The sequence below is a fragment of the Acanthochromis polyacanthus genome, chromosome 6, assembly GCF_021347895.1.
Source record: "Acanthochromis polyacanthus isolate Apoly-LR-REF ecotype Palm Island chromosome 6, KAUST_Apoly_ChrSc, whole genome shotgun sequence".
Lineage (NCBI taxonomy): Eukaryota > Metazoa > Chordata > Actinopteri > Pomacentridae > Acanthochromis > Acanthochromis polyacanthus.
The window spans coordinates 27,019,421-27,127,745 of NC_067118.1; the positions used below are offsets into that span (position 1 = coordinate 27,019,421).

The window sequence follows — 108,325 nt, forward strand, 5'->3', positions numbered from 1 at the left end:
CAAGTTTTCTCCCAGTAAATTATCAGAAAATGAATACCACCAAGTGCAAAATTTAACCCACCATTATGTACTTTAATGACACACCAGTTGGTTAAAAAATAAAAAATAAAAATGCTGCGGATTCTGAGGGGGTCAGGTTAGAACTTTTTCCAGATTTAGTTGATTTTATATAGACTGACTCATGTCTAAATAAATAAAGAAATACACAATTAAAACACCAACGCTTCACATAGATATTGAGAAAATGAAAATACACTGGATTTAATGTTTTACAGCCGCAGTTTTGACTCCAAACTTCTGAAACAAGCTATGAGTTGAACATCATGTTTCTAAGATATTCATAGAGAATTAGGAAACACCATGAGGGGGATGAATCAATAAAACTTGTTTGTTAAACCACTAAATAGGGAAACATATAAAATTGTGAGGTTAAATCATTTATATCTTGTTCTGTTTAGTAAATCAGGTACAGACACTGAAAAGAGAGAACTGTTGGACCAACTTAAATTAATTATTTTTATTGAGTTTATTCAACTAACACTATATGTTATGCTGATTAAATTTAAAAAATAATGTTAATGCCACTTTTTTATCTTCTTCAATTAAAGTTACATGTATCATTTAATTTCTCTTCAGTGAGTATTGCTGAAACTTTTTAAGGACTTAAGGAAAGTCAACTTGAAGTTTCCAGTTTTTCCAACATCAGTATTTTCTTTACTTTTAATGTAAAACATGAAAGATTCACTGTTCTTTCTTTGTGTTTACTCTGTAATCCTACTCAAAGAAGATGCTGGTTGAGCTGCAGCAAAATAATTTGAGGAAACGTGCACATCAGACATATAATTGTTGGACCAGCAAACCCTAATTTTCACACCTGGACAGAATACAATTTAAAGTTGAGAGACTCCACAGAAGAAAACCACCTTCACAAGATAGGTGAGATTTATCCAAAACTATACTTTACTTCAGCTAAGACACACTTTTGACCTCAGTTTCCCTCTCCTGCTAACATACTTGCGGATCATTCACCAGTTTATTACATCAAATCTCCACATAGAACTGTCTTAGTACGCTTTGATGTTTACATTTAGTTGCACTTTATCATAATTGTATAAATCACATCCTTCAGTAATGCTTATGGTGGTTTAGTGAATGAATTAATTCTGGTTGCTTATCATTTATAAATGACTAAGTCATCGTCACATCATGTAACTACTTCACATTTAGTAGAAAATCAGAAGCAGAACAGCGTCTGTCCTCACATGAAGCAGTTTTGTAATCCAGCTATCTCCCAGATGAAAACATTAACATCCATCCATCCATTATTTATACACCACTTAATCCTCATTAGGGTAGCAGGAGGGCTGGAGTCTATCCCAGCTGACTTAGGGTGAAGGCAGGGGACACGTAGACACAAACAAACACACTCAAACGTTAACATAATAAACATAAACACAGTTTCATAAATGCATTTTCATGCAGCTGAAATACAGCTAACTATAGGCATCCTGTGTTTATTCATGCATTAAATCATCATAAGTCATGCATTAGTTAAACATTGCTTAAGTACATGGTTTGGTAAACTTAACAAAAAGTGTTTCCTTACACTCTGATCCATCCCTACTACCAGGGAGGCTGAAGATAGCCCCAAACATACAGCCAGAGTCATGTAGAACAGTCAGCTTATGAAGAACAAGGAGCAGCAGATGGTGTTTCCACCACAGAGGCCTGATCTGAACATCACACAGTCTGGGATTAAATGAACATACCGGCGTAGAACCAGGGGAATTCTCCAAAATGCTTGTTTAGTCAGAGTAAATACTGATTAAATATAGTTGGGGGGTTTTGTTGTTGTTTTTAGGACATTAGCTGATCATGAAAACTATTAATGGCATTATTATTCTCAAGATTATTTTTGTCACTTCTTTCATGCATTTTTAAGCGCTTTTACATGTTATTAACTTCGTGTCTTCTCTCTCTTGTAGTCCGTACCTCTCTACAGCTATCTCTGGAGCTACAGAAGTCTGTTCAGTGTTTATGTTCTCTTCTTTGTTGTTTTTTTGTCTCTGCTGTCCAGTTCTTGCTCCCCTTTACCCTCACTTTACCCCAACTGGTTGAGGCAGACATCAGCCCTCCCTGAGCCTGGTTCTGCTGGAAGTTTTCTCTACTGTCACCAATATGTTGCTCAAAGGGAATTTTTGTATATATTGGGTCTTTGATGTGTAATTGTGTTGGATCTTAGCATTAAAATTTTAATTTGTATAGTGAATTTGCATAATTAATAGTGGATTTTTTTACCTTAATTTTTAATTTAGTTGAGTAAATTTGCATAATTAACAACACTGTAGGGTCGCAATTAATATTGTATGGTGTTATGTAAAGTTGCAATTTATATAATATTGTTGGGTATTGACCTTAACATTGGAAAGAGTAGCATTTGCATAACTATGGATGTTGGAGAGTTAACTTTAATATTTAAATCAGTCAGTATAATTATATTGTACAGTCTTAACCTTAATGTTTTAATCAGTTGTGCAAATTTGAACATGGGCTGCACAGTGTGTAGTGGTTAGCACTTTTGCCTTGCAGCAAGAAGATCCCTGGTTCGAATCCCGGGGTGGGCCTGGGATCTTTCTGCATGGAGTTTGCATGTTCTCCCTGTGCATGCGTGGGTTTTCTCCAGGCACTCCGGCTTCCTCCCACAGTCCAAAAATATGCTGAGGTTAATTGATTATTCTAAATTGTCCGTAGGTGTGAATGTGAGTGTGATTGTTTGTCTGCATATGTAGCCCTGCGACAGACTGGCGACCTGTCCAGGGTGTCCCCTGCCTTCGTCCGAGTCAGCTGGGATAGGCTCCAGCGACCCCAGTGAGGATAAAGTGGTGTATACCTAGAGAATGGATGGATGGATGAAATTTGAACATTTAATTACACAATACGATCTTAACCATAATTTATAAATTTGTCAAGCAAGTTTGCATAATTATTATTGTTTGTTTTTCAATCTTAATTAAAATGTAATTATAATTTGACAGATTTTTGGAAGCATCCTCACTAAATCAGCCAAAAAGGACGTGATAAAAATGGCTACTTTTCTTTCACATAATAAAACAGATCATTAAAGAGGAGCTATGTTTTAGCTTTCCTCTGTGTTTCCTCTCCCTGGTGTCCCTGTGTTGGGTCCAGGATCAGAGCAGCAGCTGACAGTCTCTGGTCCAGCAGATGTTTTAAAGCCTCCAAACGTCCAATCAGGACGGACTATTTAAGCAACGAGTCCCGGCAGCCGTGAAGGTGTCACCTGCACATATCCATCCGCGGTAGTGTAAACACAAGACAATCTACAAAGAAGAGGATTGTTTCGCTCTCTTTTATTTACATGTGTTCACTCCAGCTGCCTGCATTGTCCCTCATATTATCTCCACTTACATGCTACAGATCGTAGACTGATGGTCTAGTGGGGAATAATCCAGATCTGGTAAACTTGGTGGGTTTTCTAGGATGTGAGGCCTGTGGAGCAAACATCGCCTGTAGACTGCTGGATCATACTATCATGAAGGCTCTTCTGCTTTTCTGTAGCAACACTACAAAAAAATATGCATTCAAAGTTTTACATCAGTAAAAGTGCAAAACATCCAAATTATATTTGAGCATTGAAAGTGATTCAGCAGCTGTAATGCAGGATGTGCTGCAAATGTAAGTTAAATTCACAGTTTTGTAAAATTTCATATCACTTTGCAAGGATTTCACATTTATACTAGAATTAGTGGTAATGCCAATCATAATTAAATTTACTGTCAATGACTTTAGATCTTTCTACCATCCGTTTACAGAACAATAAATTGCAAATAGACATCATAACCACATATTTTTAAAATAAGATTTTATTTATAATAACATATCAGGAAAATTATTTCACACTCAAAATTTATTATAATAAAAATGTACATCTTTCTATTACATACATGGTCCCTGGTAGTGATCCTTCCTGGGATCTGTTTGCATGGAATTTGCATGTTCTCCCTGTTTTTTGTTTTTTGTTATTGGGTTCCCTGGCTTCCTCCCACAGTCCAAAACACACTGAGGTGAATTGATTATTATAAATTGTCTGTAGGTCTGAATGTGAGTGTGATTGTTTGTCTCTGTGTGTATTCCTGTGACAGACTGTTACCTGTCCAAGGTGTCTCCTGCCTTCACCCTAAGTCAACTGGAATAGACTCTAGCCTCCCCACGACCCTGATGAGTATTAAGCAGCATATAGATAATGTGGGGCTGGTAGCTTTGGTCAATAAAGCTTTGTTTTTATCTTAATCCATAATTATATATTAAACTGTTGTGAATTTGTTGATTGCATCATGCAATAATAATCTGATTTGTGAAGTAAGAAACAAACCAATCAGGTGATGCATGCCTGTAACTTGTAGTGATTATGAAGCTGAAGGAATATTGACGAACATGCACATCAAAAATACTAAATAATAATAATTAGGATAATTTGGTTTATGCAGCACTTCTTAAAACAAGGGTATGCCATATGTTTTGGCAGAAAAACATAAACAGGATACCCAGAAGGTATTATGTTATTGAGCATTTCACATGTGCATTAAGCCCTGAAGACCACCCCTAAATATTAATATTATTTTTGATAGATTTATTATTAATGTATGATTTGCAGATCTAAATTTTGGCTGTACCATGATGCACTTTAAACCAAAGGCTGCACATTTAGACACTAGTGGAGCTCCACTATCAGTTTAACAGTAAATTGGGTTATATTCTGCTCTAAAACCACTTTAGTGTGACTCAGAAAGCATGAATAAAAATAGAACATCATGGTTTCTATATGAGCGTTAGGGTGCAACCAAAAAGTGTGGTTTATTGCACTGCAAATCGGACAGCATGTCTAGTTCTAGCTCCTGAATAACAGCAGTAAACTCTGAGGAGACTCAGAAAGCCCAGAGGCATTAACAAGAGCTGAGCGGTGTCTAGTTTTTCGGGCGGACGTGCTCACTGCCTTGGAACATTCTCTCCACTGTGCGTGGATGTGTGTGTGGATGTGTGTGTGTGTGTAAGCTGCCTCCTCTCGTGTTGATGTCGTCTGAGTGCCACCGACCGTGACGGTGAAAAGACGGGATTTAAAAAGAATAAAAATAAACCAACACTCCAGGAACACCGAGCCGCACCGAGACGAGCGGTGACCTGCGCTGTCCAGCTTCCACCGGGTCGGAGCGAAACGATGAGCCAGCCTCGGCCGGACGAGTTCAAGCCTCCTCCGGAGTGCCCGGTCTTCGAGCCCAGCTGGGAGGAATTTCGAGATCCTTTTGCCTTCATCAACAAGATCCGTCCCATCGCTGAGAAAACGGGCATTTGCAAAGTCCGGCCGCCTCCGGTGAGTGCGAGAAAAGATGATAAAAAACGAGCCGCGGATGCTGAATTAGTCCACCGTTGAGACGGAGCGAGCGCTGGGGATTTAAAGGGACTGTTCAACATGGCGGCTACACGGCGGTGGTAATTCTTTGTGCTGCCGCCGCTAGCTGCCTCTCATTTGGGCTTATTTACGCGGTAGCGGCGCTGTTTTATTCGACTTTAAGCTCACCAGCATAAAAACAGACGTATCAGAGCATTTCAAGTGGATTATAGTCGTGGTCCGCCGTGTGTCAACAAAGCTTCGCCGCTCCGGTCATTGAGCCAGTTAGCTGGCAGGCTAACGCTAGCTAGCAGCTCAACCTGTCATAATTTAGCTCAGCTTTGACATAGGTGGCTATGCGGAAGCCATTCGGCTGCGTAGAAGATGTTGATAATGATGAGATCCTGTGATAGACGTCGATATTAAGGTTGCTTTTATTCCATTTGCCCCTACACGTCCTGACAGCACTGAAGTTGACATTAATTATGGATTATTTGTCGGAGAGCATCATGAAGCAGTCAGTGTGTGGTCCTTCACTTTTCGGTCAATTTCTAAAGAGCAGCAGAAACAGAGGAGAGTATTTATTTCATGGGGCAGGATAAATAATCGCAATTATTCCCTTTATGCCCTAATGTTAAATAATTTGCCCCTTGATGGGACAAAAGGTACAGTAGCTTATTTAATCACACAGACTGCTATTGTTAAATAACAAGTCGTGACTTTTGAAGTTGTGGTCAAATCCGCCATGTTGCACAGCATTGCAGCTGTGGTGCACGATATTAAAATGTGAGTTTCTTGAGAATGAACAACTGTTCATGTATGAGCCTGTGTTGTAGGGTGTTGTCCTCCATGTTGGCTTTGTGGTAAGCTGGGCTGGTGAGTCTTCCATCTGGCCATTTTGTGTGCCAGTGGGGGATGTTGGCTACTGACTTAAAACAAAAACTTGGGGCCCTGCTTGCATGATGGAGTGTTTTCATTACACATGCTTGGCTGTGTGTGGCATTGACATGATTATTGACTGCTGTTGGGAGTTGTAAACTGAAAAGGGGCACTGTGTTCTTTCAGTATCAGCAGGCCTTGCTTTGCTGCCCAACTTCAATCCAGCATCAGTTTAAAAACCTGCAGCGGTGTAGTCAGAGGCGTCTTTTGTCTGACTAGTTCCACTTTAGTTGAATCGCCATGTGTAAAGCATTTTAAATTCTCCGTCATTTGGGTTTGCAAAATAATTGCCACAAGTTAGAGTCTTACTAGGAAAGACAAATATCCTTGGCAATAATACGAATCAATACCAGACTGTAAATCACCAAAAGTGCCCACTACATAACTACCAAGGCTACCTGATATGATGACCTTCATGTGCCATCGTGTGTGTTTTTGTTGCTGTTTAGGGTTGGCAGCCTCCGTTTGCTTGCGATGTTGACAGGCTTCACTTTGTTCCTCGGATCCAGAGGCTCAATGAGCTGGAGGTGAGCTTTGATAGTCTAATGTACTAGCAGTTTGTTTCTTTGACTGCATTATCTGTCAAATTGTGTCCTATTTTTACCTGACTAATGCGGTTAATAGGTCTGTGCAGGCAACAATAATAACAACTATGGAACAAAGAACAGCACTGCTATTAATGCCTTGTAACAATGTAATACGAGAGGATAAGTTTAGGCAGGAAAATATAAGGCTCAACTGTTAACTAATTGAAATTTTACAAAATCAGCAAATGTATTTATTTATTTCAAAACAACAGAACACAACATTTCCTGTTCAGATATATTTATTTTTTATTTTTTATTTTTCTCAGTCATTGTCTTGGTGTTGCTTGAATGCCTTCCTTGATTTCCTTCATTTATTTGTAGGTGACGGTTTTCTTTGCTTAAATCTTTTCTCAGGCACAGACCAGAGTCAAGCTCAACTTCTTGGACCAGATTGCCAAATTTTGGGATTTGCAGGGATGTGCCCTGAAGATCCCTCATGTGGAGAGGAAGATTTTAGATTTATATAAGCTGAATAAGGTTGATTATTTGCTGAACTGTGCTTTATATATTTCTATAAAAATGCACAAGAACTCCTCCTTAATCTAACTTTCTGTCATTCCAGCTGGTAGCTGATGAGGGTGGATTCGACATCGTCTGTCAGGACAGGCGATGGACCAAGATTGCACTACAAATGGGCTTCGCCCCTGGCAAAGCTGTTGGCTCACACCTGCGAGGGCATTATGAGAGAATCCTTTATCCCTACAATCTGTTTCAGAGTGGAGCAAACCTGCTGGTGAGTTGGACACATGCACCAGTTTGACACGGTGTCCTGTTCGTGATGAGTGTGTGGCTCATCTCGAAACAAATCGTTAATAATGCAAATCCATGATATTAAACATTCATTTTAAACCTTAAGCAGGAAGCATTTAGTTCTACATAAAGACAAATGAAAGCAAATGCATTATTAGGATACACATGATCTCTGTTGAACTATGACTTATATCTGTGTTGTATGTTATTTTGTTTTGGGGTCAGTTGGAATTCTGCAGTATTTTTAAGTTAATTCTGATGCCTGACTAATATACAGAGTGTGAATTTTATTATCGTATCACTTAATTGCATTTGCACCCATATATTGTGTAACGTGCTGCAAGAGAGCTAATCCAAGGTCGTTGAATTGGTAGTGTATGACCTCTGCGACAGGTCACTCTAAATTGTTTAATTACCAAAGCTCTCTCTTGCCTCAGGCACCAGATCCAGCTTCCAAACTGATGCGTTTGGAGGCTGATCCTGAACTTGAAAAGGTACGTTTGTGTCATGGTTAAGAAGCCGCTCGGCCTCGCAATTAACACAATGCATGTCTATCTGTGGCTGGGCAGTTTAATGGGGTCTTATTTGCAGACACAACATTGAGTATTTTACCCATCTCAAATTAGTTTTTTCATTTTAATGTTGATGTCAGTTCAGGCTGTCTCCACCTCTACGTGGTTGTCTGCATTCAACAGGTATCTTGGGGACAAATGTAAAAGTACAGTTCTTTGTTGTTTGTAACAGGCAGCGATTGGGTGATAAATTCAGATATTTTAATGGATTTCTCTGTTTCTGTCTGTTGCAGTCTTACTAAAATTATAGTAAACAGACAAGCAAAAATACTTGTAAAGAAGCTGCAATTCTTTGGCAGTTCTTTTATTTTATCCTATGAAGCTAATGTGGTGCTGAAGTGTTTGTCTATGGAATAATATCCGCTTTGCATAACTGTCAGAGGACTAAACACCTCTTTACAAGTATTTTTGCTCGTTTGCTTTCATAATTATTGTGACGTCTTGTGCAGTTTAGCTCACCTCCTTGCAGTTTTGAGCATGATATCTACACAACTGTTACTGTAAACAGTTAAACTGCACAGTTAAATGCAACACCAGTTTTTACCTGTAAACCACAGCATCAGCTCAGATCTGTCCTTCTCACTGATTCAGTGTGTTTCTGTGCTCCTTGTCTGGGGGTTTACAAACTAACCACATCCTTTCTCTGGCCTTTTGTTCTGTAGCTGTTAAGCCTGAAACAGTGTGAACACCAGATGTTGTGTTTAATAGCGTCCAGTCTTTCAAACACTTTTGGTAGCTCTTCTGTTTATCTTACTACCAGGAAAGCCAGAATCGTATATGAAGATTCCTTTTAAAATTCCTGTTTTAGACTAGTAAATCTATCCTCTCTGTGTTTGCGACTTCGTATTTTATCCAGCATTCCACTGATAGTTTACTGATGCATCTGAGTGTACAGGTATATCCAGTTTGCTTTTTTAATAGGCAGCGAGTTTTGGTTTTAAAGGGTTCACTCTTTTCTTTCCAGTGTGTTCAGAAGCCCATCCAGCCGGTGGAGAACACAGTAAGCAAGGAGAGCGTAGACACCAAGGAGCACAAGCTGCAGGACCCGGCTCAGAGGCAGCCCGTCCAGACGCCTGACACTTGCCCCAGTGCTCGTAGAGCCAAGCGCATGAAGTATGAGGTGGGAATTACAAACAGCTGCCTGAAGCTACATCCACTTTACTATGATTTTTCTTTTAACCCTCCTGTTGTCTTCATTTACAGGCACCAAAAAATATTGTTTCCTTGTCTGAAAAAAATTTCCCAAATTTCTGAAAATTTGCAAAACCTTAAGGAGGAAAATTGCAATACTTCCTTAAAAGTTTCCCTTAAAAAAATGTATTTAAAAAAATCCCTCAAATTTGGCAAGAAAATTCTTCTAAATATTTTCAAAAAATGAGTAAAAATCTTCCAAAAATCCTAAAAATATCCAAAGTGTTTACATATATAATCAGTAAGATTTCTAATATTTTCTTAAAAATTTTTCGAAAAATTTTTCTTAAAAATCCACTAAAATCCAGCAAAATTTGCTGGATTTTGGTGGATTTTTTTGTGAATCTTCTTAAGAAACATTTTTAACATTTTTTTCCACAAAAAATGTTGAAAATGTGGACATCAGAAGTTTCACTCTGAAAATATTTTTTCCCCACATTTTCAAACTTTAAAACGGGTCAATTTTGACCCACAGGACGACACGAGGCTTAATACAGCATTTTCAAAGGAGAATGATCTCGTTCCAACTAAACGTTTCACAGAAATATACTACTGTGCAGCCTTGGTTGCTTAGAAAATACTAAGAAGGAAGAACTAAAATGGAAAAAGAAAGACCACCGATTTTCTTCACTGTGCCACTGCTGCTTACATTGACGACAAGTCAACAAGGCCTGTAGCCGAATTCATTATGTATATCGAATGAATCACTGGCAGTCGAGGTTTATGTCTTTGTCTTTCTTTTTGAAAACGGTCATGTGACAGGAGCATGATGAATCGGGGAATGAAAACAGTGACAGTAAGTCTCAATAAGAAAGTGGGTGTCCTCGTCATCGTTTCCTAAAGTCACTGTTTTTGCCCATCAAGACTAAAATGCACAGCCAGAGTTCTTAAACAAAAACGTGCTCAGCAGCATTTCCAAACCTCTCCCCTTGTGTGCGCCCTAGTAGTGTGGAGAGTCAGTGTAGATGGAGCAGAAATTATGCATTTTCAAATGAAAATATATTAATGTGGATGTAGCCTAAAACTGCCTTGAAATAACAGCGACACAGACTTCACTTTTCACCATCATAATTTTATTCATTTTAAGTCGCCACCAGTTTCACTTCTACCTTTTTCTGTAGGCCATCTGTGTGAAGACCGAACCAGGTGAGCTCGGCGAGAACAAGCCCAACCTGAGGCGGAGGATGGGTTCTTTTGTCGCCAAGCCAGAGCCAGGTGAGACTCCACATCACAGAGAAACAAAAAGTCTGATTTTAATGACATTTACATAATTTACCTTAAGACCTATAATCCGTCTACATTATGTAAACATTATTGAAGGGTTTATATGCGCTATATTGACCTACAAGCAGTGATGAGTGTTCAGTAAATGTGTTTTTCAGTGGTTATAGCTTCTCCTGTGGACTCTGAAACATGGACTCTGGTGTATAAAGCAGATGATGGATGACAAAAAAGCAGATGATGGATGACAAAACATAGCTGTAATTATATAAAATATATCATCCTATGAGTTAGAGGGAAGCTATGACTGCTGACAAAAACTGAAAATTAATGTAATCTGGAAAAATGTCCTTATATCTGCATAGAAATAACCTAAGTGTTACTAGCCACTATGTTTTTATATACTTGTTAAAAATGGGTTTAAAATGTTTGTATCTTCCTGTAGAAAATCCAATTAAAGCCCTTGGTAATGGTGGGAATGGTGTAAGTGATGTTTCATGTTGCCTTGCAGAGAAAGAGATTCCCATTCCAGTGAAACAGGAACCAGTTGAATTTAAGGAACCAATAATGGAAGCTGACAAATCCAAGTCACGGTACAAGAAAGTCATCCCTCCAGTTCCTCCAAGTCCAGTAAGCACAAACTCTCTTTGGCTCAGATTTTAGCTATATAAAATGTGAAATCTCTTGATTATTAGTTCATGGTTTAGTTGGTTTTATTCATCGTCAGACATCCAAGCTCAGTTTTAACTCCTTAGCATACCTGTGTCCATTGTATGTCTAAAATACCAGATATACAAGTGTGCATGAATAATACATAAGAACCACCACAAAATCAAGCTTGACATTTAATTGATTTACTACATTTTCTTGATATAACTGCAAGTAGATTTTTTTTAAATGGCAGAAATAAAGGATTTTTAAAAAGCATGTTGAGGCTCAGTTTTAATGCTATAAATTTATGTGAGTCAGGTTCACATGTACCTTGAAATTCTTTATGCTTGTCATACATTTTCTATGTCCTGAAGACAGGATCCAGTCTGTTTAAATCACACTTTACAATCTCTGCCATTTTTCATTTCTGTCTTAAAGGTACTTTTGCCAGTCGTCTCAGCACCATTACAAACAGCTCCTTTTGTTGTTCAGGTGGATCTGGTTGTGTGTCTGGTGTGCGGCAGTGGGGGAGATGAAGACCGTCTGTTGCTGTGTGACGGCTGTGATGACAGCTACCACACCTTCTGTCTGATTCCTCCTCTGCACGACGTTCCCAAAGGAGACTGGAGGTGCCCCAAGTGTCTCGCTCAGGTGGGGGAAAGCTGAAAATCAGAGCTGATTGTTTAAAGGGGGCATGTAATATATATTTACAGGTCTATATTTTTTTTCATTGTGGGTCACTAATGGTATATTTTTAATGATTTACTGTTAAGAAACTCATCTTGTCTCTGAAATAAGACATTCAGCGCCTGTCTCTTTAAGGCTGCCCTCCCAGTAACCGTCTTCTGTTGATTTGCAGTTGCCCGCCGGCTACAAACACAAACAATAGTTTAGTTTCACTTTTGTTCCTGCCCTTTATTCAGATTTTTAACGTTTTGAATATACCCATGAATGTTGGATTCAAAATATGCAGCAGGACCACGTCAACAATCCACTGAACAATCCCAACAGCAGCCCAGATGACTGTTTGTGAGCGCCTGATGCCAGGTTGTTTTAGGGAGCAGAGGTAACATTGCAAAGGAGGAAGGGCCAGTTTTTGGTATAGGTCACCTTGGTAACAGCAGGAGGAGCACCAAAGAAGCGGAAGGAGTCATATTTTGTAGTAAAGCAATGCTCTAAATAGCTGCTACCAAGAGGAGACTACAGACTCCTGCTGGGTGCTGACTCTCATCTAACCTGCTGCTTTTACACTTTACCCTGCGATTCAGTTCCTCCCACCGCTGTAAAAACATTATAACCAAACATTATGATGTGATCACTTGGAGTTCATTTTATAACCAAATAATACAGCACATGCACAGGTGTGTCACGTAGTCACTGAGAGTGGAAGAATGAATCCTGTAATGAGGAACAGTGATCTATAACATCAAAATAAATAAGATTTAGCTTTATTGTAATGGAATCCTTTTAGATTTCCAAGCTTTTGTTTTTTGCTTTATCTGTTACAAATATGGGGTCAAAGGACAGGGTCACCTTTATAAGACAGATAGGGTTAGGGGGCTTGTGCTACCATTACTTGGTACTCTTCCTCAGCAGTGCTCGGGATTGACCCCTTGACCTTCTGATTAGTAGCCAGAAGCTTTAACCACTAAGCCACCACTACCAATCCATGATCGTAGATTAGCAGCTGTAAATCTACATGTTTGCACCTACAGCCACAATTGTGACACACTAAGCCCAACAATATATACAAATATGATGTGTATTTCTCTGTGTTTCTCATTTTATTAAAGCAGTGATGTAGTTAAAATTAAATGACTGTTTGTTCTGTGTAAGGAAACTGCGCCCTTATGGCTACGTTCATATCGTTTCCATGGACACAGTGAATAAGCAAGGTTGCACCACTTGTGGTTCTTATTTATGAATGAAACAAAAAACACGAGATGAAGAATTACAGAATAGTTTTTGTTTAATGGAAATTAATAATACTGAACCTGTGACTGTTTTAGCATAGCAGCTTCAATAAAAGGCAATGAGTTTGTTTGGCTTCTAGTACCCAGAGTTACAATCTTCTGATAATTATTTGGAGGTTAAATAAATAATTATTATTCTGCAGCATCAAAAACTGCAACCAGATCAGTTTTACATCCATCCAGGTGTCACAAACCAAAACACTAAAAACCCAGGCAGATTTCAAGACATTTTGGACACTTTTTGAGCCATTTTCAATGATTTTCAAGTATTTTGGGTCAATTTTCATAACTTTTTCAACAATTTGTGAAGAATTTTTTTTTGGGGGGGGGGGGGTTGTCACTATTGACAATTTCTGAGATATATGGGGCACATTTAATTTAATTTTAGATGATTTTCGTGACTTATTTTTGATGGAGGAAATACACACTTTAGTTTTGTTAAAAACCACAACCAGTTCAGTTTTACATCCGTCCAGGTGTCACAGTTTAAAAGACGAAAAATGGAGACAGATTTAAAGACATTTATGACAACTTTTGTGCCATTTTTAAATTATTTTTGGAGTGACAGAAACCATTTATTTACATGGTAAACATCTAGCTATTTGTGCTCTTAAATATGGTGTAAAAAATCAACTGAGAAGCCGGATGTTAGTGTATTAGTATTAAGAATGGCATTACAAAAGGACCTTAGTCATAGCAGCAGTGAATGAGCGGTTGTTTTGCATCTGTTTCAGTGGTTTTTAACCCCATGAATCAAACTCTAAACTACTGCTGTTAGTTTGGGACTTTGTCAGTGATGAGGTCTAAATCCTGTCCAGGACATTCACGCTGACATTCTCTCTCTCTCTCTCTGTCTCTCTCAGTGTAGATGCAGAAGTTTGTACTGGAAGCTCTCTAAATAAGGAAGCCAAAATAAATCAATTAAATAATGCCTCACTAAACATAGTCAGGAAGCTATGCAAAAAATGAAGGCATTAAAAACAGACTGAAAACAACTATAGAAACTGCTCCCAAACATATTTTGTATGTTTGTAATAAACCAGTTTTTTTATTTGCCCACAGGAATGCAACAAACCTCACGAGGCGTTCGGGTTTGAACAAGCATACAGAGACTATTCCCTCCGTGCGTTTGGACAAATGGCGGATGCATTCAAATCTGATTACTTCAACATGCCAGTTCATGTAAGTGTTAAAGGTTTCAGCATAAATCTGTGTACAGCTGTGACTGTATCAAATTAAAATGTCTTTAATGTTTTTTTTTTGTTACAGATGGTACCCACAGAGCTGGTGGAAAAAGAGTTCTGGCGTTTGGTTGGAGCCATTGAGGAGGATGTTACTGTTGAATATGGAGCAGATATCGCCTCGAAGGAGTTTGGGAGCGGGTTCCCCATTCCGAACGGAAAATTTAAGGTTTCCCCAGCAGATGAGGTATGCCACTGAACAGGATTGTCTCTGATAGCATTTTTCTATGACAATATTAAGATGTACGCATACTGCACAATATTTCCTGTTTTACTGATCTGATTGTGTTGTTCCTTTTGCAGAAATACCTTAAATGTGGCTGGAACCTCAACAACCTGGCCATGATGAACCCGTCTGTTCTGACCCACGTAACGGCTGACATCTGTGGGATGACGCTGCCGTGGCTTTACGTTGGCATGTGCTTCTCCTCCTTCTGCTGGCACATTGAGGACCACTGGAGCTACTCCATCAACTACCTGCACTGGTACAAACAAAGTCTTCTGATACTAAAGCTCACCTACTTATACAGATGTGTTTTGGCTTGTGTTGCTAAAAATCTAGACTTTGTTATCTCCACAGTAGCAGTAAACCGTCATGTTTGTTTCATTGCCTTAAAGGGGGGAACCTAAGACCTGGTATGGAGCTCCTGGTTTTGCTGCAGAACAGCTAGAGGAAGTGATGAGGAAACTGGCCCCGGAGCTGTTTGAGTCTCAGCCTGACCTTCTACACCAGCTGGTCACCATCATGAACCCCAACACACTGATGGCCCACGGAGTCCCAGTACGTCTTCACTTGGCTGCTTTAAATTTAACTGAACAGTGAGCTGGTCTTTCTAATAAGACGTCTCCTCTCTGTCTCAGATTTACAGAACAAACCAGTGTGCTGGTGAGTTTGTCATCACGTTTCCGAGAGCTTATCACAGTGGCTTCAATCAGGGCTTTAACTTCGCCGAGGCGGTCAACTTCTGCACTGTGGACTGGGTAGGTACCACTTTATTTTTGTTGCGCTACACTACAGGTGGTTGTGTTTTCAGATGGAACGGCACATTGCAAATGTGCACTTCAAGGACTGTTGGAAAGTTAAAATCCAACAGCTCTATCTGTACGATTTCTGACTTATAAAAAGTGCAATATTGGCAATTTTTTTAGAAGATGATATGCCTTTCAAACCTGGCGCTGGGGTTTGGGGTTAAAGGGTTTTAGAGCCATTTAAAGCCATTCGTCTCCTTAAAATATCACTGAAATCTGTGGTACTTTATGAAGTGTCTCAACATTATTCTGCTTTACTCCACAAAACATGACAACAACTCACTGAAAAGAATTTGACAAATAAAACTTTGCAGGTTAGCGTCCACATGTCTGTGCTGAATGTGGTTATGTTTTGCTATATGCCAGCTTATTCTATGCCTACATTCAGCCTTATTTTCATCTTTTACATTAAAATACAGCCAAACTGCATGGATTTCGCACCACATCGCCTGTCCCAACTTTACGCCTTGCTGTTTTACACCATCCCGTCATTAGTGTAGGTAGTGGGGGGCTGCTGTACGTTGATAAAATATTAATAACCAGTTTAACCGACTAATATTTCTAGTGTCATCTTCCGAGGATAAGGACATTACGTATATCTTTCATCATCGTGCATTTTTCTACATGCTTCTTTGACAATGAGAGAAAATGTATAGAAAAGCCGTCCTTATGAAAAACTTAACTCATCTCCAGTTACTCTTTCATTTTGATTATTAATGATTTTACAGCACTATTGAACAAAAAGAACACTGTAGCTTCTTTGTTGCTGAGTACTAGTTTAAGGTGTTAACATCAGTTAATGCATCAGTACTTGGATTACATACTGTTTTCCATACAGTGATTTGCAAAACTGATCGCTGTGAAATGAAGAGAGTTCAAGAACTGGCACAGTTTGGTTTAAATGTTGTCTTAATCACAAGTTCCCATGGTGACTTTACAAATTTATTCTCTTGCTCATCAGACTAAACCAAACCCCTTCAGATAACTGTGACAGGAGAGTAAGAAAAAATGTAGATAATTACATTTGAGAACCTGAAACCTTTTTTTCTGCTTAAAAATATAATTCCTCTTGAGTCTCTTCAATTACCAAGGTCGTTGTTCTGTGGTGTTATATGAATTACGTGCATTAGCATTATATTGTTGTGGACTTGGCATTACACTCGTAACTCATTTTTTCCTTTTCTGTGCCAACAGATGCCTCTCGGCAGGCAGTGTGTCGACCACTACCGTATGCTGCACCGCTACAATGTGTTCTCCCATGATGAGATGGTGTGCAACATGGCCTCAAAAGCAGAAACACTCAACGTGGTGCTGGCTTCAGCTGTCCACAAGGACATGGTTGTCATGATCCAAGAGGAGAAAGAACTGAGGGAGAAAATTAAGAAAATGGTAAAAAGAAAAAAAAGTGCTCATTGTGATGTTCAATCAATCAATCTTTATTTATAAAGCCCTTTTCATGCCAGCTCAAAGTGCTTTACATAAAAACAATACAACAACTAAAAGCACTTAATACAAAAGATATAAAAGCAAACATAGGCACACACATACACCTACACAGAAACACACACTCTCACAAACTCAGGAATTAAGAACACTTGAGGAAACGCTATCTCACACAACAGAGAATAAGGTATAGATTAAAATGGAAAAAATAGGATATATAAATAAAAGAAATAAAAATAAATAGGATATATAAATAAAAGCAATAAGAGCAATAAAAAAAAATGTTAACACACCTTCCTACTTTTTTCCCAACTTTGTAGTGTGCAGGGTGATTTTTGTCCATTATTGTGCACATATTTACCTTCTTGGTGTAGAAACATGTACAAATATGTCCCTTGTGTATAAGACTTGTTGTTAGCCATCAGTGCGTGCCTTTAGGCTTTTTACCAATTATGTGTTAAACACGGAGCAGAGAAAAGTCTTGTTCACTCAAGCAAACACACTCACCGTGCTGCGCTCCACTTAAATGTGCTTTAAACACTTTTGGCGATATTTCACACTTTCAGGGAGTGTTAAACTGCAAGGAGGCAAAATACGATCACCTCCAGGATGACGAGCGGCAGTGTGCCAAGTGCAGGACCACCTGTTACCTGTCTGCCGTCACCTGCCCCTGTAGCCCCGGAGTCCTGGTCTGTCTGTACCACATCAGTGACCTCTGTTCCTGCCCCGTCAGCAACTACACACTGAAGTAAGTCCCACTGGAACTCATTCATTTTGCCAGTAAAAACTCAGGTTCTCTTGAGCTTGGTCTGTTCATTTTAACATGAGCCCCATCAATGAGGTTTTTGTTTGCTGCTGCAGTTACCGTTACACACTGGACCACCTGCTCCCCATGATGAACGCGGTGCAGCAGCGAGCTGAGCTGTATGATGACTGGGCCTCCCGTGTGACAGAGACTCTGGAGGCTAAACTGGAAAAGAAGAAAGGTGGGTAACAAGAGCCAGTCAGAAAACAAAGCATTGAAGGACCATACCAATGATTTATCATTATGAAGACTTTAGCACCTTTCAGGCAGCGCATGTATCTTAAAGTGCTTTAACATTACAAATAAAATGCAAAATTAAAAAAATGATAAAACACAAAAATACAATCCTGAAGTATAAATAACACTAAAAAGCAGTCAGGTAACAAAAAAACAACTGAGTGAATGAGATGAATGAGTATGTGGTCCTAGCAGAAGGTTAGGTTAGGAAGGAATGTTTTGATGCCATTTAAAAGTTTTAACAGAGCCAACTAAACTAAATAGCTAAAGAACTACTGTCTGCATTCAAACAATTTCCTAAAATATGTCGCCATATTTCAGCTTGTCTAAATTTTCCAAATGAAATGTTTGACGGCGACACTCTCATTGTAACATTTAATGAAAAAATTTAAAGTTTTACCTGCAAAAATGAATGTCTCTGTGTCAGTATTTATGGTTCCTCTCATAGAACAATCTTTTGTCCGGGGACCTTTAATAAAGGCCTTGTAGATACCAGAGATAACACAGCAGCTGTGTCCCTCCGTCCTCACTCTGCTTTTCTTAGCGCTCTGTCCTGACTCAAACCGATCGTCTGCTTGTTTGAGTCCGTTAGCAACGTGTCCAGTCAAAGATGTTATTTGGGAGAGACTCGCCAGGATCTGTAGGACAAATCTGTGCCCCTAAAGATGGTGGTTCTATGACACACGTCCACCTCTTTGCCCAGAAAACCAACATCTTTCTTATAATAGCTGAGACAGGAAACATTCGGGCGGCTGCATAGTGTTGTCAAATTCTGTACATGCTTAGTAGAACTGTGATCTATTGGAAGTAACACTTTATAACCAGTATATTGAGGCTAAATCCTCAAACTTTTCAAACTGACTGCAGCTTTTATGTCCAGGTGACTATTAAAATTGCAGCTCTCCCCAATTTTTTTGGACAGTAATTGCCCCAGGGCTGTGTTCGAGCGGCATGACTCACCTATAACAGCTTTATTGTATTAATTTATTTATTTGGTAGGGACAGTGCACATTAATGAACGCCACTTTATACAGCAATGGACGGAAATATTCAAGATTATAGCAACCATGCTAATTTACATTCGCAGTTCCTAGCTAAAAAGAAAAAAAGACATAACAGTGATGCAGAGGACAATAAGTCACAATAAAAGCACATTGTAGAAAGTACACATAGAAAAAACATAATACTGAAACATACAGTAAAACGTAGGACAATAGGTCACAATTAAAGGACATTACAAAGTGTACACAAAAACGTTGTGTAGTTTTAATCCATTGTCTCACATTTGCTTGTGAATGTGCCACTAGTTTGAAATGAAAAATCTTTGTCAACTGTCTTTTGTACAGGTTGACCTGATCATCTAGTTTTCATGTGTTTATGATATCCTGACAAGTTACACCTGTCTCCACTTGAAAGTTGATGTAATTTTTATCGATTCCATTCAATACCTGTAAAGAAATAACAGAGCAGATGTGTTTTCTTAAGGGGTATATATGTAATTGTGTGTGATTTGACTTTGGGAAATGGTTGTCTGTAAGCTAGTTAAAAGCAGCTGATGAAAAACAAGCGGACATATGAAGTCAATGGTTGCTCAGCAGTGTGTTGGGTTATTTAAACTCTAAATGTTTCATTGCGTGTCAGGCTGTGATTAACCAGGTGTTTTCTCTTTAGGCCTGCCGGTCTTTCGCTCTCTTCTCGCTGAATCAGAGTCCAAGCTGTTTCCTGACAACGACCTGCTGCGTCGGCTTCGTTTGGTCACACAAGACGCAGAGAAGTGCTCCTCGGTGGCGCAGCAGCTGTTGAACGGCAAGAGGCAGACCAGGTAATATCAGCATGCCATCAGATAGGCTCGTACATTAGTTCTCCTAATATCTTCTTACATTTTCCTTGTGTTTTAAAATAGTATTAGTGCCTTAATGAGGTTGATTCCGTCACTGTTCGTCCAGGTATCGGTGTGGTAGTGGGAAGTCACGGAGCCAGCTTACTGTGGAGGAGCTGAGTTCATTTGTGAGGCAGCTGTATAACCTCTCCTGCAGCCTCCCTCAGGCGCCCATGCTGAAGGTGAGCGGAGGAGTGAAAAGTGCATCCTGTGTTGTTACAACTGTAAAATCAATTTCAAGCTCATATGTAGCGGTTGATTCTTGTCCTCAAACTGAACAGATCAGGTGTGCACTTATGACAAGTTAACCTATGCTCACAGTTGGTTTCACTCATTGATAGTTTCAGTCATTTAAATGTAACTAGAGATGAGACTGCATCCTCAGTGATGTTGACACACACGGACAGTGTTACTTGCAACAGAAGATAGATAGATAGATAGATAAATAGATAGATACTTTATTGATCCTGAGGGAAATTCAAGTAGGAATATAAAATAAAACTCGTGAAACTCATCTTGTGACAGCAGCCATGACATAAATTGGATTGGAACTCGTTAAACTCTGATTCTACTGACAAACATGCCAAAATTGTTGGGTATGTCCGATTGTTGATTGTTTAGAGAGCAGTCAGCTGTTCCTCTTTCAAACTGATTCTGCAAAAATTCAGCAACCAAAAAGTGTTGGCAATCGATTCAGGGTCTGGATTAAGCTTACTCGGTGCAGTGTCCACCTTTGTTTTAACCCTCCTGCTGTCCTCATGTACGGGCACCAAAAAATATTGTTTCCTCATCTGAAAAAAATCCAAAAATTCAACAAAAAAATTCCCAAAATTTCTGAAAATTTGCAAATCCTTCAGGTAGAAAATCTCAGTAATTCCTTAACATTTTTAATATTTCTTTTTTTTCCACTAAAAAAAATTCAAAGATTTCCCAAAAATGTTGAAAATATGGACATCAGAAGTTGAACATATATTTTTTCCCCGCATTTTCAAACTTTAAAACGGGTCAGTTTTGACCCGCAGGACGCCACGAGGGTTGACAACTACATAGTTTGCTGTGGTGAATAATATGCGTTATTTTATCTTACCCAGAAATCAGGCATGCAAAAGTATAAATTTTGACTTTGAGTTTGATTGATGATGTCTTTCTTTAGGAACTCCTGAATCGCATCGAAGACTTCCAGCAGCATAGTGAGAAAGTCCTGGCCGATGAAGTCCCCAGTGTGGCTGAAATCCAGAGCCTGTTGGACGTCAGCTTCGACTTTGACGTGGACCTGCCGGAGCTGCCGCGGCTGAGAGTGAGGCTGGAACAGGCCCGGTGGCTGGACGGGGTGCAGCAGGCCAGCAGTCAGCCCGCCACCCTCACTCTGGAGACCATGAGGAGGCTCATCGACCAGGGAGTCGGTTTGGCTCCTCATCCGTCCGTGGAGAAAGCCATGGCACGCCTTCAAGAGCAGCTTACTATGTCTGAACACTGGGAGGACAAGGCGAGCAGCCTCCTTAAAGCCAGGTGAGGGCAGCACTGACTGATCCATGATGATGTTTGCATCTTGGCCAGATGGGGGAACAGCATCCTAAACATCAACACGAACACGTTACGATAGGCTGTCACGCCATGACATTATTCCAAGAAGAAATTATTTACAAAATGTTTCTTTGCTTCTTAGCTTTAACTTTTTTTCTGGTATTTGCACTGATTGTAACTGCATAATGTCATATGACGTCAGTGCTCCTGATTTTGCTTCATTTTAATTCCAGCTAGTGCAAAATGCTGCTGCTAGAATATTCAACAAGATCAACAAAAAGTGAGCATCATGTTTAGTTCTGCCCTCATTCCATTGGTACTCAGTGCTGTTCAGAATTAACTGTCATGAGTGCTTTTAAAAGGCTTTTAATGGCATGGCTGTCAGGAATGTGCATCTCGTCTCTCCATTATCAAATTAACGAATTTGAAGACAGAACTTAAGTTTCTTTCATGCTTAGTTTGCTGCAGAAGTTGGATTTCTTTGTGTTTAAAATCGTGTTTGAAATGATTGAAAATTAGTTTTATAAAATGACTGATTAATTCCTCACAAAGAGGCGAGGTTTAAAAAAACAAATGGAGGCATAAAAAAACTATTAAATTCCATTGATATTTTTTACAGTTTTAAAAGTGTTCTAAAATTTGCTTCTGAACAAATTACATGACTGTTGTTGATAGTTTCACATATTGTGCTCAAGTTTATCGCTTGCGATGTAACATTTATGTTTTTCTGCCCACCAGACCCCCGCACTCCATAGAGACTCTTAGTGCTGCTGCTGAGAAGGCGTCCGGCATCCCCGCTTATCTCCCAAACTGTCTTCTTCTAAAAGACACCATCAGGAAAGCTCAGGAGTGGCTTCAGGAAGCTGAGGAGCTTCAGGTTAGGACACACATGGTGCTTCATTACTGTGTAGAATATCAGCGAATGTAATTGTCTGTGTAAATTGATTTGAGGGGGGATTTAACAGAAATGTTCTGATTATTTCAGGCCCCTGGTTGCATACCGCTGGTGGACAGGCTCTCTGACATGGTGCTACGAGGACAAGCCATTCAAGTCCACCTGGAGCCTTTAGACAGGCTGGAGTCTTTAATGGTAGAAGTGCAAAAATGGAAAGAATCTGCAGCGACAACTTTCCTTCCGAAGGACTCAACTCTTACGTTATTAGAGGTAAAATGCAACAAATTCAAAATAAATGTTAGCTTATAAATATTTAAAAAATCTGTCTAAAAATCACATTATGGACAGGTATTCATGTCGCAGTTGTTTTGATGAAGGCGCGTATTCAGAACCAGGAGATTATCCATTTTTTTCCTTCTTTCTGTCTGTCATTAGTTACAAATGCTAAAAATGTATTTTTGTGTGTATGTGTGTGTTAAGACAAAGTCAGTGAAAGGGTGAATGTCATTAAATATTGATTTTAAGTCCAGTGTAGAGCTGCAGTGAAAAGTCAGTAGACTGATTAGTTATTATCAGTCAATAAATCAACTATTTTGGCAGCTGATTTAGTCGTTTTTAACCCCTCAAAACCTTCGACAAGCTCCAAATACATGTACAGATACACACATATGTTGCATCAGGTTTTAATGGTTTAATGGAAAATGTCAAATATTTTCTGTTTCTTCTTGTCGTGTGTAAATTGAATGCTTTCCTTTGTCACACATGATAGCGACTGAATGTCTCTAGATTTTTGCTGTTGTTCAGACAAAAGACATTTGAAGATGTGAATATTTTCCACTGTTTTTTGATATTTTATGGACAAAATAATTAGTTGCTTATGCAGAAGTCTCCAAATTAATCAGCATTGTTGGTAGTTATAGCGCTTGCCATTTACAGTACATGCAGTAATTCCATCTTCAGAGACGTCAGCTGCTACGTTAAGCATACACATGGTATATGACGTTAGAGGAATGAGACAGAAGTCCTGTTTATATTGTTCATTGCAGGTTCTGTGTCCAAGATGTGAAGCTGGAAGTGTAGGTTCTCCAAAGAGGAAGGCCAAGAAAGGGAAAGAGTCCCCCAAAAGCAACAAAAAGAAAACTCCAAGGCTCACCACTCTCAGCGATGTGGAAACAGCGCTTTCAGAGACCAAGGATTCTACCTCTGCAGTAAGTAACAGTAATTCAGAGAGATCATTTGGAAGTTACTCAGGTAATAAGAAAAAATGAACAAGAAAAAAAAGCAAATAGAAGTAAAAAAAATCACTCAGAGAGCACAATGCTCTGCCAAGGCTGTTCATTCCCCTGTATGGCATTATCAGAAATGCAGCATTTTTTTATTAGTTATTAATGATCAGAAATGGCACCATAGAATGTGGCCATTTAACATAGATGTACCCACAAACAAAATGACCTTGAATGAGCACAGGCGTGTGTTATGCATGTGTACATTACACACAAATACTGAATTGCGTGACCTAAATATGTAGCAGGCGGCGGGAAATGATGGGACTCAGAAACACCCCCACAATTTAATCACTTGTTCCTTGTATCATTCATTTGGATAAGGCCCGATAAGTCCACAACGGTGGATCTTTAGTAGATCACAATCATGTGATCGTCAGCAAACCGCTGACATAGTGTTCATTTGTTGTCTTGGTTACAGTGACACCATGGCGCTGTCTCTCAATGATACAGAAATCTTTAACAAATCCATGGATCCAGACTTTAAGCCACATCACTGCCAAAATCTAATCACTTGGTCCTTGTGTCATTTCTGACCTTCCCTGAAAATCTGAATCTGAATCCATTAGTCTGTATTTGAGTAATGTCATGCACAGACAGACAAACCAGCACTGATTGTTACATTCCTCTGCCGTGTTCCTTGGTGGAGAACGAATATCAACTGATGATTCCAGCACCAGATCTATTGAGTAATGTAACGCAGTCGAGGTAACCTGCTGTTTTCAGGTCATCAGCCATTTTTCTGTTTAGCATTTATATAAAAACTGCTGTTTGCAAAGTTTAAATTCAACATTTTGACATCTATTTCAATGAAATGCACCCACAACGACAACTTTTTTGACAAGGCCAATTAGTTTGGTGCTCCCTCTGAGTAAATATGTAATTAATCAGACCTAGCAGTCTCTATTAGGTTGGGTTAGTTCAAAGTTGTTCAAACACAGGTGTTTTACCAATTAGTCAGTTTCTCCAATAATACATTAATCCCGGAAAATCTTAAATGTTGTTGGAGCTCTTCTCTCCTTATGAAAGTAACACAGCAATTGTTCAGTTAAAGAGAATTTGATTGACTGAGAGCTTATCGATCAACCAGTCGACATGGATGCTACCTCCCTGATTAATGAACAGAACTTTAGAGCCTGGAAAAGTGGAAGTTAGAAGAACATTGAACAGCACTGGACTAACACTAACAAGACAAGCACTTGTTTAACTAGACGGGAATAACGATGGAAAGCTAAGGAGAACATTTTCCTCACTAAGTCTCATAAAGGACTACAACAGAGATATGATTGCTGAACTGTCACTGTCACAGAATGCACTGACTTTGACTTTATTCGTTTACTAGATGGCAACTCTGGAGGAGCTGCGTGTGAGGGAGATGGAGGCTTTCTCTAATCTCAGGGCAGCAAACGAGTCAAAGCTCCTTCCCACAGCAGACTGCATGGACCTGAGGGTGTGTTTCTGTCAGAAGGCGCCCATGGGTGCGATGCTGCAGTGTGAACTCTGCAGGGACGCCTTCCACAGCGTGTGTGTCAGAGACCCTTCAGACTCCCATGAAACACAGCCATGGCTCTGTCCGCAGTGCCAGCGATCAGAAAAGCCCCCCTTAAGCCAAGTCCTCTCTCTGCTGACGTCCCTGCGGCACACAGGGGTTCGCCTGCCGGAGGGCGACGCTCTGCACTATCTGGTTGAGAGGACAGTTAACTGGCAGCAGCGAGCGCAGGAGATGACTCAGGCATGTAACCTACCAGAACTAGAGGAGAGACCGGGGACCCCTCCCACACTAACCCGCTGGGTATCAGGCAGCGACGACGCTCACAACAACACTCAGGTCACTCTTCTTCTTTATGGCACTTTCTGTAGAAGTCGGTTATTTGCACATGTTAAGTTTTGGGTTTTATGTTTGTGATACAGGCTCCTTGTTTGACTCCAGAGTGGAATAGGACAAGCCATGCTCAGACCGTCTTCTACACCGAGCAGAGATGCATACCGCTGCAGGGTCAGTGTCGTCTCACTCAGAGCTTCAGCCCTGACTAAGTGGAGACTCATGTTTTCTTCACGGTTGGTCAATTTGCTCTTTCAGATGATTATTTTTTAACCTCCATGTGCTTGTGTGTGCGACAGGCCTGAGTCAGGAGCTGGAGGAGCTGATGGTGGAGGGGCTCCTGCTGCAGGTGTCTCTGCCAGAGGTCCAGAGCCTTTACCACATTTTACTGGACAGAGCCAGCAGCCAGCACTCAGACGTATGCATGTCGCCATCACAGGAGGAGGCCGCAGACAAACACACGCAGTTTAACTCTCAGGGAACAAATCTGCCACTGAACCAGGTAAAAAACTGTCGCCACAGAAAGAACTGATTAAAACCCTCAAAGCTCCCTCACTGGAAAAAATGCCTCTTTCAAAATAAGGAAAAAAACTTATTTCAAGGAACTTTTATCATGAAATAGGTGAAAAATCTGTCAATAGAACAAGTGGAAAATAAATTTGTAAGGTTTCTTGAAATAAGATACGATATTTAGAATATTGAGATCCTAAAATTAGCTGGGAAAATTTATTTTGAGCTCTATTTCACCATCTTAAATCAAGTGGGATGAGACATTTTGACTAAAAGTAAGACAAATACACTTGGTAAGACTTTGAGTTTTTGCAGTGCTCAGTATCAGTTTTACCGTCTTGATTTTATTTTCAGGATGACGCCACGAGCATGAGGGAAACAATGATAGGCGAAAAAAAAGCAAAGAGGCATCTGGAGAGGGAAGGTTTGGATGCTGAGCGCCGGGGGAAAGACAAGAAGCACTGTCACAAACGACAGAAGATGAATAAGAAGAACCCTCAGCGCAGGTCGGCCTCGACCTCGTCTTCCCCGCGCTCCGATTTCTCCCAGTCTGATGATTCTGACGAGGAAATGGCCGTTTGTCCAGCAGAGAGGTGTCAGCTGCCGGAGGGGGATGAGGTAAGAAATGACATGAGTGCACAGTTTAGAAGACTGTTATGTAAATGTAGAATATGTCATACAACAGACTAATTTAAGGTTAGCTGCTGTGAATATTTTCAATATGATATTTCATGAGGAATGGAGCGCATGACACCCAGTTTGTGAAAAATATTGTTGATAAAGCTCTCCGGATTTGATCTCTGTGAGGCGTCTCATCGTCTTTCAGCTCATTGTTCTGGTTTAACTGTAACTTTGCTGCTGTCATTCAGTCTCACTGCCTTCATAGAGTCATTTTCAGCTGCAACAGGCAGCTGTTTTTAGCAAAAAACATATCGACACCCTGATGAGGGACCACTGTAAATGCAGTCAGAGATTCAGTAACTGCTGTGATTATTTGTACATAAACCAGGGCTCCAGACTAACTTTTCAGCTTGTAGCATTGATGCTACTAAACCTCGGTTTGTCGCACCAGCACATGATCTGGTCGCTCCCCTGCATCAATACTGCAGGGGATTGTTTTCATTTAATTGTAGGAGGCTAAAATCACATTTACTGTTCATATTAGTTTCATTTTTCATCCCTAGCAGCCCGTTATCCAGTGTTAATTAATGTAGCGCGATACTTACTCTTTATCACTGACCCAGTTGTTAGCACTCTGAGTTTGGAAAAACATGGAGATGATGTAGAATGCAAATATTTTAACCATTACAGGATATCGTGGAGAGACTAACTAAGGAAAGGGAAGAAGAAAAAGTGCTGCTGTTGCTAGCAGTAGCTGTCTATACCAGCTGGAAACGCTCTTAATCAACCTAATGATCATGATGCGTGATCCCCACAGGACATTCTCATTCACACCCTCAACAAAAGGCTGCACTTACGACCATTTTGGTGTCGATCTGAAGCCCTGTATGCAACTGTTGACCAATTGTTTTTGTCTGTTATTGCAGGTTTGGTATTCAATTAAATCGTTTTCGTTTGTCCGCAGGTAAACTGGGTCCAGTGTGACGGCAGCTGCAACCAGTGGTTCCACCAAGTGTGTGTCGGCGTTACGGCAGAGATGGCCGAGAAGGAGGACTACATTTGCGTCACGTGTACACTGAACGACGGACACACGAGAAAATGAAGAGAAGGCAGAAGGTTTTCTGACGTCTGCGTGTCCTCAGTCCGTTATTGGAGCCTCCGGTCTGGATGTGTCACTGATCCCGATCCCCTCCTCACCCCCCGTCCCGTCTGTCCGACCCTTTTGTAACAACGGTGCTATCTCCTCTTTGACTTGTTGTCCAGAACTATAATGTTTAGTTATTTTTTTGTATTTTTACATATATATATTATATATATTTCTTTCTTCTTATGAATTGTTTGTGGTTGTCTAAATGGAAAAAAACAAAACAAAAAAAGAAACACAGGACGTGAAGTGTGCTGCATGGGATCCCATTACATCGGCGCAAAGAAATCATGAGACCCCGGTAAAGAGAGTTAATCAAGGGTTAATATTATCTACTTTGGAACCTCCTTGCATGTTAAACCAGAGCTAAGGGGACAGAAGTCGAGGTTTTCACCCCCTAAACACCCCCCAAAAAATGACTATTACAGTTTTTTTTTCTTTGAAATCCAGTGTTTAGTACATGCATCTTAATATAATTATTCCCCTTTTTTGTAGAATAGTTTTATTTATCTGAGCAATAATATTTGTCTGAATTGACTTAAATGGCTTGATCTCCGCTGAGTTGTGTTTTAGCGATGGTGGTGTGATGTACAGAAAGCTACGCAGGTGGAAAGGTCAGGGCGGTGGAGACGCACCGTAGCAGGCTGAAGGAAAAGACGCTGCTGACATGTAGATCTGTGACATGTAACCCGGCATAGGATACAGCGGGAAGGACTCGGGTAGCTGAAGATGTTACAAGTTTATATTGTGGAATAAAGCCCTTTTGTTCTATGGAGAAGTCTCGTCCTTTCACTTGAACATGGTAGAAAGAAACCACTAGATGTCCTCATATACATGATTTAAAAACACTTAGAAATTCATCTTAGCATTTATTCTGATCATTGAAATTCTATTTTAATTTTAAGGTTGGCATCTGAGACCAAATGTTCTGATGAATAAAGACGCAGAATTGAAAGTGCATTTACTGAAGTACTGCACCAAAGTACAAATGTGAGGTTCTTGTACTTCAACAGTCAGTGAATACAGACGGAGCACAATTGATCATTCAGCTGTCAGAAAGTAGAAAGCGTTGAGGATTGATGACTTTTATTTTTGTTTTAATATTTTGATTTAATGAATTTGACAGTGGCGTTCCTCTAAATAAACTGCAAGGACTTTTAAAATACAAGCAATGGCTGTCTCTGAAGGGCTTCCTTCTCTTGCTGTGCATGAGATCAATCATATGATCACCTAAGACTTACTGTTACTCCTGGCAGAGAGTTGGATAAGTCACTTGATAAATGCGATCCACTGTTCACATCTTACACTTCAAAGTTGGTACTTAAGGGTCTTATTAAGAGAAGAAGCCTCAGAAATGCAGGCCCAGATCTCCAAACCTTCCTGAAGGTTTTGCAAATTTTCAGAAATTTGGGGGATTTTTTTTTTTTTTTTGCTGAATTTTTGGATCTTTTTCAGACAAAGAAACATGACTTTTTTGGTGCCTGTAAATGAAGACAACAGGAGGGTTAAATCCCGCTTACTCCAGCTTCTCTGCAGCTACAGAAATGTGCAGGATGTGGAGAAGGAAAATAGAAAAGCAGCACTTTGTCTCAGAAAGGTGAAGGTGGACGCTCCTGTCACATTCCTGCTCCTCTTTCTCTTTTTTCCATCCTTGTTCCTTTTACTGGTCTAACAGATGAAGCACATGTTGTGTTATTATGTGACATAGTAATCAAATATATAAGCAGATTTTCTAAAGGTGAACTATTTCCAGATCCGTTGAGGACGTTAAAGCAGCGTATATACCCCACATTATGTCTGTTTCTTCTGCCCAACAGGCCAAACAGGTACAACTTTTAAGTGTGTTTTTCTAAAGTGAGCTACTGTTTGTCTGCCAAGTCAAGCTCCTTTTAATTACATAGTCCAAAATCATGATCACAAATTTGCCTCAAGGGCTTTTGCAGTCTGTAAAATGTGCAACAACACTGAGTAAAATCTTGTCTTCATCGTTTTGCACGTCATAAATCACAAAACACTGAAGGGTCCTAACCTTAATATTTAAACTTGTTTGTTAAATTTGTAGCAGCAGTCTTATTTCTCTACTGGAGAGCACGTTGGCTCAGTGACTGTTGTTTAAAATTTGTTAAATAATAACAGTAATGCATTTTTGAACTGATGTAGAATTTAAACAAACAGTTAAGATTGATCACATAGACTGACCCCTCAGAACCAGCTGGTTTTAAGTATATTTAACAAAGAAAGGCCAAGTTTTATCTCCAGAATGTGGAAATTTTCATAGTTAGAGGCCCGTTTAGTGCATAGGAGTGGTTCCCTCATAACTTTAATACATTAAATAGCCACAAAACACTTTCAGGGATGAAAAGCAGATCTCTGGGAAAAACTTCAAATCTACTTCAGAAATCAAAGGCGTTAAGCTATATCAAATATTATTAAATAAAAACTAGAGTTTGGCTTTAAAAGATGCAAAATCTCGATTCTCCTCAGTGTATTTCAGGGGCCTGTAACTCTAAAAAACTTGCATCATGTGAAGGTAAGATTTTGCACGGTGTCATCAAATATAGGAAAGTTACTGTACAAAAAAAATCATCGGATTGTGAGGGACCAGGCGGGAAGCACTGATTGATTTTTAATGGAGAGACATTGAAAATAATACCCTCAAAATAAGAATACTATCCAGTTAGAGCTGTGTATGATGAGTTTAAACAACAAGTTGTCAGCGTTCACTGGAGACTATTCAAATAAATGCTGCCTCTAATTCTATTTACTGTTTAATTTCAGCCCTGCCTCTCATAACTTTCATATCTCCAGTTTATGGCTGTGGTAATAACTTTTTAATTTGTTTGCTTGAATAAAGGGAGGAACCTTTAGTTTGGCAACACTGTCCTCAGTGTTCAGCACATGAAGTGATATTTGTAATCGTAAGTCATTAGAGGATCATGAAGTCAGCGTCCATATTTAGCTGCTGTAATGAGGAAGATATGCAGTAAGAGACACTCATCTGATCCATTCAGTCAGTGAACATGACCAGCTGGGCGTCTTCTGGCTCTTTCATGTGGGCCTTTGTCATGTCGCAGTCACGGACAATCAGCAGACACACAATGACAGAGGAAATATCTAAATATAAAGTGGATGATCAACTGCAGGGAATATCCAGATACAACCAATAATGTGGCACGCCTATATAAATTACATGTAGGAACAAAAGTAATGTTAGCTAACCAGGCGAGTGAAGAGCAAAGTGTTCAGCTGAAGGACTTTTTATAACATAATTGATATTTTTGCTGTTTTCAGGCCTAAAATCAACATGGCCGCCGATAACTAAACACCACAGGGCATTTTCACAGAGAGATTCTTCTAAATATTATATATAGAATTGATTAAAATTGAAAATTGTTGAAAAAGATAGTGAAGTAAACCTGTTGACATGCAACAAATCCACATTACTTTATATTAAATAACTAAAAAAGCCTTGGAGTCTTGCCAGTCTTTTCTTCAGGAGGAAATGACATCATGTGGAGCAGGTCATGTGATCTGGACTTAACCCTCTTCCTTTAGAGATGTTTTTGTAATGGATAACTTAGCTGAAAGCGATTTCTCGGACACAGATACAATTTGTTATTTTCCATAAAAAATTTGATATATTGACAAAAAAGAAATATCTGTCATGATTATCTCAACTTAACAAAAGAACACAATCAAAACTATTTTTGAATAACCTCATTTTGTTATTGTTTAACCAATTAGAAGGTGGTTGTTATTAAATTTGGACGGTTATTTAGTTGACGTTTTAGTGAAATCCAGTCATTTTTTATTAATAAGTGATTGTTTCCACAATAATTAATTAATTAATTAATTAACATAAAAACCTTAGTTTTTTTTTTACTTTTAAGAAAAATTTATACAAGATGTTTCCCATGGACTTCAAAAATCCCTCAATTATATATTGACTCAGTTATGCTGCTCTGAGTGCTAATATTCCTTTATTAAGCTGATGGAACTTATATACATTTTTAGCATGTTAACATTTGCTAATTATTATAAAATAAAGACGAGTTTTTTGGTCAAATGCCAGAGCTTTGAATAATTTAGACCTGATGGTGGTGCTAGATGAAAAGTAAGGAAAAATACAGTGATTCAGCTCGACAGGAACATGTCTGTACTAAATCACAATCAGGTTTTCACAAAACAGGAATCTGACTTTAATTCTTAAATAAGGTTGAAGATTATTAAAAAAAGCAAAAATGAAAGTCAAAGACAGAAAGTGTTCCAAATCAAATAAGAAGCAAGAGTAGCAAATCCAAGATATTATAAAAAAATTAATAAGTAATTAGTAATAGAAACATTTACAATGTGCGCGATCTGTGCAAATTGTTCAGTAGTTGTCAAGGCGTCTCAATCAAAAGCCACAATTCAGAGAATCACCAGGAATCCTTAGGATGTCCAAAATCATGAAACAACCCTTTAATATTCATTCAAGTTAGGATGCTGGAAATATTTCACCAGACAAATGAAAACAAGTTTGACCTTCTTGTTGTAATAAAGGAAGAAGGTTATAAAAAATCAGTGTAATATCTAAAAATTTCATAATAATCCATTCAATAGTTGTTTCAATCTGGACCTATAGACCAACTCAGAGAGGAAAACCGTAGACAGATTAATAAACTAACTGTTCCAGCTCAAACTGAAGTGTACCTGAGGTTTTTCTAATGCAAACATCAAAACTATGACTCATATTCCTGCATGAGTCCCTGAAACAGCTGCATTGTTTACACATGAACCTCGACACAAAGAGTCAACTCTCCAGCAGCACAAAGTGATTGATTATCAGACATTATGATCAGTAAAACCCTTCCAAGATAAATCCAGACGTTGACTATGTGCTGCTTTATCAGATTACTGGTTCATGCCCAGTCAATGTATTTCAGTTTAAGAGTGAGTCACTCGTCCTTTAATGTCCCATCAGTCCAGCAGTGAGGGAATAACATCATGTGAACAGCATCCAAAAATACAAAAATCAGGAACTGGATGCTTTGAAATACATTTATCTGTCCAAAAACTGTCAGAAAAACACCTTTCAGTCCCCTGTTACTGCAAATCTAAACTCTTAAAACACCACTACATGAACGGCTCATTATGAATTATATACATCAAAGCACACATTGTTGGACTGGACTTCAAACGTCGCCTCAACAATCACCTGCCAAACATCTGTTCTCAGTGCAGCTGTGCTACTTTTCATTATCAACATGATTTCTCTCTGCTGTGCATTTTCTTCCTGGAGGGTTTGACAACCAAATGTCTTTTCTGAGAAGTTAGGAGATTCTTCAGCTCTATGAAAAGATTATAAACAAGCTTCATTATCTGCGTTGTAAGTGATCCTTAAAGCAGGAACTGAGCTCTCTAACAGTCAACAATAAAATGCAGAACATTTCCATTTATTATGTCATGCTTTACATTTCAGAGGGACATTTTGTACTTTTTACTACACAACATCTATCTGACAGCTTTATGTCCTGAAGAAGAAAGAAACCACTGGTGGACTGAGTGACAGATGTCCAGTGGGTGGACCAAGGAAAACGGGAGCAGTCGATGACAGAAATGTGAAAGCTGTAAAGAAAGACCCTAAAACTACTGTTAGTACATCAACAACAACCTCCAGAGGGCAGGAGTGAAGGAATCACAATCCACTGTTCACAGAAGACTTCATGAATGAAAGCACAGAGGCTACACTATCCGTTAGCAAGAAGAACAGGAAGGACCTCCTGGAATTTGCCAAAAAGTTCAGAGATAAGCCTCAAAAATTCTGGGACAAAGTTTCATGGATTGATGAGACAAAGATGAACCTTTTACTAAAGTGATGGAAAGGCTAAAGTTTGGAGAAAGAAAGGATCTGCTCATGATCCCAAACATGCAAGCTCATCTGTGAAACACAGTGGAGGTAATGTCATGGCTTGGGCTGCATGGCTTCTGCTGGGACGGGCTCATTAATCATCACTTATGATGGAACATATGATGGCAGCAGCAAAATGAGCTCAGGAGTCGATTTAAAGAAAGATGAAACCAAACTGATTGGGAGATTCTTCATCGTGCAGCAAGATAACGACCCAAAACACACTGCCAAAACGACACAGGAGTTCACCGGGGGCTATCTGTCACTACAATTAAAAATAATATGATGTAGTCGATCAAAAATGCTTGAATATGATTTAGCCGTTAATAAAAGTAGTTTTGTTCAAAATATTTTTCTCACTCACAGTGTTTTAGAGATTTTTTTTGCAAGTTAACAATGTCACAGCAAGATGTCTGCTGCCGTGACATTACTGTGAGTGTTGATGTTTCCCATAACTACTTCCAATTATTAAGGTAATAAACACACCATGGCAACAGCTGAGTAGTGATCAAAACACATTTTATTGTTTTATTGTACGTTGTTGGCTTTAGACAAGTTCTCATCAGGTTATGGACAGACTTTTGACAGCAACACATGCAGCTGATTATTATTCTTAGTTATTTATTTGAGGTATTGTATTGCGTTTTTTGTAGGATTTTTCCTCACCAGAACATGCATCTCCTTTCCTGGACTCTATTTTTGTTTCTCTTATATTTAGTTTATGGGAACAACTATTTCTAAGGCACACCTTTACATGATTAAACAAGACTAATTCCAAAGCGCAGTTACAGTTTGAGATCTTGAGCTATTGTGGAAATCCATTTTCATTGTGTTTTGTGGTTAGTATACGTAAACCTGCAGGTGGAAATAAAAGCTGTTAAGATTTGAAGCGTCAGCACAACAAATAAACCTCACAGCATTTTTTTTCTTTAAAGCCAAAGTGTCACCTTTTCTTCCTCTAATAGTTGTTCATCTCGGGCTGTCAATCACAGATGCAGAGTCTTCTTCCTGAAAGGGGTGGGAACAGCAGCAGCTCATTGGTTTTCAGAGCAAAACAGCCCATTTAGAAAAGCCCTAAAACCAGGTCATGGTGTAATAAACCATGTTTGCAGTATTGTGAGCTGAAAAATACTGAAAAATATACTATAGGGACATGTAAGACTTTCGTAAATTTGCTGAAAATGTGCACAATATGAGACTTTAAGTGGCGAGCATGACTGCTAACATTGCTGCTTCTGCTTTAAGTGGCAGCTAGTCTTGCTTCCGTGTTTAATGAAAGGGGAAACAGGGTAAATCATTAACTGTTTGTTAGCAGATTCTAGTGCGCTATGTGGGTTTGCTAAAAACACTCTTCAGATCAATGTCTGAAGGACTTTAACATGCTAATTATGAAAGCACCCCACCTTGGATGTTGACGCTCCTAACTACATTTGCTCTGAGAAACACCAACCAGAGGCTTTTAGATTCTCTTAGACACCACTATTTGAAATAGTTCTAGCCTCTTTTATAAATGTAAAAATATGCACAATTGCTGAAGTACTAAATATAAAGAAGGTCCTCTACTTATGTTGGAGTTCGTTCCTATGGCCCAACAGAAGCCGATTTTCACCGCAAGTCGGAACTTTAGCGAAAATGTAAACAAAACCGTTACGTGCACCTCAATATCGATCAGTTCTTCGGAAAAGTCTTGTTCAGAGTGGTTTATTATGTCTAACATCATTTCTATGTAGATGGCTTTGATTTTCTTTGAAGCACTGCCATCAGAAGAGTCTGATTTATGCTTGTGAGCCATGATGAAGGTCAAAAACTTTACGAATCCAAAGCGGCATACAACTGCTGAAGGTGAACAAAGCCATCTTATCCCACCACGTGACAAGCCGCTCGCCAACTAGTTCCACATAACCAGTTCTGACGTAACGATGAAACTTCGTAGGTCGAGGACGTTGTAAATTGAGGACCCCCTGTACAGATAAATTAGAGAATTAAAAAATAGTGTAACAGTAGGGTGCCATCAGAATAGCGTTGATGATTCTGATTGGCACAATGAACACAATTCTTCTAAAAGAATTTCCTTGATTTGGTGTTTTGATGATGGTGTTGGAGAGCACTGCTGGCACCCGCAAAGGCCAAGTAAGCTACAAAAGAAAGCAGAATGGGCTTACTTTACCAAGAGCTCAGTGTCTTTATATTCACCCCACTTTGAAATAATCTGGAAATAATGCAGTTATCAGGTTAAAATCCAAATATTTCTGGGTTCCCTTCAGTCTGCCTTTGCTTTCAATACATTTTCCTACTTACACTCTATCACTTAAGTAGCATTTCCAAAGCAAGACTTCCCCTTCTAATGGAGTATTTTTACAGTCAGTGTGGTATTAGTACTTTTCCTGGAGTAGTGCTCCTCCTACCCTGGTGATGATGAGAATAAAGCGGTGTGTTTGAAGTGAGGAGCTTTTAATTGCAGCCTAACCTGGATCTCTGTGATAGGCTGCTGCTGCTCCAATCACCCGCTGCTGTTCGACCCTTCCGCACATCCACAGGCTCGTTTAGCGCACACATAGCGGAACACGGTAAGTGTCCTGTGAAGCTTTTATCCCTGACTAAAATTGGTAATTTGGTAGCTAATTATCCGGCATGTGTTCTCATTACTTTAGTGATTAGTTCCAAATTATTTGTTGGTCTCCGGTCAGACGGTGAAATTACTTCTGGCTCTGCTGTGGTGAATTTATTGCTGTGGGTAAAATAGCTTAGCTTCCAAGCTAACTTAGGTGACTGGGTTCAGTAGCTAACGTCAGCTAATGACTAACTAACGAGTTGTCGGTACAAACACTGTTTGTGACTCAGGGGGTTTAATGTCCGCCTGTATCTTAGTCTTCTTCGCATGTGTAGTAGTTTATCTACGCGCTAACAGAAAGCCAACCGGAGTCTTAAAGCTTCCATGAAAAACAAAACGAGATTTGAGAGTTCAGCCCAACGCTAACTGGCTAGCTAACTTATTAGCCCCCGGTGTTGGCTAAACAGTTGTGTTAACCGCTGGACAACTTACAATTGAGTTTAATCTTTGTTAAATGAGCACTGACAGTATAGTGTGAGCTCGGTTGTATTTTCTCGGCCAATCTTGTGCTAGTTAACGCGGTGTTTGTACTCCACAGCTCGCCCTATCTTTTCCAGGCTACCACCCAGTAACGTTAGCTAGCATTTAACAAAACCTGCTAGCTGGATGCTAACATTTGAGTTGTCAAGCGTAGCTGCTAATCTAGCTACTTTTAGTTTTCGTCTACAGCCTCTTAAAGTGGGCGTTAAATTCACACATTCTTTATGTTGACCCATTAACAATATCGACTAATATGGTTATTTTAAACGGTGTTACAGTCAGTCTGGTGCATTGGGAAACTAATAGCCACACCCTTCCTTTCGAAACTAACTACGTTACAAGTTGTCACGAAAACAAGTTCATCTTTATTTATGGAATTAAAAGAGGGCAGTGCACTACTTTTTTAATTAATAAAGTTATACACGATAGACTTAAAAAAAATGTATTAAAGGACGTCAACCAGAAGTATGTTTGTACTTTTCAGCAGTGTTAAATCCATTTGCCCCCTTCTGGCTCTGACACTCGATACAAGGTTTACTGTGTGTTGAACTGAACTAAAGAGTCTGAGTCGGCTGGTTAGCCCTACTGTGCTAAAAACAATGTACTTTGTGACTGATTGTTTGGAGGAACATGTTTTTACTGTTTGTGTAGCTCAGCAACAGTTTTTTTTAGGACTAGTCTAAGTTTAATTTGTTATGTAACCTCTGCTTCAATGGGCAATAAAAAGTAATTCCTCAAAAGTGTCAGCAACACACCTTGTGATTGCACTCGGAGCTCAACAGATGATTTTAATAAACGTTTTTGTAGCTGTAAGTGGTGTTTGAGTTGCTCTTGACACGTTATTTTTTCCCATGAGGTGTCAGTCTTTCTAAACAAAGGAGCAAAATGTTAATTTTTCTAACTGATTAATGCAGCTTCATATAGACCAGTCATGCAGTGCTGATGTGGATGTGTCATCGGTTTAATGTCAGGCCAATTTCATGTCTGAACAGTTTGATGTAGCCTAGCTTTCTGGCTTCCAACCAACCCTCAGCACCTTCCCGCTGACATCAGTGTACCTGTGGATCTGTCGGCCCCCCCCTCCCCAGATGTAGAGGGAGTTGTCATCTGCAGCAGCCGTGTACACAGTAGGTTAAGCTGTTTCTTCTTTCACTGTGCAGACTTGTTCTCTTGCAAACGGAGTTATATATTTCCCACTTGAAATTGTGAATTAAGGCATTAATTTGGCCCTCACATTACATAAGTTAGCAAAAATTCATGAATAGGATTGGTGAAGGTTGTCTGCTCGATTGCTTTAAACTTCCACTGTTTGAGTGCAAGCTCATATCTAATCAGGAGAATTCTTCGGTTTCTTATCTGATGTCAAGGCTTTGAACCAAGTTTTGTGACACCCACATAAATTTACATTTTGAATACGTTGCATTATTTTTTTAGGCAAACAAATGCATCAGGCGTATGTTGACGCCACCTCTAGGTGCACCCCCTTGCCCCAGTAATGATTTCAGTGCTGTGGTCGTGCATGCACCCTCTGATCTCTATTTTCTGTTTGTATTGTGTACTTGAGTAGAGGAGGGTCATTACAATGGCTCTTTGTGGAGTCCCTCATATGCCTGGCTCACACTGTGGGTTTCTGGTGGTGCTTCATACGTCGTAGTTAGAATTGCAAATGCCGGTCGAGTGTGACAGAGTGGTTTTTGTATTGTTTGTCTCAACATTTGACAAAGGTCCCATAGACCTAGTATAATTAGTAGATTCAAAGAGGTTCTTAAATGAGATGTTACTGTGCATCACCCCCACTTTGACATTTATACATCAAATGAACATTTGCATTTCAGAACAGCATTTAAAACACATTTGTACTTTTTGAAAAACACTGCTTTAAAACATATAACTGCATGTGCTATTGAATATGTTTGTGAACTGTATTATGCCGTTATTTGCTACACTGTGTGTTGGCCTTTATCTCCAAACTTCACATAAAATGTACTTTGGATCATTTTTTTAATGCACATTCAATCAAATCTTGTAAAGAACAGACGAAATCAGGAAGATCTGCTGAAGTTTTCCCTGAAATAATCTGACATGTGGTATATGAAATGCACTACCATAACGGGTCTTAATAGAAAATTGGAGTTTCGATTATTATTATAGTTTTTTATTGTTATTATTATTATTATTATTATTAGCAGTAGCAGCAAAGTTATCAAATATTTCCTTAATGTATATTAGATGGGTGATTCCTAAATCTTTCTTTAGATGATCACAAACTCATTAAAGAGAAAAGGCCCGTCTTCATCCTCAACATTTTCATTTCTGTTACAGTTCCTCTCACTGCTAATAATTTCTAGGCCATTTTCGCTGCCTAAACTGTGTCAGGCTGATGGAGTTGATGATAGGTCATTCTCCGTTGCCTTTTTCTCTGTACTGTAATGAGATAGTTATTTGCGGCACTAGAACTCTTACCTACAGACTGCACCACCATTTCCAAGATCTGTTTCACTCTGCAGAGTCCACAGCTCCACACTGTGTGTTTTGTATCGTAGATGCGCTTCATTATCCAGTGCTACTACCAGATGAAGCACTGGTCTGAATCTGGGGAGTTAAGGAACCAGCCCATGATTTTTCTACAGCTTTTTCTGATTTTCTTCCCCTTTTTTAAGAGGTAACGCCCATATCATCATGACAACTGAAGTCCCTTGGTAGTGGGTGGGGAAGAGAGCTCATTTTTTGGCAGAGGAATGAGGTTTCAGTCCGCTGAAGTCAACAGTGACTCTTCATTGTTGTAGTTACTGTACTGACAGGGTGTTCACACTGACATCAGCTCAGTCAGTAGATTCTCTAAGATTTGGAGTGTTTGATCTGCCGGCAGCAGAAAACAACAAACAAAAAAATACTGTTTTAGTTTTTCTTGTTAAAGGGGAACTTTGGTTTTTTCAACCTGGGGTCTATTTCATATGTCATTTCATACATGTGAGTGATGGAGAAATTAATTTTCGACATAGCTCCAGTATTTAGCCAGGCAGGCAGCTTAGCAGCTCAGCTAGCGAAAAGTATGGGGCAACTTGCCCCATGCTAGAAAGCAAATCTCGTTCCGAAATCGCACGATAGCTCGCGGCAAAACACCGGTGTTGGCGCGAGCTATCGCGTGATTTCGGAATGAGATTTGCTTTCTAGCGTTCTGAGATTTGGATACAGACCACAACAAATAGCGATCGCCAAGTAATGTGAAGGTTTTCGTTCACTTCTCATCTCTCGTATGTTGTGGGACATTCATTGAGACTATCCGAGCTGGTCAGTGTGTGGAAAAAAAAAAAGCACGTTAGGGCGGACTTTGACGCGGGGGGTAAGTTGCCCATACTTTTTGCTAGCTGAGCTGCTAAGCTTGCCTGCCTGGCTAAATACTGGAGCTAAAATTCATTTCTCCATCACTCACATGTATGAAATGACAAATGAAAACAGACCCCAGGTGAAAAAAATGAAGTTCCCCTTTAACACCTTGAATCCCAGTAAAATATAGATTTAATATATAAACTATTGTGGCCCGGATAATTTAATGAGAGATATTGAAATTCATCTTCCAATTTTTCCAGTTAATTGGAAAAAAGTTAGTTTTCTGTACCTAAAAATAACACAATGGACCACTGTCTCACTTCCTCATCAATTGCTTTGTTTCTCACAGACTCTTGGCTGTCCAGTGAAGTTGCCCGCCATGCGTGAGTACAAGCTAGTGGTGCTGGATCAGAGGCGTGGGAAATATGCACTGTGAGGATGGCTGCGCCAAGGAATGAAAACTGAAGTAATTAAAATTATGTAGAGAAATGGGTTATAGTGGATAAATGAAGTATCTTACAGACACACACACAACTGCAGTTATATGTACACTAGCTTAAATGAAGGATCTAATGCAGCACACCAGCCATAACTCCATGCAATTTTAATGATCAATTTTTGGTTAAATGTTTAGAGAGGTGCTGATGCAAACTTTTTTGACGCTTTAAGATTGAAGCTGTTGAATTGGCAATAATTCAGACTATACTGAAGCTCAGTGCCATTTCGCACAATAATTGGTCATTAATAAGTCATAAAAGATCAATTTCTCCAAAATGTCAGGTTGTCCGTTTCGGTTTAGTTTTGAGCTTTAAGCTTTATGATTGTATTCAGCAGATAGACGGAGAAAGGATGTTAAAAAGCTCTTCTTATTAATTATAGACAACACTTACGGTGCTTCTGTCTTTTCTGGTGCAGTCACCATTTTCTGAAACGAGCACTCGGTCAACCCGATCAATGACTGAAGCGTAAAATGACCAGTGTTATGAGGCAGCGATTATGTAGTGATACAAAGGAAAAGCCTTTGTTATAATAAGTTAAAACATCCTAGAAAAGAGAAAAACCACGTGTCAGTTTAAAATATTGATGTTGGAGCTTTTTTACCATTGATACCACTGATTATGACAACTAATCACCCTCACTGGCTGACATGTTTCTGATATTTTATAGCATAGTAGATTAAATATTAAATGTCTTCTTTGCACATTAAATTCTCAGCTCTCGAATGGAGCTAAAAGGACATATGAAACATGCAATAAATGAATCATAACAGTTAGGAAAGTTTGGATGAATTTATGTCAAATTTGATTATATGTTAGGAAATTAAACTGGCTTAAGTCACAGATATGTGTGATGATAAATATTGTTCAAATGTACAATTGTATTTTTGTTTAGGGAGTGTTTTTGAAGGAGATGGTGCAAGCTGTGCTGTATTTTTTATTTTTTTTAGTCTTGTGAGTTTTGCTTACGCTGCATGGCAACTGACAAGTATTAGTTTTTGATGAAAACATGACGTGTTGTATTGATGTTTTTCTTTCTTTTGTTCATTCCAGACAGTCCAGTTTGTGCAAGGCATTTTTGTGGAGAAGTATGACCCCCAATAAGAAGACTCCTACAGAAAGGTATCATCAGAAACACGGTGTACATGCTTCATATGACTTCATGAACATTTTTCAAAGAACATCAATGATTGGTTATATGTAGACCTTCTTCATTCTAATGAAAATGTTTTTCTCAAACAGCAAGTCGAGGTCGATGGACAGCAATGTATGCTTGAAATCCTGGACACAGCTGGAACAGTAAGTAGATCAAACACGGGTATTGAACGGAGGACTCTTTCTGAGTGAATGTAAACGGGCTGGTGATGCCGTCTCCTCTCTCTTGTCGTTCTACAGGAACAGTTCACGGCTATGAGGGACCTGTACATGAAGAATGGCCAAGGCTTTGCTTTGGTGTACTCCATTACAGCTCAGTCGACATTTAATGACCTACAGGACCTCCGGGAACAGATCCTGCGAGTAAAGGACACAGAGGATGTGAGTGGAACAGTCTCTCAAAACTTTCTAATTTAAATTTTTTCTCATGTGTCTAATGTTTAGTTTTATTTGTTGAATAATCTGTTGATAATTGTTTCAAACAATCACTTTCGGTCACGTTTGGGCTGTAAAATGTAAGCAAAGATTGAAAATTGTGTATCAAGTGTTTCCCAAAGTCCAAGACAAAGCCTTCAAATGTCTATTTTTCTTCTGCAAACTGAAGATGTTTAGTTTACTGTCACATTGGAGTACAGAAACCAAAAAATAGTTCAAATATCTTTAAAAAATACTTAAATTTATTACAAAAAATTGCTCAATTTCATAGTTAAATTGAATGAATTGATTAATTGTTTCAGCTCTAGTATTCATACTCAGTATGATTAAAATTAAATGATGAATTTATTTTTTATAAGTATTTTGTGGCATAGAGCAAGAATGATGGTATTATTACACTGACTTAGTGTTTTTATTGGCAATCAAATATTTTTTATGTTTCATTCTGATGAAAATGATGAAAATCAAACTGATTATTTTGCTCATCATTGCTGTCTGCTTAAAACCACATACTTTGAACATATCTCCTTTTTATGAGTTGCTCTGAGCATGTAAGCCTGCAGCTGATAGCTTATTGATTATTCCTTTTTTTTTTTTAACGGTAAATTTAATGTTGCATCAGAAAAAAGAAAAAAAAATCTATCCGTTTTCTACAAATCTAGATGATGTCACTAAACCGAAAAATTGACAATTTACTTTAATACAAGTTGAGGAAAAGTGACAAATTGTTGCATTAGAAAAAGAAAATAGACCCACCAAATATTTAGTATTTTTCCTTGAACATTGATCAAAATGAAGTTAAAAAATGATTGCCTTTTAATTTGCTGTTCATTACATGCTCCATTATTCACACAAAAAAGTGACTCTTTAAAACAAGCAAGCCTGTTTTCATATAATCCAATAATGAGATTTTAAATCTGTTTAGTTAAAATGTTCCTTAACTCATAAACCAATGATTTTAAAACAGATCTTTTATTAATTTTCTCATGACCAAGCAAACACTGGATCCAGAGACCAGAGTTTCTGCACACCCGAAAGTAAAAAAGACACATCTTCAAACATGCATTATGAAAAGAAATGTTTTTAAAATTAGAATGTAAATAGAAAATGAGCATCTAGTGCTTCATTTAGTGTCGCTCATGATCAACAGATTTGGGAATGCGTGTCTTCAATGCACAGTGACAGTATATTGGCAGATTATACTGTACGTGTGAGTAATAAAATGGCCTATAAATGGCACTTTTTTTTTTTTAATATCACCTGCTCTTGTAATTCTTTGAGGCAGCTCTTCAGTCTGCAGAGAGTTGGTGTTCAGTAGGAACTCGTGGTGTTTCTCTGTATAATCTGCCTGGGTCACCTCTCAAGCTCATCACTCCCTCATTAGAGCCGGCGCTGTGGGAGAGAGGGCAGAGCGAAGGGGGCAGGAACTTTGTGACGGCTTGGAAATGTCAGAGCTGTTGTTAGGTGCTCTCTGCCACCTTCAGTCTTCATCACTTCATCTCTTGATTTAGAGAGCGGATGTGCAGCATGCTGAGCGTAGGCTTTATTTATTCATTGCAGGTTGCTTGACAGCTCATGCTCCTGAATCGGCTGCACACAAGATCTTTACCCATCACTGGGTGTTGTAGACATAGAGTTATATTCTGCTGTGTAAATAAATAAAGTAAGATATAGACAGGTGCATGCAGCTTGATGTTAGAAGACAAGTTTCATATGTCATAATAGCTATTGTTTTAAAGTGTTAGTTGCAGGAAGGACATAAGATGATGATGAAATTATATGGGACCCTCTCTTTGTCTGCTCTGTCAGCCAACATGATGTATAAATTCAAATGGCAGCAAGCAGCAGTGATGACAACAAATGAGTACATAGAGCTAGTTCCACAGGTAGAGAGAATTGCCCCTTGTCATCAGCAGGGGTTAAAATAAGCCCCCTTGAATAAATGAGTTTGAAAGAGTCAGTCTCTGTTGCACAAATTAAGGAAACTGGCTCGTTCTGGTTATTTTTTTTAACATTGGCCTGTAAGAAATTCCTGCATTTCCGGCAAAATGTTCTTCCAGCAAAAGGTAGGAGAAACTGGATGCTACATGTTCTAGAAACTACAAGCAGTTAACTCTAATATTTGATTCAGTCTTGTCCAAACTCTGTGGATTTTAATCAGTGTTATTGATCAGCCACAGAGAAACCCAGAAGCTCTGAAGATGTGCACCTTTATTTTCAAAACAATTATAATCGTAACAGCATCACTCACACAGTTTTCTTGAAAAGCCAAAGGTGTCATCCTGTTTTATCGGTCACAGATTCCCCTGCAGAAACACCGGCTGACAAATATTAGCAGTCTAAATAAAACAGTCTAAACAGCCTTAAAGACTCAGTAATGAGTCACTTGTAAGTTTCAGTGCAACACTGTCCACACCTTCATAAAATCCACAGCTCTGACCAGATCACTCTCAATTTCCTGTCATTAGGTTTGTGATTTATGCAATTTTAGGCACAAAATCCCTTTTCTGGTTTCTCTCAACGAGAGCGTTGCTCAGAAACCCTTCTGTTGTTTAGAAGAATTTCAATGTTTGACATTTCCACTGATTTGTTCTAATAATCTACTTTATCTATTTTATTTCCTCATATTTTATAGATTCACTGGTTTTACAGTAGCTGGTTTTTGCTTTTTCAGACTACCTTTCTTTTTTATTGCTTATTATAAAACCGCCGGTCAGTTATATCTTTTTTTTTTTCTTAATTGCATTTATCGTCTTTGTGAAATTAGGCCTTCACAAACAGTGGTATAATTTAAGTACTTGTGTAATTAATGATTGATCTGTATAATCAATCAGGTTCCCATGATCCTGGTGGGCAACAAGTGTGACTTGGAGGATGAGCGTGTGGTCGGCAAGGAGCAGGGTCAGAACCTGGCCCGTCAGTGGAACAACTGTGCCTTTTTAGAGACTTCAGCTAAATCAAAGATCAACGTTAATGAGGTAATATTCAAATTCTGCACAGAAAGCATGATATGGATTATTTTTTAACCTATTTATTTATAGAGAGACAAGTATATAACACAAACTCAAACCTCCCACCGCAGCATGTGTATCCTAAGCTAATCTGGCCTTTAAAACACACTGATACAGATCAATAAACCACCTACAGAACAGCACAAAGCACAACCAGTTAAAACAACGTTCCAGTAAAATTGTTATAAAATTACTGGCACATTTTAAAAACATGGGTGGACTGTACAATATTTTGGGGAAAAAATGACATTGCAATGTTTAGTTTCTCTGCAATATGAAAAAAAATCAGGAATTTTCACTATTTGGAAAGAAAGAATCACCCTAAAATGACGAGCTAACTTGTTTTAGTGGAGTGCATCTGCATAGAAAAAAAGCATAAAAATTGCAAATTGTTTGGAACCTTTCTCAGAAGGTGTAACACTGTCTAAAGCATCTGAAGTTTTTTTTTTTTTTTTTTGCTTTTGACGGCAGTCAGACCTGGCTCTGCAGTCATCATATGGAGCTTTATGGTCAAAATAAGTCGTGTTGCCTCGTGAAGTGGAAAGAATTGCATGACACTGTGGACAGAATACCAGTTTTTAGTCAACATCATCTTTTTGTTAGCAGAATATTTCCATGCATGTCCTGAATAGGGCTTCGTGATAATGGCCAAAATGATAATTATTCCATTATTATTGGCCTGCATATCACAGTTATTAATTGATGTAGAGACAAAACATTTCATTGCACTTCCACATTTAAATAGATTTCACTTCCATGTTGTACATTACTGCTAATGTACAAACAGGCATCACAATAGGACTTAAAATTAGCTGCTTTTCCACATGAGTCCAGAGCCATAGCCTAAATATAAGTAGAATATATCAAAAATGCCTCTCTTTCTGAATATCGGCTCAATGATAGACTTTATAATTTACTGATGTTCTCTGAAGGCCTCATAGAGACGCTGGTAGGAGCTGTCTGGGCAGCTGCACACACAGAAGCATCTATTCTTCTTATTCGACTTACTGCAGTGCACACAGCACATACTTTGAAAAAGAGTTAAAGAAGACGTTCTAATGTCAGATTTCCTCAAGTTGAAACAAGGCAGTTTTGTCTGTATGGGCTGCTGTCTAGGAGCAGAGCTTTTTATGCATCAGTATCCCAGTCGATTATGTTAATTTAACTGTGAGAAGCCAGAATTGGGATCATGATTAAAATTCTATTAATTATGTAACACTACAACTGATGTTACTTTTTTGTATTAAGCCACAAAACCCACTGTAGCATGATGTGTTTTAGGTAATTTGCCTCCTCAACATTGCACACAATATATTGTGCAGCCCTAGTGAATGTGTCCTCTTCGGAGTCCTGATGGTTTACTTACCGATGATGAAGAAAAGAAATCACATAAAATATCCATCTCATGCATTTCTGCTTAAAGTATAATGTGTACTGACATCCTCATAATGTACTCGATGCTAAAGCTGAAAATGTAGAAACCATCTAATTTTCTCTGTTGTAGATTTTCTATGATCTGGGCGACAGATCAACAGAAAAACGCCGATGGAAAAGAAGAAGACAAAAAAGAAGTCAGGTTGCACACTGCTCTAAAATGCCCTCCCACGGTAGCTCCAGGCCAGGTGAGTGGGTGTTAGAACAAAATTTATTCCAGACATTTGCAAGGCTCCAGCTGCTCACTGAGCTCTGGGTTGTCACTGAACATTTAGAGATCTATTGCAATAATTATTAAGGTGATTTCTCCAGCAAACAAGCAGATAGTGTGTTGTTGCAGCACCAGGATGAACTAGTAATGATGATGAAAGCATCACTGATCTGCTGAAAAACTGAAGACTATCTCTGTGGATATAAAAGTGAATCTTCTCTGGGTAATGATTAAAGCCCCTCGTGTTCCTTCTGCTACATCAACATGTTTTAATGTGTTCAGATGCAAGGAGGGTTTCTGCTTTTAGAGACATTTTAAACCATTATCAAGTATCAGCCAACTACTGAAAACCTGAATGTGTTAAAATCCATTTCAGGGCTCCATCCTTTCATTGATCAAGGGTGGTTGTACTGTTTAGTGTAAGTTTGTCAAGTATTGAATGTTGTGGCTCCACCTGCTGTCAGAGAACTGTAACTACATGATTATATCTGCCACTGTTGGTGCAGGTTCTGACCCATTTTCTGCTGCTGTGCTAGAACTAACACGACCAGCTGCTGTTTCCCAAAGCATCCCCTTTTCTGTCTGTTTTCACAGATTTGTGAATGTAGCCTTTGGTGGTTGAGATACGGTGAATATCATGTCATTTTACATTTTAAAGTACAACTATGCTGCTTGTAACATAATAGCAATAAAGCTTTCACATACGTAAGCGCAGACATACTTTTCCTGTGACAGGTCACCAAGTTTTAACTCATTGTAGATTTAAGTAAATAGTAAATGTAAACAGAACAGCATGCTTTGTTAATGGATTATTTGACCACCTGTCAAGTCGGTATGAAAGAACTCAGGTGTTGTTCATACTGATCGTTAAGGAAGGAAGGAATCTCCTCAGTTCTTGTGAGGGTCTTCAAACCTTTGTTCTTTAAAACCAGATATTCCCTTTTGTGTTGCAATCCCCCACTGCAGCTCAGCTGGGAAACAGTCTGTAAATGAGAGAGGGATGGTTTGTTTTAAAAGGCTGCGACTTAGGAAGATATTGAGTTTGTCTACTAGTGGGTTCAAACCACGACCGTCCTGTTTATGTAAAATATGACCGCTGAGCCATGTATCCCATGCAGTTTTCATAGTTAATTCTCTTAAATTAACTGACAACTTGCAGAAAAGTCCAAAGTGCCCATCTACAGTGTGAAAACCTTGTTTTACTTTATTTTGTGCTTGAACACACAAGATAGCCAGCATCAGTCACACAGTTTCAGATAAAACTGTTGGTTTACTTTCTAGTTTCTGCTAGTTGGTCCCTGCTTCTGACACAATCATTACCTAATCTGACTGTGATATAAATGAGACTGACAGATAAACTGTTTCTTAGATTGTGTCCCTCATCGTTGTGAACGTGTAGCATAGAGGGAATATTTTCAAGGCTAGTTTGAACAGGAGAAATAGTCACTTTAATCTTCATAAGGACATCCAGCTATTGTTCTAAGATGGACTATTGTGACAAGATGACTTAATCTTTGACACTGATCGTCTCAAACTTGATGTTCGTTAGCATTTACATGTTGCCACTTTAGCAGCTGATAGTTTATTCTGACAACTGAGGTCTTGTTAAATGCTGTCTTCATATCTCAATGGAGCCCTGCGACAGACTGGCGACCTGTCCAGGGTGTCCCCTGGCTTCGCCCGAGTCAGCTGGGATAGGCTCCAGCACCCCCCGCGACCCTAGTGAGGATAAAGCGGTGTACAGAGAATGGATGGATGGATATCTCAATGGGATAGACATGTAAAAACTGACTTAGCAGTATAGTGATCGTCTAAAGCAGGGTTCACAGACCACTAGCCTATTAAAGAACGCCATAAGGCCCCCACATGTGTAATATTTACTCTTACAACAGCTACAGTTTTTTCTCACTAATTTGATTATTTTTCATATTACATTTTTGAGCAAGGATTCAAACCTTAAGCATAAACACAGACTTTTTAATTTGCATGTAATCTTTTGTAAAGAAAAGAAATACTGGAACAAGAGATTTTGATGTCATGTTTGCCTTTGTAAACCAAAGCAAAGATTATTTTTTGTGGAGTTAAATGTGATAACTTTTTATCTCCAAGGAGAAAGTCACTGTTCTCTTTAGATTCAATGTTTGCAGCATGACTTTACTGAACATGCAGAGCAGTGCGACAGGACGTAGAGAGGCAGGTTGCTGAGCTATCTGAGAGATAGTTAAAATTTATTGACGAATATAAAACCACTGGCTCCTGGGTGATTTCTGCTCTAAACTGAGGCTCCTGCGTCTCCGTAAACAAACACTTTTAATTACATGTACTGACTTTATTATTTTTTTTCTTCTTTGCAGAAACTTGTAATGATTAACTGTTTCCCAGTGGATCGTGCCAGCATTCCTAGTCCTCTCCAGAGCATTTTGAAAAAGGCTGACAGAGAAACTCACCACTCACAAAATGGCAGGAGACGGCACATACTCAAGAAACTCTTTCTGCTTTTTAATGGCAAAGAAATACACCTCTTCTTTTGTATCGTCAGCCTGATGACAACTGTTTTTTCTTGTTTTTTTTCTCTTCTCCAAGGTGTCTTTCTTTTGGAAATATCAATGTAAAAGAGGAGACCATGGATTTAAATCCATAAACGGAACTAAAATGTTTTATTCTTGACATATTGTGACAAATACGTTTGCAAAAGAATCCATGTGAAATGTTGGTCTTCTCGTACGTTTCTGCACTAACAGTGTCAATGAAGATGCATCATTGTCCATAAGTTACTCGCTCCTACTTACAAGGATCTGTATTGATGAGGTAACATCTTTCCTAAGTGACTTGTTTATATTGAGAGCTTCAAGCCTTCCATATTTCCCATAATATATTCTACTTCCATTTTGCATAATAAAGCTAAGGAAATTAGTATTTTATAGACTGATGGGGGGGGGGGAATGGTGCGTTCTGATTTGTCTTGAGGCTGAAAATATATTGTACTAAACCAACTCTAATATTGCTTCTTGTGTTACCCTGTCACAGATGATTTTCCAGCTTTTATGAATGATTAAATTTTAGTACATTTTCATTATTTTTAGTCTTGTTTTTTGTCCTTTTGTTGAAGCTGTTTTACAATGTTTTTGTTGCATTAGTTTTTCAAATCGTGTGCTTTCTCCTCAGCAGCCGATGTTGGTCATGTATTTGTGAAGTTCTGGTATTGGCTTCTTGAACACAAATATGGTAGTGAGATGATCAATACCTCCGGGAGAGCGTTAGCAAGCTAAAAGTGTAATAAGAGTGTTTCCTGTCGGCAGAAATGACAGCCTCAGCCCAAGCCACCAGTTGAGTCGGTTCAGCTGATCCACCGCAGACATTTGAGCCAAGAGGGGAGCAGAGAAAGAGGAACCTGGAGTCTGAGAGCAGACAGGGTGTGATGTGAAGGCAGCAGAAAGCAGAATAGAAACTGGCTGAATGGTGAAGCATGAGAAGAGATTCACTCAGCTGCTCCACCTCAAGGCGACGGTGAGCCACAAGAGCTTCAACATTTAAGCACCAAAAAAAATCATCTGAATCAATGTCAGGGAAAATCAAAGCATTGCAGCAGAGCAAGGAGGTTAAAATATCTAGACATGTTTGTATTGTGAATATTTGAAACGTGAGAAGTGGTGGATCCTTTACTTTTACTCCACTGCTGTAGTTGCTGTGCAGATTGTGAAGCATGACTTTTGAAAGATTGAGCATTCTCAAGAGTTTTAGTTTTTAATGTCAAATGCCTAAATATTTCCTCCAAAGAGACATTTAATTCCTGTATCTTTTCTATCTGAGGCCCGAATAAGGCAAATTATCCAATTTGTTGCACTCATATTTGAGAAATTGTTGCAGCTGAATTAGTTTTTTCCCAATAACCTTCCCGTTAATTAACTCAAGACTTTACAAACGTGTTGTGTGACCCCTCTGGAGGACCCTGGACCATAGGTTGGGAAGTTTACTCAACTATATGAAATGTAGTAAAAACAAATCTTTGTCAACCTGCTACAACAGTAAAATTAGATTTATTTAATTTTTAAATAAGAATGAAAATGTGTAAAAGGAAAGCAAGTGCTTCAGGGAATTCTAAGTGATTAAAAGCAACAAAAATGCTGCTCCTATTTATTTTTGATATAATTCATTAACAGGAAACATTTTCTGCAGAATTAATACGTTTACGTTTTTGTAATAATACATGATATAATATATGATATGATACACTTTTCTGATTGTGCTTTAAGCTGCAGTGGTGATACTTTTATTTGCATAGATGATCAGAGTTCTTCTCCCACCTCTGACTCCAAGCAAGATGACTTCTGATTGTGAATTACTGAATTCCTCTACGGGGAAATGAACGAGAAGAACCACAACCAGCAGCTGTAATCAAACAGTCCAGCTGAATATTTGAATATTCGTCTCCTCGATGGAGACGAATCTTCTGTCCAGACCAGACCTGCTGCTTTCATGTCTTAAAACCTCATTTTGATGTTTTAATCATGGCTGATTGATGAGCGGCGGTGCCTCCCATCTCTCTCACCTCCTCTGGCCCTCCTCCCTGCCTCCTTTCCCCTCCCTCTCTCCCACACGCATGCATACAGACCGACAGGCTACGCGACCCCCCTCCCCCCTTCCATCATTTTCCCATCTCTTACTCACTCTCTCCCTACAACAAACATGGCCGCGAAATCTGATGGTGCACCCGTCTCTCAACGAAACGACATCCCACCCGAGTGTCCCTCCAGGTCGGACCCGCGGCCTCCCCAGCGCCGTCCCGCCGAGCAGCGCTACTCCCTCCCGGACTGCTGCTGGACGTTGTGCGCCCTTTTGGTCTTCTTCTCGGACGGGGCCTCAGACCTGTGGCTGGCCGCGGACTACTACCTAAGGAGGGACTACTGGTGCTTTGCGCTGACTCTGGTCTTTGTGATCGTCCCTTCCGTGGTCGTGCAAGTGCTGAGCTTCCGATGGTTCGCCTACGATTTCTCGGAAACCGTCGAGAGCGGCACCGCTGCGGCCGCCGTGGTGGCGGCGTCGGGAGCGGAGGAGAGCGACTTCAGCACCAAGGACAGCGGCGAGCGGGGCGCTGGCCGCTCTGCCGCGGCCGGGGTGCTGTCAGGGCCGGGCACCGGGGGAGGAGCCCGGGGCTGCTGCAGAGCCTTCATGTGGCTCTTCCAGGGCATCATTCATATCTTTCAGCTGGCACAGGTCTGGAGGTAAGTGAATACTCATAGCGCGATCTAAGAGGAGGGGGGCACTACACATTCTGCCTCTGCCTTTGTGTGTGTGTGTGTGTGTGTGTGTGTGTGTGTGTGTGTGTGTGTGTGTGTGTGTGTGTGTGTGTGTGTGTGCGCGCGTGCGCATCCTCGAAAGCCCGGCATCACTCCCTGTAGTTATGAAACCTTATCATTCAGGGAGGACTGTGCCCAAAATGCCAGAATGTCTTTTTGTATTGTTTGACATCTCTGCCTGGCTTGGAAAAGGGAGAGTGAGACTCCACCCACTCCCCCCAACCCCCTGACAGGCATTTAGGTCAATCATCTCAGGGAAAATCATCAACTCATCCACACCAATCTCCTTACAATAAAACCATTTTGTCTTCTGGGGTTTAGGCAAGAAGGAGGCTGACTGCTGAAGAAGATGAATAGTCATAAATGTCATGAGAGTTGCTTCCCATTTGCAGTGGTGTGTGCACTCGCATCTCTATTAATGTTTAGTGTGTTTTCAATTTACCTTCAGGCTCTTCTTCTTATTTTTGAAAAATCCATATTCTCAAATCTCCCAACAGTTTTTTTTTGTTTTTTAAAAAAACTGTATGCCATATTTGAACCCAAACATGCTTTATTACAAACACTCAAAACAAACGAGCATACACTTTGGCATTACTCTCACATGGATGGCAGTGGGTCTGTAGGTCAGCTACTCAGTGATGGTGAGTCTGTGCTCAAGCTTAGAGTGCTCTGATAGGTTTTGACAGGTTTGAACTGCTGCCAGCCGGGAGGAGGCATTCAGCTGAACCGTGGTGGGAGGAGGGTTAGACAAAACGTTCATATTCAAAGATAAGTTGTCTTTATGGACATATTGGGGCATTATGGAAAGACAAATTATGTGTAATAATGGAATCAGATGCAAATCAGTTGTTTATTTATCTGTAGGCCTACACAGTCTCTCTCGTGCCTCTCTTTGTGGCCTCTCTCTTCCTGCCTTTTTAGTCAGCCCCATGGGTAATATATATTGATTCTTTATTTCCTCCTGGAGACTTGTGTGTGAGAGAGAGGGAGTGTGTCCAGGAGCACATTAAAACATTGTGGCGGCACAGAATTACTGGTAATGCCATTAAAGCTGTTGTGTATGCCCCATTCATTGCTGCTGCTCTCTGACCAGCATGTCTGCACATTAAGAGGATTACCGCTGTGTGTTTTACCCTCAGCTGTTAACTCAGGAACAATCCGTCACTGATACACAGTTGGTCAGGTGAATCGGGATCAATGTGATATGGGGTTGTGTCACAGACGGTGAGATGAAACTGTATCTGCGTGTCCTCCTGTGCGCCTGAGTCTTTGACCCTCATTACTGCACATATGCTCTATTTTCTCAGTGTGTTGCATCCCAAGGCACAAATTGTGTAGAAGGAACCAGAACAAAAAAGAGTTACGCAAACTCCCTTGTGCTTCAGTGGGCTTGTTGACATAGGGCTCTTCTGACCTTTCTCCCCGAAGCAATTACTGAGACACTTTTAGCTTCAGTTCTCCGTGGAAACCACCAGTGTTTTTCAAACAGTTAGATGCCCTGCAGTGATAAAGACAATCAGCTACACTCTGGATATTTGCATAGTACAAACAAATCTGAGCAGAAATACGTTTGCACGGCACACACAGCCCATGTGTCTACAAAATGATGTGTGTAACTTATACAAGGTCAGTGCTGAACATGTTGAGAGGGGTGGGAATACATGTCAGCAAAGCCCAGGAGTTCAACAAGGGATTTACAGCGAGCTCCTTTTCCCCCTCCAACCTTCAGTTTGAAGACTGGATTGAGAGCTTTTATTTGGATTTCTTTTCTCTCGGCAGCCTTTCATATTTTTCCTTTTCCACAGGCCTTAAACTTATTTTATTTGAAAAGAGCTGCAGACAAGTTCTACATCCCCCTTTGGATGCCTGTACTAAAATTATAACCACAGAGCTGCTTAGTTCAGTTTCAGTCTAATCTAAATCCCAGAGGAGCAAGTAACCAGCTTTTTGGCAAGAACTACTGACAGCTCCCAGAGTTTGGAATAATGAGTTATGACTTCTGAGAGTCTGTGTTTGATGTCCAAAAGTTTTTGAAGCACAGCATTAAAAGCTCATCTGGCTTTTTTCAACAAAACCTAAAGCACTGCTGGATGTTTCTGAAGTTTGTCTGCCTCTGATACACAGGTATGTCCACGCCTTGTATTTGGGCGTGCAGAGCCGCTGGCACGGAGACCCGGAACGGCGCCACTACTACTGGCGCATGATGTTTGAGAGCGCCGATATCAGCATGCTGCGTCTGCTCGAGTCCTTCCTGAAGAGCGCCCCTCAGCTGGTGCTGCAGCTCAGCATCATGATCCAGGCCAGTCAGGTGCTGCCCCTTCAGGGTGAGTGCTCAGAATGACCAACCACCACAGCTGCATCCACATGTCAAAAATACATCAACACATCAGTCAATCACGAATCAGCAGCCCACACTGTGCACACGCTGTGCTTGATGAGTCACTTGAGCTCAATCAGGCCCCCACAGAGCCAGGGAAATGCATTTTCTTTCCGTGCTAAACGGTAAGACAGCTACCCCACAGCCATTCCCATCCCATCTAACTGCTCGTGGTAAATCCGTCTCTTCCTCGCTCTCCTTCACTGTCTCCCCAGGGCTTTCAGCTTCTGCCTCACTGATATCCCTCGCCTGGATGATTTCCTCCTATCAGAAAGTCCTGAGGGACTCCCGAGATGATAAGCTACCCATGACCTACAAGGCAGTCATAGTTCAGATTCTGTGGCACTTGTTCACCATCGGAGCTCGCACGCTGGCCTTCGCCCTGTTTGCCTCCGTGTTCCAGCTTTACTTTGGCATCTTCATCGTGGCCCACTGGTGCATCATGACATTTTGGATAATTCAAGGCGAGACAGACTTTTGCATGTCCAAATGGGAGGAGATCATCTACAACATGATGGTGGGCATCGTGTACGTTTTCTGCTGGTTCAGTGTCAGAGAGGGGCGCACTCGCTGCAGGATGCTCATCTACAGCCTGACTGTGTTCGTTGAGAATGTGGCGCTCACCACTGCCTGGTACTTGTACCGTGGTTCTCGTACCTCAGACTTCTACGCCGTCATCATGGTGTGCTTGGTGGCCAGCAGCTACGCTTTGGGCACCTTCTTCATGTTTGTGTATTACTGTCTGCTGCACCCTGACGGCTCAGTCTCAGGGTGGGGCTACATAGTGGAGAAGGAGGTGCCTGTGGAGTCGCTGGCCTCCCCAGCTTCCAGCCTCCCTCCTGACCTGGTGAGCAGCCCCCCCAGGACCCTTCAGAGAACTAAAGGGTCAGACAGAGAGCAGGGGCCTGGGGTGGATGGAGATGTGTTTCAGGTACGACCACCTCGGGGAGCTCACGCCCCGGTGCCCCCACTAACACCCAGGACAGAGGGGCCCGTCATCCGAATAGACCTGCCCAGGAAGAAGTACCCCCGCCTGGGATGCTCATTTCATCGACCGCCGGCTGCGTAAAACCATCCTGGTGCTCGAGAGTGCTGCCCCAGTTACGCCAAGGATTCAGTACCGCTGCCTGGGCACACCCAAAGAAGTGATGGAGTATGAGACCACCGTGTAATGTGCTGAATGTGCTGTGACTCAGCCTGCTGCCGTGTGGACATCCTGCCTTAACTAAAAATGGCAGGAGGATGACTCTCTCTGAGCAGTCTGTTTTAGCTTATCGAGTCCACACCTACTAGATTGCTCTCTGTACTGTCAGGCGCTGGACACAAACAGGCAAAGAAAGCGATGGAGTGTTGTGTCTTTATTTTCTACAAAGGCAAAATCCTGCGATATTGTCTATTGATGGTGCATATTTTGGTTTCTGTATCATTTCTCAGGTCAGGATGTGGTACAGGAAGGGGTCGAAGTTGGCCGCAAAGCTCGCTATCTGGTAAATTTAGAGAGAAGCACAGGCAGGCGGAGAAGTGGAGCTGTTGTCAATCAGAGGCAGAAAGTCCTCCTCAGTGAAGGTGCTTCAGCACATCCTCTCCAGGTGGGCCGATGACAGAGACAAGCCTTCAACATGCATGATTATTTATGGCAGCTACAACTGAAACATCACACTGAATGAGGAGGTTTAAACAAGACGGTAATCTCACGCTGTAATTTCAAACACAAACGACAATAAACACAAGTATTGATCTCCATAATCATGATTTTCCATAGCTATTCAGTCATGTTGAAGGAGTCTCTGAAATGCTGCTTCGAATCTGAAGGGCAGTTTAAAAGCAACATTTGAGTTGAATGTAAAAACAGTTGAAAATGTGATTATTTGTGACAAGGCTTCGAGCATTTTCATGCTGTTAGTGGGATTTACAACATTCCTGTGGTACTACATTTGTTTTTTGAGGTAAGCTACAACAAAAAAAAAGAGATCTGTGTGTGTTTACAAGCAGTCTGTTATTTTGGGATATGTCATCACTCTTACTAGAACAAGATGCACCTTCCTCCAGAATGTGTATGCACTGAACAATAGCTACATTACGATTTCCATGACATTTACAGGATGTATTCCACTGATAGGACTCAACAGTTGTATTTTCATACTGCACCCATCTTCCACAACAAAAGCAACAGGACAGCCATTAATTTACATGTAAATTACTGTACAACGAAGAGGGAGTTGCAGAGGGACAGCACTGTCTGTAATTGTACTGTATTCATACTTTGTTGTCTGAAAAATGTAGAAAGAAAAAAACATAGCTGCAGACTCCAAAACCCCTAACAGAATAGCTTTGATATCATTGATGGTACGGGCATGTAGTACTTTTGGTAGTGCTTTAAATTATAGGTTTGTTATTTCCTTCTAATTTCCTCAAAACTTACCTAAAACGAAATATGAAATTTGGTACAAATTGCATTGAAAATTACAACAAATTTTCTTCAAACATTGTTGATTTATTCACCATCTACCAATTATTGGAAACATACTTACTCATAGACAAGTTGCGCATAATTTGACATGTTATATTCTGGTAGAAATACTACACTAGTTTAGGATTTGACATGAATTGATCATTTTGCCTGTAATTAGAGACAAATTACATTCAATTAAAGTTTTTCCAGAAATCTTTTGAGGAGATGATGAACCCGTAAAATAAAGCAGTTCCAATATTTCTTTTATCAGGGTTGTTTTTATATAGAATAGTCACAAGAAGGAAATTTCTGAACGTGTTTGCGTGTCTGTGTGTGTGTGCTCACATACCAGCATGTGTGTATGTGGGGGAGAAGAGTCCTGCCATGTGCATTCAAATTAATTTGAAACTGTGTCCCTGAGATGTGACAGTTTTGTTGTAAACACTGTCCATTCAGCCCACTTTTCCCAGATGACACTGAAACAAATAATTAGCCAACAGAGCACCTTTACCACCCTGCTGCAGTAAAAGAAAGACAAAAATCAAAACAAACAAGCCAGAGAGGCTTCGATTATGGTGCTAACTGTCTGAGTCCATCACTTAACAACCACATGGGGTACCATAAAATGAGCTTGTTGTGGCAGGAGCTGGGCGGGGCTGTACCTCAAACACAAAGCTAGAATCAAAAAGCCTTAAGCTGGTCATGCCAGACTGTTGCTGTTCTGAACAAGAAAAAAAATGAACAAGAAGGTGAAGAAAATTTCATTATGTTGTTGTTGCTAAAATAAAGAGCAATGTGTTTACCTGATGTTTGCTGGTAGTGTGTTTTTATAGATAGATAGATAGATAGATAGATAGATAGATAGATAGATAGATAGATAGATAGATAGATAGATAGATAGATAGATAGACGTTCTAAGGAAGCAGCTTGACAGATTGTTGTGATTAGATTGAGACTTAATCCCATCTCTGCAGTGGATCAGTGGATTAGCAGCAGTGAACATGCCACTACTACCTACATCCACAGAGGTTAATGCCCTCTCAGCAGATGAACCTATTCTTCAAGCAGAAACACTACAAATGCAAACGAACTGCACTCCTTGTCACACTGCTAGCATTGTAATTATGCTAAACTGTGAAGGAAGGGAGGAAACTATTGATTGCTCTGACTCAGGAGATGGAAAAGCTTTCACACCTTTACTTTCTGTACCAGGGAAACACTAACTCAGGCTTCATGTTTACAAATCAGTAGGGTGTGAAACCAAAATGAAAACCTTGTGTAAAGTGTCCCGTTTACCTCCGCTTGCCTCAGTAGAAAATGAGAGGACAGGCAGCCGAGCTGTTTGCAGGAGCTTGTCTTTGATCTCATGATCACAGTCTCACATTTCACTGACTTGTTCTCAAATGCTAAATAGATCGCTGGTTCCACTTCCTCAAAAGGAAAACACTGATGTGAAAACATGTTGGGACACCACAGAGCATGACTGAGTTCTTTTCTACTAACACCAATAACAGGAAAAATAGATTTTCTTTTTAAATAATACGTTCAACTATATCAATAATAGTAAAGGGAAGCCAATTGAGGTGAACTAAATAATTAAAGTAGGAAACCTTAAGGGAAATAGCATCTTTGTTTACTTGACATTTTGTTCTTGTATTATGATAAGAAACTATTTATAAAGGCTTTATAAGTTATTATTGACTTATTAATAGTTAACTAATGTTTTGCGATCAGTTATAAGCCATTCATAAGAGCAGCTATGGGGTTTCGAAGTTGTGAAAAGTCTTTTGCTGGAACTTATATTTCATAGCTCCTAAATTAATCACTGCTTAAAGTTAAAGATTTGGAGCACATCTGAACCAAAATATATATTTTTCAACCTTATTTACAAACCAAAACGATTTTTGGAAATACTTTTATTCAGGAGGTTCCAGTATTTATAACTTACACTAGATTAATTGAAGAATTTAGGAGAACACGATAAACCTTTTATAAATAGATAACCGAAATTTAGAGCTGTATATTGTTGCCAAATAAAAAGCAGAAACACCAGCCAGAGAGCTGTTCACAACCTGGCAACCCAAAACGTTTTCTCTTTAGTGTGTTTTAAGTGATTACTGATTGGTTTAATTTGACTGAATTATAGAGATTTTTTTATTGATCAGATTGTATGATATGATATCAGCTTTCTTGACACGAATTTGGAAGAAGTATAGGAAGAAATAAATAATAAAGCTGAGAGCTATGTAATTTAATTAAAATATAATTTCGAAGGTTTTATACTGTAAAAGTCACTATATTGTTATCAACGTTGAGTATTTCCTTTGTTACCACCGCACCGCCACTATAGCTCTCCGTCCAATCACATATAAGCAGTAAGATTTTTTTTCGACACAATATCCAATCACCTACGAGGATTTACAAGCTTTGGTTTGCATAATTGCCCTCATAGCCAATTGGCATGTAACGGGGGCGGGGCTATTGCGATGATACTGTTAACTCATTGCCTTTGCGTTCACCAGCCACATTTCAAACTAGAATGGCGACCGCTGTCTGCGGTCTGCAGTCCACCGGCAGTAACAGTAAACCAGCCAAGACCCACCGAGAGAGCCGGAGGAAAGCCAGGGACTCCCGACGACGGCAGGCGGCTCTGCTGTTCCTCAACAATATCTCACTTGACGGACGACCACAGGGTCAACTCTGCGATGGAAATAGCGACCGAAAAGCCGCTGAGGAGCTCCGACTCAGGGACAGCGACGGCGGCGCAACGGTCGCGCCCCCGCCGGTGGATAGCCAAGGGCCGGTCGCCCAGGTGACAGACCCCGCTGCGGCACTTGGCAGCGGCTCCTCCTTCAGTTTTCCTGGGGTGGTCAGTCCTGCCCGACCTTCTTTAGTAACGTCTCCGGGACTGGCCGGGACAAGTGTTGTAGGAGCCAACGAGGTATTTTTGGAGAGCGGCAGCGCGGTCGAGACGCTAACCCCGGACACCCCTCTGTCTCCGGTCCCCGCCGGACATCAGCCCTGCTCCCGTGTCAGGTCAACGCCCGCCGCTCTCAGCCCGGTCCCGGCCGGGAATTCTCTGGATTCACGGCAGAGGTGAGCATGTTAGCGGCCGGTGTGTCACCATACTAGACCAAGGGCCTTTAAATGAGCTTCTGACTTCCGGATGAAATGACAGCAGAATGTATCATCACAGGGATTCACTTTCATTTTAACGTGTTCTAGCATTTTCTACTTAGTCTGACCCGCAGCAGCTTAAGCATAGGGGAAATTTAGATAATTAAATATGTTTACAGTGGTGTTATTTTTACTGCAATCCCCTCTGTTGAACACTGTTTCTCTGTGTCCTGTATTTGTATTGTCTTGGATATAAATCACAGTCACTTGCCTGCTTTAACATAACACATAACTCTTGTGTCAGCTGTCACATTTATGGTGTGAGGTGTTATTTGCTGAAAATACCTAATAAATCTTAAATAACAAGATTTGCATTTGATCCTTGGGTTGGCTTTACCTCCAAACCTGTGAATGGTGTATATAGTCACAGAGTATATTATGTGTGTAATTGATTTTGTGAAAATATTGCTAAAAGACTCTTTCTGATCAGGTTGAGGAACGTCTCCGGTTCTCCGGGACCCAAAGTGCCAAAGAAAGTCCACTTCATCAAGAGTATGAGGCAGTATGATACCAGGGGATGTAGGTGAGTCTCCAGACAGCATTTACAAATACATTTACATACAGATCATTGTAGAGGAATGCTAAGAAACAAAGACTGCATTGTTTTGGACTCTGAAATATGCCATAACTAGCAGTGTTACTATCCTCCTGCTAGTATTGTAATAAGCTGCTTAACTCTGGCACAGAGGCTGCAGAGGAATAACAGGGATACAGCTGCCGAGTGGCGATTGCTACAGTGAATTTAATCACCCCTGGAAGCTTAGCAAAAGCCAAAAGGGGTGCAGTGTGGAAATTTAACACCCTGTTGCCCCAACTGTAAGATAACCTCAAAGCAAGCCGGGACTGAAATACCACACCGGTGGTTGTTTGTTAAGCTGATTAATCACACCAGCGTGGTAAAGGATTTGTTACATAAAGATATTGTGTCTGTAGACTGATAGAAGCACATCACAAAGTTTTTATATTCTTTTTCACTCTTCATTTTTCATTTCTCCTTCACTTTACCAACATCCACCATTCACTTCATATTCATTGCCACGTACATACGTGTGTTTTCTGCTGGTGTGTGCAAAGCCAATGACATAGAAACCCTAAATTGTCCCACAGGTTTTGGTTTTCTGTTTCTGTTTGAAGCAGTCACACATTACACGTAACTTCCAGAGCTAAAGGAAGCTGTGTAGCTTATATAACTGATGGTAATTAACACTAGTAGGTGTCTGCACTGCAATATTGTCCCCCGTAAGAGATTTGATATCTCTCCCTCAAGGTCCACCCGGGTGTTTACTGCTGAGTGTCGGCGGCAGAGACTGCTGACTGTATGTTATCGGTGTTTCGTAAGAAGCTGAAGCCCCCGGTGTTTGCAGTGTTTTCTTGTATTCTGTGGTTGTGGTGATGGTGCATAGTCTGTGATCGGTCTGTTTATCCACATTTCCACAGTAGAGCTCTAGTGAATGTGTACAGTGGCTTGTCCCTGGTTTTAGTTAGTTCAGCTTTACTTGGCACCTCTTGTGTGTTACCAATACATTTGAGTCCCACAGAGTTTTCTAGCAGTATATCAAAAAACACAGAAGGTTGTTTTACAACACTGGCATTTTCTGAATCTTTAAAGACTCTTCTCACCATATGCATGATTTTGTCTGCTGCAGTGTGTCAACATTTAGGTAATTATTCAGTTGTCAGTTGACAGACGGTTAAGCAAGAACTGTTTTAGTGTTTATAACGACAAGCATTCAGAGGTTCCAGTTTCTGCTGCTTGAAGACATCACTGCACTTGGGCTTTTTCAGACCTGTCTCACAGTTGAATCTCTTCTTCTTAACACTAAGAATAGAATAGAATATCTTTATTGTCATCATACATGAGAACATGACGAAAATATAAGTAGCTGCAACTGGACGGTGCTTTGCAACAAGCTAAAGTAATGACAATAAATAATAAAGTTGAATGTACATATAAAGCAAAACTATATTAAGAATTCCAGCATATGCAAAAGAGGCAAGATATGTAGAGTACAGTGAGGACGTAAGGAGATCAAATAAAACCAATAAAATGGAATAAATATGGGCAGGAGATTGCATGTAAGCAGCATTATTAAAAGTGACACTACACGTTACTGTTTTGAGTTCAGAAATCTGATAGACCGTGGGCACAAACTGTTTCTCAGCCTGTTTGTCCTGCATTTTAAGGATCTGTAAGAAAATAACTTGATAGAACAGATCTCTTTTCTCTCAGTTTGTTACACGTAAACTGTATTTTTAGTTAAAGTCATTTAAATTCATAGCAATGAGCCTTTACAATGCTTTATATTATCAACTTTGCTTGTGTTTGACAGGACAAATGTAGATGTAATTTCTGGTTACCTAGATCAGAAGATACGGTTGCAACTTCAGGAAATTGTTATCATGCAGCGGTTAAAATACTTTATCATCCAAACCGTTAAAAGATATTTATTGCACTTCTAAAGATATGCATCTTGTCAAAAATATGTAATTGGCAATCTTTGCAAGACTGAGATGATTGTTTAACCAAATGTACCTATGCTTGGAGGTATATTCATGATACTCAGTCTCCTGTAACCATGTAGCCAAATATATAATAATATCTGTGTCTTCTGATACCGGTAGACAGAAAAAGTGCATGCCCTTGCTCTTCTTGTAAAACACGAGAAAAATGTTAACCTCCTCCACTCTTTACCTCTTTAAAATGGCTGTAGTTTCTGAACCACTCTGACAACACGCATGGTAGAAGTCTTGCCAGGAAGAAAATCCCCCCCAAGCTTCCTATGAAAGTGTTAGAAAACCTGGAGGTGATACAGAAACAGGGCAGAAGGCCTTTGAAATCCGGAAAAGGTGTCTATTTTTGACCAAATAAGATTTTAAAAATGCTTTACCATATAAATATTTTTGTACTGTTTATGATCTTATAGCGTTTCCCTTAGAGCAGTCACTGTAACTCTGGACAGTGTGTTTAGACTGCTTTGTGTTCTGTTAAAAGATGGTGTCAGATAATATATGCAGCATTTCCAATAAGATTAGATATGACTGAACTTTATTAATCCTGAAGGAAATTCTTTTACCACATACAACTCAGAAAAATTATAATACCATGAGAAGAAAAATAAGAAGCTCTACTGACAATGATATGGGAGTAATTAAGTAATATTTTAAATGATACTGCACAGGAAACCGAACTATCTGACAGGCCAGTATCGGCAGACAAAATCATCTAACTGATATATTTGTGGGGATCTAAAAACATGTAAGAAATGAAAGAAAATCGATGGTACTGTTTGCAAAGACGAGGACCTTCAGAATTCTATGATACCAAGTATGTTTCTGTTTATTGCTGTCGTGTTTGTGGGCAAACAGACGGAGGAGAAGGATAGACAACCATCAGCGTCTTTAGGTAATTTATGGGATTGATGTGTTATTGAGTATTGGAAAGTGGCATCAATATATAACAACATTACTGAAATTTTACATTTTGTGTTACCACACAAATAGAGCAAGGAGGTGTGTCGTTACCAGCATAATGTAGCTGAAATATTTAATCTAGATGTTTGAAATAGTTTTTCTGGATTCTGAACATAGCTTTGATTATTCTGCTGACGAATTCATGGAAAATACCCAGAGTGTTGCCTTCAGACGTCTGGTTTTCATCCAGCCAACAAAGAGTGATATTTTTAGACGTTAATTAAGTGAATACCTTTCGCTGAAGATGGAGTCAGATAGTGTTAACATTGTTCACATGCCAGTGATTTTTGGCATCTTCAGTGATCCAGATCTTATTATTACTTCTGTGACTTGAATGTGGCGGTAATACACACTAACTGGGGTCCGTCCAGCTCAGATTTTCCTCCTCCTGCTTTGAGCTCCAGATTGTTGATAGCAGTACAGCTTTTGGTAGCGATCAACCCAGCAGTCACCGCAGCTGATGAATGTCGTGTGCACAGTAGCTGTTGCCTGTAGACTGACACACCGTCTGTTTTGTCTGCCTGTACTTGCTGTGTCCTGCAGGATCATGCTGATTTGTGCCAAGCGGTCGCTATATGCTGCTTTCTCAGTGCTGCCCTATGGAGAGAGTGCTCATCTCAGGTACAAAGAAAGCACCATCCCAAGCAGAGAGCACCCACCCCTCGCTTTTACGTTTCCATCATCCTCCTGTGTGGCCCATATCATTCTCAGGAAAGAGCAGTATGTGTGCAGTGTGTGATGGAAGTGACAGAAATATGTCTCTGTGTGAACAGTGACCCTAAACTGGAGGCTCAGAGACAAAGACTGTCCTCTGTGGGGGCTGCTGACCTGCTTCCTTCCCTGGAAGGCGTGGAGCTGGGCGCGTTTGGCAAGGTAAATCAGTCTGACAGGAAATGTACAGAAATATCTGTAGTCCCAGAAGTCGTCTCATTACTGACTGTCTCATTCTGCCTCTTCAGACGGTGTCCTACGCTCAGTTCCTTTATCCGACCAATGCCTTGGTGAGACAGAAGAGTGGCGGAGCTCCAGAGAACTGCTCAGCTCAGATCCCTCAGTCACGTTTCCGTGGCAACGGGCAGAGGAACTTCACCCCTGCTCGTCTAAACAACAGCGTGGCACAGGACCCATGTATGACATCAGTCTAAAGCCTTGTACACACGAATACAGATATTTTTCTAGACGGATATTTTTTAAAAATCTGACTACATGACTATCGCTTTATAAAATATCTAGACAACAGAATGACTGCTAACGCTCTAATAAACACTCCGAGTCAGTCTACAGTCCATTTTATTTTTACTCTGAAACTAATATGCGGCGGACCAATGTTTTGGGCACAGAAAATGCAGAGGCTGTAGTGTGCTGGTGAAGCTGGAACAGCAAAACCAAATGAAGCTGTAAACTTGTAACTGTTACTGCTAACGAGACATTAAGTCACCAACATATATCTGCAATTGTTGTTGCTGTTTCAGGCACATGCTCATTACACAAAGCAATGGGCCTCCACCAGATAGGATGTGACGTTTTCCCAACTCTTAGTCTTCTTTCTCCATGTAGATGCATATAAAGTGATATGGATGGATGGAAATTAGCCACTGTCTAGCTGTGGTAAGGTTCAGTTGTGTGCTGTCCCTGCAAAAATAAACTCGAAATGAAATGGAAAAAAAAAGGCTGTTTGCGTGTGGGTGGTGAGGGCCAACTGAAGACAGAAATGTTTGCTCTACAAAATGTCTTTATTAATGTGGACATGGCCTAAGCAGTTAATCACACACCTGTGTCTTCATTGTTCAGCTCTGGATGTGATTATTAGCCTGCTTGTGTGTTTCAGATATAGAGGAGGTGGCAGAGTACGACCCCAACCTGCTCAGTGACCCTCAGTGGCCCTGTGGGAGGCACAAGAGGGTTCTTATATTTGCTTCATACGTGGTGAGTAGAGCTATTCTGTCGATGAGTTTGACCATTATTTTTTAGATTATTAGTTTGAAATTGAAGATGTCCATCACACTGTCCAAGGATGTTCAATTCACCATCTCAAGTTTGAATAGCTGCAAATGCTCCTAAATGAGTCAGCTGAACTAAGGGAAAGTTTGCATTTTCACTTTCAGTTTATTTAAGTAATTGACTGAGTCTTCGTATAGTGGGGGGTTAGAGAAGGATGGTTTCCACAGGTAGATTTCACCTGGAAAATGCTGACTCCTTTTTATGTATGTTAGGGATGCACAATGACACGAGCATCATCGGTGTCAGACTAAAAGTTTGCAGATCGGTTTAAAAAAAAACAAACAGCTATAACAAGTCCATGCCATTAAATGTATACTGAAGTCATTTTCAAAAACTATTACTACTACAGCTATAAACATGCAACCTTTTCACATAATATTTGGGATTTTATTAATATTAATTTATAATGCAAAGTGGAAACTGCCACGCGCTAGTTAGTCGTTCTGGTTTGACTGTTGGATTTATTTTCTAATTAAACAAAGGGAGCAACAAAGTGGTGTGACCAGCGAGGAAAATTAAGACTCAGAGCTGCAGCTGATAAAAACCAATATAAGGACTCTTGAGAGCGGACGAGTGAGCAGACAGCAGGTGTTCTGAGTTTACCAAGAAAGATGAAAGCCAAACAAGTTGCACAGGACGGACTCATTTTTGTTTGTTCTCTGTGACTCCATGCCTTTGTGTTTCATATGCAAACAAACCGCTCCGGCGTCAAGCAAAGCAACTTGTAGCGCCATTTTAGAACCATGTAGCCTATCCAAAATGCAGTATTTACCTGGCAGTGAACTACAAATAGCAGTGAAAGGCACATAATTTCCTCTCATTCCAGTATTAGAGTAAGTTAGTTTTTAATGAGAATTGTATGGGCTGCATTACATATCCTGTAACGCAGATTTCATAGACAGATACTTAATGTGGCTTTTGATGTTTTGTGGACAAAGTGGGTCTCCTGTTGACTTGGTCTTGCCACTGCGGCTCTTGTGGAAAGCATAGTGAAGACTGTTGTATAACACAGTTTAACTATTACCAGCAACCTCAGTCTGAAAATGTTAAAAGGTACTATGTGTAAGATGAATAGTTCGTCAAGAGCTAACAGGAGAAGGATTGTTATAAACATGATGTACAAACAAAGAAAAACTGGTGTGCAGAAATGAAAAGAGCTGTCAAGAAACCATATGGTTGGATGCCAGCAGACAAACTCAGTACAACACACAGAGGGTATGGAATCTGTCTCTTTTGAAAACACCAAATTACTTCCTATATCAAATATCTCTTCGATAAGAATGTTCTTAGTGAACAGATCACATGCAGCAGGTTCTTCATGTTCCTCTTCACAGCTGCATTGAAGTTACAGCCGAAGTTTGTTATGCACATTCATATGTCTCATTAACATAAATGGTGTTTTCTTGTTTTAATTCACAATATTACCACAAAATAATACACTTGGAACCCTACAGGTTTTAAGCATTTTGATTGTAGCTGGACTTTAACCTTAGAAAAAGCCAATTTCCTGGGATTTTTGAAATATAGTGCCAGAAATTATTTAATTCAGACACTTTTGCACTGTGATGGAACAACTCTACTCTGTTTGTCCTCTCATTAATACCAACACAAACACCAAAATAGTCGCACTGATGCAAGATCTTCTGTCACTAAATGCTGTAAACACACATTTACAATAAACCAGGTTAATCCAGCAGATGTAAACCTGTGTGACTTTGTATTTTTGTTGGTTTATTTGAGCAGTTTGGTCTTTAGCTTCACATCAACTGTTATTTGTTCCAGAAATCAGGACAGGCCGATTTGATTTGACTTGTAAATTAGGCTTATATAGGGAAGCTGTTCTGTACTTCTGAACCAACCTCCAGTCATGTTAGAGAGTCAAATACATCCATTGTGCCCCCGTCCACGTGATTGTATTACCAAGGCGCTTCACAAACAGAACAATAAAGCTGTACTGTAGCTATAATTCATGCTGACGTGAGGCAGTTCTGCATTGACGTGCTGGTTTGTTTTTCCATCCCTGCAGACGACTGTGATTGAGTACGTGAAGCCGTCTGACCTGAAGAAGGACATGAATGAGACCTTCAAGGAGAAGTTTCCTCACATTAAGCTGACCTTGAGCAAGATAAGAAGGTGCAGATATCTTGTGTTTCGCTTTGATTTTCCTCTGAGAGCCTTTTGAAGGTTGAACCTACAAACACAATGCAGTCTTTCTTAGAAAACAGGCTGGTAACTGTGACTTTTCCCCTCGCTAGTCTGAAGAGGGAGATGAGGGCCGTGAGCGAGGAGTGCGGCCTCCAGCCGGTCACCATAGCGATGGCTTTTGTTTACTTCGAGAAGCTGGTGCTGCAGGGGCGTCTCAACAAGCAGAACAGGAAGCTGGTGGCGGCAGCGTGCGTGCTGCTGGCTGCAAAGATCAGCAGTGATCTGCGGAAGCCAGAAGTCAAACAGCTCATAGATGTGAGTAAAGTTTCCACATGCACAGATAAACACAAAACATGACAGGAACCCGTCGCCTTTCTCATGCTAATGAGACCAAAGTGGAAAAACCTGTCACGCGTGTACTAACTCTGTGTTATTTATCAGGCATTAGCCTTTCAACAGCTCATGTTTTCAAACTAAAAATATGTTCTTCACAGTGTTATGCAAGTAAAAGCCCTGCAATAATATAAAATTCTCTTCAGCTCAACGCAGACAAAACTGAAACACTTGTTGTCGCCCCTGATGTCTCAATTCCAGGGATCAAACAGTACCTTGGTGACTTAGGGCAGTCTGCTAAATCGAGTCTTAGAAATCTGGGTGTTTTCCTCGATAAAGACATGTCTCTAGTGCAGCACTGCAAGCAGCTGACAAGAAACTGTTTCTTTCAACTAAGAAAAATCTCTAAACTTAGGAAAATGGTCTCATGTAATGATTTAGAACTCATTATTCATGCTTTTGTTTCATCACGTTTAGACTACTGTAACAGCTTGTTTTCATGTCTGAACAAGAAGGAGCTTTTGAGGCTGCAACTTGTGCAAAACTCTGCAGCGAGAATTTTGACCCGCACAAACAGGCGGACTCGCATATCTCCCATTTTAAAGGAGCTTCACTGGCTGCCAGTCTCTTATAGAGTCAACTTTAAGATTTTGGTTCTAACCTTTCGGGCCTTGCATGGTCAAGCTCCTTCCTATATCTGTGACTTGCTCCAGCCTTACTCCCCTGCGAGGGCTTTAAGGTCTGCGGATCAGAATTTGCTAAAGGTGCCACATACTCGGTTTAAGACCAGAGGAGCCCGATCATACCAGGCTGTTGCTCCCAGGCTTTGGAATGATCTCCCGCTCTCTCTCCGCTCAGTTGCATCTGTTGACGCTTTTAAAACACAACTTAAAACCTCTTGTTTGTTCAGGCTTTTGCTTAGTTTTTGTGGCTGTTATGATCCTATTTTTTAGTGTTGACTATTTGTGTGTATTTAATTGTTGTTTTTATTTATGCTGTGAAGCACCTTGTGGCTCTTTGTCTGTGAAAGGTGCTATATAAATAAAATTTACTTACTTACTTACTTACTAATATAATATATTTAATATAATATCTACCTTATTTAAACTGCACAGAAAGAAATTGTTATATTTGAGAGCAGCAGGGAATATAAAGAGTAACAACTGTGCCTACCGCGGAGAAAGTTTTTCAATTAATTTTTAATCCTTCAGACATCGGTCCCGGTTTATTTGGTGGCACCTGCGGTTACCGTGGTGACAGCAACTGCAGTTTATTACTGCAGAGCCACATTTCAGCACAGGGAGCAGCTGGTGTTTCTGTTTGTAGTGCAGGAAACATGTTGTTTTAAAGTCCAGCTCAAATTAAATAGTTCTTTTTTGAACATTTCTGCACCATAAACCAGCTGTCCTGTGATCTCCATAGAGAAAAAAAGGCAAAAAACACAGCTTCTGTCTTCACATTTATTAGACACACTACTGCTGCTGCCAAACAGTTCTTTGCCTCCAGCAGTAATGCTGCTGCACAGGCTGACAGGCCGAACCGCAGACTCAGAACAACAAACGGCCTTAATGCTGAAATCTCATTCCTTTTATCAAACTTACAGACATGAACACATGTTCTGTCCTCCACCAGACGTTGCTGAAGTAGCAAACAAACAAATATTCACTGGGGAAAAGTGCACTCCTAAAGTTAAAAACAAACTGAACATTTTTGTGGAGCCTGTGTTATGCTTTTGGGGGTTTCCCATTTCTTTTTCTGTGACATCGTTTTTTGTGCTTGTAAAGGTCTACAAACTTACAAAGCCCAAACTTTAGGCCCAGGAGAGTTCTTCTCTTCCACAGATTCTCTGCTCCTTACCTGCCTGAAAAGAGCCCGTTTGCAGTCCAGGCTTTTCTTCCGCTAATTTTCTCCATCACCATGGCGCCAATGTGTGACTTAAACTCTTTCAAACATTTTCATTGGCTGCATGGTTAATATTTAGCAAGTCTCCGTGTGTGTCTGAGTGGCTTCAGAAATCAACTTGGTTCATGTACTGGCTCTCTAAAGTATGATTCTCTGCATTCACATCAGTCCTGCTGCACTACATGGCACCACAAGTAAATTCTCAACCTGATGGAAACACTGAGACATGATAAAACTACCAATGGTTGCATTTTATTTATTGCAATAATTGTGGGTAAATCCTGGCTGGTAACAGAGCTTTTTCTGTTGGGAGCTTTGACCTTCTGTATTAAAATGTTTCAAAATCATAACTGACCGAAAATGTAACCCCTAAAATATATTATTTGCAGTGAAAAATTTAGATGCTCCACTATAATCTCGTAGTCTGAAACCCTGCAACACATCTGTATAGCGGCACCTAGCAGCTAGTTTGGCACGCCCCAAAAACAAACAATGAGCAGCTTCCTCGCAGTACCGTTATTTCCTCACGAGAGTCTCTTCTGCCCAAGCTACATCTTACTGTCTGTATTCAGATATTGGAGAATGCGCTACATAACCAGCGTTACCTCACTTTTGTCGGGCCAGCTGACCAATCAGAGCAAGTTAGGCTTCTCAGTAGGAAAACCTTAAAGAATCAGAAGCTAAAACAAAGTGTTTCAGACAGAGGATGAGAAGAGGTGCTGCACTGTGACAAAAATAATGTGTATTTGGAGCATTAAAGAATGTAAAAATATCCTAGTAGACCCCAAAAATAAAATTAGTACCCTGGAAGTGTGCATAAAATGGGCTCTTTAAAATCACTGCAGAACCTCATGGAAACCAGAGTTAGGACTTTTATAATATTCACAATGTGTTGTCTCCTGGTCAGCAGCGGGCATCTGTATTCAGACTTCTGAATCAACTGTGATCAATAGTTTGAGTTTTTTTATGAGGCCACAAATTTACCACGTTAAAATCAGAAAAGTCTTGATTTGTTTAAAAAGTGGATCTCCATTTTGTCCACATTCGCATCATCAAACACCAGGACACCTAACACTCATATTTAAATCAATATTTTACTGTGTACTATGTGTTGTCCTGTTAAATCTCTCCTTGGTTTTCTCCCCATGGACGAGCAGAAGCTGGAGGAGCGTTTCCGTATTAACAGACGGGAGCTGATTCCTCTGGAGTTCCCGGTGCTGGTTGCCTTGGAGATGGGACTTTACCTCCCCGAGAGCAAGGTCATGCCGCACTACCGCAGGCTGGTACAGCAGGGCTAGACTGGAGGTGGTTGGACCAGTTTATAAGCTGTGGTGTTTGAAACAAATAATTCTGGTACTATTTATTTCCACTGTAATTGAGCTAGTTTACACTCGTCGGCAGACACTTTAGACTCGTTGGCATGTGTGCGTCTCTCCGAATGTCTTTTTGTACGTGTGACGTTCTGATGTCGATTCAGTCATGAGCTCTATGTTAGAGACATTCAATGAGCACGTTAATTGTGCTTTTACTTTTGCTCCTCATGACCCATTTTTAGTACGCCGTAGTATTCTTAACTTCTATTTAAATGAAATGTACGCTGTGATGTATGTGTTTGTGAAAAAACTCACCTGCACCTTACTATACGTCCTGTATAGTATTTATTGTTACAAAGAACCATACTGTTGATTTTTGTAAATGCCTTTTAAACCCACTGTGACACTGAAGCATTTTAGCCTTTAGACTGATACTGTAGATTATGGGTGGAAGTCGTGTTTAGAGAAGGAAGTGGCCTTTAATTTGATAATGTTCATTCAATATTTGTATTGTTTGTCTCACAATAATACAGCCAAATCCGTATTCGTCTTTGAATAGTGAGAAAATATTTGACTCTCGCGGCAGCTCTGTGGTCTGGCGTTGTTGTTGGTTGCTAAAATACAACCACTGTAGTGTCACATGTAAAGAGCCAGCAAAGAAACGGAGGTATATTATTTATAGTAAATGAGTTTTCTTTATGTTTCATGTCTTTACCCAGGGACATGTTTTGTAAAAAGCACTGAAATTTCTTCCTTAATAGTCCAGCCAGTTGTCACATTTTTCAGTTCTCAGGAATTTTGCTTTTGCATTTCTTTGAGTAGCTCATTAAATGTAACCCAAAGAAGTTACTGTAGTCGTCGCCTGTGCTCCATTGTAAGTCAGCGGAAGGTAACTGATTTTTGTGTTGTGCTTTGTGACTCTTAAATACATGATTGGATGTATGAGTTGCCTCTGCAACTGCCAGACAGTGGTGACTCTTCAGATTTGGATGCTAACAGGTGCACAAGCATGGAAAAAAGTGCCTAAAACCTCAGTGGCAAAGAAATGGTCATATCGTCAGTAATATTTAACATTGACATTTCTTCGTCTCGCTGCAGTTGATCTAGAAATGTTGTTCTTGTCTGGATAAGATAATCAGAAACTTCTTACAGTTGTGCACATGATGGTGGTTCAGTTTGTTGTCTGTATCTGATGTGGTGACAAATGTTATAAAAGTAAACGTCCAAATAAATGATCTGTGTAACAGCAGAAAATGTATGGTTGGTGTCAAAATAGGGCTTTCAGACAGAACATGACAATGCCATCACTGCACTCTGGAACGTATCATTTATGCAGTTTGTAAGCCACAGTTTAATGTCAACCTTCAAATGAATAGAACTTTGACTGCTGAAGGAAAAGCTAATTATATGTGTCTGATTTCCCTAAATTTAATGGCACAATTTTGTATTAGGCATGTTAATGATCAATTACTAGTTGTTGATTACCATTAATAATTTCACCGATAAGGCAGAAAACAAGCAACATGTATGTCAAAATATATTTTTGATGTGTTGTAGTTCCTGGTTGCACCACCAGGTGGAGCCTCTTACTATTTGTCAGGATGGCGTTACAGGTGTGTTTGCTGACCTTCTGTACAGCCCATAAAACAAGCACACCTCCCTGCTGACTAAGTTGTGTTGATAAATTCATGTGCATGAAGTTCTTGTTACTGTTTACCTCTTTAGCTAGCGAGCTGCTAATGCTAAGCTAGGATTTTTAATGCTAACAAACCAGAAGCTGGTTGTCAGTCAGCAGGGAGTAACTGAACTGTTACTACATGCTTCCATCAACATCAGATTTTAACGTTAAGTTTCTGTGATTAAAAACTGTTTAATCAACATGTGGGAAAACATCCCTTACATGTTATTATTTTTCATTGATTAATCAGTTATTGTCAACACGGCTGGTGAGATGCTAATGTTGTGTCTGAAAGCCCCAAAATTAAAGGTAAATATGTTATGTATTCATACTGTACTGTACAATGAATGTTTTTGAGATATATTTTAAGACACTGAACAGTAAAGAGTTTGATTTTTCATTGTTTTTGCAGATGTTTTCTCTTCATGGGCACTAAATAAAATCTGTAGCAAGAACAGTGATCAAAAGAGAGCTGTAAGAAAAACACAAGTAACGAGTCTGTTTCTATCATTTTACTGTTCCCTTTTTAATAAGACAGGAGTAGGTGACATGCAGGTAGAACACACGTTCTTTCAATCAGATGTTAATTCAGCACAGGACTATTAGTTAGTTTTTACTATATGAGGTGCGATCTAAAGGTTCTGTGCCTTTAAAAGAAAGAACTGTACCAATTTGGTTGCCATCCCCTTTTGAGTTGTCTTGTGCAGTGATCAACTGCTCCACATGCCCTGCCACATTTGGTACGAGCTTTAGAAGCACGTCGCGCATTGAATCTGTATCAAAACAGCAACACTTCAACTTGAATTTTATTTTGGTGAAAAGGAAGAAGTCACAGGGAGCCAAATCTGGTGAGGAGGAAAAGCCAATTGTGTTTTTGCAGCCAAAATATCTGAAGAACCCAAATGCCACAGCTCAGGTTGTTTGTACCGAATCTTCTGGATGTTACAGTCAAACTCTTTGTCGGTCTAATCCTGGGGGACTAATTCATGGCACAAAACCCCCTGAATGCTGCACAGAAAGTGATGCGTGTCTTTTTGGTGTGTTCCTGACCTGCTAGACATGTTTTTGTCTTAGAGGTTCTCTGGTCTGTGGGAGGTAGCTGCAGACCCACCTCTTGTCCCCAACCAACGCTAGTTCACAAACAAGAACACAGAATGTATCTGACCAAAAATCCTCAAAGACTCACTACAGCCAAGATAAAGACACAACTCAGCTGCACCAAATCCACTAATCACTGCACACATTAGCACCATGTGCTAACTGTGGCTAAATAACCACATTTATCAAGACAACTATCCAGCACAAAGCCCTAAAACACACCAAGAAATGCATTAAAGACAATTTTACTGCTGGAAACTGCAAGCTGACACCAAAAGAACTAAAGAGGGTCTGTGAAGAGAAGCAGAGGAAATGTTTGACTGCAGACATAAAGCAGGAAGACACTGAGCTGCTCAGGTGTTCCTGATAACACCAAGCAGCCACCTGGACAGCCAATAGGAACACAGCTTACTGGAAGTCCAGAGGGCTGGGTTAGTGAAGGAAATTTAGTTTAAAGTTGAAGCAGAAAGTTAAAGAAAGTTGAAAACCACCTCCTGATACCTGAAATCTCTGAGTTTTCACACATAGAATGCCTGAACATGTCAAACTGGTTTCATAGTAGAACCTTTACTGTAAAAACGTCATAGTATGGTGTGTTGCTCAAAAACCATTACGACTCGGCTGTTTAGGGACACTGAGGAGCGACAAAAACAGGACAAACACCGGTTTCCAGGGGGTTAGGAGGGTATTTATTTGAAAGAGTAAGTTTACAACAACACAACATGTGAGCAGAAAAATCACAAAGTCTGTCTTTAGTTCAGCTGAAAATATTAGTTTTTGTCTTTTTCACCAAACTTTTCAGGAAGTAGATGAAGAATAATTAAAGCTCTCATGCAGAAGTCCAACTTATATTTTGGATCCTTGTGGAGAGTTTAATCTTAGAGTTTGTAAAGTTGTTGAGTTTTTAGAGTCACATGGATTGTTTTGACATTTAATAACCAAGTCCTGAAATAAAATTACAGTTGTGGATTTCTGTCATTTAGTCTGAATTAAACAAATAACAGCAGCATAAATCTTAAACTTCATTATGAGGAGTCTGGATTGAGGTTTGATGATAAATGATCAAAACATGACATTTAGGTTGGTTTAAAGGAATGTTCCATCTTAAATCTTTGAATGTTGACCTAAAAGGTTGGTTAAAAATCTAAAAGTATTCCACCTACAAGGTCCTCACACATCCACCTTAAAGGAAAATTCCACCAAAAATCCCTGGACATGCACCTAAAATGTTGGTTTAACCAAGTATTCCATCCAAAATCCTCAAAGAGACCTGAGGGTCTGGTTAAAAGGAATATGCCATCTAAAACCTCAACTAGGACAGTATGTGTAGCAACGACAGTAGAAAGAGGTCCTCTCTCTGTGGAAGAACCTCGTCCGAGTGGCAGCTCCCTTTCTGCTCTTACCTTACTCACTAAACACATGTGCCATGGAGGACTCGAGTAGTTGATGTTTTCCTGCTGCAAAGTTCTCTTTTTCAGCTTTCTTCCACGTCTGATCACTCCTGACCCAGTTTTTGTTGACGTTTTTGACCCTTTTTCCGAGCTTTGACCAATCCGAGAACATGAAGTACATCATCGGCATTGACAGTGTAACCAATGGAGGGAAAACCAGCCTCACCAACCGCCTGATCGAGAACCTGCCCAACTGCTGCTGGTCCATCAGGATGACTTCTTCAAGCCCCAAGATCAGATTGAAGTTGGTGAAGATGGCTTTAAGCAGTATGATGTCATCACTGCTCTGGACATGGACGCCATGATGAGTATGATCTACGCATGGCTGGAAAACCCGGTGAAGTTTGAGAAGTCTGATGGCGTTAATAACACCCTGGACACAGAGATCGTCCTGAAGTCCGACCACAAGGAGGAGGAGGAGACTCACATCCTCATTGTGGAGGGCTTCCTGCTGTACGCCTACAGGCCTTTGATCGACATGCGAAACGGTACTTTATTTCCCTCCCATATGAAGAATGCAAAAAGAGGAGGTGCTCTGGGAAGTCCACGGTGCCAGACTCCCCCGGCCTGTTCGATGGTCACGTCTGGACCATGGACCTGCAACATAAGAACATCTGCTCACTGTGAAAGATTATTGAGAGCAGCTTTTTGTGATTTCTATGCAGAACACTATGATGATTGCTGAGCTGTGCATTAATAAATGATTTAAGAATATAGAGTATTGTTGCTGTTTATTATTGTTCTCAGTTTTACTATTAAATGTACAGAGTGCTGCTTACTGTATTTTATTGCATTTTAAAATTTACATTACTGCACAGAACATTTCAGATTATTTTACCACAGATCAAGGGTACAGATTGTTGTTGTTCTCTGTGTATTGGGTAGTACTCATTTTGATTTAGACTGATTAGTAAACAGAACCCTATGATGTTTATGGTTTACAACTGAGAACTAGTTGCTAAAAGTACAGAATATTATTTCTTATTTTAGGTGTGATAATTGTCAGTAAACATTCTAAAAAGTGGAAATTGACAGGGTTATATATACTGCTGTTCTTGCACAATATTTGTCACTTAATTGCCCTCAGGATACTGTCATTGAGCTTACTAGTTTTACATAACAGGCAGATGCTGCAGCTAATGATGTTGTAATTCACATAAACAAGGAAACAAGTCCATCATAATTTGAATGTTAACAATTCAAAATGAAAAGGTCATGTACCGCTTTCCTACTGGGTTAAAGAGCCAAAAAAAATCAAACATAAAAAATACTTTGTAAAAGCAAGAGGTCGGTAGCAGCTTTCATTTTTTCTTACAACTTTTTGGTGGCCCCCCCAAAATATCTGTTGTACCCCCCCTGTGCCCCCACACAAAAATTAATCTGGATCCGCCCCTGACCGTCAGGTGAACAGTTTCAGAACTTTTTGATCGCACCTCATAGCCTATTAACCATAATCTTTATCCTTAATGTGTGATAGTAACAAAACAGCAGAAGCAGCTCATAAATACGTTAAATAATAATAATGGCAGTTTTCTTTGAAGAGCACTTAATCCAAACTCATATCTTCATCGTCGTCCTTCTTGTCTTTGGAGTCGCCGTCCTGGTCTGACTTTGTCTCCGTCTCCATGGCTTTTGCAAAAGCTTCCACATCTATGAAAAAAGTGCAGGAATTAGGGCAACTAAAGAAGATATGTATTTTGTGCAGTTTTCTGATCCTTAACATCTATAAAATATCAGTAACATACAGTCAAGATAAAGCATAAAAAGTTGCCAGAATGCAAATATTGTTGCGTTGCATTATAAACAATCAAAAACCCAAATATATTTAGTTCACAATGACATAAAACAGAAAAGTAGAAAATGATTATTGAGAAGCTTGAAGCTATTTCTTTGTGTGAATGAATCGTCATAACTAAGTTATGTCCCAGAAAAAAAAAATCTAAAGTGTTATCTCTAAAGACTCTTTCACTCCAACACTTGGCTAGTTAAACTAAAAGCCTAAATGTCAGGCTGTCCTTCAGTCTTTCTAAATGCAGCAAAACATCTAACAGACTTTTCACTTGAAAACTTAAATCTTACATTTTAAACGATTAGGTGTTTGATTTGTAACTTGCTCTATGAATCTGTGGGAGACTTGCTAAGTGAAAATGATCATACTTTACTTATAAACCTGGGGAAGTAGTACAAAGTGTGCAGAAGCATTATTCATTAGTACAAGTACCTCTGAACTGTAATTATTGAGAGTACTTAGGTTCCACCACTTATGAAATGTTAAATCACTGTTTCAGTTTCCACGCTGCATTATCATCTCATGACAATCAGAATGTAGCAGCAAAACCTACAGCAACAGAAGAACACTGACCTCCTTTGTTCGCTGCATCGACGGCCTCCGCGGGCAAACCGAACTGGTTCATTAGAGGACCTAACTGCCCCGACGCCAGAGCGCTGCTGAACATGCTCATAGCCTGCAGAGACACAGTAAATACCACAATAAGACACGAAATACCAGCAGGACTGACCTGAATCCTGCTGAACAGCACAGTATCTCACTCTTCACGTGATATTTATGTAGTCAGGACAATAAAATGTCAGGTTTAGAACCAAGATGGAAATCAGATATACAGCCTGAAACACATTTTTAGAACAAGTTCCGTTGTTTCATGTTAAAAATTATTTTAATGTAAATGAAAAGTAGGTCAATGGGCAAAAATTAATAATCTTGGGAAGTACTTAACATTTCACAGATAGCATTTTAAATGATACAAACTTTATGATACAACAGTTTCAGATAAATCAGAGATGGTTGAGCAGAAGACTCCTGATAGAAATCTATGAGACAAAAATATTTGAGTGGAATTTTCACAATTTTTACACTTAGAGACCAAAAAGCACCTCTACAAAAATGAGCACGACAGGTGTTTAATGGCAAATAACCGAAACACACTTTTCTACGACTCAGAAATCATTTCAGTCAGCTCCCTTCTAAATGATACTGAGCTGTGAACTACACAGAGCGTCCAGCAGTGAACAGCCTACCTGCTGAAACTGAGGTGAGCTGAGCGTGTTGTGAAGCTCCTCGGAGCTCTGAGGCAGGGATTCTCCGGACGGCAGATACGGCATCAACCTCTGCTGCACCTCAGGGTTGGCCAGGATGGGAGCCATGATCTCAGGTGTCAGGACGCTGGCCAGGTCCACTGCAGGGAACAAACACCACCACTAACTAAAAAAACATGTTCTCCACATTTTCTTACCTACCAGTTAAAAAAAAAAATCATTGATTTCCACAGTGTGCATGTTTGTGTGCTGGTCTGTACCGAGGCTTAATGTCATCATCTACAGCTACACATTTACATAATACATAGGGTTTTGTCCGTTAACTGAAGAAAAGTGACAAAGAAGCAGACATTCAGTTCCAGCAGGAAACTCCACTGCTAGTTTTAAAAACAATATAGATTTTAAAAAAGGGTTTATTTTATATGCTCTGTCTTAAGTTATTTTTACTCCACCAAGGAACACAGCGGAGATATGTGACAACCGGCGTACGTTTGTCTGTCTGTTATTTCATCTGTGAGCAACATTACTCGAAAACAGACTAACGGACTTGAATGAAATTTTCAGAGAAGGTCAGAAACGGCACAAGGACCAAGTGATTAGATTTTGGCAATGATGTGGCTCATAGTCTGGATCCACAGATTTGTTAAAGATCTCTGTATCACTGCGAGACAGCGGCACGGCCTCACTGTAACTATGACAACAAGTGAATTGCTGATGATCACATGATTGCAATTCTACTACAAATTGACCACTGCAAACTTAGCAGGACTTATCCATCCAACAAAAGGAACAGGACACAAGGAACAAATGATAAATTGTGGGGGTGTTTCTGAGTCCCATCAATTCCCGTCGTCCGCTACACGTTCAGGTCACATTATTCAGTATCCATACATAACGTACACATGCAGAACACACACCTGTGCTCAGCACGAGGTCATTTTGTTTGTGGGTACATCTATATTAAATGGCCACATTCTATTTTGCCGTGATTTCCGATCATCAGTAACTATTTTTTGAAAATGCTGCATTTCTACAAAAAAAATTCTGCATTTCTGACAATGCCTTACGGGGGAATGAACAGCCTTGGTGAAGTACTGCGCTCTCTGAGTGCTTTTCTTGTTACTTTTGCCATTTCAGATTTAGGGTTTCTATCTTCTCTATTTTCTTTCCCTTTATGAGCCAATCAGTTATTGGTGAAGCACTTCGAACTGCATTAGCCTGTATGAAGAGTGCTGCCAACTTAGAACTAGATTAACAAAGAGAAATTCATGCATATAACACAATAATGTTCAGCATTGACTGCTTTAAGGTTACATTCAAACACAAACACAAATCAAGGCTGCAATTGTCCATCCTGTCTAATCTGCTGATTGTTTTCTTCGATTCTTCAAAGACATTAAGTTTACTGTCATCACCACATTTCACTAGATATTGCTTAAAAAGTGACAGCTACTAATCTACAACCAGCTCGCTGGCTTCACCCACACCAGTACATTATCTAGAGCTGCAATCTTCAGGTCATCTGGTTGGTTAATGTGCTCTCATCTGATCAAACTGGTGTTACTCTGACAAAGAGAGAACTGCTACAGTCTTCCAGGATTAATCCTTTCGTAACAAGACATAGCCGCTGTGGCAGCATTTTGTTAAAACAGATGACCAAACAGCCGAGTATCGCCCTGTTTTAGCTATCATTCTCTCCCTGTTCCTCCAGCAGGCAGTAGATTTGAGTATGAATGCATCGACACTGTTTGGGTGATGGACAGAGTGACTGGAGCAGGACGGGGAGCTGTGCCTAATGCAGTGTGGCAGCGTAAAATTAACTAAAACACCACACACTGCAGTATTTTTAAGGAGGGTTCCTGCTTCTGCAACAAACTGAATTTATGATGTTATAATTGCACCATATTACAGACACTGCTGCGCTCACAATGCTAATTATTTGCTGCTTAATTAGTTGAAATTACGCTAATTAGGCCTAATTATACATTTTGCCTCTGGTGGTTGTTTAAGTTCCGGTCTTATCTCAGTCTGCTCCTCACCTCCCTGGCTGCTGGCGGGGACGTTCATGGTGGCCAGGATGCTCTGCAGGTCCCTCAGCTGGATGGGCTGCGTGGGGTTTGCTGCTCCCGCTGCCAGAGAGGACACGGCGGGGGTGGAGGGGGTGGTGGCCGTGGGGGAGGCGGCCGAGGTGGCGGAGGGAGTGATGGGGGTGGTGGGCACCTGGGAGGAGCCGAGCCGGCTGGCAGCAGAGGTGGAGGTCGGGGTGACGGCTGTGGACGGACTGACAGGAGAGAAAAACACCGTGGAAGTGTTGGTGATCATCGGACCAACAAACTAACCCTCAGTCTGAGACACTGATGGACAGCTGCAACCTGTGGTGGTTGAAGTGGTTTTTGTAGCTGTTTTTCTTTTTTTTACAAGAAGGTCAAATAATACACAAATACACTGCATGTCCAAAAAAAAGTTGCCATTTGGATTTAACTAAGCAAATAGGTAAGAGCGTCACATCTGATAATTACTGCAGTGATGAATACGTTTCAGCTGCAATAATTTATTTAACCCTAGCTGAAGCAGTGAGCAGCTTCTCATTTCTTTAACAACCGTGTTGGAAGACATATGCTGTGGTCATGGAAAGGATGTTAATCTCTCTCAGACAGGTCAAATTATTGGCCTGCATCAAGCAAAGAAAACAACTAAGGAGGTTTCTGAAGCTGCTAAAATCAGGTTAAGAACTGTCCAACGCATTATTAAAACCTGAAGGATAGTGGTCAACCATCACCTTAGAGAAACAAATGGGGTCTGATGAGTGCAGATTTACCCTGTTCCAAAGTGATGAGAGTAAGAAGAGAGGAGGATGAAGTGATGTTCTCATCATGGCTAGTGTCTACCAGCCTGTGGGGGTTAGAGTTATGTGGAGTTTTTCTTCTCTGATAGCATGGGCATGCTCCAAGATGATGATGTCAGGATTCATGGGGCTCACATGGAGAAAGAGTGGATCATTGAGCATAAGACATCATTTTCACACATGGATTGTCCTCCACAGAGTCCAGACCTCAGCATCACTGAGAATCTTTGGGATGAGCTGAAGAAGACTTTGTCTGATGCTCCCATCATCAATATAAGATTTTGCTCAAAAATGAATGCATCTCTGGACAGAAATAAACGCTGTGACAATGCAGAAGCTTATCGAAATGATGCAAATGAGTGCCGTACTAAAAGCTGAAGGCAATCCAACAGAATATTAGAGTGTGCAAGTTTTTTTTTTTGGCTGGGCTGTGTAGTAAAGGTGAAGACTGACCTTCTGTCCCCAACTTTGAAAAGCACTTTAAAAACACCCCAAAGGATTAGTTTCATTCAGCTCAACCACCTCAGTTTTGCCTGAACATTTTACAGCATGAGATCTGGATATTTAAAAAAAAAGCATTTGTGAATTTTAGCTTGATATAACAAGTATTTCAGGTGACAAAATGTTTTCAAAAACTGACCATCGATCCACTTTCAGCACATTTGCTATGCTTGAAAAACAGCATAAAAACAGCAAAAGACTTTACTGTTATCTTTACGTGACACCATTGATTGAGAATCTGCAATATTGGACAAGTAGATCCAACAGTCTCTGATTATGGCTGAGTTTAAAAATCCCAGGATTATTACCTCTTTTTTAAAGTTTCTGGCTCTGATAAATGTATAGGTTTTTCAATTTTTAAAAAATGACAGCAAGACTTTAAAACCTGCTGCCAAGATTTCGAGCTCATAGAGTTAAAAAAAAAACCTCCTTATCAATTGCTTTTGACAAAGTTTGTGTTTGTAATGTGCTTATGTAAAAAAAAAAATCCCTAAAGAACACCAGCTGAAGCCAAAAGTCTCTCCATATAACATAATAAAGTCTTGAGCTTGTTGTGTGAAGTGCCCAGATTTAGTTAGTAAATTGTTGCTGTCTAAACAAAACCATGTATGTGAAGGTCTCCAGCAGCCAACTATAATTTTAAAGACCAAACAATTATGAAAGAAAATCCATAATGGATGGGGGACGCTCTGGTAGAAAACTTTCAAGTCAAATCACTGTTGCTCATACAGCACATTTAAAGCAGACAGTTATTCTCGTGTAAAAATAATAAGACGGGCGTTACGAACTAACCTAACAAGTTAACCTACAGCAGTATTCTAATAATACTATTACAAATATTAAAACCCCACTACAACTTGATCTGACTCTAATAAACACTCACACTAAGACTCTACAGTATTATTTTTAGAGGCTCAGATAAAAGCTGTCAGTCCAAAGCACAGCTAAAATGGTCAACTTTGACTTTGTGTTCCGTATCTTCTTTAACTCTGTTTATCAACACTTATTCATAAAACCTCTCTGTGTTCTACTAAAACTTCAGTTGCATCTGTTGGCCCATTTTCTGCTTTCATGGCTGCACCTCAAACATTTCTTGGCAACGTCTCGTCTTCTATGTTTGACGGTTTTCCAGCAGTAATGAGAAAAATATGCCACGGCTAAAATAATATTTTGGAACGATTTCTTTTTGGATTGTTATCAGGAATATACATGAGGCACCTTGTGGAGGAGTTGCTGGCTGCAGGAACGCTGCTGCTGCTGCTGCTGCTGCTGCTGCTGCTGCCCAGAAGGTTGGCCAAGCCTGGACCAGCTAGAGCCCCGAGACCGCCTGATGTTCAGAGAAACAGACACATTATTCTAATCCAGAAAGCTACTTTGTTTAGATGAAGGACTAAAGTGAAGAAGCTTCTTACCAATCCCCCCCAGGCCGGTTGGTCCAATGAGCTGCATGAGCTGGTTGTGGCTCATGTTACCCAGAAGACTCTGCAGACCACCTTCACCTTCACATTAAAGCAGAGAGCAGATGACGCCCAGCATGAGGATATTTCAGGTTGTTCACAGTGACGTGTTAAACTATGATAAGTGCTTTATGAGTGTCTGTTACCTCCCAGAGCGGACAGATCGTGTCCTCCGCTGCCGCCGCTGCCGAGAGCTCCAGGCATCGGCGGGTTGTTCAGATACTCGTTCACTTTACGGCAGTACTCCTCATCCTTGTCGGTCTTTGGCTCCTGAGAGCAGAAAAAAACAACACTTTCCTCATTATTTTTTAACAGTTTAACAACACTGAGAATTAATGATGTTATTGTACAAAATGACTTTCTGCAGCAATCACTTTTCTGTTGATCTGAAGTTCAAACAAATTAAAAAGACGCCATTAGAGATGGTGTTAAAAGGGTAAGGCTGGTGTTGTATTCTTATTCCTGCCAAGGACTCATAACATTGTAAAAAGTTCCAAGTAAAAAATTAAATTCAGTTTTGTTAGAAAAAATATTATTCTGTGAGCTAGGGATGGCCTGATCAGGTTTTGTTTTTTGCCCTCCATGTGACCCAAGTCATTCAGTATTTAGAATCTGCTGATACCAGATACATTAACCTAAATAATATGCACTTACATATCATAGATAAGCTGGAACATCTAGCTGCAGCACCCAGTTGGAGATTGTTACTGTTTAACACTGTAGTGATCATAAAAGGTGGGCAAGTCTGCTTTGGCAAACAGTGAGCATCAGAGTGACTTAACTAGTAAGGGGCACCATGACAAAGACTTTGATGATGCTTAATGACCTCTAGCCAGTGCACACGGATTAAATTCTGCCAGGATTGACTAGATTAGTGTCAACCGCCGGTATCATGTGGCCGGAGGCTAAAACAGCCTTATCAGCACAGGATCCATGAGCAGTGAGCTCAGTTTAGATTACAAATATCAGTCAGTTAAAAATTGCCTTGATTGGGATTTATTTTGAGCCTGAAATGACCCAAGATCTTGTACAGAGAAATTAAACTTACACTAAGAATGTGCATGTGTTTTAAATGGATAAAAAAGTAAATGGAGCATAAATAAATATTTTAATACATAAATAAAAAAATGTAAGAAAAAAATACATAATAAACTCATGTCTTAATTTTTATCTCTTATTTTATCCAGCTACATTTTCATCCATGAATGGTTATTTACAAGTAGTGTATTCTTGTATTTCCACATTTATTTTGGTATCTCAAGCACACACAAGCCTGTTGTGTTATTTTTCTATTAACTACACACAGTAGCTTCACATGAGGTTTGAAACTCTGCCTTGTTAACATTCAGTCACAGAAATACTGAAATACTTAAATATAGAGATATAGAAACAGCTTAAGTAACAGCTGACATGTTTACATATAGATATGAATTCAAGACTTATTAAATGATGCCCCTTTTCATTGCCAAAATGTATTTGTTTTTCATGTATTCATGTTTTTAATTATGTATTTGTCCACTTATTTATTCATATTTAGGCCAAGAGAGACTGTGGCCGCCCACCTAGTAAACATCAATAGAATTATGTGTAGAATTTCATAAATAATACAGAAATAATATGAATAAAAGAAGATGTATGGAACTAGACATGAATCCAGTTAATTTCATTGTTAATTGTCATCTCCAAAAATAATGCATTTTTCATTTATCTTCATGTATTTATTCATATTTCACAAATTTTTGCTCACTCTGATTATTGTCAAAAAACAACAACTATGAAATAACAAAACTTATAATTCATTTACACATGTCTCTAAATACTTTCCCACTTTCTCCATTTTGTCTGTTTAATATTAAGAACAGGTCACAAATTTGTACATTTGTCTTTTGAAAACCGATCATTTCTGAAAAAACAAAAAAACAAAATGTCACTGCAGTTTTTGTTTAAATAAACGCTGTAGAAGTAAATAGTACACTTTTTGTAAATTCTCATTTTTTTCCCCTTTCTCTTCTTTCTTTATTCAGTCTATAATGCAATGTCTGCTATAAAGCCAGCATGTCTGACAGGATGTTAGTTGTATTATATAAAAATGTCTGAAAACAGCAAACAGTGTCACAGCTGCACTTCTTTATAAATCCTACAAATAATTTAGGTAAAATGAAAGATTTTGCTGAATTAACAGACAAAGTGTGATTCGAAACTGAAGTGATTAGATGACAGCTGACCTCAGAATAACATATTCTTCTATTCATACCTGCATCCAGAAGAAGAGCCTCTTGGACCCGGCCTTGAACTTCAGCACATACACTCTCCCGGTGGTGCACTGGTTCACCCGTTTGAACTCACAGTCATCAGGGAAGATGATCAGGTCCTGAATCAGGAATGAAAACAGTTACAGCGATGCTAAGAAGTCACACACAGGTTGGTCACACCCAGACATCGTCACCTACATCGTCCACGTTCCCGGTAGTCCGATCCTTCCAGCAGAAGTGGATGAGGGAGTCGTCGGTCTGCTGGATGTAGACTTGACCTTTACGCTTGTCGGGCGTCACCGTGCTGCCCTTCATGGTCATCTTACCAGCTCGAAACTCCACCAGGTACTTGCTGGAGGAGCCGCGGGATCCAGACACCATGCTGGGGAATAAAGCTCCAGAGGCCATGATGAGGAGGACTGACTGCTGCTGCAAAGAGGAAGAGGAAGGTCTCAGTCTGATATAGGAGGTTATAAAGTCACAATTAAATGACTACACAGAGCAGTGGTGTTCCAACACTTTCTTCTTTGTGCCTATAACGAGTGAATTAAAACTGAATTTACTCTCAGATGTTGGGAGTCTGGCGACAAAATAATACACTAAAAACATCACATCACATTAAAAAGCACAGGGCTGACTGCTGGTATTCATTCAGGATTCATTCAGGATTTATTCCATGAAATATCTCTGAGACACTCACCTCCTCACCCTTTTAATCATCTCTTCTGTGTTGTGCTGTTTCTTTCCTGTACATCAAGCAGATGTTTGGCCTGTTGTCTTTCTAGTGTCTGAGTCTAATAAACTGATCAGCTTGTGAAGTCTTCACTCCAAGTTTTCACTCCAGCCACATGGTGGGTCTCAATTAGGTTTATTGACTTTAAACAAAACCTCACACTGATCCAAAACAACAGAAAGAACACAGCTCTGCTTTCTTTGTGCACTAAATGCGGATCAATCAGTCCAGGCGCTTCAATCAGAAGTGAATGTAGAGCCTGATGTCAACTGTCATTATAAGTGAAAACTACCATGAACTCTGTTTGCTACATTTTATCCTCTGAAGCTTATTCAAGTCTTGACATTATTATAGTTTAATGCTGTAAGAATGAGTGTAACATTAAAACATGAAGCCTCTGTTATAGTTTCTCTAGTGGTTTGACTACAAACAGCATAGAAAGGAAACATTAAGTTTAACAAACCTTTTCTGCCTGTGACAAATTACAACTGAACATAGAAAACATTTTGGTTGCCAGATGATTCCCACTGTAACTTTTTGTGGCAATATTTATGCTGGTAACCACCGAGGCAGCACATCTTGAGACACACCTAAAGTGGATGATACCGAAGCGTTCAACAAGAGTGAGTAAATCCCTGTACAATATCCCAATATACACATCAAATGATTTCAACCTGTATCATCTCTCTATAACTGCATTATTTCTAGCTTGACATGTGAAGTTTTGAAGTATGAACAGTCAACAGGAAATACTTTCAAACAACTATACTGAAAATACAGCCACCAAAAGTAAAAACTCAGTGCAACAAAAGTGAAAACACCTGAGATCACTGACACTAAACTGAGTACAGCTTCCATATTTTATGAACATGGATACAAATTGACCAGTGCACACGTAAATTTGATCCGTTTTCAACCCTTGCTTGCACTCTGGCACAAAACTGCCAAATTAAGCTGTGCTGCAGAACATGAAAAGCAGCCGGATGAATACTGGGAATACATTCTTTATGGTCAAGATAATGGTTTAAAGATGGCCCCATCTTTAAACTTGATTTCTTTTCTGATTTAGAAAAGTTGTTGTAGTATTACATGATTTATTAATTTGCCATTTCTGTAGTTTATCATGCAGTCTGTGTGTGTGTGACATATACATATGTATACAGATAGAAGTTAACATAATAAATATATAAATCAAAGATATATGTAATGTTTTGTCTGACCGGCAGCCCAAAAGCCAAACATTCTTACATGTTTCCTTCAAATGTTTGCTTAAAATATGGAGCAACCAATGATTAGTAGAATAATTGTTAATTAAATTCGTTTTGATCAGCTCTGCACTGAACAGTTCTCATTCTCACATAATATACAGCAACTGTGAATGAAACATCAGCTGACGATGAAGGAGACTCAGAGGTACACTGATAATAAAGGTACTGAATTTGTCTCACTGCTAATCCAGCAGACTAATTTGTCATCAGAAATATTCATTTCTGTTTCCAAATTAAATTGTATTTTAGCCCGATCGCCTATTGACTGTATTTGTATTACAACCATTCAGGTATAACAAAGCTTTCCTAACATGATATGGAAATATAAAATCCAACAGAGATAATGATTTAGAGGTGGATTTGAAACAGACGATGTAACTGGAACAGGACCTATCCCAGTTTTCCCCTAATAAGACAGTAACTGGAGCAGCCTCCAGCCACAGACGCACCGCAGATGACTCTGCATCCTGCAGACACAAGCCTGTTTTCAGCTCCGAGAGCTCACGACTGAGCCGCAGCTTCACAATTCAAACACATGGGATAAATATGAAGACAAAGTCATAGTAAATAAGTGAGAACATATGAAAAATAAGAGGTTTATACTCACATTTGTCTCTGAATTATCGCTCAGCTGCAGGACGGTCGAATTCAGCGTCGTTTATTGTGATTGGCTGAACGGTGCCGGTGCTTCGCTGTGATTGGTCAAATTGTGTGTCAATAAGGTGGGCTTTAAACCTGCTGCGCATGTTCGGTAGAGACATCACAACAGCCTGGTTCTGAATGACACCTGCATGTTCGGTGCTTTTTAAATTATTACGATCAAGTCTAACTGGGGTTAGAACTAGTATTTTACAAAATGTTAATTTTAAAAATAAATAAGTAAATAAACACATTAATTAAAAAACAGGCTGTAAATAATGTCCACATAAAAATGTGTATTTTTGTAAATGGTAGTCTTTTATTTAAATCAGCAAAAACAAGAACCAATCTTTAATCATGTCGTTACCATGCTGAAAATGTGTTGCTTTGCTCATATCTGTGAATTTTGAACTTGAGGACCATTGTGTGTTTAGAATATGCACCAAATTTACACAATTTAACATTTCAACACAACAGGGCTTTTCTTTTCTCAAGACATACAAGTAAAACTGGGACATAAAGGACACATTTTAAACATTTAGTCCAGGGATATTTAATAGTTTCAAATCACCACGATCCTTCTAATCAATCCTGCTAACAAATGTCAGCTCTGTAGTCTCTCACTCCTCTGTTCCAAAGAGCTTCAAATTAGTTTAAAACACTTTAACCCTTTAAAATGAATTATGCATTCACATAATCTACATCTTCCAGCCCTTCCTTGTGTCTAGTGTAACTAAATCAGTGTGGTATGAGGTGTGTGTCACTTGCATGTTGTCTTGATAGCGGATGTGCTTTTAAAAAAAATTTCATTCTTAAAAGTTTCTAATTGTATTGTCAACTTCATTGTTGTTGCCTTTATCTCCAGATAATTTCCAAAAGAACAGTAAATGCCACCAAGTTTGAGTTCTTATAGGTTTCATCAACTAGAACATGCATGTACAGTAAGTCCATCTGTATCCTTTAAATCTTGTATCGTGTTAGGTTGAAATTGTGCTCCGAGGTGCATAATTACAAACAAAATTAGATTTAACCGAAGTAATGTAAAAATCAAACAGTTATACTTTGGGGTCCAGTTTAAGGTTAATATTTACTGTACAGACTCTATATTTGTATAAACCTGTGGCCTATCTACACTTTCAGAGGTAGAAATCAGAGGAATATAAATCTAGGAAATTACAAAATTTCACACATAAAAGGCAGTTTTGGTTCTCTGTCCTCTGTTTAAGTTTCTTGAGACCCTTTAGGTTAGTTTTATAACCAACAGATCGTGACAAACAAACACTGGTGTCAGAGGACTTAAAGGAGAATACCGGTTTATTTTCTAATTAATGTAGCTAATGTGGCTTTAATGCCGACTGTAACAGACTATAAGAAAGATTACAGAGCATAGACAGTCTATGCTCTGTAATCTTTGACTTTGTTGTAAAGATTGTTGAGTCTCACAAAACAGCATGAGTGCCCCTTTTTAAAGTAAGATGATTTTTTACATTCATCCTTTTAAATGTTTGTTTCTGAAGTTAAATACAGACAATAGCTGCCTGAAACAGACATTCTGCTCCCTCCATCATGGCTCTCCTTCCTGTGACACATATATGTGGTCTGTTTATATGTGCAAGGCTGACTTTCTTTGTGGTCATTCTGACACTTCTGAGGAAATTCAGCAGTTAAATACGACAGATCACCCCATGAACTATAACGAGATCAGTCGCAGTTCATTTTAGTTCGATCACTGGTTGTAATTTTTGGAACTAGAGTCCACAGATGAGAAGCGACATCAAACAGAAGACGAGACATGGAAGCAGAAAGACATTGGGGCGTCCTGAAAAACAACATGCCTCTGGGAACTGGTGGTGTTCCTGCACTCAGAGCTCTTCTGCCAACTGTGGAGGAAAATTTTTGCTGCTCAGAGTGGAAACCTATTGATGACAGACTGAAGACTCTCTGGGTGAGGGTTATCCAAACTGTGGAACTACCACAAGACCAAGAAAGGCCGGACCAAACACTCAACTCTCCATTTACAAAGTAAAAACTAATACAGTTAGCAAAATGGCTGTTCCAGGTTACTACTCTTTGAGTTTACTTTCAATATGACTGAAAGTAAAACTGAAAATGATTCATCTTAAAACCTGCAGGGAGCTCACATTAACTGTCAGACTGATGCTTTGAGTCACAATGATCCACAGTTGTCAACTAATCTAACACACTGGGAGAATAATCACATTATTTGACACAGTGGCAGAGTTTTGTAATCCATAATTTATTTCTTAAATATGCCTTGTATGCATATGGTTGTGTATGGATAACAGTATGAAGAGGAAACAACAAAGAGATCAACAAACATACAATGTAAACATTTTCAAATGACAAAGGGGTAAAGGGATCAGAAGAACCATCAGAATGAACCTGCACCTCTGAGCGGCTGCAGGCGTCACAAAGTGCTTTGATTTCAGAGTAAAGATAATTGAGGAAGACATGAGGACTAGTTCACTGTACATATATGTGCATAGGACTGTGAGCGTTCAAATGTGCAGCTTTATGCAACGTTAGTGCTCAGAAACAAAAATAAACTATACTGTCCAACGACCGCCACCGTAGTGTTACATTATCAGCATGCAACATTCATTAACTGCTGCCTCTGTGGCGTCTCAAGCACCAACGGGCTACGAGCTAAAGAGGAACTGAGTGTTTTTCACATTTCAGGAGGGCAGACTGGATGGATCAGTTTGCATAGGTTTATGATGCCTACAGCGTTCCTGTCGGATCAGCTCTAACTGTGCACACACACAGTTCTTACTAATGGAAAAAAAAGACTCAAACTGGAAGCTGTCAAATTACTTGAGTTACTGTGAGAAGACCAACATCTGTCAGGAGTCAATATGACACAGCTTTCTCCTTGAAGCAGAGGCTTTCATACTGTGGGACGCGCCTCCCTGGAGGAACAAGGGGTGTAAGCAGCATGTTATGCCACTTTACATAACCCTTCTCTCAGTTAAATGTGAATGCACAGATATACATTTTCAGTTTCAGTGTGGCTTACATTAAACAACCAAGAATCTCCCTAGAAATCCTACAACAGCAGCACTCTATAACGGCACAACTTGCCCGAGAATCAGCATGTTTCATGTTGTTATTAGTATCAAATTATTCAGTGCCAGCAGCAAGAAATAAGCGCTAACAGCTAATTCAGCAGACTTTTAATGGCACTAATTTACTGAAACGTTTGCTAAAGTTGAAGATCAAAGCTAACCAATCTAACGGCATCAATGGCACAACTGCTGCTTTTTATTTACCTCAAAAGTCAGAGCAGGGAAAAGAGCCACACTATGGTTCTATGAGGGTGTTAAAAGTACAAGTCAGAAAACCAACAGAAGAACTTTTAGCCATTGTTAGCAATGCATTTCTAGGTATACAGCAAATACAAACACAGCAGCAGCCTGTCCACAGAGGGAAGTTGGACAGTACTGTGTGTACGACTGATTAATGACACACAAAGAACACAGAAGTGCTAATTAATGGTAAATTACTCCAGCTTTTGCTACGGTTGTTGAAGTGGGCAGCCATCTTAGATTCTCAGGTCAAGGTTGGTACGGTTCTTTCTGCGTTGGAAACCCGACTACAAGTGGAAATTTTCAAATGGAAACTCAGACTCTATATTCAAACTCATATTCTTTTTACTTTCAGTATAAACTGCAGCTGCTTTTTAACTGTACGTACTGTTACATACAGTATACAAAGCGCTGGAAGTAGTACTTTATCATAACATTGTCTCATAAACTTTGACCATCTTGCTCATATATCCGCAGCAGTCTCTAGTGTGAAATGAGCTTCATCTGTCAGCGTTCTCTAAGCGGCTTCAGCTGGTTCATACTCCTACAAGACATCATTAAACATCTTACGCTGCCAGAAAAGCATGGTGGACCGCATGCTGAAAAGGCAACCAGCTATACTAGGACAGTGTGGTGTTTTTGGCATGCTGCATTTGACATGTATGAAGACATAGCAAATCTTTGTCAGGCACGCGATGTGGTATGATGATAAGGGTATTGGAACGCACCCACTCATTCCAACTTCCACATTTAAATGTTTAAAAAACAGGGACTCTTATGTTGAAGTACTACCAGGAATAAAGACAGATGTTTGATTATTATGAAAGCTTCCTCTTATGTTCGGTATTTTTTGACTCTACAAAGGCTACAAAGGCTCCCATCACACTGACTCTTACGCTCCTAAAGCCCTGTCACTCTCTGTGTGTTTGTACACAGATATGTATTGTGTGTTGACAAAACAGTCAACAATTTCACAGTGCGTGGTGTGAAAAGAGGCTGGGGAGACGGCCACAGTGTCGGACTTTGAAACTCCAGCTGCAACCAATGTTGTCTATTTCCCTTTGCTTTAAAGTTATACGTAAATGCATTTACACTCAGTGCAGAAAGGGTTTTTATGGCTTTAACTTGTGTAAATTATCCTCTCGGTGACCATGCATGCACCAGTTATTATACACATTATCTATGTTACAGTGGACAACATTATAATGTACCAACAAAATCTGTTTACTGTGGAAGTAAACATGGTTATAAGCAGCTTTCATTACTACTGTAAGTCTTTATTCACAGAAACACTTGTGATGTTTTAGTGCTAACTAAAATAGACATCTAATTTCCAACTAGGGTATATAAAAGTAGCAGATGTGTTTAAATAACCCCTGATATTTGAATGCAACTTGACAGAAGTGTGTGTGGTACGTCTACAGGTAAGATTATGGTTGAGTGTCTGAACTAGAACTGAAAATATATATGGTCTGTGTCCTGCAGCAGCTGGTTCACCACTCCAGAGATCACACCAGTGGTTGGTTTAAAATCTTTGAAAGGTGAGTGACATACATGTTTAGGGCATATAAAGATGTTTGACGTCAACATTTACAGTAAGTAAACTCTAAAATTCTCCTTAATAATGCACACCTCCTGCAGACAATGTTCACAGTCAGTTGCAGATCATCTGTTGAACTGTCTGACATCAGCTTTCATTGATTCTAACAAACACACGGTACCAGCGAGCGTCTGGCTGTCACAATGTCACAAATCTTAGATGCAGAGAAATAAAGTGAATGCTATCAGACAGAAGGTTGTCACACTGAGCAGCTCCTGTGTCAATAAATGTTAGGACAGTCAGTGTAATTCCTGTCAAAGTATCCACCTGTGTACAGCCAATCCTCTGCTCCTGTGTGAGGGTTGGTTCCCAGCTGGAACCACCTGAAGACACAAAACATGTGAGACCTGCTTTTAACAATGGGGTTACAACAAATATTACATAACATGAGTAATAAAGGACTTGTGGAGCTTCCAGTTAAACTGTGACGACTTGAGAGAGGTGCCGCTGAACTGGGAGGGACTCAAAAGCCCTTTTCAGACATGAAATACACTAAATTGATGGCTTCAAACCTAATCTATTTAAAATATGTTTGTTTTTTTTGTCTGTCAGACATAATCCATATTTGTGTTAAAGTTCCTCATAGCTGTTATCAGACGTGACAAAACTGCTACAGGAAGAAAACTGTTGTCGGTGAAGTGCAGATGCAAGAAAACAGAGGAGTTGTGATGTTATATGTACGTAGGAAGTTATTTTCTTTCTTTTCTCACAAACTCAACACAACTTTTCTATGTGAAATTGGACAGAGGCAACAATGTTAGTTTAGTATATATTCATGATTTTCAAATTATTTTGTTGAGGGTTTAGTTACTGAGGGCCCAAAGAGAATACTCTGACTACATTTTCTGTAGGCAGCCAAAGAAAATAAGTCACAGTACAGCGAGTGCACTTTACCTGCTAACCATGTTAGCCTAAATGAATTTTAAACATAGAAAGCAAGTGTTTTCGCAGAACATCAAATCATTTTAATATTGCATTTTATACTGAAATGAAACAGAAGATGAGGTGTGGACGATATTCATTTGGTTTTTGAAAATAAAATATTATCAGCTGGGAATCCTAGAACAAGAACTACTAAGGAATGAAACTGAAATAAGTTAGCTGCAGTTATCAGATGATCTGCCATGTTGGATGCTGAGCTGTGATATCCAGAATGCTGTTTGAAAAGTTTGCACTTCACTTTATGGGCATCCATTTCAACAAAATGCAGCCAAACCAAAGACTTCCTTGAAATGGTTTAAATAAGTTAGACCTCCATTAGGATGACTGAACTGCTGTGAAAAAAATGTCCAGTCATTGAGAATATTGATCAACTGCAAATTCACATATTATGCATCAGGTTTTAGCTGAACTCTGTGTGGTATGAGGTTGTACCACATCTTTCTTAAGTGTCCATGTCCTTTCTCCATAATGACATAAAAGCATGTGAACACACCAAAGCTAGAACACAAATGTTTAACTTGGGAAACAGTAAAAATCTGAAGAACATGAATGTATTACTAATCTGAGTTCTCTGTCTGAATGGACAAGCCGTAGGAAATAAAATTGGTAAAACTTCTCACCTGGTTGACCATTCCTCCTCGTCCTTGGAGCGTTCTCTGCGTGCAGCTCTCTGCTTCTCTTCTAATCTCTCTTTCTCTGTACTTGCTGAATCTGTAAAAACACACAAACATCAGTGAAGATGCGTTTAAGGGATCATATGATGGTAACAAAAACAGACATGAGTGCAGTTTCAGCTTTTCTTAGTGAGTATTAAAGTCTTTCTGTCATGTTTTTGTGCAGCTGGTGGTACCTATGTCTCCATTTTCCATGGCTCTGATGTCGGGCCTCAGCCGGCAGTCCGTCGGTGCCAGTAGTCTCTCCATGCCAGGCTCCAGCTCGTTTAGTGTCATGGCAAAGCTGGTGAAGTTGTACATCTAAGAAAGGGACAAACGGAGGATACAGGGAAAATATACAAGATGGATGGATGGATGGAAACTTTAGTAATTCCAAGGGAAATTCAAGCAAGTTATATCAGGTAATTCAACAAATCTTAATGCATTTTACTACTTTTGAGACAAAACTTTCTGAAAAAAACAAAAAAAAATCAAGTTAGTGCTTGTTTTTTTTAAAAAGACATCCGTTTTCCAAAACACACATGTAAAAAAACTGACGAGTACCTCAGCAGCTCAGATGACTCCAAGTAAAAGAGGAAGATAATCACTCAATATAAAGTTTCACCCAAACGCACAACAATAAATGTTGATCGATACTAAACACCTCTGGTTTAATTTTCTTTTGAGCCTTCCACCTCTCAAACAAACAACAGATAGGTGGTGAACGGACTTTTGTTTGTGCTGCTCTAGGAGCCAATAGCTACATTTAAAAAGAATAAAATAAAATCAACAACTGCAGCAGCATCTTCAAGAAACAGTTACTATGATGCTTTAGATTCATAATTCAATCATTTAAATCCACAGAACATGTCATCAACAGTTATATTTCTTTGCAAAAGCACATTTACAGTGAAAACTGCACCAGGATTAAAGATTTGAATGTAATTTTTCAAAGCTATTAAATGCACATAATCTCATTCATATCAATAATTGGGGCTGAAGGCAGAAATCTCAGAGACAGATGATTAAATGAAACTATCTACATGGGCAGTTACCACTAGAGCTGGATTATAAATCTATTTTACTGTAAAACAGAACTGCAACTAGTTGTCACAAAATGCTTACCTTTCATCTTGCAACGCTATTTATCGAGTCATTAAATCCAGAAGACGTCCAACACGTTTGTAATCTTGCTGCACTGTGCCCTTACAGTTGAGTACTGTGTTTATTGTTCCATCAAAACATTAACGCTTCTATTAATAGGCACTTTTTTAAAAATTATTTTTGGATCACAACATATATGTGCAGCTCTATTTCACCCATAACTAATGTGTGAGACGCTGACCTGTGCTGAGTGAGGGGGCCGCGGTGTTATCCTCCACAGTAAGGCACTTCCTGGTATCACAGTCACAGTCTCTTCAACCTCTGGCATCTCATCTGCCTCCTCACCTTCAAACCCGTGTTCCTACACACAGAGACAGACACACGTCCCGATAAATAACACATCAGAAGGAGGCTGACGAGCTTCAGCTTACAGCACAAACAGTTCATGTGCAAACAGGTGATTCACAGAACTACGGCTGCCACAAATTCAACACGTTTCTCAAGCAACAATGCATGTCATTGCAAGACATTATGGATTAGTGCTGGCAATGATCTAATCATACACTACACTTTGAACATAACTGGAACTAGACAACAGCAGTAGCACACTACAGATATCAAATACACTTTACCTTACCTTCTACTAAAGCCACTGCATGTTATTGTGAAAGGAAAAGATACCATTTGAGAAAAGAATTTCAGAGTGATGAGTTACATGAAAGTCACATTTAAACATGTCCAAGACAAACGTGACAGCAAACTCTAAGCGGCATTTAATCAGATTTCAGACAAAGCAGAATCTCCTGAGGCTTCTTCACCTGTTTCAGCCTTTTGGAGTCGCTCCCGCTCTTCTTGTCTGACTTCTTGTACGTGTCGTAAACCTTGGGGTCCACACTGTACATGCACTCTGTCCACTTTCCATAAATCACTCGCCGCTTCTTCTTACTGGTTCAAAGACACCAAAGTCAGTAAAACTAATCTCAACCACATTTTACTGACGGTGCTGTCGTGGTTATGTCCTCACCTTTTGTCTTGAATGTGACCTTCTACTTTGTGCAGCTCTTTTCCAAACATCCCACATGGTTTGAAGTTCAGCACACACTTATCTCCCGTGCTGAAAAATGAAAAGCAAAAGAAATGTGTGTAATCAACAATCCAAAAATAACACAAATGTCAGGAAAGTGTTTGTTATTTCACCTGTGGTTGACAATCTCCACAGTTCCATATTGTTCAATCCAAAGTTTTCCCAAGATGATGTTATGCACACAGCACATCGGATTTGTCCACGTGTATGCTTCTTTATGTCTGCAACAAAAACCACAGCGTTTTAAAGGAAAAGTCACACCAATATATGCATGAAAAGATTTAAACCCCTCTCATGTCTGTGCTAAAAGTGAAGCCTGCAGTTCTGGAGAAAGATTGCTGATATTTAGCTAGTTACTAGATTTGGATACTTTGCATCCAAGTAGGGATTTACTGTCCCTCATGCTCCCCCTGCTACCTTCCTTCTTCCCATCTCCCCTCCCCATCTCTGTGCTCGAGCACAAACGTGCACAGGTCTCCATGGAATAGTGTTGTCAGTCCAGACCACTGTTTGTTTCCCATTCACAGAGCCAAGGTTGTGTATGAATCATAGAAGCTGAAAGGCAGAGACTCGACACTTCAAAAAACCTGAACAGAAATCCTTGAGAGAATTTTGTAGGGCCAAAGATGGCGGTTGCATGACACATGTCCTACCGCTTCCTCCAAAAAGGTCAGCAGTCTGCTTTGTAACAGCCGGACTGGGAATAGTTCAGCCAATCATAGCGGTGCACTGACAGAAGTGAGGCATTGTGAAACTGTGTGTATGGACAGTAAAAATAAAGTACAAAAGGAGGGAAAACCATGTCTGTGTAGATTCTCCTAAGACAGAGGTGTCAAACTCATCTTAGTTCAAGGACCACATGCAGTTCAACTTCATTTCCAGTCGACCACACCAGTAAAATCATAACAAAATAACCGATAAATAACTACAAATTTTTTCCTTTGTTTTAGTGCAAAAAAGTACTTTCAGACAATGTTGATATTTAATGAACTATCATTTATAGAAAACATTACTAACAACCTGAAATTCTTATGAAAAAAGGGAAATTTCAACAACATTATGCCTCAGTTTATCATTTGTGTGTCACAACTTACAGCTCACAGTGTCTACAAAGGCCTAACACATTTAGTCACAGGTATTTGCAACTGAACAATATAGTATTTAACCACTTGTCAAGATCAAAAAATGATTTTAAATTCCCATTCATTTCCACATCTGTGTAGCAAACTTGACATATCACCCAAACTAAAGTCAGAAACTACTGAGGAAGAAGGTTAACCCTGTAAAACCCACTGTTGCAGAAATACATCAGTTTTTAAAAAAAACATTATTTTCTTTTATTTATTTCTTTTTACTTTTTTCTAGATTTTTTTATATATTTATTTTTTTTGTTGATTTTTTTCTATATTTCAGTGCATATATTATTGCTATTATTATTTAGTTTTATTCAACTTTTTTTTTTTATCTACATTTGGGTTTATAGATAGATAGATAGATAGATAGATAGATAGATAGATAGATAGATAGATAGATAGATAGATAGATAGATAGATAGATAGATAGATAGATAGATCCATTCTCTATACACCGCTTTATCCTCACTAGGGTCGTGGGGGGTGCTGGAGTCTATCCCAGCTGACTCGGGCGAAGGCAGGGACACCCTGGACAGGTCGCCAGTCTGTCACAGGGCTACATATACAGACGAACAATCACACTCACATTCACACCTACGGACAATTTAGAGTCATCAATTAACCTCAGCATATTTTTGGACTGTGGGAGGAAGCCGGAGTACCCGGAGAAAACCCACGCATGCACAAGGAGAACATGCAAACTCCATGCAGAAAGATCCCAGGCCGAGATTTGAACCGGGGATCTTCTTGCTGCAAGGCCAAAGTGCTAACCACTACCCACTGTGCAGCCCATAGATAGATACAGGTTTTTTAAATGGATTTATTTTTTTGGACTTCTTTTTCCTATATTTAGGTCTTACAGGGTGAAACTGTCCCCCTGCCTTGTAAATGTAGAATACTTATACATAAAAATGCATAAAGGTTGTGGCAGAGCATCAATGATAGGGTTCAACTAAACTCTGTGACACTGAAGCTGCTGACTCACATTATATTGCACACTGTTCAGTGTCTTTAAATATTTTCACAGCAAGGATTCTTTTTCACTTTTGTAATTTCTAGAGTAGATTGGAGCCTCTGGTGGGCCTTATGTTTGACACCGCTGTCCTAAGAGCTTCATTTGACATCAACGAAGCTTGTTTTTCTGTTCCACAAGATTTTTCAACTATCATCCAAGAAGATTTTACATTTATTCTCACCCCCAAATAACATGGTCTTTTGAACTGAAACTGCTGGCTTTATCTTCATAGCTGCATCCTTCTAGCAAATTCCACCCATTAGATTCTGTTTCTTCTAATGTGACAGTTTCTGGTTTCATTAACAGCTGTGTGTTAATTAGAGGGCCTAGTAAGGAGGAATTTTGTTACCTATAAGCATGTCAGGCTGACAGTTTAAATAGCAGTTGTACTAATCTAAGCTGATTACCTGCTGCTTGTAGCTTCATACTGAACAAATATGAGGGTTGTATAAAAGTTCACATGTAATGCTCAGTCAGACAGCAAATAAGCAAACTTCCCAAAATGGTCAACTGTACAAGTTAGAAGCACAACAACAGAAAAGTAAGTGAGCTTGCAGAAACAAATACTCACTTTAGTAGCTCCAGTGTCATGGTGCCTTTAGGCTCAGCCTCCACACTTTTACCCCAGAACTTAAGTTTTGGGTAAATGGAGCCATGAAACTCGAACTCTTGCTTCAGAGACTGGGCGTGGAAGGCACTGATGGGAGGGTGGTGGCTCACCTGCTCAGAGATCAATCTGTATCCCTCTTCCTCTCTTAGAAAAACATAAACATAAAAAATTAAACACACGACTGGATTAAAAAAAATAAATAAAAAAATCGCTTTATCCTCCAGGCACAGCTTCTCACTCTCTCCAATACCTTGTGAGTTCATACGTCTCCCCGAGCAATGGATTAAATGGCTTTCCAGTCCGTTCCCATTGAGATGCTACAGCAGAGACAGCAAAGGCAGCGACAACCTGTCACACAGATGGAAACTCAATCAGAGCAGAGCCGCAGCCACTGACAGAAAATGAAATATAATTCCATTTAAAGAATATCTTTAGGAACAGAACATCTTTGGTTTATTTGTAATAGAAATAAAAACTGTCACATTCATGCATTATCTCTACCTGCATGCGGTCCATGGAATCAGATAAACTGCAGGCTTGGTGGATGAGGTGAGTGTGTTCCATGTACTCCGACATTCTCTGGAGAAAGCTCAGTGGCTCATTAAACACCACCGGCATCGCTATTTTGGACAGCTCCTGTGACACAACAACAAAAGAATCAATTGAGTTAAGTCAGAAACACAACAATAAAAGTGACAAGCTTTGTATCAGACTCAAAGAAAGACAATGCAATGTGGAACAAACTGCAGCGCTCAAACAACTCATGTTACTTAATGTTATGACATGGTTCTGCAACACGAAAACAGACTGATTTAATTTAGAAGCTTTTATTGCTAAACAGTTTTTAAAAAGGTGAACAAAAGAGGCAAAATACAAACAAAGAAGGGGCTGCTAAATCAAAGGAAAATACACTTTAAAAGAAGACTAGCACAGCTGAACACATTAGCAGCAACACCTCTGTACCTAGCATTTTTAAAAATTCAAACTCGTATTGTAAGTAAATCTTGCATGCAACAAAAACATCGTTGTTAACTGCAGGAACATGACGCTTACATTCACTTTCCACTACTCAGATGTTCATTTAAGTCATTTTCCTTATTTCAAAAGGCTACAAAAATGCATTTCCAAAGGCAAATGTAGAAAAGATGTCACTCATGACTAATCTTGTAGCAGAGCAATGAAAGGAAGTGCAAGTTATTCAATTATTTAACAAGAGAAAATACACTTACAACCAGCCAAGAATCTGACTGCAGCTTTCTTGGAGCAAAGTTGGTGTTACAAAATTAAAGAGCAGCTGCATATAATATCAGCTGTGCATAGCAGCCTTTTATTCTCACAGTTTCACATGGAGGCCTGTGGGACTCACCATGCCGATGCATTTCTTCAGTATACTCCACACACTGAAATTGTTTCTGGAGATCATCTCAGCGGGCAGGGTTTTCCTGGGACACATGTTGATTAAATGAGATTAAAAGAATCTTGAATGATCAAACTAATTTCCTGACAAAGCTGAAGCCGGCAAATTCTCTGCATTTGATTTTATTGTGAAGCACTTTGTGAATTTCCTTTCTGTGACAGGTGCTATATAAATAAACTTTGCTTGCATGAAGAAGAGATAATAATAATGCCGGTTCCCTTGGCCCCACAAGCTAACAGGAGAGTGCATGAAACCTTCAAACCCTTCATCTGAATACCGATGTGATCATGTGGGAACATGCATGATGCACATATATGTACAGGCATACCACACCTGTACATGAGTCCTCACCTGCGCTCCCACACTCCATTCTCCTGCGTGGCGCTGTCGTGAGACACCTGCTTGCTGTCAAACACCAGGGCATCTTTAAAACTGACCTCACATGAATCATCTGACTCCAGCCCTGAAGGAGATACAGGAAGGAATAAAGTAAAGACGACTTCATTCATTCATGTGGCCCCAAGAAGCAAGTATATTTAACTACTCGATTCGCTTGTCAGCCTGTCTCACCTGTCTCAGCGTCGTAAAACTCCTCCTCGCTGTTCATACTGAGCAGAGAAAGTAACTATGCGTTACTCAGAAGTCATGTTTCCAGCATCGGCCTGTCCCTGCAGCCCAGCCTCTCTCCAAGCATCACAGGCAGCCAGACACACTACCTGCAACACGGACAGCTCGTCACACCAAGCAAGGCAGCTGCCTGTGGCCGCTAATGCCACACATTACCCACTGCATGCTGTGACGAAATCAATAGCAGCTCGTTAAGTCCCAGTCTGCTCCTCAAAGAGCCTCAGATATCAGTTAGCTTTCTGGCTAGCTAGTTAGCCGTTAGCATCACTGCTGCAGTGAGTTAAAACGTTAGCTGGAGCAGACATTAGCTAACGACAACAGCACAGACGCCGACAAACCGACACAGACACTGACACGGACAATAAAATACAACGCAATTAGATGTACCCGCAAAATAAGGTCAAATTAAAGCGCTGGAAACATAAACAATCGAAGACTGGAGTCCCTCTAAAGCTGGGCGGAAGTGGGCGGCAAGGACACCGTGATTGGCAGGTGCGTCAGCGAATCAGATCGCAGCAAGCAGCGGTCTAGAAATAGAAGGTAAAGAGCAGATGTTGAGTCAAACAGCTATTTTCAACACACAACGTAAGTTCTGGACGTGACTTCTACAAGTATTAATTTATTACGACACTGAAACTGTTTACGAAGCAGAACTGCCAAAAAATTCTATGCTCACCAACTTTTCCCCCTAAAAGTGTCTTTTCAAAAGTCTTAAGGTTTTTAAATGAATTACAGTGTAAAAAAAAATACATATATTTTTATTTAGAAAAATAACATTTAGTTTATACATCGAAATAACCTTCATTTTTGTAAATACAGGTGCAAAATCATCCCAAACACGAAGATAATCAATGCATTGACCTGAGAGTAGTATTTCATTATTTTTAAATGCTTAAATGCATTTTAAGGACGATTTTGTCCTCTTTAGAATTGCCTTAATATTTTAGTTAAGGTTTTAAATGAATTACCTAGATTGGTTTAACACAAAATATCATTACATTTACTTTAATATATACCTCAAAATGACCTTCATTTTCTAAATACAGGTGCAAATTCACCCCAAACCAAATAGTTTTGCAGAATAAATTCACGTTAAGGACGTTACATGTTAAAATGTTACATGCTATGTTAGCTTTAAAATGTTCTCCCTTTTTTCAAGTACATCAGGATACTAAATTTCAGCTTAGTATCCTGTAAGAAACAGCTTACAGATTATATATAGTAATTTTGGTTGTTAAAGGACCCCCTGAAAAGCTTGCAAAAATAACTTGACTTATAACTTAATTTGTACCTTTAAAGTTTATTTATTTATACAGACAGCAGATTTTTGCCTTAAACATGCAAGAAAAAAACTGAATATGTTTCTTGGACTGTAGAATATTAAGATTTTTAAAAGGATTATACAAACTTCACTACTAAATGGGTAAATTCACAGGACTGCTTAATGGTTTATTATCAAAATAACACGATATGTACTTGAATTTAAACCATAAAAGTACCTATATTTTTAAATGTACTGTGTGTTCAAATCCACACCAAACATGGAAGTAATAAATACATTAATACATTTAACATTTTAAGGGGTAATTCTCTTGGAGGGTAAAAAACAGTCCTGACAAATAGGTTGTCGGTTGTAGTTTATATTACTATAATATTTACTAAAACCTCCTAGGCTGTGCAAATATTCAATTAATAAAATCTGAAATAATTTTTAATTGATCCAATAATTAGACGAATGTAGTAAAAATACCAATCATGATTGTATACATAGATTATTTTTAAAACATTAAAGGATTTGGTTTCATTGCGTCAGCTGTGTGATATTCAACCTGTACCTCCACAGGCTACTGATTTTCTAGTGAAGCCGCCATTTGCAACTGCTCTATATCCTGTAATATTCTTAATTAGATTATATTAGAGTCAACTTTATTGTCTTTGCACAGAATACAGTTAGTACAACGATGAAATGCAGTTTAGCATCGAACCAAAGGCGCAAAAGCAACTGCAAAAGTGCAGCGGAACACAAAATGCCTGAGTGGAACAGCTTTAAAGGCAATATGAATGTTCTAAGTTTTATACAGTATGAGCAATATTAACAGGAAGGACACTGCATGTAATTACTTGTTTATTCATATGAATTCATATGAAGGTGTATTAGTAATGTATATGTGTATATAAAGTAAGATAAGGTATGATGCAGTTATGATTGTACGAACAGTTTATATATGCGTTTAAGTATATTATGACAGTGAAGTGTGGGTAATATAATTGTGCAGGATCAATAACAATATAAAGATGGATGAATGTATGTACATATAAAGACAGAGATACGTGACAGTTTGAACAGTATAGACAATATGAACATTAGATATGATGCTGCACTGGTTAGGCATAGGTTTCCATTTTCTAATAAGTGTGTATTAATGTTGTTATGTATGAAGGCTGCAGTAACAATGATGATAAATTACTGATGAACATAAGAGCTACACTTGAAAGATAAACTTGTCACAATGGACCTTTCACCTCCAGACAACCCGTGGTTCTCATAAAGCATTGGTGAATGATTTATAAAGCATTAAGTCTTTATTTACAAACCCATTAAGTATTATACACTAATAACTGTCAGTTTTAAAAGAGCTACTTGTGTACTTGGTTAATTAGACAGTGTTGACATTGCCCTTCATGGAAATCACAATTTTACAGAACAAACAGGACAATCTACCCATGACTCTTTTCTTTTCTGAAGTCAGACTGTTCCTGCAGACACTCTCTCCTGTCATGTGTCTGTTCTTTACTTTTTTTCTATGTTTAATGTCTTTATGGACAGCACACTGAGCAATCACACTTCCTGTGCATCTCCACACGCCTACTGTGGTGTCCAATGAGCAGCCAGAGTGTTAGGAGTTGTAACGAATCAGACTGTGTGGGATGATGGTGGTGGAGTGAAGTGATTCAGCTCAAAGTAAATAACCAAAGTGTGTGTCAGAAGCACAGCACTCGATTTAGACATTATGGGGCTAATGTGATGTTTCCTGTAAGTGACTGTGCAGAATTTGTTTCGTAATATGACTTTATAGCTGCATGTTGGCTCATGAATCTTGCTGCTGTGGTTTTCTGAAACAGAAAAAAAATCCTCTTATTCATCCAAACAGTCCATGAATCATCCACAAGGTGGCAGCTTCACATATGTGATCAATTAACACAATCTCACATTGCACATTACACAGAGTAGAGATGAATGTTTAATTAGCATCCTGGACTTCAGGGTGTTCATTCATTCATTCATTCATTCAACCTTTATTTAAATTCAGAGCACACTGAGTTATGGAGGCCTCATTTACAATTCAGCTGATTAAGAAATAAAAGACCTAGACACAATTAAGAAATGTATAAACAGAAACAATAAATATAATATTATAAATTGAAATAATGCTACATTTAAGCTCTTAAAATAATTTAAAATGTTAATTAATTTATGTCAGATTTAGAAACAAATGAATCAGCTAAAACAAGAGAAGCTGGAAGTAAAATAATCTGAAATTACACCTGAACTACTGAATCAGGGATAAAAATGAGTGAAGCTTTACATTGTTCTGCAGATTTTTCCAGGTGATTGATGCTCAGCACATAAAGAGGATTAAAATAAAGCAGCTTGTTAAATCACTTGACACATTTCCAAAAGGAGAAAGTGAGCAGAAACATCAAGTCGACTGCATCAAATGAAAAGGACCAGAAACTCTGTGTGCTTAAAAATAAAAGCTTTTAAACTGAGGACATTGAAATGTAAGAAGAAGGAAGGAACAAAATAATTTGATTATTTTTGTATGGATAGATAAACTCTGTCATATTTTACCATTGTATACACTGAATATGAATGTAATGTGTATACAAGAAGTAGGTTTATGTGGACACATTTAGAAGTGCAACATAAATGTTAGCTAACACAGAATTGACAGAATCAGATTTTTGCCAATTAATCTTGAGTCTTGAGTCCTGGGACAAGCTAATGCAGCATAGTGTTATTAGCTTAACTTAGCTAATAGCATAGCCTTTTAACCCGCAGCAATCTTCAGCTTACAGTAGCTAATAAGTCCTGCTAGCTCCTGTTTATCTACTATTGCCATATTTATCTATTGATTTATTCATTTTTATTAGGTTTTTTTTTCCCCTTTTGAGTTTATTGTTATTTTTCCTTTTTCCTTATTGGTAACGTTAAAACGAAATGAAGTCTATGAATATGTAAATACATCACACTGTAAATAATGTATATATGCGCAATAAAAAAAACTTAGCCTACAGCTAGCTGCTTGTTGGGACAACATGGCAAAAGAAAAAAGTCCTGCTAGCTAAATAGTGCAACAATAAGCTAATACAGCATAGCGTTGTTAGCTTCGCTAGTAGCACAGGTGTTTAATCAGCAGCAATGTTCAGCTTACAGTAGCTAATAAGTCCTGTTAGCTAATTAGTGCAAAAACAAGCTAATACCAAATAGCATTATTAGCTTAGCTAGTTGCATAGCCTTTTAGTCAGCAGCAATGTTCAGCTTACAGTAGCTAATAAGTCCTGCTAGCTAACTAGTGCAACAACAAGCTAATACAGCATAGCATTATTAGCTTAGCTTAGCTAGTAGCTTAGCCTTTTAAGACAGATATTGATACATTTTTGGCTGTTGGTTAGCCTTTATGTAACTGTATTAGATGGTAGTGTGCATATTTTACCAGACAGCTAACATTATCATGGCTAGTGTATTGAAAATCATTTACCCCATATCAGGAGCTGTATCTTCCTTTAACAGTCCTGTGGTTAAAGAGGGCATGAAGGTAGTTGGTGTGAGAGAAGAGGATGCCCCAGTAGGGGCAAGACCGATTTGTGGCACTGGCAGCTAACAGTGACACTTTTTGTGGCACCGCTGCGGTGCCACGGTTAATGCCACTATGCAGTGACACTTTTTGTGGCAGGGCAGCGGCAGCGGTGCCACAAACAGTGTCACTGCACAGTGGCATTGACCGTGGCACAGCGGCGGTGCCACAAAAAGTGTCACTGCTGGCTGCCAGTGCCACAAATCGGACCTGCTGTCTCTCGGACGCAGAAGACAGGGTTAGATGGAGGCAATTGATTCGCTGTGGCGACCCCTGAAGGGAAAAGCCGAAAGGAAATGAAGATCTTCCTTTAACAGTCCTCCTCTTGTATTTTCACATACTTTTCTGTTTGAATTAATGGATTATGATGGTGGTTGACATTATCCAACAACTGCATATATTATTACTACTTTTCCATATTAATAAGCTATTACTTAAACAGGATAATCTTTAAAGTTGACTAAGAACAAGTACACACGTGGACAAAATTGTTGGTACCCCTCAGTTAAAGAAGGAAAAACCCACAATTCTCACTGAAATCACTTGAAACTCACAAAAGTAACAATAAATAAAAATTTATTGAAAATTAAATAATCAAAAACAGCCATCACTTTTGAATTGTTGATTAACATAATTATTTAAAAAACAAACTAATGAAACAGGCCTGGACAAAAATGATGGTACCTCTATAAAAGATTGAAAACTATTTGACCAGAGTGACATGATTAACTCAGGTGTGTCATTTAATTGACATCACAGGTGTTTCCAAACTCATAATCAGTCAGTCTGCCTATTTAAAGGGAGACAAGTAGTCAGCCCTGCTGTTTGGTGAAAAGGTGTGTACCACACTGAACATGGACAACAGAAAGCGAAGGAGAGAATTGTCCCAGGACATCCGAAAAAAAATTATAGACAAACATCTTAAAGGTAAAGGCTATAAGACCATCTCTAAACAGCTTGAAGTTCCTGTGACAACAGTGGCTCATATTATTCAGAAGTTCAAGACCCACGGGACAGTAGCCAACCTCCCTGGACGTGGTCGCAAGAGGAAAATTGATGACAAATTGAAGAGACGGATCGTTGGAATTGTATCCAAAGAGCCCAGAGCAACCTCCAAAGAAATTAAAGGTGAACTCCAAGGCCAAGGTACATCAGTGTCAGATCGCACCATTCGTCGTTGTTTGAGCCAAAGTGGACTTCATGGGAGACGACCAAGGAGGACACCACTGCTGAAAAAAACTCATAAAAAAGCCAGACTGGAATTTGCAAAAATGCATGTTGACAAGCCACAAAGCTTCTGGGAGAATGTCCTTTGGACAGATGAGACCAAACTGGAGCTTTTTGGTAAGGCACATCAACTCTATGTTCATAGACTCAAAAACCAAGCATACGAAGAAAAGAACACTGTCCCTACGGTGAAACATGGAGGAGGCTCAGTAATGTTTTGGGGCTGCTTTGCTGCATCTGGCACAGGGTGTCTTGAAAGTGTGCAAGGTACGATGAAATCTGAAGACTATCAAGGCATTCTGGAGAGAAATGTGCTGCCTAGTGTCAGAAAGCTTGGTCTCAGTCGCAGGTCATGGGTCTTCCAACAGGACAACGATCCGAAACACACAGCCAAAAACACCCAAGAATGGCTGAGAGAAAAGCGTTGGACTATTCTAAAGTGGCCTTCTATGAGCCCAGATCTGAATCCCATTGAACATATGTGGAAGGAGCTGAAACATGCCATTTGG

The 108,325-nt window shown here is 39.6% G+C and overlaps 6 protein-coding genes across 11 annotated transcripts; 4 read left to right on the forward strand and 2 right to left on the reverse strand.

The window, feature by feature from the left end:
- Positions 1-5,011: 5,011 nt before the first annotated feature.
- kdm5bb (lysine (K)-specific demethylase 5Bb) lies at positions 5,012-28,492 on the forward strand. Of its 4 annotated transcripts, none has more exons than XM_022188033.2 (28): positions 5,012-5,386; positions 6,793-6,870; positions 7,285-7,407; positions 7,493-7,663; positions 8,118-8,174; positions 9,217-9,372; positions 10,565-10,658; positions 11,176-11,294; positions 11,754-11,966; positions 14,351-14,470; positions 14,558-14,716; positions 14,833-15,014; positions 15,148-15,310; positions 15,391-15,510; positions 16,753-16,947; positions 17,568-17,749; positions 17,863-17,987; positions 19,715-19,865; positions 19,990-20,104; positions 21,076-21,431; positions 22,185-22,323; positions 22,432-22,611; positions 23,388-23,549; positions 24,967-25,452; positions 25,536-25,620; positions 25,746-25,948; positions 26,311-26,574; positions 27,542-28,492. In XM_022188033.2, the coding sequence occupies exons 1-28, from the start codon at positions 5,234-5,236 to the stop codon at positions 27,677-27,679; spliced, it is 4,689 nt and encodes a 1,562-aa protein (XP_022043725.2). In that variant the 5' UTR covers positions 5,012-5,233; the 3' UTR covers positions 27,680-28,492. The 4 variants fall into 4 exon arrangements, with proteins under 4 accessions (XP_022043725.2, XP_022043733.2, XP_022043740.2 ...); XM_022188041.2 differs by having other exon boundaries at positions 11,808-11,966; XM_022188048.2 differs by lacking the exon at positions 8,118-8,174.
- A 13,029-nt stretch (positions 28,493-41,521) lies between these two features.
- Positions 41,522-49,851, forward strand: LOC110946495 (ras-related protein O-Krev). The gene is given in 7 exon segments (XM_051949554.1): positions 41,522-41,651; positions 41,772-41,828; positions 41,925-42,065; positions 44,954-45,097; positions 46,635-46,647; positions 46,650-46,752; positions 49,130-49,851. Coding segments are annotated over 5 exon segments (402 nt in total). The 5' UTR covers positions 41,522-41,651; positions 41,772-41,798; the 3' UTR covers positions 46,724-46,752; positions 49,130-49,851.
- Positions 49,852-51,346: 1,495 nt separating this feature from the next.
- Positions 51,347-57,708, forward strand: LOC110946470 (XK-related protein 7-like). The gene is given in 4 exon segments (XM_022188006.2): positions 51,347-51,997; positions 54,197-54,396; positions 54,665-55,476; positions 55,478-57,708. Coding segments are annotated over 4 exon segments (1,692 nt in total). The 5' UTR covers positions 51,347-51,461; the 3' UTR covers positions 55,622-57,708.
- A 1,686-nt stretch (positions 57,709-59,394) lies between these two features.
- On the forward strand, positions 59,395-73,410 carry LOC110946481 (CDK5 and ABL1 enzyme substrate 2-like). Of its 2 annotated transcripts, XM_022188014.2 has the most exons (9): positions 59,395-59,997; positions 60,509-60,601; positions 64,093-64,170; positions 64,323-64,422; positions 64,509-64,677; positions 65,378-65,475; positions 67,577-67,683; positions 67,806-68,010; positions 71,088-73,410. In XM_022188014.2, exons 1-9 carry the CDS (start codon positions 59,441-59,443, stop codon positions 71,226-71,228), a joined length of 1,548 nt encoding a protein of 515 aa, XP_022043706.1. In that variant the 5' UTR covers positions 59,395-59,440; the 3' UTR covers positions 71,229-73,410. The 2 variants fall into 2 exon arrangements, with proteins under 2 accessions (XP_022043706.1, XP_022043710.1); XM_022188018.2 differs by lacking the exon at positions 64,093-64,170 and having other exon boundaries at positions 59,396-59,997.
- A 1,275-nt stretch (positions 73,411-74,685) lies between these two features.
- On the reverse strand, positions 74,686-88,301 carry LOC110946459 (proteasomal ubiquitin receptor ADRM1-like). 2 transcript variants are annotated; one of them, XM_051949552.1, is made up of 10 exons: positions 88,188-88,301; positions 85,778-86,008; positions 85,582-85,698; positions 83,474-83,597; positions 83,283-83,369; positions 83,089-83,197; positions 80,564-80,805; positions 78,507-78,664; positions 77,833-77,935; positions 74,686-77,120 (listed from the first exon to the last, which is right to left on the reverse strand). In XM_051949552.1, exons 2-10 carry the CDS (start codon positions 85,985-85,987, stop codon positions 77,017-77,019), a joined length of 1,254 nt encoding a protein of 417 aa, XP_051805512.1. In that variant the 5' UTR covers positions 85,988-86,008; positions 88,188-88,301; the 3' UTR covers positions 74,686-77,016. The 2 variants fall into 2 exon arrangements, with proteins under 2 accessions (XP_051805512.1, XP_022043687.2); XM_022187995.2 differs by having other exon boundaries at positions 85,778-86,005; positions 88,188-88,270.
- A 2,154-nt stretch (positions 88,302-90,455) lies between these two features.
- LOC110946447 (oxysterol-binding protein-related protein 2-like) lies at positions 90,456-102,241 on the reverse strand. The gene is made up of 14 exons (XM_022187986.2): positions 102,118-102,241; positions 101,674-101,819; positions 101,455-101,566; positions 101,053-101,128; positions 100,188-100,322; positions 99,937-100,034; positions 99,648-99,830; positions 97,042-97,149; positions 96,869-96,958; positions 96,663-96,789; positions 96,086-96,205; positions 94,938-95,061; positions 94,708-94,798; positions 90,456-93,468 (listed from the first exon to the last, which is right to left on the reverse strand). Exons 2-14 carry the CDS (start codon positions 101,708-101,710, stop codon positions 93,366-93,368), a joined length of 1,404 nt encoding a protein of 467 aa, XP_022043678.1. The 5' UTR covers positions 101,711-101,819; positions 102,118-102,241; the 3' UTR covers positions 90,456-93,365.
- Between the last annotated feature and the right edge of the window lie 6,084 nt (positions 102,242-108,325).

What these genes read in the sequence shown, in the direction of transcription:
- kdm5bb (XM_022188033.2), top strand. Translation starts at nt 5,234, where the DNA reads ATGAGCCAGCCTCGGCCGGACGAGTTCAAGCCTCCTCCGGAGTGCCCG. An exon ending in GGGAGAAAATTAAGAAAATG is followed by an intron (nt 16,948 to 17,567) that starts GTAAAAAGAAAA and finishes TCACACTTTCAG; the next exon opens with GGAGTGTTAAACTGCAAGGA. An exon ending in ACGCTCACAACAACACTCAG is followed by an intron (nt 25,453 to 25,535) that starts GTCACTCTTCTT and finishes TTTGTGATACAG; the next exon opens with GCTCCTTGTTTGACTCCAGA.
- LOC110946481 (XM_022188014.2), top strand. Translation starts at nt 59,441, where the DNA reads ATGGCGACCGCTGTCTGCGGTCTGCAGTCCACCGGCAGTAACAGTAAA. An exon ending in GGAGAGAGTGCTCATCTCAG is followed by an intron (nt 64,171 to 64,322) that starts GTACAAAGAAAG and finishes CTGTGTGAACAG; the next exon opens with TGACCCTAAACTGGAGGCTC. An exon ending in CAGCGTGGCACAGGACCCAT is followed by an intron (nt 64,678 to 65,377) that starts GTATGACATCAG and finishes TGTGTGTTTCAG; the next exon opens with ATATAGAGGAGGTGGCAGAG.
- LOC110946459 (XM_051949552.1), bottom strand. Translation starts at nt 85,987, where the DNA reads ATGGCCTCTGGAGCTTTATTCCCCAGCATGGTGTCTGGATCCCGCGGC. An exon ending in CTACCGGGAACGTGGACGAT is followed by an intron (nt 85,699 to 85,777) that starts GTAGGTGACGAT and finishes TTCCTGATTCAG; the next exon opens with GACCTGATCATCTTCCCTGA. An exon ending in GCTCACCTCAGTTTCAGCAG is followed by an intron (nt 77,936 to 78,506) that starts GTAGGCTGTTCA and finishes GTGTCTCTGCAG; the next exon opens with GCTATGAGCATGTTCAGCAG.
- LOC110946447 (XM_022187986.2), bottom strand. Translation starts at nt 101,710, where the DNA reads ATGAACAGCGAGGAGGAGTTTTACGACGCTGAGACAG. An exon ending in ATTCCATGGACCGCATGCAG is followed by an intron (nt 100,035 to 100,187) that starts GTAGAGATAATG and finishes TCTGTGTGACAG; the next exon opens with GTTGTCGCTGCCTTTGCTGT. An exon ending in GAGGAGGAATGGTCAACCAG is followed by an intron (nt 93,469 to 94,707) that starts GTGAGAAGTTTT and finishes TTGTGTCTTCAG; the next exon opens with GTGGTTCCAGCTGGGAACCA.